The sequence below is a fragment of the Sinohyriopsis cumingii genome, chromosome 17, assembly GCF_028554795.1.
Source record: "Sinohyriopsis cumingii isolate HCF-2022 chromosome 17, ASM2855479v2, whole genome shotgun sequence".
NCBI lineage: Eukaryota > Metazoa > Mollusca > Bivalvia > Unionida > Unionidae > Sinohyriopsis > Sinohyriopsis cumingii.
In genome coordinates, this window is record NC_142977.1 from 1,270,605 (window position 1) to 1,414,783 (window position 144,179).

At 39.3% G+C, this 144,179-nt stretch overlaps 2 protein-coding genes across 3 annotated transcripts; one reads left to right on the forward strand and one right to left on the reverse strand.

The window, feature by feature from the left end:
• Positions 1–36,408: 36,408 nt before the first annotated feature.
• LOC149777640 (ZZ-type zinc finger-containing protein 3-like) lies at positions 36,409–73,737 on the forward strand. Of its 2 annotated transcripts, none has more exons than XM_089938691.1 (9): positions 36,409–36,523; positions 41,704–42,326; positions 44,229–44,382; positions 49,699–49,795; positions 56,025–56,120; positions 58,698–58,871; positions 63,887–64,009; positions 69,133–69,233; positions 73,542–73,737. In XM_089938691.1, the coding sequence occupies exons 2-9, from the start codon at positions 41,846–41,848 to the stop codon at positions 73,687–73,689; spliced, it is 1,374 nt and encodes a 457-aa protein (XP_089794817.1). In that variant the 5' UTR covers positions 36,409–36,523; positions 41,704–41,845; the 3' UTR covers positions 73,690–73,737. The 2 variants fall into 2 exon arrangements, with proteins under 2 accessions (XP_089794817.1, XP_089794818.1); XM_089938692.1 differs by lacking the exon at positions 36,409–36,523 and adding an exon at positions 38,797–38,925.
• A 6,518-nt stretch (positions 73,738–80,255) lies between these two features.
• Positions 80,256–93,432, reverse strand: LOC149777641 (oligosaccharyltransferase complex subunit ostc-like). Its single transcript, XM_089938702.1, has 4 exons — positions 93,266–93,432; positions 84,989–85,062; positions 83,881–84,098; positions 80,256–80,615 (listed from the first exon to the last, which is right to left on the reverse strand). The coding sequence occupies exons 1-4, from the start codon at positions 93,402–93,404 to the stop codon at positions 80,597–80,599; spliced, it is 450 nt and encodes a 149-aa protein (XP_089794828.1). The 5' UTR covers positions 93,405–93,432; the 3' UTR covers positions 80,256–80,596.
• Between the last annotated feature and the right edge of the window lie 50,747 nt (positions 93,433–144,179).

The following is a 144,179-nucleotide window of genomic DNA, read 5'->3' on the forward strand; positions in this document are numbered from 1 at the left end:
CACGTTTGTCCACTTCTCCGTTGATGACACCAGGAACTGAAGAGTACTTGGAGACGTTGATCACACCAAGAACTTCTCCGTTGATGACCCCCAAAAGAACTTCCCCAGTGGCAGGACCCTCCAATTTAGCGGCAGTGGCTGCTGCTCACAAAGTACCTTCTCCCAAAATCAAAGTCCATGAAAGATCGGGCATGTTACAAAGTTTACTGGATTTGTCCAAGCAAGAACTGGCTCGATTTAGTACCCCTGCACGACGTGTCATGCCTGTCCTCAAACTAATACGACGTAAAGACAATCAGTGGCGACGCGTTCCAGTATAAAAAAGGCCTGTGACCAAGTAGGGTATCAGTGTTTTTTGGTGCTCCTGAAGACTCAAAGATGTCACCCTCCAGAAAACCCCAAGGAAAGAAAAAGAAAGGACTACCACCACGTTTAGCCAAACATGGGGACATGTTATCTGTCCTGTCCAAAGCTTCTCCACCCCTACGAAAAAAACTCATTCAAACGGCCTCCAAAGAGGTCATCGATACCGTGTGCGAATGTTGTTTGAACGTCTTGAAAGGCACGATCCCTTTGTCCAAATACCAGAAACAATGCTTAGGCAAACATCGTCACGTTCTTCGCCAAATGGTTCGAAAGAAAATTCCCATTCGTCAAAAAAAGAAGATGTTAGTGCAACGTGGAGGTATTTTACCTCTCTTGTTAGGCCCCATACTGAAAGGAATCTTGGGAACCATGTTGGGAGGACTGGTGGGAGCAAGATAAAAAGGCCTTCGGAAGTCCCAAGATCTCAGAATCGACCCCTGACAACCCCATGGAAGGACGAAAACTCGGTGGCAAGAACAACGCACCCCGCATTTACCTCCCAATCCCAATTTGAGCGAGATGTCCCAGTTACAACACGAATTGCAGTCCTTGATGGATCGCCAAGATTTGTCCGAAACAGAAAAATCGCAAAAGTACGGTCAACTCTTGCAACGACTGCAACTCTTTCACCAGAAAGCTTTAGACGAAACAGCTCTACCCACTCTGAAAGATTTTAAGACCTTGATGAAAAGTCCAGCACCATCACCAGTACCAGTACCAGTACCACCACTACCAGTGACCAAGACAGAAAAAGGAGAAGAAGAAGAAGAAGGGTTTCAAACTCCACCAGAAAAAGTACGCAAGTTAACAACACCACCTACCTCCAGAATTGGATGGATTAAAAAGATGATGGCCACCCCTTCTTCATCACAAGAGAAAAAGAAAGTGAAGACAGAAGTGAAACAAGAACCGATATCCCCCGCTCAGACATCCTCCTCCTCTTCAACACCTATTGCCGGTCGCACACGCAAAGCATTGCAATCCAAGAAAATACCCCAATAGAAAAAGAGTAGCATCCTCCAAGAGTGGGTGCCTTATTAACACACAAACACACCAAAAATGGAAAAAGTCTTAACCAGCATTTACTACGATCCCTCTCATCCTGCAGGTTACGCAGGAGTTCAAAAATTGTATCGTGCTGCCAAAACGCGACTGAAAAGTCTCCGTTTACCTCAAGTGCAACGATGGTTACAAGAACAAGCTACCTACACTTTACACAAACCCATTCGACGCAAGTTTGCCAGAAGTCGCACCCGAGTGGAAGGCATCGATCGTCAATGGCAAGCCGATTTAGCCGATGTCTCTCATTTGGCCAGCTACAATCGTGGCTACAAATATTTGTTTTGTGTCATCGACGTCTTTTCCAAATTTGCCTGGGTCGTGCCCTTGACTTCCAAATCAAGCAGCGAGTTAGTAAGAGCCCTGCAACGAGTGCTGAAACAAAGCGGTCGTCACCCTCTTCGATGGCAAACAGACAAAGGCACCGAATTTTTTAACCAAGCTTTCCAAAAAGAATTAAAGAAACGTGACATTCATTTTTTTACCACCGAGAATCCCGAAACCAAAGCCAGCATCGTGGAACGTTTTCAACGCACATTGAAAGAACGCATGTGGAAAATTTTTACGCATCACCACACTCTGAAGTACATCGACATCTTACCGCACCTGGTGCAAGCGTACAACCAATCTTACCATCGAAGCATCGGACGTGCCCCGCAAGAAGTGACTCCCGACAACGAAGTGCTGGTGTTTGAGCGCCTGTTTGGTACGTCCCCGACGAAGGCTGTCCCCAAGAAAAGTGGAGAGTTGGCCGTAGGAGATTGGGTACGCATTGGCAAAACCAAACGCACTTTCGACAAAGGTTACTTACCTAACTGGACGACCGAATTGTTTCGCGTCACTGGACGAGTGCATGGCCGTCATCCTGCCGTCTATAAATTGGAAGACATGAACGGAGAAGTGCTCAAAGGAACGTTTTATTTGCCCGAGTTACAACGTGTGACCAAAAAAGAAGACGACGTGTACGACGTCGAAAGCATTCTCGAACGCAGAACCCGTAAAGTGGGCAAACGACGTGTCAAAGAAGTGAAAGTACGTTGGAAAGGTTATCCACCCAGTTTTGATTCTTGGATCGACGCTTCGCAAGTCATCGACTATAAAAAGAAGTGACCATCATGCCCTTTCACACAGCAGACGGAGCTACGTCGACCACTCCTCCTTCACCTAGTTTTTATGTGCAAGATTTACAAAAACAACCCTTGTGGGTGTGGTGCGGAGAACGTGTGCCTAAAACGCAAATCGTCTTTTTCTGCCAAATCTTCGTGGTGTATTGTGTCATCGGGGCAGCCATTGCCAATTTGAGTTTGCAACAAGGAGACAAACAATTGTGGACCATTTTATTGAGCAGTTGCATCGGTTACCTACTTCCCAATCCCTCCCTGAAATTCTCTTCGAACGGGAACCACGGGAACCTTGTGTCCAGTGTCAGTGCCAGTCACCAGTCCAACCACAACCAGAACCCCATTTTGAGCGGAGACACGCCTCTGACGTCCAGTAATAACCCCTCGGACAGCCACAGAACTCTGGAATTATGAGTCACGAAAACCAATTTTACTTAACCTTACCCAGTGACAGTTCCATGGAGGTGTTTCCCAACAACACGTTGTGCTGTTACACGGCCAAATTACCTCAGGCCATCCCCTTAGATCACGAAGCCCAATGGGAAGTGGCTTTGGTAGAAATGATTCACCCAACATAAATCAAAAACATCACTGAAACTCAAAACACTTTTGACGTCGAAATTCTGGACCCAGCACTGCAGCAAACCATGACGGCCACTTCTCAACATAGATCACATCTTGCGAAGGACACAATACCTCGCAGCAGCAGTGACCCTTCTCCTCCTCTTTACGTTTATCACTTTAAAATTAATTTAGGCCATTATTTTAGTGGTCAACATCTGGTGGAGGCCATCGCTGACAAATTCTATGCAACCTTTGAGAAAGTTCTAAAAAAACGTGTCACCATCGAGTACCACAAACAATCTCACCGTCTATTCATCAGATTTGAAAGTGAGGAAAAAAGTATACGTATTAAATTTTGCCCTGGATTGTATGACATTTTGGGTGGAGACCTCAATTTGGTCACGGATAAGCAGACCAAACAAATTCACATCGCAGAGATTGACAACAACTTGCATTTTGCAAGGTACTTTCGTTTCCCGGTAGAACTGAACCAAGGACTGAATTTGATCTTTGTGTACTCCGATGTGGTGGAGTACAACGTGGTGGGACACACCTCCGTACCGTTACTGCGTGTCATTCCTTTCAAAGTAAATTCTGCCACGGCCACTGACGAGGAAGGTGGAAACACTTACCACGTCCACCGCGAATTTGTCCATCCTCACTATTTGCCTGTCAGCAAGTCTTATTTGGACACGGTCAACATTGCTAAAAAAGGAGATTTGGGACAAAATATTCCATTCACCAAAGGAAAAGTCACGGTGAAACTCCATTTTCGAAAACGGTTCTCTCACGACTCGTAAGTAAGTAAGTCATGTATCCAGTGTACCGAGGGGTTGCTCGACAGCGAGGACACGGTTTAGGAGATATGTTAAAATCCGCCTTTCGTTCGGTGGCCCCGGTGTTGAAACCGATGGTGACACGCGGATTGCACGCTTTGAAAGATGCGGCACTGACACAAGGCAAAGAATTTCTCCAAAATGTCATCATCGACAAACAAAACCCTAAAGAAGCCTTCATGAGGGCGGGCAAAAATGTCTTGCTGCAAACGGGCAAAGACATTTTAGGCCGACGAGAAACACCTATAAATGCCCTGCACGCTACCGAATCAAGCATTCAGCAAGGACAAGGCAGAAAGAGACGACGAAGAAAACACCCTTTCACCAGACTTCAAGCGAGAAAGATCAAGAAAAGAAGAAGAACCGTTCGAGACTTAGACGTTTTCGATTATTGAGAAAGAACAGAACAAAAAAATGATGCACCGAGAGTCTTGCGCCTGTTCCAAGACGGAACTGGATTTGTTTGCCATGCCCCCCCCCCCCGCACCATGATGACGATGCAAGAATCCCAGTGGGTGGAATTTCACCCCGTCTCCTCATTGACCGATTCCGCTCCCATCGAGTTTGAAATCAAAGGACAGCCCGAAGATTACATCGATCTGAATAGCAGTTACTTGTACCTGAAAGTCAAAGTTCTAGATAAGGAAAATAAAACAGTAGAAGACACTGAGAATATAGCTCCCGTCAACAGTTTCATGCATTCCTTGTTCAGCTCAGTGGTTTTGTACTTGAACAACAAACTGGTCAGCAGCAGCATGGATACTTACCCTTACCGTGCCTACCTGGAAAATCTCTTGACGTACGGAATAGATGCCAAGGACACTCATCTCAATGCTTGTGTGCTATGGGAACCTGACGAAGCGACCAAGTTTAAGATAGGTGACGCAGATGCCAATGACGGCTTTGGGGAAAGACGAAGCAGAATCAAAGATGGAAAGAGTTTAGAACTGATGGATCGTTTGCATTTGGACATGTGGTTGCAAGAGAAATATTTGCTGAACGGTGTCAATGTTCGCCTGAGACTGAATCGTAGCAGTGCCGCTTTCCATTTGTTGGCTGATGCTGATGATACTAAGACTGGCAATCCCAAAAGCCAAATCGAGGAGGCCAAACTCTACGTACGACGCGTGGAAGTGTTACACAAAGTGGGAAACGACATCAGTCAGACGTTGAGCAGAACGACCGCCAAGTATCCCATACGACGTGTGGAAGTGAAAACGTTCACCATTCCCACTAACCATCATTCCATGATCGAAGATCATCTGTTTCAAGGACAGTTACCCAAACGTTTAATCCTTGGTATGGTCTCGAATTCAGCCTTCAACGGAGCCTTCGCTGAAAATCCTTTCCACTTTCAACACTTCGACGTGAAGAAAGTCGAAGTCAGTCGCGATGGCAAGACCTTGTGTACCCGACCTTTCGAGCCTGACTTTGCCAAGAACAATTACTTGAGATCGTACTTGTCCCTGTACGAAGCCACGGGCCAGTTAGGAACCAACACCAGTCACATCATTACGTACGAGGATTACGCAGGAGGTTATGCTTTGTGGGCTTTCGATTTCACTCCAGACCAAGGCAGCGACGAGGGACATTTCCACCCTATAAAATCAGGCCAGATTCGTGTGGAACTTCAGTTTGCAAATCCTCTGCCAGAGACAGTGAACTTCATCCTGTATGCAGAATTCGATAATACGATAGAAATCAACAGTTTGAGAGAAGTCATTCTAGATTATTAGAAGCCATGGAAGACTGTTCTCCCTCTTTACCTAGTGGAGAAACTTTGGAGATGGAATGTGAGGAGACCGTGGAAGGAGAATCCCAAGACAAAGACGAAGAAGATATCATGATGAAGTCGAGATGGCCAGAACAAGAAGCCCATTTAGTCTCCTGTTTTGCCAAACACTTGGTCGAAAAAATGACGGAATTGATCAAGAAAGATTGCTATGGATGTCAAAACGATCATCCCAGTCAAATTCAACACGATAAATGCCTGATGTTGAGTCAAGAAGAAAAATTGGACGAGTATCTGGACGAAGCTTGGAGTCTCATCTCAAACAAAGACGTGTTGCACCAGTGGTATAAAGACTTGCGTGAACATTCTTGTCCACCATTAACCACTCAAGAGATCCATCGTATCGAAGCTCTCCTGAATCAGAGTGAGGAGACGAAACGAAGAAACGGTTATTTGTCAGACATTTTCAAGCAAAAAGTCAGGATCGAATTGACGACTTATTATTACCTGTGAAGAAAAAAAGAACCACACAAATGGATACCTGGGAACTTTATTACCTTTTGAACCACAGTTCGTATACGGCTTCTTGGAATCCTGTCGTCTGTGCTAAAGATGAACTCCCTCATCGCAAACCTAAAGACCATCAAGCTTACGTGATCAACACGGACGACAGTCATCTCCCAGGAACCCACTGGGTAGCCGTCTACTTTCCTCAAGAAGGATGTGTGGAATATTTCGATTCGTACGGATTGCCCCCTTTGGAAGACGATATCATTGACTTTATGAGAAGAAATGCTCCGACCACCCGATTCAATAATGTGAAATTACAAGGCACAGATTCCTTGGTGTGTGGACAGTACTGTGTGTATTTTCTGCATCATCGCAGCCTGGGCTATTCCTTAGAACATTTAGTGACTCATTTTGATCCTCGTTCTTCTTCAAGAAACGATGTGAAAGTAGAACGATGGTTTTGTGACCATTATGCTTATCTTTTGTCTCAAGCTAGGAAACGTAGTGTCCATCAATGGCCTAATGATTTCCAACAGTGGAAATCACAATTTCATTCACAACGTTGTCAGCCCTGTTTAAAGTAGATTGTCAATTGAGAAAAAAATGTTTGTGATTTGAAAAAAATTGTTTGATGTTATATTGTTGGATTATTGTTAAAAAATGTTAGAGTTGTTGTTGGTTAGTGTTAAGTGATTTTTGAATAAAAAATGTTGTGTTTTGAAAAAAAATGCCTTTGTCTTTTGTTTAGCTATAAGAATGTTGGATTGATGCTCTTTCATTTCTTACTATCCCTCTCATGACAGTCACTGAACGTTGCGACTCGAAAACCGTGTGGGGGATGTTTTCCTTCACGTCCGCGCTTTGACTTTAAGAACCGACGTTGTTTCCAGTCTAATCGTATAATTTTAAAATTTCTACTGAGTGCGGCCACCACCAACACCAATTAATATAGAAAAAAGGAACAGGACAACTTGTGCAAAGAAATAATGCTAAGAAGAGGAAACGATTAGCAACCCGGCAAGCCGTGAACAAAGGAAGTGCACAGATCTAAGGAACTCTCACAAAGGAACGATAGGAACACGCAGTAAGATAGTAATATATCAGACAAAGGAAATCCAGCCAAGCAGCCCGCCACGCAGCCATTTTGGATCATACCACCTCGTATAAAAGCTAAGTACTTTAGTACAAGGTAGGAAAATTACTAAGCCTGCGGGCAATTAAAACTCTATGCTGTTTACATCTCACTATAATATATTTTACCTTACTTGTACTAAATTCCGTATCTACTCAATTTGCCGCCTATTCTCTTAAACTGTCTCTAAGAAACATACTAGAACCGACTGGATTGAACCCACACATGATACAAGCACCAAATATCATTGTGTGATTTTCAATCATAGAGAATAAATTCGACAAATTACACAACTAACCACTACCTTTTTCTTATAATAACAACTCTAGCTGTTAGCACTGTTCCCGAAAACAGGCACTAGGAAACACACTGATACCATGCCTGGTCAGAATCTCACAAATTACAAGCACAAGCTAACCGCTGTGAGATTTTCCGATTCACGGAACGTAACAGAATCTCATCTCTCATTGTTTCTTCATAGCCACAACCACTATTAACAACAATAAGTAACCTAAACCTTATTCAAAACCAAAGTAGGAATGTCTCAATCAATCACAAACAAACTTAACTTTAACACTAGAAAACAAATTCTGAGAAACAATAGGCTTGAAAAGGAAATGAAATCACATAAACCTCCCACCCCTATGACACCAAACCCGCAAATAATCACGGGGAAATTGGATCTCAGTGAAAACTCCAAGCACCTTGAACTTTGCGAGAAGAAACTCAACTTCTCATCCACTCCTGAAAGGAAAGATTTAACAACACCGCATCTAACCACCCCTGAGAGAAATGAACTAATTCAAATATCAGCAGCCGACTTAAGTATCAACTCAACTGTAAGTTTCAAAAACTTACTAGATCCATCGGCAAACAAGGACCTGGATGATACAATACCTATAGAAACACCAATATCGCCACTCCAAAAACAAGACCAGCCACCCACCCCCAAATACATGGTCATTGCACAATCCCCGGAAAAAAAACATATAGCCATGATAATAAGAAACCCACCGAAAATAGGGCCCAACTCATATAACAAAGGAAAAACTACACCCAAAATGGGGCCCATGGTAACGATAACTCCACCCATTCATATCAGTAACAACAAACCGAAATATCATAACAGTCAGACCCCTGGACCATCAAAACCCTTAACTGAAGAACAATTACTCAGCAGCCGAAACAAAACACAAGCTAACCCAACCACTAAATCAAAACCTAACAGTCAGACCCCTGGACCATCAAAACCCTTAACTGAAGAACAATTACTCAGCAGCCGAAACAAAACACAAGCTAACCCAACCACTAAATCAAAACCTAACGTGTGGGATGGCAAGGGTAAAGGGAAGGGACCCATGTTTACCAAGAACAAACCTGCCCCCCAAAATAATTCAAACTCACACCCCCCCCCCCCCCAAAGAACCAAAGAAACAGGCCAAATTTTCATACCACCCCATAGAACACACACTTTATATCAGTAGCAACTCCAATAAACTGATAAACTTAACTGTTAACAGTCTCACACAGGCCCTCCTTAGGGTTCATCAAGGACAATTCAAAATATTTAGGCCAAACACAAGATACATAATAGTACACTGCAGCACTCGCAGTCAAATGGCCAAATTCCTAGAAATTGAAATTATTAACAACATTAGGGTTAACGTCGAAAGACACAAACAAATAGGGACAAAGAACATAATAACCAAAACACACAATAGCAACCAGACCCTCATGGCAATAAACAATAACACACGAACAAATGACTTAGCCACATACTCCCGCACGAACACCCCCACATTTAAAGCAGTTCTAAAACTCACAGGACAAAATAAAGGGATAAACAATGAAACCCTCACTGCCAAACTCAAAGACAGTGGTACCCCCATAAATAGGGCGTATAAACTCAAAAATCATTTAGGACAGGAAACCAATACAGCGATACTAGAATCAAATTCTCCACTCTCAACCATGATAAGACTAGATCACTCTGGGGCACGCCACCGCCTTGAGACATACATAAACAAACCCAGGTTCTGCAGCAACTGCCAACACTGGGGACATTTCTCTAACAGATGTAGATATACCCAACTATGCTACAAATGTGGGGGAAACCACAAAGATGTATGTTGTAGAACCACACCCAAATGTACCAACTGCAGGGGCCCCCACCTACCTAAATCCCACGAATGCCCCAACACTATCAAGGAATATCAAACCATAGATATCATGAACAACAAGCAAATCCCGTATCATGCGGCGAAAAAACTAACCCCCAGTAATAAAAATTACCACATCATGACCCCAAACAAACCAGCAACTGAAGCAACCACAGCCCAAACACCCAACCTACCAAGGTCAAACAAGGTCAAACAAGATCAAACAAGATTAAATAAACAAGATACATTCTTAATCAAATCCCACAAAGACTCACAACTCCACCCCGAAGAATCAGATAACACTAACACCAAAAACAAATCACTGTCAAACCCGACAATAGAAAAGTTACTCACAGAGATCAAAGCCGAACTTATCAACAACCACCACTACATCGAGGATAAAATAACACAGATAATAAGCATAATAAGCAAAATCGAATCAAATTTGAAGTTAACATAATAACCCTCAACACAAAACAATCAATAAATGACCACCCCAATAATGGATTATACAACAAACCGGAACATTATAATATGGCAATGGAATGCTAGAGGCTTAATAAGTAATATCAGTGAACTCAAAGCCAAATTACAAAGCTTAGAACACAAACCAGATATTATATGCATTCAAGAAACAAAAATAACAAGTAGAACCAAACAAATACCCAAACTCCCAGGATATGCCCCAGGTCACTTCAAAAATCGAACCACGGGACAAGGAGGTGGGGGTTTAGCCATCTATATAGCAGATAACATCCCGAATGTAACAACAATAACCATAACACCAACCCCAGGTAGCAACGAAGCATTCGAAATTCAGTCCCTCATAATTCATACAGGCAAGGGTCAAATACAAATATTCAATATTTATGACCCAGGGGGAACATCAGGAACAGCTAACTTAATTACTTACAAACAAATAAATGATCACAAACGAGTAAATCAGATCGTCATCTGTGGAGATTTCAATGCCCATAACGAGCTATGGGGGGGGGGGGGCGGTGTGACGGACAAAAGAGGCAAATTGATTGAAGAATGGACCGCAGAATCTAACTTAGCCATTTTAAATGACGGTACAAAAACACGCCTTAACCCAGAAAACGGTCTCATGTCCGCCATCGACCTCACCATTTGCTCGCCATCAATAACCCAGGTGGCGGACTGGAGAGTGGATCAAACTGACCCCTTGGGCAGTGACCACTTTCCAGTAATAGTCACCCTGCAGATGACGGTCCAATACAACTCGCTAAAAAGAACCCCTAGATGGATATATTCAAAAGCAGATTGGACCTCATTTAATGAAACACTAAGCAAAATAGACACCAAAAACATAGAAAATGATAATATTAATAAATATTACGAAGACCTGATTGATACCATACTAAAGGCAGCCACCACTAACATACCCAAAACCAGTGGTAACCCACATAAACAAGGAGTCCCATGGTGGAATGATGAATGCAAACAAGCCATCACTGATAAGAAAAAAGCCCTCAATAAATTCAAACGCACTAAAAACTCTATTGATTTCACTATATATAAACAAAAGGAGAAAAACCTTAAAAACATAATTAAACAGGCAAAGGAATCAACTTGGCATAATTACTGCACGAATATCAATATCACAACTAGTACCAAACAAGTCTGGGATAAGATTAGATCAATTAGAGGAAAGACAACTAACACCACTCCAAAAATAGCTGGAGCCATTACTAATAAAGAAAAGGCTGACCGACTAGCTCAGCATTTCTCAGATATGAGTAGCAACACCAACCACACCCCAGCATTTCAATTACATAGGGACAAAGTAGAAAGAACCCATAGTAATCTCTTTAAAGACCTCGGTCCCAAAGTCTCGAACCTAAATAAAGACATTACAACTTACGAATGGGACCTAGCATTGAAAACCAAAAACGAAACTAGCCCAGGGGAAGATCAAATAGGATACACAATATACAAAAATATCCCAAATAACATTAAACAAACAATTATTAAATTACTAAACCAAATATGGACCTCAGGCAAACTACCCGATAAATGGAAACACGCAATAGTAATTCCAATACCCAAGCAAGGAAAAGACCCTAACGATATTAGCTCCTACAGACCCATTTCCCTAACAAACAACATTTGTAAGATCATGGAAACCATAGTCACCAACCGACTCAAACACCACCTAGAGAGCAATAATTTAATCTCCGATAATCAATGCGGATTTAGAAACAAAAGATCCACCACAGATCAACTAATACGATTAGAAACCGCAATTAAATTGGCGTTCAACTCCAAACGCAAAGCTGATAGGAATTTAATTGCAGTATTTATTGACCTCGAAAAGGCATTCGACCTTGTATGGACCAAAGGCTTATTAGCCAAACTCAACCACTACGCCATCACAGGTCGAATGTTTAAATTCATTGAAAACTTCCTCGCTGACCGTAAAATATCAACCAGAGTCGGCGACACCTACTCTGAACCACACACACTTGAAAACGGTACACCACAAGGGAGCGTACTCAGCCCAACCCTTTTCAACATCATGATTAATGACTTGGACACCAACTTAACATCAAAACTAATTGAACTCTCACAATTTGCTGATGATAGTGGATTATGGAGAGCAGGAAACCCCTCCAACCACAAAGTAATCAGCGATATTCAAACAAGTTTAAACAAAATAGGGAAATGGGCTGATAAATGGGGTTTCAAAATATCCCATGAAAAAACCATAGCAGTATTATTCACCACCAAACGTAAATTACAAAATCAGTTTCCCAAACTCACTATCCAAAATCAAGAAATTAAATTCGTAAATGTAGCACGATTTTTAGGAATGCATTATGACTCCAAGCTAAACTGGGGACACCACATAAACGAACTAGTCAAAAGGTGCAATAAAGACCTTAACCTCCTTACAACCCTTAAAGGAACCACCTGGGGATCCAATCAAGAAACCTTACTAGCTTTATATAAATCGTTAATTAGATCTAAACTAGATTACGGATGCCAAATTTACAACCCGGCACCGCAAAATAACCTAAAAAAACTAGATAGCATACAAAGAAAGGCCCTAATTATTTGCACTGGTGCACTACCATCCACATCACTAGTAGCAGCAGGGAGGGCGAACAGACCGAAACTAAAATAGTAAATAATAGTTAAAAACAGTTTCATAAATAGGGAGACCGCCGAAACTAAAAAAAAGGGCTGAACAGACAAAAACAATTTCACAAATACAGAGGGGGTGCTTCGAAAGTTTCATCGTACCCAAATGGCGAACGCGAGCGTGAATGGCTTCGCCATCGAGAGTGCGTTTACGCACCCGAGCGATGTCAACATCGCCAGAAACTCTTCGAGTTTCCAAAAATGCTTTGCCGCGAGAAATGCTTTGCATTTCCACAGAAACATTTTTTATGTTAGCGGAATTAAATCATTGACAAATAAATAATGGCAAATATTGGAGAAGCACATACGACTAGACTAGCTCGGGAACGACTCAAAGCAATTCAGAAATTTCTTCCTGTCCGTGATAGTGTCAGACAAAAATTACAATTAAGACAGCAAGCACGGGAAAGCTTTGCAGAATCCGCGGAGGAATTGTTTAAACCCGTAACTGCAGCAACTCAAGCCGTTACAACTGCTATCGTAGGAAAACCTGATCCTGAAGATCCCGATAAGAAACAGTTAAGTTTATTTCAGGCCATAGAAGGACTTAAGAAAGAACAAACTAAGGCCGTTAAGGGATTTAATTGGAAGACTGATTTTCTTGATAGTGTTGTTGCTGGAATAAAAGCAATACCGATTAATACTCCCCAAGAAATGGAATTATTTGGAAAAAGAGCTGCTGCTTTTTATCATGAAAAAGAAACAGCTTTAAAAGATCCCGAACAGGAGGTGACCAAACAAAAATTTCTTGATGGTATATATAAAATAAAAAGAAATATAGATCGATTGGACACAAGAAGTGAAATTTATAAGGCTTATATGAAAGGAGCCATATCTCATGACGCTGAAGTTAAAAAGGGTAAATTAGACCGTGGGTGGAAAAAATCTGCACCTGGAAAAACAGTAAAATTTAAACCTCAAGCGGCGATTGGTTATAAAGTGAAACAACCTGATTCGGATCTCGAAATTTCAACGGCCGACGAAGAGGATGTAACGACCCCCGAAGTAACGACCGAAGAAGAGGATTTTCAAGTTCCTCCTACTTCTCCGCAATCTTATATATTACCAACGAGGGAAGACCTAGAAAAGCGAAAAGCCGAATTAAATGTTGAGAAAAAAAAATGGGATACGGAAATAGAAAAAATAAAAGAACAGGATATGAGATTTAAGACTAGTAAAGAAAGTTTAGAAGACGCGAATGAAGAGTTGAAAATGGTAACTGATGAAATCAAAGAAATAGAAGAACAACTAAAGAAATTCGGAAGCGGATACGCCCACGGTGGTAATATCTGTCCTGATAATATCGTCAATGATGTATCCCGGTTGGAAGTTCTCATAGGAGGAAAACGTGCCGGAAATAATTCACCAGAAATAACCAATGAAGCCGCAGATATCTGTCAGCGACTATTTCAGCGTGGCATTATGGATATCGGCATCTACCGGGGACTCATTGATGAACTCGCAGATGGTTATTACAGCGACTAGCAAATTTAGTTAGAGAAACAATAATTAAATAAAATGATACTACACGATTCTTTTCGCAGACCAAGAAGTGTCAGAGTAGTGAACTCACGATTACCAGTATACGAGGTTGTTTACGGAGATGGAGTCGGTGATGTTGTTAGGGATTTAGTCACAAGAATCGCTCCGAAAGCTGGACCGTTAGCAAAACAATTCGCGATGAAAGCCGCTGATGTTGTCAAGGATAAAGCCATTGGCACTGTTGGTAGTCTTGCCGGGAAAGCATTTCAATCAATCAAGGATCGACTAGCACAGCTGATACGAAAAAAAAACCCAGTCAAGGAGTTCGTGCCAGTAAAACTACCATCCACTGAAGCTATGCCGGCAAATGTTAGTAGCGTAGTAAATAAGGCCGTAAATCAGAAATTAGCTGAGATCGCAACAGGAATTACCTCCAAAGCGTTGCAAGATAGTGTAACTGCTAATTTGATAGCTGGTAGTGGTTTCCGGTGACGATAATATTTTAATTAGACCATCACAAATAATAATAATGTTTGTGCGAAAATCCAATGACGCGTTTGATATGTCCAAACCAGTACTTAAAGATGATTCTGTACGCGATTTTCAATATTATTCTTATGAAGCACGTAATCCTAACCAACGCGGAAGAATTGAACTACAGGTCCAGGATACAAGTAGATACTTCTTGCCCGCTGAGGCCTTCATCGAAGTTGAAGGTAATTTTTTAAAGAATGATAACACCGCCTACGGAATCGGCGACCGAGTTGGATTTGTTAACAACGGCATCATGGCATTATTTAAATCCGCTATTTACATGATAGATGGAAAGGAACTTGAAACAATTCATGATAACGTCGACGTTGCCACAACAATTCTCGGGTTGGCGAGATACTCGGATGATTACGCCAGATCAGCCGGACCATCAATGATGTTTGCAAAGGATATAACCGACCATGCCGATAACAGGAGTGTAACAATGAATGCTGCCGGTGACGCAGTTGCATCGATGAACGAAAATTTTAATTTAGGTTTTGCAACACGTAGATCGATGTTAAGTTTAAATGAAGAGTTCTCAGGTGTGATTCCATTGTCTCACATCTTTGGATTCTGCAGAGATGTCCACAAGGTCATATTCGGTGCCAAACACACAGTTGTACTTGTGCGAAAACCTGATGATAATGACGCTATCTGGCGAGATGCTGGCGTTGACGCTGGTCAAATAGTACTAACTAAACTGTGTTTGTGGATGCCAGTGTTGTCTCCGTCAATCACCGAAGAACAACGACTGTTGTCTTTCATGGACACGGGTGGTAAATCACTGCTATCCTGGAAAACAACAACCACAGATACCCAACAGGGTGATCATAACGGGTTGTTTACATGGCATATATCATCACAACAAGGAGTATCAGCACCACGACATATTTTCATTGCATTTCAAGACCGTGGTAGAATAGGTGAACAGACAAGAAATCCAATGGTATTTGATACATTTGGAGTTTCTGAAGTTTCGTTGAGAATAAATGGGCATCAGGAGCCATCTGAGGATATATTAATAGATTTCGAACGTCATCGTGTCGCACGCGCGTATCATCGTCTGATGTCATTTATGGGGCGCGACCTTAATGTGGACACTGGCCTGCAAATATCACAGCGAGATTTTGTGGGGTTGTATCCCATTTACTACTTTTCGCTGGAACATCTTGATCTGGTTAAACAATCTGTTGTCGACCTACATTTCCGAGCTCGTATAGGTGCTGCTGTTCCTCCTTACAGAGCTGTCGCGGTTATACTCTCCGATAAAGCAATGCTGCTTGAAGGTGTTGGCGGACGAATGAGGGTCATCGACGCTCCAGTAGAAAACATGTGATGTTTTCCAAAAACATGTAACAATTAGATCAATCTCTGAAATATAATGTCATACAGTCACGTTAATGTCACCTTGACTTCCGGTCAGACAAAGAAATTGCAATCGAAGAACGCAAGCACATGCGGGACATCAATAACACTAAAACGAGATCAGATTACTGGTGGTCCAAACAAATTGTCGCTGACTAATACCCAGCTTAAACATTTCGATAAGGCACTAACAGCAAAAACCGGTGTCCGACTTAATTTCTCTGCTGCAGCTATCAAGGACATGACTAAAACCGGTGGAATATTTCCTCTTCTCGCAGCAATACCGGCGTTGATTGCCGCGGCAGCACCCGCCGTAGCAAAGGCAGCAGCACTTGGTGCAGTTGGAACCGCAGCTGGAATGGCACTAAAGAAAGTAACCGGAAAAGGATACAAAAAAAAGGGACGCGGTCTAAGACTACCGGGAACTCACGCATCCTGGTATCCAAAAAATTTCTAACGCCGTTGAGCAATTTTGATTTACTCGATGCTGTTAAAAAATTGCGTGTAAAACATTTCAGAGGCGTATTTATGCGAGATCAATTACCGCAACGACCGAATAATCCAGAAACTGGCATTATCAATCTCGACAACAAAGATGGTCCGGGAACTCACTGGGTTGCTTACGCGATCGATCCACGTGGAATTATCTATTTTGATTCGTACGGTTTAGCACCGCCAGTTGAGTTTCTCAAGTATGTCCGCGGAGTGCCTCGCACTCTCAACAGCAGATTTTCTAATGTTCCAGTGTGGCAGTCGACGTTACCAACACAAACATTAATTGATCCGCCCATTTGTGGGAGGGAGGTTTTAAATGTTCTTGATGCAATCTCAAGAAATCCAGCAACTCCTCCTCATAAAGTAGTGCATGAATATACCGCAAATGCTAGCATTTGAAAAACAGTAATAAGAATAATGGTGGATATTTATGGAAGACCTTCACGGCGAGGTAAACCAAACACAGATGCTGATCTCTCAAAATATGCGACCCGAGATGAAGTCGATAATCTTTTGAATCTAGCCGGAGTTGACCCAGATGAAGTTGCTGTTTTTCAGGACAAGCAAGGAAAACTAAAAACTAGCAACATCAAGTGGAATGATTTAATCCGTAATGTTCGTACAGCTGTCTCTGGTAACTTTCCCGTTTTTACTGACCGTGGTAGCATCAAGGACTCGAATATATCAATCGCAAGCATCAAAGACAGTATTGATAAAGGTGTTGATAAATGTGTGAAAAAAGCCGGCGACGTAATGACCGGCGAACTCAGCATGAGCGGCAACAAAATAACCGTTCTAAAAAATCCGGAAGGTCTCGAAGATGCCGCAAATAAACAATACGTCGACGCGCAGTACCAACTCGTTGCTGGCCTAGTCAGCGATAAAGTAACAAAATCCGGCGACGTAATGACCGGTGAACTCAGCATGAGCGGCAACAAAATAACCGCGTTAGCGAATCCCGAATCCGACCAAGATGCGTCAAACAAACAATATGTGGACATCGTCAACGGTAAACTAAATACGCTGCGGTCAGAGTATGATGTTCACGTGAGCGGGTTTAAAAGACTCCAAAGAAACTTTCAAAAAACCAGTGAAATCGCGGATAAGTTCTTTGGACTTCCTCCAGTCGTCGGTGTAAACCTCGCTGATATCAAGACCGACATTAACACGATCAAACAAACACAGCAGGATATCGTATCGGGTATTCCTGATATCGTTAACAAAACCAGTTTGATTAAAGTTCCCACTGAAGTTACTCCCGGGCATATCACCAACATCGTATTCACGGTATCATCGGGATTCGCAACATGGTCACAAGAAAATAACACTATCAAATATACAGCAACAGCCACCGGTGTTTACAGGTTGTCTGTGTTTTCAGCCGCTAAATTTGAAATCTTCACAACATATCCTTGGAGACATTCCACCGATAAGTATTCCGGGGTTGTAACTATAATACTAAACAGCAACGCCGAGGAAACATTTATGCTTGTAGCCGACGACAAGGAATTAACCTCAACATCTTACTGGTGGTGTTTGGAATTTGTCGCTGCAACGCCTCAATTGGTTACCGCGTAATTGAAAATCACCAGCGATTTTAAATAATGTCAACGTTGAAATTCGAAGGATTTTCAGATGCTCAACAATATCGATACAATCAAGTCCGTGAGTGGCAATCTGAGTTAAAAACTGTCATCGAAGTAACCAGTCAAAAAGTAAAAAAATACAAGCGCCGCATAACAGTGTTAGACGTTATGGTTTATTCAGTATCCGCCGTTGTTGCATCCGCGGGAGTAATACTATCAGCGGTCGCTCCGGTAATTGCAGTCGCGGCCACGATCTCTATTTGTACGACCACTACCGCGGGGGGAGTTTTCAACATCATAGCAAAAAAAATATCCTCGTGCGCTAACACAAAATTACACGATTACACGACAAAATTAAATACAGCCACGACCGCATATCAGAAATTATCATCGCTGATATCATCATCGTTAGACGTGCAAAGTAGCGACGCCGCGTCGATATCAGATTCTGAATTCAAACTAATGTCAGATGTGTACAATGACTATTTGAAAACTGAACGAATAAATAATGTCAGCGGAACTGCTTCAACAAATAGTCACAAACACAACACCGGTAAGGACCACAATGATCTCAGTATCCTCGACTAAACCAGAATTTGGTATTAATTTTCGAACTCCAATTCGGGTGAACGAAATCGCGTTGGCAAAGCTCAGTGTGTATCACAGCTGGCCCAATATCAGGTCGGAACCATTTGGCGGTTTGCAGCCGAATAATTCGTTCGTGTTCGGGAGACCCAGCGCGGACCAAGGTGAACTTGAATGGGATACAATTACGCTACCCACTGGGAGTTATCAGATCGAAGAAATCAACAATGAGATACAACGCCAAATAAAACGAATCACCGGCAAGGAAGCCAAAATATCTGTGTCCGCGCACGAACCAACGCTGTCTACGGTCATTGAAATCTCAACACCGGGATACGCCGTGGATATTTATAAAAGCTCAATTCGAACAGTATTAGGATGGCCACGAGAACGACCCGAGGTCGAACCGGATCTACCAAAACCATCGAAGTCGGATTTCGAGACCACACGGGAAGAACTACACGACCTCGTGTACGGCAATTATTTATCATTTCCAGATCAATTACGATCAGGCCAAGCCTTGTTTACAAAATCAGATAAACACCCCTCTGATATAATAGAGGTAGCTTTCAGCGACGGGAGACACATTCCTTACTTTATAGAAGATATAGCAGCTCATTTTACTCCGATCAAACAAGCACATAACCAACAGCTAGAACTGTTGTGGGGATATTTTCAAGATTATATTTCTGATTTAACAAGTCCACGCGAGGACATTATCACAACCATAGAAAAACTAAACAAACTCGCATCCGCGATGGAAATTATAAATCAAAAAATAATTCAACATCTACTGGAATACAACGACGATTATGGAAACAAAAAAAGATCGGATTTTGCAGCCCGATATGGTATTCCCGTGGAGGGTATTTCAGATTTTAAATTTCCTGAATATAACGCGCGTACGCTACGAAAATCGGTCCAGGATCTCATCGAGGAATCCTTCAAAGATATTTTTGCCACGTACATGCGAACAAGACCACACCCTGTTATTCTCAAGCACGACAACAGCCGTACAGGATTCGATGGCAGACACATCTCCGTCGGAATTGTAAATATCACAGATGTTATCTCGGTCAATCTTGTATGTGACGTCATCGATGGCAGTTACAGCGCATCAGATAATACTACGGCCCAACAGGGGTTTATCCTATACACGTTCACACCAAAAGATCCGCCCGGGTTTCTGATCGTGCAAGAACCAATCAATCCGGTCTATCTGCGGTGTCATACCCCGTGGTTGTCAACGATAAATTTCAAACTTGCCGACCAACGGGGAAATTTGTTGGACCTGCGTGGCGAGACTGTCTCGGTACACTTACTGGTGAAGTCCTGAATGGAAATGCAAAGCATCTCTGGAAACGCTAGCGTTTCTCTGGCGATGTCAACATCGTTGGAAGTCCAGGGGACTTCTCATGCAAAGCATCGCTGTCCTCGAAGAGTTTCTCACGCATTTAAAAAAAAACAGTTGTGTATAATGTATGAATACATTCACGCACGAGTTCATATTCATGATAAGCAAATTCTTCACGAGGCAATAAAAACTGCATTCGGACAGACACCGGAACAGTATTTCCCCGCGAGAATAATCGTTGACGTGTACGGCGACGAAGACTTCTTGTTGACTCGGTCACAATTGGCGCAGTTACAGCAAAATCATATGATCACAGCTTGGTGTCAACGAGAACAGATTATGAACTATTCTCATTGTTGTATTGATGCTGAAGCGCTCAAGCAAATCCTGAACACGTTTTGAGTTTGGAAACTCTTCGATGGAAATGCAAAGCATGAGAAGTCCATTGGACTTCCAGGGGAATGTAAAAAAAAAATAATACACTTTTTTTTTGCGTGAGCGATGTCAACATCGCCAGGGAAATGTAGGCACGCTGTCACTTTCACACTTGCACGCGGGCGTGGCACGGTGGTATTTATACTTCTTCGGCGTCGCAAATACTAGTATTTGTGTCAGAAATGCAAGGCATTTCCGCGTCCTTTATATAACCTTTTAACAGTCTCACCCTGGTGTTAATTAATTTTCGAGTCTCATACTCGCGTGACAATTCAAGACGAATCTTCTCAACTGCACCGGATAGTGGAATAAATTCAGATACCTGATTGGACGTTATCGTGGCAAGTGATTTGTAAATGCGATCTTGCAAACCCTTAATGAACCTATATCTGGCAGGGAGATTGTTCTTCTTCCCTGATAGCTCATTAAGGGATTCAAAATCTGACATAATTGTTTCAGTGTCTAGTAAAATATTAAAACCTCGCTGTTGTAATTTTTTAATTTCAGCAAGTATGGTATTTATGTTTTCGTGATTCATATTATTATATATTTTCATATTTTTAAATGCGTGGAAATTCTTCGAGGACAACGATGCTTTGTTTTTTTTTCTTGGTCTAATATTAGACCTTCATGTTATCGTTGGAAACTCGAAGAGTCTCTCGTGTCAACGATAAGAGTTGTATAACAGAATGAAATCTTCTGTTGGAGCTTCTTGGAAAATGCTGTTTTGTAGATCCCATCTGCGACATGCTGTACAGCAGGTGGACAAATATCGAAATACCTACTGGCGGCGTATATTGACTGGAATACAATTTCTTCACCTGTAATTGTGTTTGTGGATTTGATAGCTCTTCTTGCAACTGTTTTACAACGCCCTGTGTTACCCAGTAGGCAGTTCTTGCTCTGAGTGACCATGCGAAGATTGTTTATAGAGTTATCAAGTATGTTACCGTTAATGTGATCAATGACAAAACCCTTAGGGATCACTCCAAAGAAACATTCATAGACGAAACGATGACATAAATACCTCTTTGAGCACGCGGCAGTAAATCTTAGATAACCACAATTATCAACTCCACCGACTGGTCGTCTTCGCGTGCAGTGTCGCACCGTGCCATCTCGGTTTGCTTCATAATTTGGAATAGTTGGATGTGGGACGAATTCTTGATTCATTATAATATAAGCAAAATTATTTGTCTAATTCATAATTTGCCTGAAAACTTATTTATGTAATCATGCTCCGAGAGAGTGTTATCACAGTTTGGATATTTTTTATCATAATACCGTTTTAGTTCTCGATAGCGTTTTCCACCACACGCTGAACATAATTGCGTTTTTCCTCGTACTCCAACACCGCATCTGATACACGGCATCGGTCCTAAACTACCGCCGCGGACCTGTTGAGCATGTTGTCCACAGTATTCGTGTCTGCATGGTTTGCTACACGGCGCTGATGAATTTAGTTTGATCCACTTGCATTGGTTCATTATATATAATATTTTTGCCTATTTAAATACTTGTCTTAATTATAATATGGAGGAATTTGAAAGACTATCCAGAATAAAACCTGCAGGTTCTCGATTCGATCTTGACCGGTTAACCGCTGATCCACGACGAAGAAGGTTAAAGGAACTGCTTGGTGTTATCAAGAACGCCAAAGAAGAGTTTCGTCGTGATGGTGCCGCACACACGTGGTCTTCGTATAAAATTATCCCCGAAACTCAAAGAGTTTCTCGTCCAAGGACTTCTCTGGAACCCCAAGGGGTTCTCATGCAGAGCATCGCTCACGCGAGCTTTATCATTGATGCTACCATGAACGATACAATCGCGCGTAACATAATTGGGTATCTCGACGATAGAAGATATTTCATACAGATAAAATTTATTGTTAAAGACGACGAAACGTGGATTATCAGAGACAAACTAGACCCTGTTCTTGATGCCCGCGGGGGGAAAACCGTTCTGTTAAGTAAAGACTCAAACCCGGGAGTACTTGTTGGGATTGATATACCATATTATGCCAGAGCGTATCCTGTGACCGCAGTCGTTTATGGAATTTATCCGATGAAGAAACCACGCGTTGATAAACTCAAACCGATGAAGGTGTCGCCGTTGACAGAGTCAAGGATGAATTGTGTAGCTGAGCGAGTAATGGAACATTTTAAAAATGCAATGCGAGGAAACGGCCTAACACCGCTAAGACAAAATAAAATAACAGCGTGGGCGACACGAGTCGGCGACGAAGGAGCGTCAATAAATGATGTTGCTGAGCTAGAGCGATTACTAAAATTTCCTATAACGGTTTCATCGTTAACCGGTGAGGTATTGTACAAGTGTAAATACAATTCCCGTGGAACACCAATAACTATTATCGATCATAACAGTCACGCCTGGGCTGACTCGGTTAGGATATTTCCTCGAGACCGTGTTGTGAAGTATTATCCGGAATTGCAAAACGGAACCGCTAACGATTCTATGTTTGATTTTATTTATCAGATAAGTAAAACCGATCCAGTGTCTGTGTGGTTATTCAGAAGTAGCGAAGATGGAGAATATGATCAGTTTGTGAGACCCGACGGGGAAATATACAGAACAATGGAGTTACAGCACGAAATGAAAAAACTCGCAGAAAAATATCATGCGACGGACATTGATACGTTACTGACACACTGTTTTACTGTCCCGGGTGTTGCCGCACATGTAGCCCGAGAACGAAATTCATGGAGACCAACTCCGAAAAGTTTTCTTGGGGATATCCAACAGAGCTGTGTTGAATACGGACACGGCGGTTTGTGGAATACTCGATATGATTACCGCGATATGATATCCGTGGACATGACGGCGTGTTATCCAGGAAGTTTCCTTGGGCGTGGAGAATGCAGCGAATATTTTAAACGGTTTGGCCACGTTACAAACTCGATGACAAGAGTTGCTGTAAACGGACCATTGCCTGATTTTGACCTGACAGGATTTGCTTGTGTGTCGTCGTTTAAATTCGCTAAGGATTTACATCATGTGTGTTATGCTTGGTTTGGCAGACATTTCGTTGAGAAGCGATGGGCACCAATAGTGTTATTGCGATACATGCTTGACAGTCGAATACTGTTGTCGCTGACGGTCAGCGAAGCGATTATATGTTATTGTCGTCAAACCGAAGTTTGGTTGCCAACTCCAACGCGTACGTTAAAAGAAGTCATCGAAGATTGGTCACGAGAATGTCCAGAAACTTCTATCGACGTTATCATCAAGAGAGCTCCTGAAGTACTTAAAAGCAAACTTGGAAATGACGAAAGCACAGCAAAAGATCTAGGACGAAGAATAATAGGGAAATTCACTCAAGGTGGAGCGTACGATCATAAACAACATCACAGTCGATTAATCATGGACGAGACTGAATTGGATCTTGTTGTCGCTGATGCAGCCGCGAACAACATTTTCTGTAACCGCGAAGATGTGTTTCTGTCAAACGGGGAAAAACTAGGAACTGTTTTTAGTTATATCGACGGAGAATCATCTCAGTACACACATTTGAGATCTTCGATGCTGGCTTATGTATCCATAAATTTGTTGTCGATGATTAATAGATTTCCCGTTGACGCAGTGAGAGTTGCAACGGATTCATTTTATATCGATAAAAAACACTCAGCGCTGTTGGATAATTTTATATCGAATGATTCATCGTGGGGCTCGTGGAGAATAAAGAATGAAATGTTACAAGGATATTGCGAATCGGCTGACGTTGAAATCAAGGATGAGTATCGCAGCGCAGAAATGTCTTCGTCGGCTTCGTTGCTGCCGCCGGTGCACGATCCTGTTACAAGACACAAAACAGTTTATCTGAACGGGCCTGGTGGTTCTGGTAAGACAACTCGGGCGATTGAATTATTTCGCGGTTCTGACTTGGTCGTGCTGACTCCCACACACAGACTTGCCAGGGAGATGAGACAACGGGATGTTAACGCGTGCACGTATCACAGTTTTTTCAAATACAGCGGCGGCACGTGGACACCTGAACGAATGGGAACGAAATATATTCCCGAGAAAATCATCTGGGATGAGATAGACACTGTGCCGTTAGATATATTAAAACAGTTTCTGGATTGGTTGCTAAAGAAAAATACCGCAGTGGTGATGTGCGGCGATCATGGTCAACCACCGCCATTTACAGGTGAATCTCCACACGAGTGGCTGAAAACTTTTGTAGATTATTATGAGGAAATAACTAACGATCACAGATCACTCGATGAAACGCTGAAAGAGTTTAAGGCACTGATCAGGCTACAAACCAATAAAGTCCAGTGTGAGATAATGCGTGAAATAATTTCAGAGACTTCGCTGAGCGACTTTTGGGAAACGTGGAAACCAGGTGATCTCATAGTGGCAAGTAGAAAGATAGTCAGGGACACACTTCAGCAGCGGTTATTTCAGTTACATCAGAAGAAATTTCCCATGTTGCCAGTGCCGTTGTGTTATAGACCAGCTGATACGCGATTGCAGAATATTGACGTTGATATTCCAGGGCGCGGGACTGCGTCGGGGGTGGAGAAACAGAATTTAGTATTAAATGATATTGTCACAGTTGATGTTGATGCTGTCGAACAGGCACTGAAAATGAGCAAATCCCCGTGGACGCTAGGATACGCTATGACCATCCACAGTTCGCAGGGACTAACTATTTCAGATACAACAGTTTGGATTGTTGATGATCGCATCGAGTGGTCAAATTTAGTTTATTTAGCCGTGTCAAGAGTAAGAAGGATAGGTCAGTTACAAAGAATTGTATTAGATGATGTTATCAACGACAACATCAACAGATCAATCGCTGATGATACAATAAGAAAGAAATTAGCCGGTTACAAACAGAGCGACAAAAAAAATGGTAGAGAGTTTGATCTCGACGAAACACTCATTATACAATTACAACAACAACAGAATAATCGGTGTGCGAGTTGTAATTGTTTATTGCTGTGGCAGTATTCGAAAAACGACCCAAGACAATTTACCGTAGATAGAATAGATAGCAGTCGTGGTCATACACGTGAAAATGTGATGTTGACATGTCTTGAGTGTAACCGACGCAGAGGTGTTGCTGCAGTTATTTAAGTGATTGAATCACTTTAGTGCGGATCACTTTAGTGATCGGGGTGGTAATTGTGTATCCGTGGGAATCACCTGAAGTTGCTCGCGTGTGAATCCACGCTGAGGAGCAGTCGAATCTAATCTGTAGATTGCGTTTCTCCCAGTTGATCTTGTTATGCTGGATATCTTATGTGTAGTAACACTCCATGTGGGATCGGTTGCTCTTTTTTTTCCTCCTTCTAGTTCGCCTGGTTCGTATAAATACCTAACGGTGACATTACCCAGCAGTGGAGACGCTAGCGTGAATGGCTGTGTTGAAACATGTCCACGTTGATCGACGGCGGGTATATATTTTTTTGTGATTGCATTTACAGGTCTCATGTTTGTTGTTCTGGTAATTTCATTATTCAGCGCGGCTATCACGTTTGGCAGTCTTGCAACCCATTCACGAGATCTCGTATCGTAAATGAATTCCCTCGCGTACTGGTATCCGAATAATCTCTCAGCGAGTGTTCTATTAAATCGCTCAACAATTGCCTGATCCCGATGAATTTCAGTATGCCCTCGTCGTATGGTAACGTTATGCTGCTTTGTCAACGATGATACCGCGCCCTGAAATTCTTTACCAGGATCAACTTGTAATAATCGTGGCCAGCTTAGAGGTCCTCGCTGATAAATTCGTTTAAACGCAGAGGCGACTTCGGACGCTGTTTTAGTCGCTAACGGTTCTGCTTCTTTGTATCTACTAGCAACATCAACTACTGTTAGCGCGTATTTGTATGTTTTTCTACGGACAGTATCATGAGGCAGGAATAGTATGTCAGCCTGATGAACTTCATTGGGCACACTAACATCAAAATGTGCAAAGTTGATTTGTCGAGGTGGTGGTAAGTAGATTTGCCATATTGCTTGTTTTGACAGCCATTTTTTGGCAACCTCGCGTGTTACTGATGCCGCGTTGGCGAGTTTATTAATTGCTGAGTTACCTCTCCAGTATCCGATTGGGGAATAATAAATCGCTTGCATTTTTATTTAATTATCCAGCGCCTAATGCTAATTTAGATTTCATCGCTGATCTTATTAACCAGTTAGCGAGTGACTCCTTAAATGATTTATTTTTTATGGCGCTTAATGCATGAATTAATTTCACATCCGCGATATGCCTGTCTTGTAGATCTTTACTTCGATAAGCAACATCATGTATGTGACACGCTGCGTCGATAGCGTTTATCGGATACTCTCCCGGTTTTGGTTTAGACTGTTCATCAAGTCTGATATCTAGTCGTGTACCGGGACCGCAGTAATTGTATCCTGGAAGATGTTTTTCTCCGGGATACTTAGCCCAAGGGGTACCTGGAAGTCGTCCGAGGGAGGCTGCAATGTCACCACCTCGTTTTTTTTTTTTGAAATCTAAATTTTTTTGTGCCACATCGCGTACACGTGCCAGAAATTGCTTGTCTGTCATTTTTTGTTGTAACCGTTGTTAGGTCGTTTGTAGGGGTTCGTGCCCGACACTTCACACAATATAGATCCATAATTATTATTCTTTGTATATAAATGGAAATTACAGATTTTTCTGCGACACGAAAAAAGGAGCCAATCAAGCACAATTCAGTGCTACCAAACTCTATCAGAATGATCATCATAGGGCCATCAGGATCGGGTAAAACGCAACTGCTGCTGAACATGATAATGAAGTGGATGAAGTGGGATAAGCTGTATTTGGTAGCTCCATCTGTAGATGATCAACGATGCTATGATGTAATAAAGGATTTTAATGAAAGTGCAAGCGCGCTGAGTGACGAGGAAGTAGTTGAATTTATCACTGATATCGAAGAAGCTCCCGCCGTTGAGGACCTCGACGGGGAAAAAAATAACCTAGTAGTGTACGATGATGTGATGCTGGACAAGCAAAAAAATCCTGCAAGAATATTTTCCCGGGGTCGTCATAAAAACACCGATGTCATTTATGTTACTCAACGTTACACACAAATACCAAAAGTAATCAGGGATAACTGTAATCTTCTTGCTGTGTTTAATGGAGTTGATGTTCATACGCTGAGAAATATTCATCAAACCTGGTGTAGCGGCGATATGGATATTAATAAGTTTAAAAATTTCTTTAGTCGCGCTCAAAGAAGCCCTCACGGATTTGTGACAATAAATTTACACGACCCGCGGACACGATACCGCGTCGGACTCGACACATTGTATGGTTAACATAAAAAATGTTTCTGTGGAAATGCAAAGCATTTCTCGCGGCAAAGCATTTTTGGAAACTCGGAGAGTTTCTGGCGATGTTGACATCGCTCGGGTGCGTAAACGCACTCTCGATGGCGAAGCCATTCACGCTCGCGTTCGCCATTTGGGTACGATGAAACTTTCGAAGCACCCCCTCTGTATTTGTGAAATTGTTTTTGTCTGTTCAGCCCTTTTTTTTAGTTTCGGCGGTCTCCCTATTTATGAAACTGTTTTTAACTATTATTTACTATTTTAGTTTCGGTCTGTTCGCCCCCCCCCCTGCTGCTCTAGTGGAACTTCAAATCTTAACTGGAGAACTGCCGCTCCACCTTAGAAGACAAGAACTCACCCTCAGATATGCAGCCAGGCTAACAACACACCCCGACACACACCCCACCCGGCTAGCTATAAATAAATGCAACATACCTTTTAGAACTAAATTATCACAAAACATACCAGCAGGGAAATTAGTCCATCAATTAGTTGAACAACTTCCTATAGACAAACTCCAAGCAGAAATTGCAAATCACTATGACAAAGAACCATGGATAAATATCAACCCCACAGTTAACACCCTCATTACGAAATATGGCAATAAAAACGAACAGGAACTCAAACTAAACACAATCTGTACAGAAGAAATCAACTCAAAATATTGCAACTACATTAAGATTTACACTGATGGATCCAAAATTACAGAACCACCCAGAACAGCAGCAGCTTACGTAATCCCCGAACTTAACATTAAAGTAGGACGAAGACTACCTAACCTCTGCTCTATAAACACAGCTGAATTCTGGGCCATACTTGAAGCACTCAAATGGATCAAAGAGAACAAAATACCCCAAGCGGTAATAATAAGTGACTCGCTAAGCGTCATAAACTCAATACTTAATAACAACACCAAATCAAGAGAAAACTATCTTAGGCAAACCAATTTATTGTTAAAAATACTGAACAATAATAACTTACAAGTAGAATTTATGTGGATACCATCCCATATTAACATACCAGGTAACCATATGGCAGATATAACAGCTAAACAAAAACTAAACGAAACCACTCACATCAACCTAGATTATAGCATATGCGAACTCAATAGCATATCTAAAACCCTCATTGATAATAAATGGCAGGAATTATGGAACACAAGCACTCAAGGCAGGAAACTAAAAACCATCATTAAAGAAGTATGTAGAAATAGGAAACCACCCAAAACAAAAGGCAGTGAACAAAAATTCATAAATAGAATACTCACGGGCAAAACCAAGCTGGCTAACAGCTTCGGACAGTACATAGGACCACAACCACATAACCCTAACTGCTACCACTGCAGGGTCCCAGAAGACATAGAGCATATTTTTAACAACTGCCATACACTTGAAAAAGAAAGGGCTAAGTTTAAAGTTAAACAGCATAAAATTGGATCCCCTAAAACATACCCAGAATTCTTGATGAACACAAACCCCAATATTAATCTAACATTCAAAAATATCATAAGTTTTATACACGAATCCAATCTACTCAAAAAAATCTAAGAAAGTAAATCAAAGACCAGTTAAAAATATAACAAATCACTGTTTGGGAATTATGACGGCCGGCTCGGTCTCGTGGGTTCACAGACTGACACAGCCGTTCATAGCCCGAATAATAAAAACCAGTTAAGGACGAATATTACAAAATCACTGTTTGGGAATTATGACGGCCTGCTAGGTCTCGTAGGTTCACAAACTGACACAGCCGTTCATACCCCGAATAATAAAAACCAATTAAGGCCACAAAAAATTAAAATAGGAAAATAGGAATTAATTAAAACAGGACTCCATAATAACATACAAACAACCATAAAACAAGTTTTCATTCCAAACCAATAAGATAGGGAATCAAAATAAATAAGGAATTCATGAATAAAAAAAAAAGAAAACGAAAAAAAAAAAAAAAAAAAAATAAAAAAAAAAAATACTCCTAACCGTCTCCTTGTCTCTTAAACAACATCTGGCTGAACTTTTAAATCAAGCTTCCACAGCTATTTCTACTAACATACTCAGCCAAATCCAGGCAATGTTGGCAGACGACACTGAAGAATTTGAAACTTCCACGCTGGCAGCGGCCCTGGAAGTATCATCATCCAGCGGCGATGAAGCTGATGAACCTGCACCACCTAAACAGAGTGGAAAAAAGGAAGGCTCTGTCTACCGGAATATCGGACTGGGAAAGGCAATTGATGATATCAAAAAAGCGGGCCACTTCGTCAATGCCACAAGACCGGGTGTCCTAATGTGACGTCATCGCTGCCGACCAATCGTGGCGGGAGTCACATACTGCTTGGTTTGACACCTGGGGCATTTCAATCCAACTAAGAAACACGAGTGTGTGGTGTGACTATTCCCACTCATGTCTATTAGCCTTTCAGTCAGGTTGTTAAGGACTAGTTAGTCCTACACCTGAGTGGCTAAATTAAAAAGTACTCTTTGAGTACATAAAAGCCTGGGGGATGAGGCTCCTTTTCCTTCCCCCAGGAGTAATTAAAAATCACGCAGTGCGTGAATAAAAAAGTGGTACATGTTCAAAAGAACGAAAACCACTATAATCCAACTAACTAACTAACTAACCAGTCTAACCATCCATTGTCGACTCATCCTCCTAAGAAGATGTGCTCCAAACTAGCTAAGCTCAACGAAGCCTACGTGAATTTGCATAGGGTCAGACACAGTCTGATACCGAAGCCAGAAGAAATAGAGAATGTAAGAACGTTAAAAGTCACTGAAGACCTGATAGAAGAGCTCTTCAGAGAAGAAATGAACAGGGAAAAAGAAGAATGGACAGAGAAGTACAGACTTCAGAGACAGCAACAACAACAACAACAACAGCAGCAGCAGCCTGAAGCTGACCGAGGCTTTGTCGATTGTCGTATCGACACCAAAGAGTTCTTCTTCTCTTTCCGAAGAAGCAGACCTATCGCCAGAAAGTCTATCCTCAGAGGACATCGCATTCTTAGAAACTAAAAAAGAATCCATAGCAAACAAAAAAAACAGCCCTTTTCAGGGCTACCAAATACTCTAGAAAAGAAATAACGATCCATTTGCCAATGTGTAGGTAGAGTAGTGTGAAAATAAACACTAACTCTTTCTTTAAAAAAATGTGAGTGTATGTGTTTGTGAGTTTGTGTGTTTGTGTTTATAAGCGCTCACGTAAGTTGGTGTGGATAGTAGATTAAAATCATGGTTTTTTTTGGTGTTTGAGGTGTAGATTTGGGGTTAGATTGGATTGCTTTGCGTATGTGGATAGTCTATTGAAGTGATTTATGAAAAATTTTTAAAATAGTGATGGGTAGCATAAAAAGTGAGTGAGTGTTTCTTTTAGGTCAGCGCGTTGTTGTTTTTTTTTTTGGTCATGATCTAGGTAAGATCAATTTTATGTTTTTGGGGGATGTTTTCCATCACGTCCGCGCTTTCAGTATAAATTGAAACTCGCTCGGCAGTCTAGCTACCCTTGTTGATTGATCAACACCGCCAGAAGAATGAACACCAGAATTGTGAAACTGTTAGAACTCCAGATGCACCTGGAATATGCCAGGCGCATAGTAAATGAACTATCAGCGGAGGCTATCGTAGAAGAAGCAAGAATAAAGAAGGAAGAGGAGGAGAGAAGAGAGAGGGAAGAAGAGGAAAAGAAAATAGGAGAGAGGATGTAGTACAATATTCCCGAGACAGAGGATTGGGGTGTTGAAGCGAATCATCCCGCCTCTGCACTCTCAAGACAAAAAGTAAAAAGAGACTGGAGTCAAAGATGTGTGTGTGGCGCCAGGCCTGGAAGGTGCAACCATTAGATAGGTGCATCTGGAGTTCAAAAAAAACCAACAGCCCTTTTCAGGGCTACCCCAATACTCTAGAAAAGAAATAACGATCCATTTGCCAATGTGTAGGTAGAGTAGTGTGAATATAAACACTAACTCTTTTTCATAGTGTGAGTGAATGTGTTTGTGTGTTTGTGTTTGTAAGGGCTTGCGTAAGTTTGTGTGAATAGTAGATTATGGGTTTCTTAATTGTTTCTTAGCGTATGTGGAGAGTATAGTTTGGGTTTTATTATAAGAAATGAGAAAAGTAGGGGGATGTTTTCCTTCACGTCCGCGCGATGTTTGGTCATGATCTAGGTAAGATCAATTTTACGTTTTTAGGGAGATGTTTTCCATCACGTCCGCGCTTTCACTATAAGAACCCACCACGTTCGTCATTAGAACCATTCTACGGAATAATGAAAAACGAAGATGGTGGTTGCAAGTGACTTGTTCAACAATTTGGTACATATATACAACTGGATAATAGATGGTATCTATGTAGTGGAGAGACTAGAAGAAGAATGGAAGATAGCAGAGTACCTGGACTACGCTAAATGTCTAAACATAGCAAAAGAACTGATAGCAGGAATGATAGAAGAGGAGGAAAAGAGATTGAGAAGTATGATAAATCCCACCTATGTCAGAGTGGGAAGCCTAAAGGGAAGCACTTGACAATGCAAGCAAAGTCAAGTGCTTTCTTGAAAAAATGTCACATGGGACAGAGTGCTCTTATGTGGAGAGAGGTTATGAAAGACTTAGGAAAGGAGAGGAGTTGATGAGAAAAGTGATGGAGGTAGAGGTAAAGAAGATTAAAGAGAGATGGTATAAAGAAAGAAAAGATCAGGAAAACAAAAAGAAACAGGCTGATTTTGATAGGCTAAATCAGAATTGGATCAAAGTCCAGGAAAAGTTTAGAGCCTTGGGCCATCCAGACTGGATGCCAGAGGAGAAAAAGAAGAAGAAAGGAATAATGGAAAAAGTGAGGACTTGGTGGAAGAAGTTAAGGAGTTAGAAGAAGAAGAAGAAGAAGAAGAAACCCAAAGGCCCTTTTCAGGGCCAGCCATATTTCTCGAAAAGAGATAGCCTTTCAATTGCCTACCCTTTTTTAAATTTAAATTTAAATTTAAATTTAAAAAGTTAAAAAAAAAAAAAAAAATCCCATATTCAATTTCCCTTGTCCCTAGACAAGCCCAAACTCTATTCCCATGTTAATTTCCCTTGTCCCTAGACAGACCCAAACTCTATGTTAAATTCCCATTGTCCCTAGAGTTGCCCACGATTTTTATCCATGTTAAATTTCCATTGTCACTAGAGTTGCCCAGGGGTCTTTTTAATGCTAAGTCCCATTGTCCCTAGGGTGCCCCACCTTACTACTTATGTTTGATTTTATTTAAGAAATATGCAAAAACGATCCTGTATCAGTATGGCTATTTAAGAGTTCCGATGATGAAAGTATGATCAATTTGTACCACCTAACGGCGAAATATATCGTAAAGTATCTCTCCATGAAGAAATGAAAAATCTGAAAAATGAAAAAATTATATTATACCGTCCTCAGACCGAAGTTTGGTTGCAACCACCTGATGATAATAAAACGGCAAAAGATCTTGGTAGAAGAATAATCGGTAAATTTACTCAAGGCGGTGCATATGATCATAAACGACATTATGCACGATTAATTCTAGATGATGCTGAATATGATTTTATAATCGCCGATGCAACGAAGAGAGATATATTTCTAAGTCGACAAAACGCCTACATGTCTAACGGAACACGATTAGGTATAATTGTTGGTTATATTGATGGCGAGTCACCTCAGTTTACTCATTTAAGATCTTCAATGCTCGCTTATGTTTCTATAAATTTATTATCGATGATAAATAGATTTCCTACCACTGCAGTCAGAGATGCTACGGATTCATTCTATATAGAGAAAAAAATATACAGAATAACTGACTCGATTTACAAATACTGATGAATCATGGGGCGAATGGAAAATAAAACAAAAAGTGTTATATAATTATTCTGAATCCGCAGATGTTGAAATCAAAGATATTTATTACGAAAATAATCAGATATCAGAATTATCGTCTGTGGCATCTGATCCAGTATCCAGACACAAGACGATCAATATAAACGGACAGGGAGTTCTGGTAAAACAACGCTAGTTATTGAATTATTTCGGCATAATTCAGATGATTTGGTTGTTTTAACACCTACACACAGATTCGCAGGAGAAATGAGAGAACGAGGGGTGCAATTATGTACTTATCATAGCTTTTTTCGATTGAAGGGAGACGCATGGACTCCTGATCGAATGGGAGAGAAATATATTCCAAAGATCATCATTTGGGATGAGATATGTACAGTATCGCTAGATACATTAAAAATGTTTCTCGATTGGCTGTTATTGAAAAATACAGCTGAGATAATGTGCGGCGATCATTGTCAACCATCACCGTTTGTTGGGTTATCTCTGTACGGGTGGCTACAGAATTGTGTTGATTAGTACGAGGAGACAACTGATGATCATAGATCTCATGATGTAGAATTAAGGGAGTTTAAGAAATTAATCAGACTACAACCGAAAAAAGTTCAATGTGAAATAATGCGTAAAATAATTTCAGAAGCTTCTATGAACGATTTTCTGCAAGTGTGGAGACCAAATGATTTAATAGTGACAAGTAGAAAGATAGTGATACACTTCAACAGCAATTAGTTCAGATGCATAAATAAAACATTTTAGATCTACCTGTAACATTGTGTTATAGACCAGCGTGTAACATTGTGTTATAGACCAGCTGATACACGACGACAGAATATCACCATTGATATACCATGACAGGCTGAGAAACAGAATCTTGTATTAAATGATGTTGTTGTGGTTGATGTCAGTGTTGTTAAGGATGCGCTGAGTACGGATAAGACTCCATGGACACTGGGATACGCAATGACAATTCATACATCTAAACGGTTAACCATCTCTGATACGCGAGTTTGGATTGTCGATCATCGTGTCGAATGGTCAAACTTAGTTTATCTCGCAGTGTCTCGAGTCAGAAGAATATCTCAGCTGCGGAGAATTATCATAGGCACTACAGAAACCGTCTTTGATATCCTCGATCACAGTCGTATAGTAAAGAAAAAATTAGCTTGTTATAAACAATGTGACATAAAAAAAACAAACGCGACTTTGATCTCGATGTTGAATTTATCATAACGCTAAAAAAGCAGCAAAGTAATCAGTGTGCAAGTTGTAATTGTATAATGTTGTGGCGATATTCAAAAAATAATGATCCAAGACAATTTACCGTGGGTAGAAAAGATAGTAGTCTTCGTCATACACGCGAAAATGTGATGCTGACCTGTATTGAATGTGATCGACGTAGAGGTGCTAGTTAAGTGATCGCGGTGGTAAATGTGTGTCTTCAGGAAATACTTGTAATTGTTCACGTGTAAATCCACCTTGAGGATCAGTTGAATCTAGTCTGTAGATTGCAGGTCTACCCGCGGATCTTACAATGTTGGAAATTGTATATGTCGTAATACTCCAGAAAGGATCAGTTGCTCTTTGTTTTACCACCTTCAAGTTCACCGGGTTCATATGAATATCTTACAGCCACATTACCCAATATTGGTGGTTTTGAAAACTCACGTCGTTGTACGGGTATATGTTGTTTTTTTGTGATCGCGCTAATAGGTTTCATGACAGTTGTTCGAGTAATTTCGTTATTTAATGCAGCTATCACACTTGGAATTTTGCAACCCACTCTCAAGATCTTGTGTCTCGAATTACTTCCTTCGCGTATTGATATCCAAATAACAGCAGAGACCCTCGATAAAGCGTTCAGCGTAGTCAAACTTACGACATGTTTTTCAAAACGACGACGCGACAAAAAAGGAACATAAAGCTAACCACCAGGGAGACTCTTGGAAAGTTAGAAAACTCGGTTTCACGTTATCAGCGGTTTTTTTTATTGTTTTTTTTTTTTTCTTTCGTTTTTGTATAAGGCTTATACTATAAGCCTTGGTTTACCAAAATAATGCTTATAAAATGAGGTGGGTTCACCCTTTCTGCTGCTGCTGCTATACAAAGTCCTCATTATTATTATTATGTGTGTGTGTGTGTGTGTGTGTGTGTGTTATGCATGGGGTCGATTTACAGGTACTAGGTTACAATTACGATTACAGGTTGTTTGGCAGTGATGACTACGAATACGATTACACTTTATTTTGAAATCATGATTACGGTTAAGGGGTGAGGTTATTATGATTACGTTTACGTTTACGATTACGATTGCTTTGTATTTGCTAAATGAACATGAATTTTTGAATTAACGAATAGTCACTAAAAATTATAAATGCGTATTTATAGAAAAATTAGCTTGTATATTGGGCACATAAAATTGCCCATTCCTTAGTGTAATAGTCAACATTCTAACATTTCTTTTGTTTATGGAATATTGTATTATTCTTACAATTTTTAAAAACGATAATTAGTTGTTATTTTTTAAAATCATTTGCAATCATGATTCCACTGTGCGATTACACGCCCAAATGTAATTGGCCCCATGCCTGGTGTGTGTGTGTGCGTGTGCTATCCCTTTTCAACATCCTTCCTTATCAACGTCGTCACCGAAATAAGAAGGGCGATCCAGTGTAGTTATATCCCTCTGCTAGACCAACAAGCTTTTTATTCGAATATTTCTGATAGCGCTAACTGAAATGTCCGGGGGGGGGGGGGGGGGGGGGGGGGCGATAGAATATTAGTCTAACTCCTTGCAATTTCTCGAGAAAGAGTGCAATAATTCGAATAATTCGTGATTCCAAATTGTGGTGTTATTCCAAGTTGTCACCCAATATGGATGCGCCCATCGACAAAAAGGTTGAGCTCTTTTTATCGAATTTCTGTGAAATCTTTTCAAATTCTTTTGCAGGATACGTAATATGAGTAACGTATCTTAAATATTTCTCTCATTATCATTATCAGCTTCCACTTGCATGTGGGAGCTCAAATCTTTATTGTTTTATAGCAGTTCCGTTCGAGCAAGAGCAAGCGGAAGTCCTATAGTGTGACGATACATCCCCGTTTGTTTGTACCCTCCTAACGATTTCAATAACAAAACGTTTAATGTGATAAAAAGTGCACAGAACTAAGTCAGTTGAATCGTTGATTTATAATTTCAAACCGGAATGGCACTGATACTGGCATCCCCAGTACCTTTCATGCTTAACGGACTTTCCATACTAACACGGCGCCATATTGCGTACATTATCATGGTCTAGTTTATTTCCATTAGACATTACGTTGAGAGTTTGGAGATATATCCATTTACACACATGAACATAGAAATTAAACTGCTTGTTAAATCCATGTGAAAGGCTAATTTGTTGTTGTCATTCTTTTCCTTTGCTTGACTCGACATTGTTTATATCGGAAGCAGACGACATATTATGTACATCAATGTATGTACATCTGTAGTCGTGCTCACACCCATTTGCTGAAAATGAACTTGTCCTGGAACTGGAAATGGATCTTGAGCATTAGTCCTACAATGTAAAATATAGCACATGTTGTTTTTGTTTTAGTGCTGTGCCTTACTATCCAAATAACAGCCTTGTATAGCATGTTCCGATGTCAATGACATTGGAACGAATAATCAGAGTTTCAGGAACATCTCACACACTTGGCAGCCTATATTGACACTCTTCCACTAATTTATGTGTAATTAATATACATACTGTGCTGTCTTTATCCTGGAGGAATGAAAATATGATACTAGCAAGTGGACTCAGTTTCATGTTCCATTGACATACATTTGAATTTGTTGCAATGTGATGGTAGTTGCGGTATACCAAAGTAAGTTCAAGTAGGTACATGTTGGGGATATGTTTCTTGACCGAAATGAACTGTTGCTTACAGTTCCAATAGGCATAATAAGTTTTTATTCATTTTGTTAAAGAATAACTTTCCAACATAACCCTTTACCTCATGCAAGCATCTTTGGATGCCTCTACTCCATTCGCATGGAAGTGCCTTTTGATGCCTGCTGTAAACATCAGCCATTTTGAGCTGGTTTTCGTAGCGCCACCTTCGGGGAAAACCCCCTATTAGATACTACATTCATTTCTGCGAATGACAATTACGTCATATCACGTGGTCACTGTTTATGCCCTGGTCGATATCTGCTATTTAAAGTAACTGGGTCATAATCTCCACTCTCCAAAATGGCGGTTGCGGATTTCATTCAGTACTTACAAAATTTTCATGATTAGAATCACAACTATGAAAGATTCAATAACTTAAGTAAAGGCTCTGATATTGATGTAGGCAGCAATTAGTTTTTATAAGTTATCAAATTCAGATGACTTAGTGATGTAGACACAGATGAAAAACTTGTAAATTTCGATTATGAGAAATGGCAGCTATGTTTGGTCACGCAGCCTCACTGACATGATGGTGAACAAGTTCTCTCAAGATTTTAAAGCACATAAAAAATTCTTCCATGAAAAATAATTACACAGCTATAACAATTGGACTTTACTCGTAAATTTGTCCACATATAATAGATGTGTACCAAAAATGTAAAATGGTTAATACTGCTGTTAAACGTAACATACACTACATTGCTTAACAGTTCACAGGCAGGCCTATGCATATGGAGTCGACTAGGTAACAGGTGTTCTATTTATAGTGCGCTGCACTTTGTAACTATGCTCTATGAGGTAAAGGGTTAACCTGATTTTGGTGTTCCCAGCTTTCATCGCTTTCCAGCCAACTGAAATGTAGGCCATCGAAACTTGAAAACATGTCTATTTCTTTTGTGAGAATTTGAATTTATTAGAGGAAAGACATCCAAGCAAGTAAAGTCTGACTAAAACATTATGACTTCACTTTGTAGAAAAGCATCGTTATTTTAGTTGCCAGTTGTGTGAAATATTCCTGAAAATTTGACTTTTATAATGATGTTAGTCGACATCAAAACACGCTAGACAGTGCCGTTAGTTAGTCTGTAAGACCTTTATGCCCACAACATAAATATCAGCATCAAGGTAGGACTATAGAGCATGTCCATCTATTATATTGCAAACTTCCGTTAAGCATGAAATGCACAGACGATGACGGTGTTATGGACACCCTGGTGGCAGTCAGGTTAGAAACTGTAAATCAGTGAATGAACTGAGTAAGTTCAGTGGATTTTCTGATTTTGTTCATTCTTTTTGTTATTGAAATTGGCAGGGGGTTACAAACAAATGGACATTTATATTCCAACTGGACTCCTACATGTAAAAAACGTATCACGTTATTTATGTTTTTAGTGTTATGTCCCTGACTCCCAAAACATAAATATCAGCATCGAGGTCTTACATCTATCTGTCTACCTATCCATCCATTGACACAGTCACACTTGACTATTAAGCAGCGGGTGGTGCATGGTCAAAGATAAAGTAAAGACGGAAGTGATATGACAGTCAGAAGAGTAATGATAGGAAAGGCAGAAATAAGTAAAAGAGTGTCATTGTACATTTTCATCCCATCATACTTGGACCAATCCGGCTATCGTAGCAGCAATAAGATACGGAACCTCAACCGGCATAGCCTTGAGAATCACTAGGTCTTACTTGTAACTGACTATTTCATTAGAATGTGATATTGGAAAGCTCGTGCTTGTGAGATACCAAGTCAGGAGCTTCTGCAATTATTGATGGTAATTGATGTTGGACTAGCAAAAGTCTTTTTACTCAAATGTACTGAAATATACCCATGAAATATATGCAAGTAAGTATATTTATATACGTAGAAAAGTTTTTAATACTTCTCGTTATTGAAATCAGCAGGGGGATACAAACAAACAGACATGTATATTCTGACTATAGTCCTACATGTAAGACATCACGTTATTTATGTTTTAGTGCTACATCCCTGATGCCCAAAACAAATAGCAGTGTCTAGGTCTTACATGTAGGACTAGCGAAAGTCACTGCACGTCTTTTTACTCAAATGTACTGAAAATATACCCATGAAATATATGCAATCAAGTATTTTTTATATATGTAGAAAAGTTTTTAATCATTGATTGATGAATGTAAACACCGTAAGCCTCCATTTTCTGAATGTAGCCAGGATTTACACTTAGTGACATATCTAAGTAACAATTCAAATGGACTGAATGAGTTTTATATCTGTAAATAGTTCTTAAATGGAAGGATGCAATTGTTTCATGTACCTTTAGTTTTTCTATTTTGTCTGACCCTATCAAAGAATACAATGGAGAGTTTTCTTAGTTTATAATTATAACAGAAAGTCATAAAATCTTTAATGGAGGGGAAGAATATTGATGTCTTACATTTTGATTGAGTTTTGTTTGCTTTTTTTATCAAGTGATGTTATAATTTCATAAATGTTATTAAAATAAAAAATATGATATTAGTTCTAAGTAAAATCTAAGAAAACCACACCCACACTTAATGGAAATCAGCACAGAAGAAAAGGCATTAATATGGACATTCTTTCCAGAATAATCAAGAGTGCTTTAAACCAAACCTCAGAAACAAAATTTAAGACATTACTTGACAAATGCTGCAGCCATTGATCCAACTTCATATAATAATGATAATAATAATAATAATAATAATAAATCACCCATATTAAATTCTGTTTTATTTTTCTAAAACAAATAGTTATAATTGCATGAGAACATATCAGCTAACCCTGGTTAAGAAAATATTTGTTAAACATACATAGACACACTTAGCAATAAAACTGTGATGTCATTGTGTAATGAAATGGATATTGATAAACAAAGATAATATATTGATTACTGATATGCAGAAAAATACAAAACTAAATACGCATGTTTAAATCAGATTTCATCCAACAAGTACACTCATCATTACATGATCAGTAAACTGCTGAAACTAACGATTATTAATATATAATTAGCAATATTTCACAAAATATGACAGTATTTGCTTAAATACACTAGTAACATGATTTTATACTTTTAATATTCAAATGAACATAATTGAGTTTGAATAAAAAAACTTTTCTTTATGAGTTTGAGTGAAAAGACCTTTCTCTATGAGTTTGAATAAAAAGACCTTTCTCTATGAGTTTGAATAAAAAGACCTTTCTCTATGAGTTTGAATAAAAAGACCTTTCTCTATGAGTTTGAATAAAAAGACCTTTCTCTAAGTGGTATCCTTTGGTTAATATTTATTATATCAAAATACATAAAGAGTTACATGGCTCTGGACCTTCATAATACATAAGAAACTGATCCAACTTAACTGAAGTATAATGAAAGACAAGGGTAACACATTGCAAATTTTTTTACAAAAGTAATTGTGTTGTATTAAACAGTTTCAGAGTAATGGCTTTTGGTCACTGTGGGTGGCTTTTGGCCACTATTTTGTCCTGCCTGGAAAGCATAGATGAGACATCAGGATTGCCTTTCAGACTCGCATTTTTCATGTTGGCATATTTGTCAACATATGGGTGTATTCTCTTGGAGATTACTACTAACTATGGCAAAAAGTAGGTTACACTGACCTGATTTCATGTTCCAATGATTTTGTTAAGTTTTTGCATTTAGCAGAATTTTTCTGACTATTATACAGACAGTAATGAATTGATCACTGTTTTCATTTTGGAGTTAATCACAGTGACCTACATTTCTTCATCCAGTGATATTTCAGTTTCAATAATGCCTTGGCTGAGCAGGCAAGATGGCATTCTGTAAAATTCTTTTTTTGTAAATTTATACATGTACCTGCTTTTTAGGTGGGAACATTTATATCCTATGGACACTTTGCTAGCCTTTGGATTTTGTTTTTAACAAGGGGAATATTGAAAAGGCCATTCACTTATAAATTTGTCTAATGTCATCATGCCTTAAAAGGGTCTTTTTTGGGGGGAGGGGGTGGTCATATATCCAATTCTGTTTTTGCAACTGTATGGTTCCTGATTATTTTTGGGATCAGGGTCATGGGTTCTGAAGGGGAGCATTGCATAAGTGGAACATCAGCATCATTTTAATTTCATTGTTACTGTTTGCTTTCCAGGTAAAGTGAACCTGAAGAGGGATACAAGGAAAAATCCTGCTGTCAGTAAACATTCAATCCATTGTAGCACATTCCACATAACAGGAAGTGATTGCAGTTGGAAACATCCTTTTTGGACAGCAAAAAGTGGAATTCATTGGTCATGGAGGAGACTCCAAGTACCTCTAAGGATCAGACTTTGGGAGATGAAGAAGAACTGAAGACAGAAACCAGTTCATTGGTAACAGATGAAGAAGAAATGAAGACAGAAACCAGTCCAGTGGTAACAGATCTCCATGATGAGGAAATAGATACATATTATTTTGAATCGGATCATCTCGCACTGCAAGGCAACCTTGATTACAAGATTATGCTGCGTACCATTGCCATGTTAGAGGCCCAAAGAGTCCAAGCCATTAAGGACTTGGATCGACTCTATCAGTGCCAAGAAGAGGCTTTGAAAGACCCAGTTGCATTTATCGATAAGTTACAGCATGGTATAGATATGAAACTTCCACAGCCTCAGAAAATAGCATCATTACCCATTATCAACTGGGAAAAATACACTAGCACAATGGATCTGTCATCCCTGGGTTTTCATAAGCACATGACACGCTTGAAGAAACAGCTGGTGGAAGGCACAGGTAAAAAGCATTAACTTAAAATCAATGAAAGGAGTCTGAAAATGATGTCATATTACCCACATTTGTAACACCCCTCTAAACAGCTGTACAGTATACATGTAATAACTTTGATATAAGTAAATGTTGATTTGGACTGGAATGAAATGATTTGTATCAAGCAATGACAGACTGAATCCGAGCTGAATATAAAAATGTATCAAGCAATAACAGACTGAATCCAAGCTGCATATAAAAATGTTTGTATCAAGCAATGACCGACTGAATCTCAGCTGCATATAAAAATATATGTATCAAACAGTGACAGACTGAATCCAAGCTGCATATAAAAATATTTGTATCAAGCAATGACAGACTGAATCCAAGCTGCATATAAAAAGGTTTGTATCAAGCAATGACAGACTGAATCTGAGCTGAATATAAAAATGTTTGTATCAAGCAATGACAGACTGAATCCAAGCTGCATATAAAAAGGTTTGTATCAAGCAATGACAGACTGAATCTGAGCTGAATATAAAAATGTTTGTATCAAGCAATGACAGACTGAATCCAAGCTGCATATTAAAAGGTTTGTATCAAGCAATGACAGACTGAATCTGAGCTGCATATAAAAATATTTGTATCAAGCAATGACATACTGAATCCAAGCTGTATATAAAAAGGTTTGTATCAAGCAATGACATACTGAATCTGAGCTGCATATAAAAAGGTTTGTATCAAGCAATGACAGACTGAATCCAAGCTGCATATAAAAATGTTTGTATCAAGCAATGACAGACTGAATCCAAGCTGCATATAAAAAGGTTTGTATCAAGCAATGACAGACTGAATCTGAGCTGAATATAAACATGTTTGTATCAAGCAATGACAGACTGAATCCAAGCTGCATATTAAAAGGTTTGTATCGAGCAATGACAGACTGAATCCAAGCTGCATATTAAAAGGTTTGTATCAAGCAATGACAGACTGAATCCAAGCTGCATATAAAAATATTTGTATCAAGCAATGACATACTGAATCCAAGCTGCATATAAAAATGTTTGTATCAAGCAATGACAGACTGAATCCAAGCTGCATATAAAAATGTTTGTATCAAGCAATGACATACTGAATCCAAGCTGAATATAAAAAGGTTTGTATCAAGCAATAACAGACTGAATCCAAGCTGCATATAAAATGGTTTGTATCAAGCAATGACAGACTGAATCCAAGCTGAATATAAAAAGGTTTGTATTAAGCAATAACAGACTGAATCCAAGCTGCATATTAAAAGGTTTGTATCAAGCAATGACAGACTGAATCTGAGCTGCATATAAAAATATTTGTATCAAGCAATGACATACTGAATCCAAGCTGCATATAAAAATGTTTGTATCAAGCAATGACAGACTGAATCCAAGCTGCATATAAAAATGTTTGTATCAAGCAATGACATACTGAATCCAAGCTGCATATAAAAAGGTTTGTATCAAGCAATGACAGATTGAATCCAAGCTGCATATAAAAATGTTTGTATCAAGCAATGACAGACTGAATCCAAGCTGCATATAAAAATGTTTGTATCAAGCAATGACATACTGAATCCAAGCTGCATATAAAAAGGTTTGTATCAAGCAATGACAGATTGAATCCAAGCTGCATATAAAAATGTTTGTATCAAGCAATGACAGACTGAATCCAAGCTGCATATAAAAAGGTTTGTATCAAGCAATGACAGACTGAATCCAAGCTGCATATAAAAATGTTTGTATCAAGCAATGACATACTGAATCCAAGCTGCATATAAAAAGGTTTGTATCAAACAATGACAGACTTAATCGAAGCTGCATATAAAAATGTTGTTTATATCAGCAATAAAAAATACATTATAGTGGTCTGTATTTATAGTGGTCTGTATTTTCATAGATGAAAGAGAGACAGAAACTGAATCCACATCAATATCAGCAACAGCAACAACAAATGACTCCTCTGATAGTGTCCTGTTGGTCAGGGGTCGTGTTAAAACAGAGACCAAATCATCCACATTTAACCAGCTATGGACAGCAGAAGAACAAAAGAGGTGAGTTGTGCTGTTGCAATCACGTCCCATGACATAATTAGGTTTGTTTAGACTTATTATTTCTTATCTTCCCATTCCACAATTTTATCAGTGTGTTTGAAATTCTCTGGACCTGTAATGTAAGACTTCTATCAGTGTTTGAAATCTGTCAGTGTTTGAAATCCTCTAGACCTCTAATATATGACCTATATCAGTGTTTGAGTTTGAAATCATCAGAACCTGTAATGTAGGACATTTGTCAATGTTTGAAATCCTCTAGACAGGACCTGTATCAATGTTTGAGTTTGAAATCCTCTAGACCTGTAATGTTAGACTTCTATCAGTGTGTTTGAAATCCTCTGGACCTGTAATGTAAGACTTCTATCAGTGTGTTTGAAATCCTCTAGACCTGTAATGTAAGACTTCTATCAGTGTGTTTGAAATCCTCTGGACCTGTAATGTAAGACTTCTATTAGTGTGTTTGAAATCCTGTAGACCTGTAAAGTAAGACTTCTATCAGTGTGTTTGAAATCCTCTAGACCTGTAATGTAAGACCTCTATCAGTGTGTTTGAAATTCTCTAGACTTGTAATGTAAGACTTCTATCAGTGTGTTTGAAATCCTCTGGACCTGTAAAGTAAGACTTCTATCAGTGTGTTTGAAATCCTCTAGACCTGTAAAGTAAGAATTCTATTAGTGTGTTTGAAATCCTCTGGACTTGTAATGTAAGACTTCTATCAGTGTGTTTGAAATCCTCAAGACCTGTAATGTAAGACTTCTATCAGTGTGTTTGAAATCCTCTAGACCTGTAATGTAAGACTTCTATCAGTGTGTTTGAAATCCTCTGGACCTGTAATGTAAGACTTCTATCAGTGTGTTTGAAATCCTCAAGACCTGTAATGTAAGACTTCTATCAGTGTGTTTGAAATCCTCTATACCTGTAATGTAAGACTTCTATCAGTGTGTTTGAAATTCTCTGGACCTGTAAAGTAAGTCTTCTATCAGTGTGTTTCAAATCCTCTAGACTTGTAAAGTAAGACTTCTATCAGTGTGTTTGAAATCCTCTGCACCAATAATGTAAGACTTCTATCAGTGTGTTTGAAATCCTCTAGACCTGTAAAGTGAGACTTCTGTCAGCGTGTTTGAAATCCTCTGCACCTGTAATGTAAGACTTCTATCAGTGAGTTTGAAATTCTCTAGACCTGTAAAATAAGACTTCTATCTGTGTGTTTGAAATCCTCTGGACCTGAAATGTAAGACTTCTGTCAGTGTGTTTGAAATTCTTTAGACTTGTAATGTAAGACTTCTATCAGTGTGTTTGAAATCCTGAAGACCTGTAAAGTAAGACTTCTATCAGTGTGTTTGAAATCCTCTAGACCTGTAATGTAAGACTTCTATCAGTGTGTTTGAAATCCTCTGGGCCTGTAATGTAAGACTCCTATTAGTGTGTTTGAAATCCTCTAGACCTGTAATGTAAGACTTCTATCAGTGTGTTTGAAATCCTCTGGACCTGTAAAGTAAGACTTCTATCAGTGTGTTTGAAATCCTCTAGACCTGTAAAGTAAGAATTCTATTAGTGTGTTTGAAATCCTCTGGACTTGTAATGTAAGACTTCTATCAGTGTGTTTGAAATCCTCAAGACCTGTAATGTAAGACTTCTATCAGTGTGTTTGAAATCCTCTAGACCTGTAATGTAAGACTTCTATCAGTGTGTTTGAAATCCTCTGGACCTGTAATGTAAGACTTCTATCAGTGTGTTTGAAATCCTCAAGACCTGTAATGTAAGACTTCTATCAGTGTGTTTGAAATCCTCTATACCTGTAATGTAAGACTTCTATCAGTGTGTTTGAAATTCTCTGGACCTGTAAAGTAAGTCTTCTATCAGTGTGTTTCAAATCCTCTAGACTTGTAAAGTAAGACTTCTATCAGTGTGTTTGAAATCCTCTGCACCAATAATGTAAGACTTCTATCAGTGTGTTTGAAATCCTCTAGACCTGTAAAGTGAGACTTCTGTCAGCGTGTTTGAAATCCTCTGCACCTGTAATGTAAGACTTCTATCAGTGAGTTTGAAATTCTCTAGACCTGTAAAATAAGACTTCTATCTGTGTGTTTGAAATCCTCTGGACCTGAAATGTAAGACTTCTGTCAGTGTGTTTGAAATTCTTTAGACTTGTAATGTAAGACTTCTATCAGTGTGTTTCAAATCCTGAAGACCTGTAAAGTAAGACTTCTATCAGTGTGTTTGAAATCCTCTAGACCTGTAATGTAAGACTTCTATCAGTGTGTTTGAAATCCTCTGAGCCTGTAATGTAAGACTCCTATTAGTGTGTTTGAAATCCTCTAGACCTGTAATGTAAGACTTCTATCAGTGTGTTTGAAATCCTCTGGACCTGTAAAGTAAGACTTCTATTAGTGTGTTTGAAATCCTCTGGACCTGTAATGTAAGACTTCTGTCAGTGTGTTTGAAATCCTCTAGACCTGTAAAGTAAGACTTCTATCAGTGTGTTTGAAATCCTCTAGACCTGTAAAGTAAGACTTCTATCAGTGTGTTTGAAATCCTCAAGACCTGTAAAGTAAGACTTCTATCAGTGTGTTTGAAATCCTCTAGACCTGTAAAGTAAAACTTCTATCAGTGTGTTTGGAATCCTCTGGACCTGTAATGTAAGACTTCTATCATTGTGTTTGAAATCCTCTGGACCTGTAATGTAAGACTTCTATCAGTGTGTTTGAAATCCTCTAGACCTGTAATGTAAGACTTCTATCAGTGTGTTTGAAATCCTCTAGACCTGTAACGTAAGACTTCTATCAGTGTGTTTGAAATCCTCTGGACCTGTAAAGTAAGACTTCTATCTGTGTGTTTGAAATCCTCTGGACCTGTAATGTAAGACTTCTATCAGTGTGTTTGAAATCCTCTGGACCTGTAAAGTATGACTTATGTCTGATTCAGTGTTTGAGTTTGAAATCCTGTACACCTGACTGTAATGTAAGACTTCTATCAGTATGTTTGAAATCCTCTGGACCTGTAATGTAAGACTTCTATCAGTGTGTTTGAAATCCTCTAGACCTGTAATGTAAGACTTCTATCAGTGTGTTTGAAATCCTCTAGACCTGTAATGTAAGACTTCTATCAGTGTGTTTGAAATCCTCTAGACCTGTAACGTAAGACTTCTATCAGTGTGTTTGAAATCCTCTGGACCTGTAAAGTAAGACTTCTATCTGTGTGTTTGAAATCCTCTGGACCTGTAATGTAAGACTTCTATCAGTGTGTTTGAAATCCTCTGGACCTGTAAAGTATGACTTATGTCTGATTCAGTGTTTGAGTTTGAAATCCTGTACACCTGACTGTAATGTAAGACTTCTATCTGTGTGTTTGAAATCCTCAAGACCTGTAAGACTTATGTGTGTTTGAAATCGTCTGAACCTGTAATGTGTTATGTATATTTGATTTAGATTCTTATTTTATTTAATTGTTTGTTAGTTTTGATTTTTCAGAGTTCCGTTACATGTTATTGTAATGTAATTTTATTAACTGGATTTGACATTTTTCAGAAATTCATTTTCCAGACATTCAATTAGTTTGACCTCACTGTTTTTCGTAAACACTAATAATAGAAATGTTGTTTCTAATGTTGACCTAGTTTCTGACCTTGATTCAGAACTAGTATAGGGTTCTTGTAAACAAATTTTTGTTTAAAATAAAGATTTATTCTTTCCCAGGTTTTAGTCAAGGCCATACTGGGAATATGTGGTGTCAGGCATGTAAAAAGCTTCTATCTTGTTCTAGAAACATGATCATGTGACCCTCATCTGGGAATCTGTTTTGCATCTTAAATTAGTGTGTAACTATTTCCTATAGAGAATTTGGAGAGTTGGGCTTTAAACCATTGACACGTAGAGGTGTTTTGTTGCGACCAGTTTGAGTTGAATTTTTTAATTTTTCTTCAAATTAGTTGGATTCTAAGAGATTATTTTTCCCCAGAAATACTTGTGCTCTAAATTAATTCTTGGACAAGGACAGTTATCAAAATTTACACGGAATTCAAACACTGGAACATTATTTTCTGCGATTCAGTAAAGAACTGTTGGCACATCAGGATGACACTGACCACATCATACGTTATCGCCTTCCATTTTGGATTTCATCGGGATTCAAACTCAGTTTCATTGGAATATTTTATTACTAGGACTTGAATTTTTTAATTCTTGGATTATTTTTGGATTTGATTTGTAAAATCACAAGTTCTTTTTCTCATCTTTACTTTGTTTTTGTTGGGAAATAAATTATTTGTTAAATTTTACAAAGCTTGTTGTGTTCACTCATGTCTTTTATGCGTTTTGTAAGAGCCTAAACGTAAGAAATTTAAGACTTCTATCAGTGTGATTGAAATCCTCATGGCCAGTAATGTAGGACTTTTTGAAATAACACATTATCTTATCATTTATTCTTTCAAGCAATATTGCAACATTTTTTAATAGCATTCAGACATTTTCAGCAGAAGTACTGTTGACAGGCCCACCAATCATTTTTGTTTTTATATTATCAATAGTTTCAAATATATCAGTTTGAAAAATAAATTTAAAAAACACTAAAATTGTAAATTATGCTTGCCTTGAGAATAATCCTGACCTCTGCAATAAGTCCCATCAAATCTCAGTATGAGTTGTGTAAAGTAAACTAGATTCATATATATTGCATACTACAGCCTTCTTTTAGGGGATAATTTACCACACAGTAACTCAGTTCTATATATAATAATACAATTTAATATATTTGAATCATAACTTAAATATTTGCATTTTAACTTCTTAAGTGGAGGTTGTTTGCCATTTTGTTAATGAATTTGTTTATTGCCATTAGTCATATGACTTACTTCTACATGTAAGTCATATGACTTAGTTATGACTTTGTTGGAGATTTTACATCCTGTTTAATAATTTGTAGCAGAAATACTGTTTTATGTCTTCATTGTTGACCAGTCTTACTTCTATAAGTTTGTTTCTGCAGTAATATATTTATGCATAGTAAAACATTGATCACTCGAACACTAATCACTCAAATACATTTACTCAAGATTGTAATTTCTGATTGGTCAGTAATTTGTCACTAGTCATATTTGAATGGTTAGTAATTTGACACTAATCAGCCAATCAGATGTCAGAATTTTGAATTGGGTTGGGGTTTAGTGTGAGAATATTCTTGAGACCAGGTTAGTCCTGGTGCTTAACCTTTTCTTACAATGAACCATAAAAACTTGACTAAAGCAGACTCGTTCTAAAGGAGTTTATGTTTCCCAAATTCTGATGTATAAATTACGCTGATGCAAATTCAATTTTCTAGACTGGAGGAGCTGTTGATACAGTATCCCTCGGAGGATGTAGAATCCAGACGATGGCAGAAAATTGCCACAGCTCTTGGCAACCGTACACCTCAACAGGTAGATACATTTGTGATTGTACCATAAATTTACTTTGTTCCCATGGAAAGAATCTCTTTCCATGTGAACATAGTCCTTTTCTCTATCATATTTATATTTCATCCGTATCTTTTTGCAAATATTATTTCACCATGTCCTCTTAGTGCACCATAGTGTTGCATATTAAAAGCACATAACTCAGTCTACTTTACATAACTCAGTCTACTTTACATATTGAGGGTGTTTTACCATCAGTAAGGGTGTTTTACCATCAGTAAGGGTGTTTTACCATCAGCAAGGTGTTTTACTATCAGTAAGGGTGTTTTACCATCAGTAAGGGTGTTTTACCATCAGTAAGGGTGTTTTACCATCAGTAAGGATGTTTTACCATCAGTAAGGGTGTTTTACCATCAGTAAGGGTGTTTTACCATCAGTAAGAATGTTTTACCATCAGTAAGGATGTTTTACCATCAGCAAGGTGTTTTACTATCAGTAAGGGTGTTTTACCATCAGTAAGGGTGTTTTACCATCAAAATGATGTTTTACCATCAGTGAGGGTGTTTTTCAAAATGATGTTTTACCATCAGTAAGGGTGTTTTACCATCAGTAAGGCTGTTTTACCACCAGTAAGGGTGTTTTACTATCAGTAAGGGTGTTCTACCATCAGTAAGGGTATTTTACCATCAAAATGATGTTTAATGGATGCAGGTCCAAGTTGATCAGGACTTTTTAATAATAATGTCAAATAGCAAAGTCAGGGAACAGATTGCATATGGTATTCTTAAACTTGGCCCAGTATTTATGTTAAGTTGAGGATGTTTGTGAACAGGGGCCAGATTGTTGTATTGGATTCCTCTTTACTTTAAACAAAAGAATTGGAACAAAGCATCTGGAGCAATGAGATTCCATTGAAAATATGGAAAATGTTTGAAAAAATAAAGCCTTTTTCTCTTTAACAATGTTTGCTTCATTCTGTAAGTTTTATCTCTATTTCCTGAAATTGGCTATAACTTATTGGCCACTGTCATCTGCAAGATAGTCTGATTCTGTTTTGATTTATCATGTGAGAGTTAAATAGAATCTAACTTGAATCGTTTGATATTTTTATACCAACTGGAAAAGGATGCCATAGTATGTAATACAATATACATCTGTTACATTTTCAACAAACCTATTGCATCTTCTCTTCAATTTTAAATGTGTTTTAATGACATTTTACTCAGACACATTGTGTTGATGACACTTTGCTCAGACACAATGTGTGTTGGTGACACTTTACTCAGACACATTGTATTGATGACACTTTACTCAGACACATTGTGTGTTGATAACACTTTACTCAGACACATTGTGTTTTGATAACACTTTACTCAGACACATTGTATTGATGACACTTTGCTCAGACACATTGTGTGTTGGTGACACTTTACTCAGACACAGTGTTTTGATAACACTTTACTCAGACACATATTACTGATGGCACTTTACAGACACATTGTGTGTTGATAACACTTTACTCAGACTGTGTTTTGATGACATTTACTCAAGACACATTGTATTCATGACACTTTGCTCAGACACACTGTGTGTTGGTGACACTTTACTCAGACACATTGTGTTTTGATAACACTTTACTCAGACACATTGTATTGATGGCACTTTACTCAGACACATTGTGTGTTGATAATACTTTACTCAGACACATTGTATTGATGGCACTTTACTCAGACACATTGTTGACAACACTTTACTCAGACACATTGTGTTGATAACACTTTTCTCAGACACATTGTGTGTTGATGACACTTTATTCAGACACATTGTGTGTTGATGACACTTTACTTAGACAAATTGTGTGTTGATGACACTTTACTTGGACACATTGTATGTTGATGGCACTTTACTTGGACAGTGTTGATGACACTTTACTTGGACACATTGTGTGTTGATGACACTTTACTTGGACACATTGTGTGTTGATGACACTTTACTTGGACACATTGTGTGTTGATGACACTTTACTTGGACACATTGTGTGTTGATAACACTTTACCTTTAAAAACTAAATGAATGAGGTAACTCAGTCATCTCTTATGGCCACCTTTCAAGTCAGTGCTGATGGTGCAAATATGCCATGAGATATGGTTGCCATTAGTAAGAATGCAAATATGCCATGAGATATGGTTGCCATTAGTAGAATGCAAATATGCCATAACATATGGTAGCCATTAGTAAGAATGCTATGGTTGCCATTAGTAGAATACAAATATGCCATGACATATAGTAGCCATTAGTAAGAATGAAACAATGTTGACCATATCAAACACCACTGAACAGAAATTGACCAAAATATGACCAGTATCATCTTGGCCTACCCCCCCCCCCCATTTAAATTATACAAATGATGTCAATCCACCATTAAATATGGCTGCCTAGACTAAAAAGAGACAAGCTGTTCAAACTGAACTGAAGGCATCCTAGCATAAATACCTTTTATAATTTTACAAATTATATCAATCTAATTAAATGTCTACTTTTAGTAAAAACACACAAATTTCAAATGAATTCTTAAAAGCTATTGAACAGAACTTGACCAAATTTGATAGCATCTTTGGATGAAGGCCTTTCAGACTTTACACATGATTTAGATCTACCATTGAATATTGCCACCTTTTCTTAGAAAAGAAAACCTTCAACTGACTTCTTTCAAAAACAGCTAAACATGATTTGACCAAATTTGATAAAAACCATTCTAGTTTAAATGCTTTCTAAATCTGTACTTTTGTTGCCAGTCACTGTCAGATATTGCTGCTGTTTCAAAAAATAAAAATGCTTCTTTGAGCGGTTTTATCTCAAAAACTGCTTGACAGAATTAAACCAAATTTACAAAAATTATAAAGGCCTTTTAATACTGGACAGATGCTGCTGTTGTGCCATCAAATATTGATGAAGATACAAATGACTCCAATGTGCCATCAGAAGATACAAATGAATCCAATGTGCCATCAAATATCAATGAAGATACAAATGATGCCAATGTGCCATCAAATATCAATGAAGATACAAATGATGCAATGTGCCATCAGATACAAGCGAAAATACAAATGACACCAATGTTCCATCAAATATTGATGAAGATACAAATGATGCCAATGTGCCATCAAATATTGATGAAGATACAAATGATGCCATTGTGCCATCAAATATAAATGAAAATACAAATGATGTTGTGCTTTGAAATGTTGATGAAGATACAAAAAGGAGAAACATTGAGCACTTTTCCTAAGAAATGTAATCATTAGAAATGAAAGAAATTTCTATTGTAGTGCATCCTTCAGGTTGAATTTTCTATTGTAGAGTATCCTTCAGGATGAAAGTTCTATTGTAGTGCATACTTCAGGTTGAAATTTCTATTGTGGAGCATCCTTCAGATTGAAATTTCTGTTGTAGTGCATCCTTCAGATTGAAATTTCTATTGTAGTGCATCCTTCAGGTTGAAATTTCTATTGTAGTGCATCCTTCAGGCTGAATTTTCTATTGTAGTGCATCCTTCAGGTTGAAATTTCTATTGTAGAGCATCCTTCAGGTTGAAATTTCTATTGTAGAGCATCCTTCAGATTGAAATTTCTATTGTAGTGCATCCTTCAGGTTGAAATTTCTATTGTAGTGCATCCTTCAGGTTGAAATTTCTATTGTAGAGCATCCATCAGGTTGAAATTTCTATTGTAGAGCATACTTCAGGTTGAAATTTCTATTGTAGAGCATCCTTCAGGTTGAAATTTCTGTTGTAGAGCTTCCTTCAGGTTGAAATTTCTATTGTAGAGCATACTTCAGGTTGAAATTTCTATTGTAGAGCATCCTTCAGGTTGAAATTTCTATTGTAGTGCATCCTTCAGGTTGAAATTTCTATTGTAGAGCATCCTTCAGGTTGAAATTTCTATTGTAGAGCATCCTTCAGGTTGAAATTTCTATTGTAGAGCACACTTCAGGTTGAAATTTCTATTGGTTGAAATTTCTATTGTAGAGCACACTTCAGGTTGAAATTTCTATTGTAGAGCATCCTTCAGATTGAAATTTCTATTGTAGAGCATCCTTCAGGTTGAAATTTCTATTGTAGAGCATCCTTCATGTTGAAATTTCTATTGTAGTGCATCCTTCAGGTTGAAATTTCTATTGTAGAGCATCCTTCAGGTTGAAATTTCTATTGTAGTGCATCCTTCAGGTTGAAATTTCTATTGTAGTGCATCCTTCAGGTTGAAATTTCTATTGTAGTGCATCCTTCAGGTTGAAAGTTCTATTGTAGAGCATACTTCAGGTTGAAATTTCTATTGTAGTGCATCCTTCAGGTTGAAATTTCTATTGTAGTGCATCCTTCAGGTTGAAATTTCTCTTGTAGAGCATCCTTCAGGTTGAAATTTCTATTGTAGTGCATCCTTCAGGTTGAAATTTCTATTGTAGTGCATCCTTCAGGTTGAAATTTCTATTGTAGTGCATACTTCAGGTTGACTGCAGGTTGAAATTTCTATTGTAGAGCATCCTTCAGATTGAAATTTCTATTGTAGAGCATCCTTCAGGTTGAAATTTCTATTGTAGAGCATACTTCAGGTTGAAATTTCTATTGTAGTGCATCCTTCAGGTTGAAATTTCTATTGTAGAGCATCCTTCAGGTTGCAATTTCTATTGTAGTGCATACTTCAGGCTGACTTCAGGTTGAAATTTCTATTGTAGAGCATCCTTCAGGTTGAAATTTCTATTGTAGTGCATCCTTCAGGTTGAAATTTCTATTGTAGTGCATCCTTCAGGTTGAAATTTCTATTGTAGAGCATCCTTCAGGTTGAAATTTCTATTGTAGAGCATCCTTCGGGTTGAAATTTCTATTGTAGAGCATCCTTCAGATTGAAATTTCTATTGTAGTGCATCCTTCAGGTTGAAATTTCTATTGTAGAGCATACTTCAGGTTGAAATTTCTATTGTAGAGCATCCTTCAGGTTGAAATTTCTATTGTAGAGCATACTTCAGGTTGAAATTTCTATTGTAGAACATCCTTCAGGTTGAAATTTCTATTGTAGAGCATCCTTCAGGTTGAAATTTCTATTGTAGTGCATACTTCAGGTTGACTTCAGGTTGAAATTTCTATTGTAGAGCATCCTTCAGGTTGAAATTTCTATTGTAGTGCATCCTTCAGGTTGAAATTTCTATTGTAGAGCATCCTTCAGGTTGAAATTTCTATTGTAGTGCATCCTTCAGGTTGAAATTTCTATTGTAGAGCATCCTTCAGGTTGAAATTTCTATTGTAGTGCATCCTTCAGGTTGAAATTTCTATTGTAGAGCATCCTTCAGATTGAAATTTCTATTGTAGAGCATCCTTCAGGTTGAAATTTCTATTGTAGAGCATACTTCAGGTTGAAATTTATATTGTAGTGCATCCTTCAGGTTGAAATTTCTATTGTAGAACATCCTTCAGGTTGAAATTTCTATTGTAGAGCATAGTTCAGGTTGAAATTTCTATTGTAGAGCATCCTTCAGATTGAAATTTCTATTGTAGAGCATCCTTCAGGTTGAAATTTCTATTGTAGAGCATCCTTCAGGCATCCTTCAGGTTGACATTTCTATTGTAGAGCATCCTTCATGTTGAAATTTCTATTGTAGAACATCCTTCAGGTTGAAATTTCTATTGTAGAGCATCCTTCAAGTTGAAATTTCTATTGTAGAGCATCCTTCAGGTTGAAATTTCTATTGTGGAGCATACTTCAGGTTGAAATTTCTATTGTAGAGCATACTTCAGGTTGAAATTTCTATTGTAGTACATCCTTCAGGTTGAATCTCTGTTGTTGAGCATCCTTCAGGTTGAAATTTCTATTGTAGAGCATCCTTCAGGTTGAAATATCTTGGTCTCTTGCATTTGGATTTTAATTAAGTCAGCCAAATGAACAATCTCAGGCAATTTTGGGATACATGTTTTCTATTCCACATGCAAATATCCATTTCAGTTTTAAGGATACAGAAAGGTGGTATTTCAATTTTGAGTCCACTCTGGAGCTTTTCAGAATTTAGAGATATTTCTTTTAACCTATTTTATTTCCTTTTCAATTTTCATGCCTTCTTTGCAACATGTAAAAGATGTTTTTATCCAAAAAATCATTTTTGTATTATCCTTATTAGAACATTATGTGATTGAAAAACTACCTTATGCCTTTGTGTGATAGTACTGAATGTTGTTTTTTTTTTTTTTAATTTGTCTCAATTTCAGGTTGCCAGTAGAGTCCAGAAATATTTTATCAAGCTTGCCAAGGCAGGTTTACCCATCCCTGGGCGTATGCCAAACCTCAGTCAGTACACTAAACGGGTATGTGCTCAGACTCATTATGGAATGCTTAAAGAAACTGTCCATGTATACAGCTTTCAAGAGACAGGCTTAAAACTTCTCAAGAGAGAGAAAAATGTTTTCTTTGTATTTTCCAGAATTATGTCCCTTGAAAAATACCCTTGAACTTCTATCCCATCTAGCTCTCATTCCCTTCCAATTATGTGTTATCATTTTTAACTAAGAAAGAATGGATTAATTTTAAAATATTTATTTGCTGAATCTTGAAAATTTTTAAATGGTAAATACTTCAGGATTGGGAAACATTTGTGTTGCATATATATCAGTCCCTTTTATTTATCAATAATGTAAAAAATATTCATTAACAAGATACGAAAAGAGATTATTATTATTATTAATGGTCCAAGTTATGTCAGGTGTATTGGGTTGAAATAATTTGCATGGTCCAAGTTATGTCGGGTGTATTGGGTTGAAATAATTTGCATGGTCCAAGTTATGTCGGGTGTATTGGGTTGAAATAATTTGCATGGTCCAAGTTATGTCGGGTGTATTGGGTTGAAATAATTTGCATGGTCCAAGTTATGTCGGGTGTATTGGGTTGAAATAATTTGCATGGTCCAAGTTATGTCAGGTGTATTGGGTTGAAATAATTTGCATGGTCCAAGTTATGTCAGGTGTATTGGGTTGAAATAATTTGCATGGTCCAAGTTGTGTCAGGTGTATTGGGTTGAAATAATTTGCATGGTCCAAGTTGTGTCAGGTGTATTTGGTTGAAATGATTTGTATGGTCCAAGTTATGTCAGGTGTATTTGGTTGAAATGACTTGTATGGTCCAAGTTATGCCAGGTGTATTTGGTTGAAATGATTTGTATGACAAACATACCAACTATATGTACTGATTTTATTTAATGATTTTGTAGCTCGCCAAAGTAAGAAATACTTGATTTCAGCTGTTCACATTTTTTCACAAGTTATCTGTTTCATCATAATTCATTTTACAGGTTCCTAAAGCAGTGAATTTTTCCTGTTGTAAAGCATTTGTCTTGACAATTTAAGACATTTTTTGTGTCAACCATGCAGGTCACTGAAACAGTGGAGTTCATCATGTATCATCAGACACAGAATACATGTAGAATTTGCTCTTGTAATTCAGTCAAAGAATCAAGCGACTTTGTCTTCACCTCAAGCAATAAAGTGAGCAAAGTTGTGCGATTCAAGGCAAAGTTTTGCAATCAGAGATTAGGTTTTCAGATTCAGGGCAAAGTTGTGCGATTCAGGGCAAAGTTTTGCGAATCAGAGATTAGGTTTTCAGATTCAGGGTAAAGTTGTGCGATTCAGGGCTTAGGTTGTGTGATTCACGGCAAAGTTTTGCTTGACTTCACCTACTCACTTAAACCCGTTGGTTCAAAATGCTTTTGATCGGTCAAAAATTGGTCATTTGCATTTTCCATCATTGATGTTAATGCTTACATTATTGCGAGAGTTTTATCAACTACTCTAGTAACCAATTTAACATTAATATGTTTATATATCTGATTTACCAGAAAAGAGCTGCACTTTGGATTTTTCCATTTTGAATCTTGCTGTCAGTAACAATTCAACTTAATATGCCTGCCATAAGGACAAACATGTTGTGTAATAATGTGGTCCATACAGTCATCATCTGTTTTTTTATTTCAATAATTCAAGTTTTAAGCTATCTACAATTATCAGACTTTGTATGTAAATTACAATACACAAGTGCAGAAGAAATTCATATATTTCAGGCATAAAAGGCCAAGGGTCAAGGCTGCTGTGAAATATTACTTAAATATTTAAAGTAATGATATACAAAAAAAATGGGTCTCATGATTTGAGGTATTTTAAACTAAACTTTGTGATAAACCTGCAATTCCACACGCAAGGTGCAACACAGTTTCATGGTGATTTGAAAATAATATTTAATTATGTTTGCCTAAACAAAAGTCTCCAAATACATTTATAACTTACTGTGAAGTCTGATTTTATGTAGGTCATTATTTAAATTATTTAGAAGTCATCTTTTGTTTGCCTTGTTTTGTAGTTACATGTTGTATTTCTACTTTTTACAGTGTGTTTTGTACAGTCACATGTTGTCATTTTATTTGTTCAGTGTGTTTTGTACAGTTACATGTCTTTTGCATTGTGTTCTGTACAGTTACATGTTTTTTTATTTTTTATTTTGCAATGTGTTTTGTACAGGTACATGTCTTTTTATTTTTGCAGAATGTTTTGTACAGTCACTTGTTGTCATTTTATTTTTGCAGTGTTTTGTACAGTTACATGTCATTTTTCGCAGTATGTTTTATAGTTACATGTCTTTTTTTTGCAGTGTTTTTTGCAGTTACATGTTTTCATTTTATTTTTGCAGTGTGTTTTGTACAGTTACATGTTGTCTTTTTTTTGCAGTGTGTTTTGTACATGTCTTTTTTTTTTCAGAATGTTTTGTATAGATACATGTCATTTTATTTTTGCAGTGTTTTGTACAGTTAATGTTGTCATTTTATTTTTGCAGAATGTTTTGTATATGTTTTTTTATTTTTGCAGAATATTTTGTACATGTTGTCTTTTTATTTTCAGTCAGGACATAGGCATCATCGATTTCACAAATTCTACTTCCAACCGTCAACATTCTTACAGTCCTATGAACCACCTGTGTACATGTCAGATGATGAGGATGCCAATAGTTATGGGGAAAGCAGTATGGAACAGGATTCACTATTTGATAACATGGAAGACAATCTGGAAGTATCAGTAAGTAGTCAGTCAGTATCTAATTATAAAATAAGTCTTGGATTTGAGGGTTTCAGGATGCAGCTGGTTTTTTTTTACTGCTGCAAATTAAAGTGAAACTAATAGTGTGTCAGCAGAGTCAGATAAAAAGATTTCATGATATTAATGTTGGGTTATTGAAATCGGTATAGTAGATTTGAACAGTTACCAGTGGCATGTTATCGGAGTCAGTAAAATGGATTTGAACAGTTACCAGTGACATGTTATAGGAGTCATTAAAATGGATTTCAGCAGTTACCGGTGACATGTTATAGGAGTCAGTAACATGGATTTGAACAGTTACCAGTGATGTGTTATGGGAGTCAGTAACATGGATTTGAACAGTTACCAGTGAAATGTTATAGGAGTCAGTAACATGCATTTGAACAGTTACCAGTGACATGTTATCGGAGTCAGTAACATGGATTTGAACAGTTACCAGTGATGTGTTATGGGAGTCAGTAACATGGATTTGAACAGTTACCAGTGATGTGTTATGGGAGTCAGTAACATGGATTTGAACAGTTACCAGTGACATGTTATCGGAGTCAGTAACATGGATTTGAACAGTTACCAGTGATGTGTTATGGGAGTCAGTAACATGGATTTGAACAGTTACCAGTGACATGTTATAGGAGTCAGTAGCATGGATTTGAACAGTTACCAGTGATGTGTTATGGGAGTCAGTAACATGGATTTGAACAGTTACCAGTGACATGTTATAGGAGTCAGTAACATGGATTTGAACAGTTACCAGTGACATGTTATCGGAGTCAGTAACATGGATTTGAACAGTTACCAGTGATGTGTTATGGGAGTCAGTAACATGGATTTGAACAGTTACCAGTGATGTGTTATGGGAGTCAGTAACATGGATTTGAACAGTTACCAGTGACATGTTATCGGAGTCAGTAACATGGATTTGAACAGTTACCAGTGATGTGTTATGGGAGTCAGTAACATGGATTTGAACAGTTACCAGTGACATGTTATAGGAGTCAGTAGCATGGATTTGAACAGTTACCAGTGATGTGTTATGGGAGTCAGTAACATGGATTTGAACAGTTACCAGTGACATGTTATAGGAGTCAGTAACATGGATTTGAACAGTTACCAGTGACATGTTATCGGAGTCAGTAACATGGATTTGAACAGTTACCAGTGATGTGTTATGGGAGTCAGTAACATGGATTTGAACAGTTACCAGTGATGTGTTATCAGAGTCAGTAACATGGATTTGAACGGTTAACCAGTGACATGTTATCGGAGTCAGTAACATGGATTTTGAACAGTTACCAGTGACATGTTATCGGAGTCAGTAACATGGATTTGAACAGTTACCAGTGATGTGTTATGGGAGTCAGTAACATGGATTTGAACAGTTACCAGTGATATGTTATAGGAGTCAGTAACATGGATTTCAACAGTTACCAGTGACATGTTATCGGAGTCAGTAACTTGGATTTGAACAGTTACCAGTGACATGTTATAGAAGTCAGTAAAATGGATTTGAACAGTTACCAGTGACATGTTATCAGAGTCAGTAACATGGATTTGAACAGTTACCAGTGATGTGTTATGAGAGTCAGTAACATGGATTTGAACAGTTACCAGTGACATGTTATCGGAGTCAGAAACATGGATTTGAACAGTTACCAGTGACATGTTATCGGAGTCAGTAACATGGATTTGAACAGTTACCAGTGACATGTTATCGGAGTCAGTAACATGGATTTGAACAGTTACCAGTGACATGTTATCGGAGTCAGTAACATGGATTTGAACAGTTACCAGTGATGTGTTATGGGAGTCAGTAACATGGACTTGAACAGTTACCAGTGATGTGTTATGGGAGTCAGTAACATGGATTTGAACAGTTACCAGTGACATGTTATAGGAGTCTTTAACATGGATTTAAACAGTTATCAGTGATGTGTTATCGGAGTCAGTAACATAGATTTGAACAGTTACCAGTGACATGTTATAGGAGTCAGTAAAATGGACTTGACCAGTTACCAGTGATATGTTATGGGAGTCAGTAATACAGATTTGAACAGTTACGGTGAGAAGCACACAACACTTTAATCCCCTGATTAACATCTTAAAATCTTTAAACACACAAGACTATAATTCCATTAGACTCACTTAAGGAGATTTTGTCAAAAAGCAACAAAAGTGTAAATTTTTATAGACACTACATGACATGGATGTTAAAAAGATCACTATGGCATTAATCTTTCTTAATGTGATTTATTCCTGCAGATTTTTATGAATAATTAAACAAGAAAGTGAGTTGCTAAATGTTTTTGATGTACTGTATGTACTTGCAAATAAGTCAAGTTAAAGTGCAAACTACACAGACCCAGATCTGCCATCGCATAATGCACCAGTGGATCAGGGTCTATTTGTAGTATGTTCTATTCATTACTCCTAACAAACTACATAGACCCAATCTGGTGACTCATTATTCAGTGGCAAATCTGGTTATGTTTAATCTACAATTGGACTAACAAATGAGTACATATGGTATATTCTTACCTTCTTATCCCAACTTGTGTATATTGCAGTATTGGTTCAATACAAAATTATTGTAACAATTTGAACAGTTTGTTTAAATTGTAATCTGTTAATACAAAGTTGGCTTTAACTTGCATTTGTATGGCTGATGTTTGTGACAGATTACTAAATCTGTGTAAAATGCAACATTTTGATAGATACTTGCAAACAGCTGTTCACTTTAAAAATAATGTCTGAATTAGGCAGTTGCTCAACTCACTAAGATCAAACAACAATTTATGTAAGAAGTCTGTGATGAATAGGATATCAAAAGACAGTTTGTGTGAGAAGCCTGTGATGAGTAGGATATCAAAAGACAGCTTATGTGAGAAGCCTGTGACGAATAGGATATCAAAAGACAGTTTATGTCAGAAGCCTATGATGATTAGGGTATCAAAAGACAGTTTATGTGAGAAGCCTGTGCTGAATAGGATATCAAAAGGCAGTTTATGTGAGAAGCCTGTGATGAATAGGATATCAAAAGACAGTTTATGAGAGAAGCCTGTGATGAATAGGATATCAAAAGACAGTTTATGTGAGAAGCCTGTGATGAATAGGATATCAAAAGACAGTTTATGTGAGAAGCCTGTGATGAATAGGATATCAAAAGACAATTTATGTGAGAAGCCTGTGATGAATAGGATATCAAAAGAAGCTTTATATGGCTATCATTTGTGACCAATGAACAGAAACTTCACCTGCCTTTACAGACATGTTTTTAATATTTAATGACTCCATACCCCAAAGTAAAAAGGATGTTACTTTATCTCTTCTCAAAGGACTTTTTTTCAGAGATAGCTTTAATTCACAGGCAAATAGATGAAGATCTTGAACTCTAACACACTGGTACAAAACATGAGTGACTTTTGTGAACAGGTAGTAGCTGAGTACTGCTAACCACTGGTTCAGGTTTTACTGTATAAAATATTTAAATAGATAGATTCCGGTACTTGGTTAGATTTATTAGAGGGATGGATGGCTAGATAAAAAGATACATAGATACATAGACAGTGGCTGGATAGATATCCACTATTTATTTTCTGAAATGTAAAAAAAATTGTGTGCATTTAGTGGTTGCTTGAAAGAATGAATTTCAAAGTCAAATTAACTGATACAAAATGAGAAACTTTAGGAAAAAACCTACCTGCTGATGTTTCTAGGTGAGAAAAAGGATAATGCATTCTTGGAGTTCAGAAATTTGTTAAGGCAGACCCACATGGAGTATGAATGGGTTGATTTTGTATCTATCCAATATGTACCGTTCATCAGGTTGATGAGGTTTTTATTACAGTTTGGATACATTCCCTGGAATCCAGTGAATTGCAGAAAGACAATAAAATTTGTCTTTTGTACCAATATTATAGTACATTGATGAAGGGAAGTAACTAATCCCAACCTTTCCCTCCCCACACTTCCACTTGATGACTTGTTTACTGAGTTTTAACTTTCTCTCAATAATACATACATCATATCTGACATCTCTCACAAAATCTAAGTTAATCCTGTGGATTATCCATCTATATAGTGTAATGTATTAAGTTATTTTGTGAAAATTGTTGATATTAGAATTTCTTGCAGTTGTAGATTATTTATTTTATCTTGTGCTCCATCATGGTTACATTGGTATTTTCAACCACACTGTTCAAATTTTCACTTTATTAAATAAAGACTTTTTTGGTCCTTTTTGACTTTCAGAAAATTCGTAGACCATGTCATTGAAGTGCATAAATGCAAGAAATTTAAGGCAGCATAGAAATTAGTTAGACAAGTGAAATTTGGTTTCCTTTTTTTTATTAATATGTGGAAGACCTGTTTAGATTTTCAGTCCATTATATCAGTTTTTCAGTTTTGTTCATGTATATTAAAAATGTTTGGACAAAAATAACACAATTAATTTATAGCAAAAACCAATTGAGGCAGACTGTAAGGAGAATGAAACTCATAGACATTTTTATCCGGATTACATTTTCATAGCATTACATCAGCGTTTCATTTTTTAATGCACTTCTGACGCTTTTCCACAAATACCTTGTTAGACAGTTTAATAAAAATAGTTGAGGTAGAGAGAGAGGCTTGTTTTTCAACATATGTATACAAGCTGATTTGAATTTAAGCAATTATAATAATTATTTAAAATTTCTACATGAATTAGTCAGACTTCTTGTTGTTAGGGATGGGGAAGATGACCCAAGATTTCAGGTTTTTTCTTCTGACCAAGGTTTCAATACCATGGCTGCCTCATTTTTTACAAACATTGAATTTCCTAAATTTTGATGAAGCTATCTATGAACTCTGTAAATTGTCCAGATTATTTTGATTTTACAAGAATAAGTCTAAAATGAAGACCAAAATAATCAGGCACCGAGATGTACATGGAATTGATGAGACTGACTTTGCATCTATCCATTAAGTACCTTCATTTGATGAGGTTTCTGTTGCAGGATGAAGAGGATGTGCCCCTTGAATTGAGGGATTCTGAGGAATACATGGAGTTGATGCGGTTAAAACAGTTGAAGAGAGAGAAACAACTTTCTGACGGGCAGGAACAGCATATTGGATTCAAGGTCAGTGATCAATGTGTACTTACCGTACTTACCGCATATGTTGGGACACCGTATTTGTTGGGACACCATAAATTAATTTTAAAAGTAATTTTTTTGTGCACTGTATGTTCTGGGACACATTGCTTTTTTTGAGTCGTAAGTTGTGGGACACCTTTTAAATCATTCGAAAATTACATGTCGGAAATTGCAATCCAACTGAAATTTTATTTTTTAAATATAAAGCTGTACTTGAGATAAAACTCTTTAATCCACTGCAGCAGCATCTCATCAACACAGCCCTTTTCCTGCACACGTACGGTCTATTATTTTGGTACATGAATACTTTTTTAACTTTCTCATACCGTGAAAAATTGTTGGACGCAACACACCACCTGAAGTGGAAACTGCAAGAACAAAAGGAAGATTTTTGTCAAATCTGCACTAGTCTTGCTAATTCTCACACTTTTGATGCCCATCTTATCATCAGTCCATCCAGGAATGCGATCAAAGTACACTAGAGTTTCATCCATGTTAATGATCATATTGTCGGCGAAATGATCTGTTTCTCTTCTGGCCATCACGAATTCATCACGTGATTGTATTTCCTCCAAATCTTCTGGATGATGCTGGGTCATCGATGTTCGCGCACGAAGCATTATATTGTGCAACTTTAAAAACTGTTCCATTGTTTTACTTTATTGTCAAACTTTTTGTGAATACCGTTGAAAAGGAACCAAAGTTAGCTTCCATATCTCGGCCGTCTTTGTATATTCAAAGCTAAAAAAATAAATCGGCACACTTAAAAGAATCCAGTAGTCGGCATCTGAGGTCAGTTTGCTTTGCAATAAAATAACCTTTGTATTGATATCCTTTAAAAAGAAATCGGCTTCCGAGTCCAAAGTCGGCTTCCAACGTACGCTTGCTTTGTAATAAAAATAACCTTTGTCTTTGATGTCCTGTCGGCAAGTTCAAAGAAGTTTACTGCTGGCTGCCAGTTGTGTTTATTTACCACCAGGGCTTATATGTGCTTGGCATCTTTAGTAATAATTAATACAAAGGTGTACTGATGTCTGCGGGTAAATATTAATAATACTTATGTAACCCACGCTGGCAAAAAGATTGTCATTTGCACTCAAATGAATGTGTTTTAAAATAATGATTTTTATTTATGAGATACTGGCATACAGTATAGTTCTCTTCTGGCCTTAACGAATTCATCAAATGATTTTATTTTCTCCAAATATTCTGGGTGACGCTGGGTCATCGACATCTGTGCACAAAGCACTATATTGTGTCACTTTAAAATTTGTTCCATTGTTTAAATTTATTTTCAAAATTCCCATGAATATAGTTGAAAAGGAACCCAAAGTATGCTTCCATATCTCGGCCATCTTTGTATATTCAAAATAATAAAACAAAAAAATCGGCTCACTTCACAGAATCCATAGTCAACTTCCGATGTCGGCTTGCTTTGCAATAAAATAACCTTTGTATTGATATCCTTTACAAAATAAAGTAACCGGGGTCGGCTTCTGAGATCGCCTGCTTTGTAATAAAAATAACCTTTTGTCTTTGATGTCCTGTCGGTAGGTTCAAAGAAGGAGTTAACTGCTTGCTGCCAGTCATGTTTATTCATCACCAGGGCTTATATGTGCTTGGTATAGTAAGGATAATTATATAACCCTAGCTGGTGAAAAGACTTTCACTTGTACTCAAGTGAATGTGTTTTCAAATGATGATTTTTTTTTTTTGCGAGATATTGTCATACAGTACACCTGGATATAATTCAATCTTGATTATTTTGTATCCCAACAGCGTGTCATGCGTGAATGGCTTATTCAAGATATCAGTTGACTATTCCCCTCTTGTATGCGATTTTGTTGGCTCCAGTTTTCAGTCGGATAACATGTTCAAACCTTTGAGCACAACCACACACAATTGTTTCTCATTGTTCATGTCAATGAACAACATGGTGTGTGGTATCGGACATAATTGATACACGCTACAGTTTGGAAGCCTACGCTACTTATACGGATTTCGTGGAAAAGTTTTATTCTTTAATGCTCATGTTGAAAAAAGGAATAAATGATAACAACACAAGGTTAGTTTCTTTCTTTTTATTGTCAATTAAGCGTTTTATTTATCTATTTTATTGTGACGTGCAGTTGGGGGGGAGGGAGAGCACAAATGCAGTACCAATTTATTTCGTTCTCAAGTCATGGGACATATGACCAAAGTGAAAAAAAATGTTTCACCATAAGTTCTGGGACAGGAAAAAAAATATTTATTTTATCGTGTCCCAACATATGCGGTAAATACGGTAGGCAAGTTTTGCTTTCTGGTCTCGTATAGTTCTATTGTAGTATTTACAAATTCTTATGATGAGTGCCCCCTCATTCACAGTTGTTGTGAAACCTGCCTTTGAGGACATCTATTTAAGGGCAGTTTATCCTAATGGACAGTAATTCAGATTCCCTTCACTTCATTTCACTTCCATATTCATTTAAACATTAATTATTGTGATACATGGTAATTTTTGCTTTAATGTGAAGAAGAAAAAAGCAATCTCCATGAATTTAAGTAAGAGTCCACTTTAAAGCAAAAATTTTGCTTACATAATGGAGGCACTCAGCTATGCACTAAATTTTAAAATTACTTTTAATAAAGTGTACAATGCAGTTTCAAACAAAATAATTCATTGGTTAGGATGTATGGACAGTGTACCAACTGTCAAATGTTTTGTCTTCAGTATAATAGTTCACTGGTTAGGATGTATGGACAGTGTACCAGCTGTCAAATGTTTTGTCTTCAGTATAATAGTTCACTGGTTAGGATGTATGGACAGTGTACCAACTGTCAAATGTTTTGTCTTCAGTATAATAGTTCACTGGTTAGGATGTATGGACAGTGTACCAACTGTCAGATGTTTTGTCTTCGGTATAATAGTTCACTGGTTAGGATGTATGGACAGTGTACCAACTGTCAAATGTTTTGTCTTCGGTATAATAGTTACTGGTTAGGATGTATGGACTGTGTGCCAGCTGTCAAATGTTTTGTCTTCAGTATAATAGTTCACTGGTTAGGATGTATGGACAGTGTACCAACTGTCAAATGTTTTGTCTTCAGTATAATAGTTCACTGGTTAGGATGTATGGACAGTGTACCAACTGTCAAATGTTTTGTCTTCAGTATAATAATAGTTCACTGGTTAGGATGTATGGACAGTGTACCAACTGTCAAATGTTTTGTCTTCAGTATAATAATAGTTCACTGGTTAGGATGTATGGACAGTGTGCCAGAGTGTCAAAAGTTTTATCATGAATAAGATCACTGAGATGTACAGACAGTTAGGGTTAGGGTTAGTGGTACCCAGAAGTTTTTTTTTTTCTTTTTCAGATATGTTGCCCAATCACATTATGTGAGGAATATTAGCCTGCTTCCTCACAAATCCAGCCCTACTAAAAGACAAAAAAATTCATTTTCTAGCTCAAATAGACAAAGGGCAATAACTCTTGCCCGTTACCTCCCCTTGCCACCATCAGGTGTTACTAGTTTTTAGCTTCACTGCTGTACTGATAACATCATACATTTCCAATTTTCATTTTGGTTTTATTGTACAGAAATCCTTCTCAAGCAGGTTGTGTACATTTTATTTTTACAATTTCCCATCTTTATCAAATGTAAACTTAAGGCGATGATCTAATAGCATTTATTCACATCTTGATGACAACAACATGTCATCTGGAATAAATTAATGAGCATCCTTTTCTACTTTTTTTTCTACTTAATTATGCATGATTGCACATGAGAACTTTAAAATAACAAATAATGCAAAGCTTGACCTACTTAGATGACACACGATGATTTTATGAGTTGAGAGTTACTAAGAGATCTAATTTAAGAATAAACATTTACTTTACACCAGCCAATTAATTTGTGGATTTTTCATGAGAAACAAGTTTTATAATTCTTTTGATTGAATTATGCAAAAGATATTTTTCACTGTAAACATTAGATATCAGTAGCATTTTGCTCAAGAAATCGATCAAAAAATTTTGTCACTTGCTTAGTCCAGTGGCAGATATGGCCATCAGTTGCACATTTACCAGGTTCGAATTCCACAAGTTTTTTTTATATTCAGGTTTACTTGTTTATATGGGCAAGAGAATTGTGTTACTAATGAAATTTCCCTTGCAAATATTCAATGCAAATTTCCATTCCAATTTTCCATGCAAATATTCAATGCAATTTTCCATGCAAATGATAAACACCACACATTATCATGGTACTTTTGTTATACATATTGCAAGCCAGTATTTGCTGAAATAAATAATGTGCTTGTTCCAAGTGAGTAAAGGATACATTTCATCTCATGGGTGAAACTCTAATATCTGACCCACAAGACGAAACCTGTTATGCACTCTGTGCAAGTTAATATACTATTTATTCTAAATGTTACAAAGTACATACAACTTTTCTCTCATCATAATATATTTACATACTGTTAAATATGTATCTAATTAATACAACAAAAAATAATTCAGTGGTGTGTACAGATTAAAACAAGTTCAGATGAAAAGGAATGATAACTTTTGATAGGCTTAATCTATGAATGATGATCAAATTATATAGTAATGTAGACAGGGCAAATTACTGGGAAATTTATATTAATTTAGTCAGAACTACCAGGTGTAAATGTGCTGGAAATGTTTGTGGAGTTTCCTGTTATCGTACGAGTGGCAAGGGAGAAGCCTATCATGTTCAGAATAAAAATGTTATTGAAACAGTGATGCAAGTTTGTTTTATTAAAAAGGGAATTTTTAGATTGGAATAGTGACACAAGTTGTATTTTATTAAAATGGGAATTTTTGGATTGGAACAGTGACACAAGTGTTTTATTAAAATGACTTTAGGTTGAAATAAGCTGTAATTTACTTTCTATATCAAATAATTTGGCATTATTATATTTTATAATATGGAGTTAATTTTCGATATTTACAACACAAAAATGTGGTAAATAAAGGATGCCAGATAATTCAGCTATAAGATTTCACCCACAAAAATGTGATGATATGCTTTCCATATTAAAATTTGTTGCACACTAAGAACTTGTGATTTATATTATGTGGTGATGTGTTTTCCAGTGTGATATCTGTGAATGTGAACCAATTGTTGGCACCAGGTGGCACTGCGCAGACTGCCCAACAGATGTTGCTGTGGATTTTTGTGACAATTGTGTTGATAGGTATGTCTGATTACTCATAGTGGAATATGTCCTAGATCTTGAAAATATAAACCTATATTCCAAGTAAATAATTAAGCCTATCATGTACTAGTAAACTCAGCCAATAAAAGCTAGAACACCTCATTAATATGCATCGATCTCAGCCAATCAAATGCTAGAGCTTGTTAACACATTAACCCCTGGTGACGAGTTTAAGTGGCAGGAGGTAGTAGCCTACTGCTGAACTCTGTAGCGTCATGGTCATGTACGTGTGTGGCATTATAGAAAGGAAAACAGATGTAGCTCTACAATGATACTAAATAATCTAAAATCTCTACTTGCACTACAAAATACAGAGGGAAAAACCTCATTTTTTGGACCCGATTTTTTTTTCTACCCAAAATTTGCCTGTGGTTGATAATCTGATTTTGTGTCCAGATTTTAGACCTTTTGGTCACAGATCTAAGGCAAACTGGTAGGAACTGCAAATAAACATGAACCCTTGGAAAAAGTAGGATGAGATGGGCATTTGGAATAAAGAGTGATGTCGATACGAAAATAATGGGTCCATTCAGCAACAAAACAAAATAACTTTTAAACTTCTGCTCATGTGCAAGCCAAATAGCCAATGAAAAATGATGTTTCTAACACAACTAGGCACAATTTTATTGGAAGATCACCTGGAAGTTGGTGTTTTTAGATGCATTCAGAAATAGCTTTCAAAGTGTCTTTCCCACTTGAATTTCAGACGAAAACAACAAAAACCATTTTATCTTTATAATTCCAATTTTCTTCCTTTCTGTCATTATATTAGTTGATTTCATCAACAGCATTCCGTCAGGTACCTGACAGTTTTCTTTACATAGCATTTTCACTGTGCCAGAATACATTCCATGTCAGGTACCTGACAGTTTTCTTTACATAGCATTTTCGCTGTGCCAGAATACATTCCATGTCAGGTATCTGACAGTTTCCTTTACATAGCATTTTCGCTGTGCCAGAATACATTCCATGTCAGGTACCTGTTTTCTTTACATAGCATTTTCACTGTGCCAGAATACATTCCATGTCAGGTACCTGACAGTTTTCTTTACATAGCATTTTCGCTGTGCCAGAATACATTCCATGTCAGGTATCTGACAGTTTCCTTTACATAGCATTTTCGCTGTGCCAGAATACATTCCATGTCAGGTACCTGACAGTTTTCTTTACATAGCATTTTTGCTGTGCCAGAATACATAGTTAGTCCAGAGTCATCAACTCATATGAAATTACAGGGTGTCAGAGCAGGTCAGGGAAGTAATTTGAGGAACTTTTCTCATTCAGATTAATTTGTTTACAAAACTTGTTGGTTTTGTTCTTTTCTGTTATTTAGTTTAAGACCAAAGAGTTGTGAGATCCCATTTGTCATGTGACCATGACCTTTAATAACAGCTGCATGAATAAGTTGTCAAATTCAGGGCAAATTGCAATAAATTTTAAGTTTAGAATGACTTGTAAAGCCTGCCATATGCATTGTTTTGTTGTTATTGTTGTTGTGGGTTTTAACGCCATTTTTCAGCACATGATAGGCTATACATGGCGGCCAGTATTAATGGTGTAGGAAGAACCCGGGAAGAACTACCAACCCACGAGAAGCTACTGGCGTGCTTTCTCACATGCCTACATTGGCTGAATCCGAGACTCGAACTGCTGCAGACAGAGGTGAGATGGCAGTGATCCATAACGGTGAAAGCTTTAGACCACTCTGCATTGTTTTGGCTAAAGGGGTGAATGTTGGAATAATGGAAGGACTGTGTCATTTCATTATTCATATGTCTTATCAGAGATTCTAATCTGGGGTTGCAGATTTTGATCAGAAATCATGGAGAAGGCGGTGGTGGTGTTGTTATTATTGTGGTGCAAGGTGTTGGTATAGACAAAGCTTTAATACCCATATTGTACCGGTGTGTAATTCTATATCAGTGTCTCACGACCATTTCTATCCAATCTCATTGCATTTTTCATAACAATTTTAATTATAAGATCTTGATACAGGGTATCCAGGCAGCCAAGTGGTCTAAGGCACTTGCCTTTACAAATCACCAACATCTCACCCATGTTTGCATGGGTTCAAATCTCAGGCTCAGCCAGCACTGGTATGTGAGAAAGCTTGCAAGTAGCTTCCCAGGATTTTTCAGGTTCTTCATCCCCCAGATATACTGGCTGCCATGTATAGCTTATTGTTTGCTGAAAAATGGCATAAAACAACAACATGCTGTATGGCTTTCAAAATGGTAACAAGTTGGTTCAAGATCATTTTGCTATTATGGCTGTGTTTCATTATTGAACTCAGCTTTTTTCAAAAATTATTATTTTATTCAGATTTCCAATGCAGGACTTAATGTGGCGTTTATGTATTGTAATGTCACCTGATAAAGTCACTGACACAATTTCATACATTTACAAATACAAAAAGCTAAATATGCCAAAGCATTGCTTTATCAATGATTTGGTGATAAATGAGTTTATTTCTTTCATAGCATTGCCTTATCAGTGATTTGGTGATAAATGAGTTTACTTTCATAGCATTGCCTTATTAACAATTTGGTGATAAATGAGTTTACTTTCATAGCATTGCCTTATCAATGATTTGGTGATATATGTGTTCATAGCATTGCCTTATCAATGATTTGGTGATAAATTAGTTTACTTCTTTCATAGCATTGCCTTATCAATGATTTGGTGATAAATGTGTTTATAGCATTCTTTATTAATGATTTTGTGATCAGTGAGTTTACTTCTTTCATAGCATTGCCTTATCAGTGATTTTGTGATAAATGAGTTTACTTCTTTCATAACCGCTCCGGTGGCCTAGTGGTTAGAGCGTCCGTCTCGGATGCGGGAGGTCGTGGGTTCGATCCCCGGCAGAGTCATACCAGAGACTTAAAAAATGGCACTAACAGCTGCCTCGCTTGGCGTTCAGCATTAAGAGGTTAGTGTTAGGACTGGTCGGCCTGGTGTCAGGATAATGTGACTGGGTGGGACATCATGCTACATGTCTGCGGCATGATGCCCCAGTGCTAGACATCACTATAAACTGCCACATTGCAGACATCATAGCGATATGACTAAAAATTGTTAAAGCTACGTTAAAAATAAAAATCACATCACATCACTTCTTTCATAGCATTGCATTATCAGTGATTTGGTGATAAATGAGTTTACTTTCATAGCATTGCCTTATTAACGATTTGGTGATAAATGAGTTTACTTTCATATCATTGCCTTATCAATGATTTGGTGATAAATGAGTTTACTTCTTTCATAGCATTGCCTTATCAATGATTGGTGATAAATGAGTTTACTTTCATGGCATTGTCTTATCAATGATTTGGTGATAAATGAGTTTACTTCTTTCATTGCATTATCATATCAATGATTTGGTGATAAATGTGTTCATATCATTTCTTTATTAATGATTTTGTGATCAGTGAGTTTACTTCTTTCATAGTATTCTTATCAATGATTTGGTGATAAATGAGCTCTTTCATTGCATTGTCTTATCAATGATTTTGTGATAAATATGTTCATATCATTTCTTTATCAATGATTTTGTGATAAATGAGTTTACATCTTTCATTGCATTGTGATGTGATGTGATGTGATTTGGATTTTTAAAGTAGCTTTAACAATTTTTCAGTCATGTCGCAACGATGTCTGCAATGTGGCAGTTTATAGTGATGTCTAGCACTGGGGCATCATGCCGCAGACATGTAGCATGATGTCCCACCCAGTCACATTATCCTGACACCGGGCCGACCAGTCCTAACACTGACCTCTTAATGCTGAGCGCCAAGCGAGGCAGCTGTTAGTACCGTTTTTGTAAGTCTTTGGTATGACTCGGCTGGGGATCAAACCCACGACCTCCCACATCCGAGGCGGATGCTCTAACCACTAGGCCACCGGAGCGGTTCATTGCATTGTCTTATCAATGATTTTTTGATAAATCAGTTTACTTCTTTCATAGCATTGTCTTGTCAATGATTTTTTGATAAATCAGTTTACTTCTTTCATAGCATTGTCTTATCAATGATTTGATGATAAATGAGTTTACTTCTTTCATAGCATTGCCTTATCAATGATTTGATGATAAATGAGTTTACTTCTTTCATAGCATTACCTTGTCAATGATTTTGTGATCAATGAGTTTACTTCTTTCATAGCATTGCCTTATCAATGATGTGATAAATGAGTTTACTTCTTTCATTGCATTGCCTTATCAATGATGTGATAAATGAGTTTACTTCTTTCATTTCATATAATTTAATTAAGCCATTTGTTTTACAGCCCCTACGAGACAGAAACTCATAATTCTAGTCATCGCCTGCAACCAGTGAGAAGACCAAATAATTCAACATTCATAGACCGTGATTATACTGGATTTGTACCGGGGGATTACAATTACCTTGACCCTAACTATATGCCTGCTAGCTAGCACCTGTTCATCATTATGTAACAAATCAATAAATTCTTTAAAGAATTACATGTATTGCATTTTTTTAATTGATAGAAAATTTATGCCTTTCTTTTGTCTTTTTTTAATTGTCATTCATGCAACATCAGTTTACAGAACAGCTGACAAGTGTTAATCCATGTCATAATAAAATGAAATTACTGTGGATTTAAGTTACAAAGAAAATACAGATGTTTGCTTTTGTGAATTAGGGCTTCTCTTGTAAAACATACTCGAGACAAAGGGAAAACACTTTTAGTTTTAAGTAGTTCCCATAGGATGCAATTTGGATTTTGTATCATTTTCATATGAACTGCTTTGTATCATTTTCATATGAACAGGACCAATATGATTTAAATTTTAAAAATTCTGCCTTCCCTGGATACCTTGTTTTTTTTAACTGGAATAGCTTTTAATTTCATTTAATATTTAAAGGTATTAATTATAATAACTTACAAAAATATTCACACCCTTTTAAATACAATGCTGGAAGTGTTGATGTGCCTGTAGTGACCTGTGTCATAGTAATGTGCCAACAGTCTTTTGTTGAATCACAAAAATCCAATCTTTATTTGAAATTTCACTATAAATCATAGTCTCTATTTCCAAGTAGGTCATTTTTAGCACATTTTTTATTTCCAGAGAAGAATAACTTGAAATAAATAAAATGAATAAATTCCAGCTACTATATATACATCTTTTAATGTTAGTCAACAAAAACCTTTATCTTTACCTTGAATACTTGTAGTTATTATTAAAGCCACAAACTAGAATCTACTTCTTGTTAGCATTTGTTTTACCATTAAAAGTTTATATAAAGTATTCAGTGCTAGCCTCAGCAGAACCAAGTGACCTCTGATTTTTATGGCCAAAAGGAAGCTGAAAACTACAGAACAGTGCATCAGAACTTAGTGTGACACTGCATCTGGTACAGCTTTGACTATCTTGCAGATATGTTGACATGTATTCTGTTGAGTACAGGAGCAGTGGAATGCCCCGCTGACAATTTTCATTTAAAGTACTGAAATTTGCCAAATAAACAAATCTCACATTACTTATTAATAACAGTGACAGGTTATGTATTCACAAAATCCCATTTTAGTTACACTTACATCTTTATTTTCATTAGTAATATTTTATTTGTTTACTTAAAGATAATTTTTGTTTCAATTCATTCATGTTTAGTTCATTTTATTTCCACATGATTTTCATTCACTTTCACCCATTTTCTTTCGTTTTCAGTAATTAGGAATGTACCCTTAAGGAGACCTCAGTAATTAGAAATGTACCCTTAAGGAGACTTCATTAATTAGGAATGTACCCGTAAGGAGACCTCAGTAATTAGGAATGTACCCTTAAGGAGACTTCAGTACTATACATGTATTATAGCAGGAATAGACCAACATACACCTCACACTTTCTAAAATTAAAAATTATTTGGCCTGCCTTAAACATTTTAAGTGTCTATACTGCCATACAGTGTAGTATTAACTGCCATGCAATGTAGTAACTACCATGGGACCACTCTGGTGGCCTAAGTTGTAAGAGCATCTACCTCAGATGTGGGAGGTTGTGGATTCATACCCCCGCCTAGTCATACCAAAGACTTATGAAAATGGTACTTGCAGCTGTCTCACTTGGTGCTCAGCTTTAAGAGGTTAGTGTTAGGATTGGTCGGCCTGGTGTCAGAATAATGTGACTGGGTGGGACATGATGCTACATGTCTGTGGCATGATGCCTCAGTGCTAAACATTATAACTGCCATGATGCAGACATTGTAGCGATATGACTGAATTTTTTTTAAAAGCTTCATTAAAAATCCAAATTACATACATTAACTGCCTTGTGATGTAGTATTAGCAGCCATGCATTGTAGTATTAACTGTCATGCATTGTAGTATTAACTGTCATGCAGTGTAGTATTGTCATGGAGCGTAGTATTAATTGTTACGCAGAGTGGTATTAACTGCCATGCAGTCGATTAACTACCATGCAGTTTAGTATTAACTGTCATGCAGTGTAGTATTAATTGCCATGCAATGTACTATTAACTACCATGCAGTGTAGTATTAATTGTTGTGCAGTGTGGTATTAACTGCCATGCAATATGATATTAACTGCCATACAGTGTAGTATTAACTGCCATGCAGTGCAGTATTAAATGCACCGCCAAATATTGCCAATGTAATTTGCAGTAAATCACAGATGACATGAAAAACAAAGTCTAATTATAGAGCCAGGACCAGTTGTGGACATCACCATTCATGTGATGTAGTTGTGAATGCTAGTAATTTATCTTGGCGAAATTATTTAATAAGCTAGTTGTGAATCAACGTCAGAAGCATGCTGCTACTGTCAGTCTGACAAAACCAACAAGCCACTTTTTTCATGAACCCAGCCATGAATTTTACTGGTCCCTGTCATAGACTGGAGGATTTGCTCTCCCCAGGAATGGCCATTATGCCAGAATGCTTTGTCAAATTCTGCTGAGCAAATTAGCAATGGCACATTTTATAATAGAATGACATCATTTGGACAAAAGTTTGAAACCTTTATGACAGGATACTTTTTGTCAAATTCTGTTGAGTGGGTTTTGAAGTTGCTGAATGATTAATTTAGTAAGAGGTTGTAAATAAAATTAGTGAATAGATGCACAACATATGACAAAGGAACATCCCATAATAGCATTAGTGCATAGTGGATGACACAACATATGACAAAGGAATATCCCATAATAACATCAGTGCATAGTGGATGACATAATATGTGACAAAGGAACATTCCATAATAACATTAGTGCATTGTGGATGATACACAACATATGACAAAGGAACATTCCATAATAACATTAGTGCATAGTGGGTTACACACGATATATGACAAAGGAACATCCCATAATAACAAAGTGCATTGTGGATGACACATGACATATGACAAAGGAACATCCCATATGCTCTCTTGACTTTAAAGTCAGAAGAGATAACAACAAGAGTCCCTCAAAGAGACGTGCTCTTCTGGCTAAAAAGAATTCTCTGAAATTCAGAACATTTCATTCTTTAACTGTGAAGTGTTGAAACCATCTCCAATATGCTTCAGTGATAACAAGATTTTCAAATTAGTGGCTATGATAGACATATTGGACATCACCAATTTCATAAGACATCACATTTGGTTGAAACACCATGTAGATACAACTTCCTAATTTGGAAGAGTATTTATAGAATAATTTTCAAGATGGGTGCCATAGTAGCCATATTGGATATCAGATTGGACCATTTCTATTTAGTACCAACTGGACATCATATGAAGTCTTTTAGAGAACATCAATGTTGATAAGATTAGCAACATATGAGAAGTAATGATAAGATTTTCAAGCTTGCCATTGTGGTCACCATATTAGAAGTCCTATCAGAACCATTTTCATTTATGAACAACTAGATATTATAAGAAGACTTCAGCTGAAAACCCCATGGCAATAATACTTTTTGTTAGGATTAGCAATAACAAGATTTTCAAGATGACCACAGTGTTGGCAATATTCACCATTAAATCAGCACCATTTTTATTTAATGCCGATAGATGCCAACCCCCGAATAAAAAAATACTGACTTCCTGTGACAAAAATACCGATTTTCAGGAACAAATACTGATTTTTAAAATTTTAATGCATATGTAACTATTTACAACATATACAACCATCAGTAAATTAGGAGAGTGCTTTACCTAATTATTTAATGTCAAATATGCATATGTTGTACCATATTCCATTCGGATGCGCATTCAGAAGGTGCAAGAGTGCAACACACTCAGACACAGACTTTTTATAGTAGCCTTTTCCACACCTTATCTTTTTCCAATCATTATCAATTTGAATGTATCAACCTTTACTGATGATCTCAATTCTGTGTGATTTTCTTATAGAACTATTTTCGTTCTAGCATACGAGTAATCCTTTGCGATTTTACTGTCTGGAAAACGTGTGCGAAATAAAACACCAGCAACACTAGTAACTGAAAGAGGAAGGTTAGTTTCCAAAAGAAATTTAATAAACCGAATTTCAATCAAATTACATCAAGGTTCTCTCTGGTATGTATATATGTCGTAAGTTCAGGCTGAGTTGTGTATGATGAAGCAGCAAGTTGATGTTTATTAGCTTTTTCGTGCTCTTTTTTTCATAGGCACCCAATAGCGAAATCACGTTACACAACTTGCAAAACGTGGTGTTCTCCTGTACTAGATGGTTTCACAAATCTAAACAATACGGCACAATTGTCCTTCTAGTTCTGTTGTTTTTTTTGTTGTCTTTCCTGGAGAAAATTCTTTATATTCTGCTTTCCTATTCAACATGATTAGAAGTTGAATATTACGAAAATGAGATACAGTGACAGCGGTAACTGTTTGCGAAATCCAATATGGCGGATAAAGACGGGCATTGTAGCCTCGATTTCGAATGAACCAATCATATTGTAGAACTGTATTCCTATGTACATGCGATACATTTCTATCAGAATGGAACCGAGTACCCGTTCTAAACTGAAAATTGCAGGGAATTTTTTAAATTTTTTGCCCAAAAAACGTACACCCATATTCAGGTCCAAAATACGGGGCAAATACGGAAAAAACGAGACAGTTGGCAGCTATGAGGGACAACCAGACAAAAGTCTTTCAAGAAAAACCCCAAGTTTATATGACCTACAAAGGGAAGTAGAAATAACAAGATTTTTAAGATGGCCACTGTGGTGGCCATATTGGAGATCATGTCAGCACCATTTTTATTTATGACATAACAGACATCACAAGAAGTCTTTCAGTGAAAACCCATTGCTTCAATGACCATTCAATAATAAGGTGAAGTAGTAGTAACAAGATGGCCACACAGAGCAATCTGAATGACAAGAAATTGTGTATTAAATCTCCCATATTAATGTGATCATCCTCCATTCATGGTGGCCATACTGGACAATAGCTTGGCACCATTTTAATTTAGAACAAGCTAGACATCATAAGAAGTCTTCTGGTGAAAACCCCCATGCCAATATGACATTACACTCATGATGTTTACTTATACAATTTCAATTATGGCCATTGTAGTGGTCATATTAGATAGCATATTGGAACCATTTCCACTGAGGATCAACTAGACACGTGAATGACTTTTAGTGACAAAGCCATGTTGACATGACCATTCATTCTGGGAGGGTAGGAGTAACAAGATTTCCATGATGGCCACTATGGTGGCAATATTGGAAGACCAAATGGCACACTTTTCATTTAGGACCAACATGATCATAGGATGAATGGGTGTGTAGTTTCATGGCAATCCTCCAAGTAGCTTAGCAGTGATAACAAAGATAAGGTAAGAGACATATGGGCAACTGTCCATCCCACAAGTTATTCTGGTCTATGACTAGAAAAGCTGCAAATCTTCCAATGTATTTATATACACTGAGGCCCTACCACATTGCCTGAAATGACCTAAATACAAAATGTTACCCATTATGGACAATGAGGCCCTACCACAGTGCCTGAAATGACCTACATACAAAACAAGGTGTGATGGATGGACAAGGATATCATTCCCTTACTACTGTCATAAAACCTCAGTTATGAAGCACCATCATAATGGGCATAAAAACCTCAGTTATGAGGCACCATCATAATAGGCATAAAAACCTCAGTTATGAGGCACCGTCATAATGGGCATAAAAACCTCAGTTATGAGGCACAGTCATAATAGGCATAAAAACCTGTTATGAGGCACTGTCATAATGGGCATAAAAACCTCGGTCATAATCCGTCTATGTTCAGTTTATAAGAAAACTGCCTGTGAAACCAACCATGCTATCACTAACTTAGTGCTATACTTATACAGCTGTCTGGAGAAGTTTGCTTCAAGATTAAGCAAACAACCACTAGACATAAACAATTTAATTTGGCTAGCATGTTTGAATTCATATGTAGATAACCTGTAAACATACCCAAGTCAATAAAGCAGGCTTTAAAAATGTGTTCACACATGTTAAAACTGTTTGGATGCGAGATATTTTAGACAAAAACCATGTGAGCACAATCAAGCAGTTAAACAAATGAAAATGAAATGCTCATCTACACTCTTGTAATGACCCACAGCCTTCCAAAATCAGTTCAATGTTGTTATCATTATATAATGGAACCCACAGCCTTTCAAAATCCAATCAATGTTGTTATAATTGGACCTGCTACCTTTCCAAATTAGTTGAATGCTGTTATCATAATGTAATGGGATCCACTGTCTTCCAAAAATTAATTCAGTTGTGTATTCACTGTATAATTGGACCTACTGCCTTCCAAAACAAATTCAATGTTGTTTTCATCATATATTTAGACTATCATTGAAAAAGTTTGCAAAAAGGCACAATTTACCAAACTTTACCATTTTTATTTTTATAATACCTGTCACACAATGAAATCACACGCAAGAGATGTATAATATACTGTTTAATTTCGGGTGTTACTTTTTATTTTTCTTGTACTAAGATCAATGAACACTACTGCAACTAACAAGCTGCTGCATGGACAAATGAAATTTATTTTAAATCAGTTTTATTATTAAAAAATATTTAATCTAAGATGGCATCATGTATTTATGAACAATTTAGTTTCCCAAAAAAAGATAACTGGAATTCCCCATTCTGCATAAGTTCTGTAAATCAATTATCTTCAAAAATATTAGTACATATCTTCAATAATCTTTGGCAACAAGACGTGTTAAAAATTTTGCATCCAGTTGTCTTGGCAATATAACACATTTATTGCTGTGTACAGTCTGACACACTTGAAATAAACATGGCATATTTCAAGTTCTACTCCATGAAACATGATACTGGACTAAGTTCTCTCCCTTGTTGCCTCAAGCCATCAGGTAGCCACTAAATGAGACAAAACAGAAAATAGTGTTTAAATATGTGTCTTTAGACCAAATAAATAATCAAATACGATCTTTGTTCATATTTTTAATACTAAAATAGTTTGATGGAATAATATATGGTGATAGAGTAGAAACAAGATCATCTGCACAGATACAGAAAAAATGAAACCGAAAATAATGTAACACTTGCCATGTGCCACGACCTAATTAATCCTAGTAATGATATCAGAAAATTCAAAGCTGCAGACTATCCACAACCAGAGAAAATGAAATCAGTTGAAGATAATGGCAATAATAATGTAATGAATATCAATAATAAGATGCTATGTAATGTAATGGATATCAATAATAAGATGCTATGTAAGGTAATGAATAGCAATAATAAGATGCTATGTAATGTAATGGATATCAATAATAAGATGCTATGTAATGTAATGGATATCAATAATAAGATGCTATGTAATGTAATGGATAGCAATAATACTATGCTATGTAATGTAATGGATATCAATAATAAGATGTTATGTAATGTAATGAATAGCAATAACAAGATGCTATGTAATGTAATGGATATCAATAATAAGATGCTATGTAATGTAATGGATATCAATAATAAGATGCTATGTAATGCAACAGATAGCAATAAGATGCTATGTAATTTAATGGATATCAATTATAATGTAATGGATATCAATAATAGGATGTTATGTAATGTAATGAACAGCAATAATAAGATGCTATGTAATGTAATGGATAGCAATAAGATGCTATGTAATGTAATGGATATCAATAATAATGTAATTTATAGCAATAATAAGATGCTATGTAATGTAATGGATAGCAATAATAATGAAATGGATAGCAATAATAAGATGCTATGTAATGTAATGGATATCAATAATAAGATGCTACATAATGTAATGGATAGCAATAAGATGCTATGTAATGTAATGGATAGCAATAATAATATAATGGATACCAATAATAATGTAACGGATACAATAATAAGATGGTAGGCAAATGAGAGTAGTAGCAAGAGTAAATCAGATCAAAGGAGAAAGCTCCATGATAGATGGTTGAAAGATTTTCTGTGATTGGCATATTATTCTGACAAAACAAATCATGTTGTACTTTTAGTCTCTGTATAAAGCATAGAAAGGTGAATTCTATGACTGAACATAAGTAATACTAAATATATTAAATGGAAACTGACACAGCATACAGGTATATAATGTTACTTTTGTTACTAGCACTAGCAACAGAAAAAATATGACAGTTATATTGTTGACACTACATTTTGAAAATGGCCCCATTTGTTACACTCATGAAGCCCAGTGGCTTCAATGGGGCAATTTCTTAGCAGAACACTGCTCTAGTTGTATAAGCATTAATCTGTTCACTGTTTCTCAGCTTAATGTCTCTTATATGTGTGAATATGTACTGAGAACCCCCACTCACAGATAACAGGTATTGTCTTTTTGGATAATTCTGCTCCTAAATAAGATTTTTCAGTAACATTTAAGCTCTGCCAAAGTTTAAATTTTCTTGAAGTAGTACTATATTGACTAGTATGCCAGATTTACTATTCCATAACGCTGTACTAGGATTTTAAGTCTATTAATGCCAGTCTACTTTTTCAAAAACCGAGGTATTTTGATCAAATAAAAATATTTACTTTTTAATTTCCTTTTTAGATTCTTATTTATTAGATTTATTTTAATATTTATGCAAGGGCTATGTGGTTTTGTAGCACATACACCCCATGGGCTAAATTTTAACAAAAAAAGAAACAAAAAGTGCACTCAATTTTGAAATTGTCTGTATTTTAATTTGGCATGTTTGTCTGGCCTTTTTACATTTAACTTCAAAATACCACTCAAATGAGGGTTTGACATGCATGCCATACATTTTTATCCATTTATGGATACAGCATTATAAACCGTGTATTATTGGTATGGATACAGCATTATAAACAGTATTATTGGTATGGATACAGCATTATAAACAGTGTATTATTGGTATGGATACAGTATTATAAACAGTGTATTATTGGTATGGATACAGCATTATAAACAGTGTATCATCAGTATGGATACAGTATTATAAACAGTGTATTACTGGTATGGATACAGCATTACAGTGTATCATCAGTATGGATACAGCATTATAAACAGTGTATTATTGGTATGGATACAGTATTATAAACAATGTATTATAGATAATTGAAACGGCAGGATAAACTGTATTACAGGTATTTGCAACATCATTATAAACTGTGTATTATAGGCATGGATACAGCATTATAAACAGTGTTTTATAGGAACGGATAAAGCATTATAAACAGTGTATCATCAGTATGGATTCAGCATTATAAACAGTGTATCATCAGTATGGATTCAGCATTATAAACAGTGTATCATCAGTATGGATTCAGCATTATAAACAGTGTATTATCAACTTGGATGCAGCATTATAAACAGTGTATTATCAATTTGGATGCAGCATTATGAACACAGTATTTTCTGTCAATTATTTTGTTTGTTGATAAGCATGGAACAAGTTTAATTTCCAACAGAGAATAACTTGTAAAAATGGATTATGGTCTGTAAACAAGTATTACTGTTGTGGGCAAAATTTGTCACTTAAATATTAAACAAAAGAAACATTACATACATTCCGGCAAACAAAATGACATCATCTTAAATGTGAATGAAAACACTCATCTGTTTCTTTTGCTTGTGTTTATATTAACAAATGCTTAATTTGGTGGCCTATAGAAAAGGTAAATGCTTAATTTGGTAGCCTATATAAAAAGCAAATGCTTAATCTGGTGGCCTATATAAAAGGTAAATGATTAATTTGGTGGCCTATAGAAAAGGTAAATGCTTAATCTGGTGGCCTATATAAAAAGCAAATGCTTAATCTGGTGGCCTATATAAAAGGTAAATGATTAATTTGGTGGCCTATATAAAAAGCAAATGCTTAATCTGGTGACCTATATAAAAAGCAAATGCTTAATTTGGTGGCCTATATAAAAACCAAACAGTGCGAGATATTTGATACTGATAATACAGATCATCGCAAACTATGACTTTCATGTGCTTGCTAATTTTTAAGAGGGTGGGAGATTTATTATTTAGCAAAGGTTTGAAGTAAACTGCGCTGGCACATGGATGTTACTGATTGTTTACTGTGTAGAAAGGCAAAAGAAATGCAACCTTGGAGAATTAAAATCAGTAGAGAATTAAAATTAGTGGAGAACTTACGGTAATTTCATCCTCATGAAAACTCTGCACATGAAAAAGGAAAGAACTATCGCCACAAATCCCACACTCATCAGAAGAATCCTGTTTAACCTCGGCATCATTGGCTTATTTGTCTGGTCTAAAATAACAAACCCAAGTCCACCCAATGTAAACAGGAAACTGGATGCTAGACCCTCCATGATATACTGACCATTCACCCTGTATGGCATGAAGGCCACCTGAAAACAGAGTTAATTTTCTCATTCATAACATGTGGACAAATGTCAGAAGCATCGACCATGATAGGCCTTTAACAAACATGCCAGGTGATTAAAGTCTACATTGTTAGTAAGGCTAAGGGTATCAAAGGTTGATCTGAATCAATCAGTACATTATACACTGGCAGATCTGGATCTATGCCATTGACAGTTACATGAACATTATACATGTATATATATTGAAACAATAGCAGCATGCAAACCTTATTAGTCGACCAGGAAACAGCCGACTCTATTTCTTGTTGATTGACATCATAATGGGATAAGAATAGTTAAAAAATGGTTATACAGTTAATGAATATCATCACAATTTATGGGGTTTTAAAAAATATATATATTTTCAGTCTGAAAGATGTGGATAAATAAATAACAACAAATACATCATAAAAAAAAATAATTATTAGGTTAAACTTAAAAATATTAACACTGATGGATCCAAAATGTTTAATCAAAATCGATACTTCCTATTGAAAGTTTCACAATTGTAAAGACTGTAGTACTCAATGGTGAAGCATAAGTGAAAAGTATAGAAAAACTTTATCCTGTTAAATATAGATATTCTTCACAGTCTTTTCACAGTTCCATAATTTTTACTTTTTTTCTTTTCCAACAAAACTCATGTATATGTAAAGACCAATCAACAAATATTTAAGTCATTGTTCAAACTGTAGTTGATGCAACTGGACAATAATTGAAAGTCTTGTGATAACTACTAAAATAATTCTTCATTAAAAGTGGACAAAGTCCATCTAAAAGTGTAAAATCTTCCTCCTTTCAGTCATGCATTCACAAGGATGTTCATTTCCATTTAAAATATGAATGTTTCCTTTCTGTTATGTCAAAATACTCACAGGTCTAGAATTTCCTTTTTCATCTGTTGTTGATCCAATACTAGGGGGTTCAACAATAACATCATAAATAATGCCTGAAAATATAACTAAAATATTTAGTTTAAATGAAACAGAAGGGGTGCAAAGTTTAGCTGTCATAATCAGGGATCAAACCTGGTACTTCTTATTTATTGTTAGACATACATACCAGTACTAGGAGAAGGGTTAATCCAATCCCATTGCCCGACGTCCCACACTACTCATTTTCAAAGTTGGGAGAGTAAACTTTTCCAGGTCACTAGTCTTGGCAATGTGCTTTTATCCTATTTTAAAATGTCTGGCATGCTTGTATTTTTATCATTAGTTACCCGTATCTGGCCAATCAAATTCCTTAGAATGTATTGAACACTTGATTCCAATCCTTCCATGCACATTTCATTACAAATTAGCTGCATTTTGAGTTAAGTGACCAAATCAGAACACACCAAACAAAACAAAGTATGATTAATCGACAGTATTTTAAGTGCTGTGCTATATTTTGTTTACTCACACCAGATCCTCATGAACTTCTCACTCCGATTTTAATCCAATGAGCAAGTGCAAATAAATTTTTTAAAAAGGAACTTCACCGACTTTGGTGATGGTTTCCTGTATGAACTGATTACCGTAAATGACAATAATGATTCTTGAAATTTAAACTGATTATACTGATAATTAACTTCTATTTGTGATATCGTGTATGAAACAAAAGAAATACACCAATTAATGAGCTATCTCTGTTCAAATTTAACAATGATATGCATGTTATGATCACTTCTGAAGTAACCTCAGGCAAACTGATATTTACTCTATGCATAAAATGACTGATAAATTATTTTCATAAGGAAGGTAATAAGGAGGGTAAGTAATGTGAAAGTGAAAGGGTTAAATGCATCTCAATATAAAGTAACTATTTCTCCAAAGAGATATAAACCTGAATCTGTGGCAGCAAAAAATGTCAAATATGACATAACTGAAAAAGACAGAAATTAAAACTGGGCTGATCATCCCAAGCTACTGATTCAGAAAGAAAAACATTTTGCAGTTACTGTAAACAATGCCCCGAGCTTGCACAGGTTGGAAATTTAAACGGTGTACATGCACTTTTCATCATGAGTAGGCAGTTCTGATGAAATATGGGACTGAAGACCTACAGTTTTCCTTCAATCATCTTTTAAGTTATTTTCAAAATGGAAGATCATCATGCCATTCAGCAGCAGTACTTAAGAGTTCCAAGCAAAGATGAGGGCAAACAAGCAGTCACCCGATCCACCTGTTTTAATTCTTGGAGAACTCTTAGTGAACACTCCACCTTCTCTCAAACTGTTAAGCAAACTCTTAGAAATCATGTTTGTTATCAATCCCATCCAATTCTGATTGTGAACAAGAATTTAGTTCAACTAACTAAATCAAAATTTTATTAAGGAATTCATAAAACAAGAGACTTTACATATTCTAAAGAAAATTTCAGTAAATAGACCAGTGCTTGAGGACTTCAACCCAGACAGTTATCAACTAATGTCTTACTGCTGTTCCTGTGGTAAGTGTTTACACGTACATTCTTTTCAAATCCATCACATAAAACATAGATACCTGAAGAATCCAAATATGTAGAATCAACCAATATTTTGAAAAATTCTAATTCTTTTAATAAATAAATAAGCTGTACTTTTTTTGGTTTATTATTTCTAGCATTTACATCTCATCAAATCTTGCCAGGTGATTACAATTTTGAGACAAGTAAAAAGTAAGGTTGTACAAGTGAAATTTTGGAAACCATTTTTTGTACCAGACAAGTCAGTGAATACAGAATCTGATCAGCCTTAAGGAGACTAAAATTATCAAGACGTCAACGCTGGTTGTTGGTGGGTAGCCTCGTGTAACCTTGATTACTACACTCCATTATAGTCCCCCAATATAATGAGAATGTTGATACACCCAAAAGTTTTGAGGACATTTTCAGCCCCAGATGTAATGAAGACATTTTAAGACCCCAAATGTAATGAGAAGGGATGCAATGTATAACTTCTTATCATCTTTTGTGCTTCTGCTGCAGTCAGGCTCATAAATGAGACAGAATGCTCTTGACCAGCTGGACTGTCTAGTCCTATAAACACAAGGCTTTAGGTCATTCATGACTGATATGCAAGATGTTTATATTTCTGTTCTGGATCAGATACTCTGGCACTCTGCAGGCTGTGTGAAAATCTACAGTAAAATGCAGATGACAAAACCATTCACAGCATGTCTGATGTGACTCACCACCACATCCCCCATGGTTAACGATGAATTGTTCATATTTATTGCCTCTATAATATCACAAAAGCACTATACATTACATCTCCTAAGACAAGACCAGGCCAGACTAATAAATTATGAAATATATTATTAATAAATAGTTGAAACAGATTTTCAAATTAGGTGCAAGAGCCACAAAGTTTTGATATTAGTAGACATAGCAGAACTCAAGCTACTGTGCATATGGTATATCAGTTTTGTTCTTTCAAAAATGACTTTTGACCACAATGTCAATATGGTATTTCCCTAAATGCAAGCCTTTCACAAAGTTGGTCAACTGTTTGTGGTGGAGAACTAAAGCTATTGTTGTAAAACTGCTGAGTTTAATCTTTGACCATTTTATCCTGAAATCCATAGATTCTTCCTTACCTCAAGTGCAGTGTTCATTCCATAAATGGAACTGTGGGGCCCAATGGCCCCTGTCTGATCAAAAAAGTGGCGTCATTTAGAAACACTAGTCTCCTGAAGGGACTCACACTACTGGCTAAAAAGAATTCAAGATAAAATCAATTCTTCATTTTAAATGCCAAGTGTCAAAACCATACAGTATTTTACTGCATTAACAAGATTTTCAAATCAGCTACTCAGGTGGGTACATGTATATTGGAACAAATTTCATTTTACTCAGGTGGGTACATGTATATTGAAACCAATTTCATTTAGAACTAACTATATATCATAAGAATTCTTATTCTGAGAAGCCCATGTCAATAAAAACCTTCCATTCAACAGGGTGTAGTGTAAACAAGCTTTTCAAGATGGGTTGTCATGGTTTTACTGAAGAAAAAAACAAAACAATCCGCTATGGTGATGCATTGAAGAGGAGTATGAATAATATTTCCAGGATGTTGTATGGCCTACAGAAAGCAAATAATACACTTTCAAATGTTTAACTGGACCTATCTTCGAATATGGTTTGTACAATATGGACCACCGTTTGCAGGTTTTAGGTTTTGTACAGTATGACGGTGTCTGGAGTCAGAACGATTCTTGTATAGTATGACAGACTGGGTCCAATGTCAGAATGAGTCTTGTATAGTATGACAATGGGTCCAGTATCAGAACAAGTCTTATAATAGTACAGTCTTAAGTCAGTCTTATAATAGTACAGTCCTATAATAGTACAGTCTTAAGTCAGTCTAACAATAGTACAGTCCTAAGTCATTCTTATAATTGCACAGTCCCAAGCCAGTCTTATAACAGTACAGTCCTAAGTCAGTCTTATAATAGTACAGTCCTAAGCCAGTCTTATAACAGTACAGTCCTAAGGCAGTTTTACAATAGTACAGTCCCAAGCCAGTCTTATAATAGTACAGTTCTAAGTCAGTCGAATTGTAATGGTACAGTCCTAAGCCAGTCTTATAATAGTACAGTCCTAAGTCAGTCTTATAATAGTACAGTCCTGAGCCAGTCTTATAATAGTACAGTCCCAAGCCAGTTTTACAATAGTACAGTCCCAAGCCAGTCTTATAATAGTACAGTTCTAAGTCAGTCGAATTGTAATGGTACAGTCCTAATCCAGTCTTATAATAGTACAGTCCTAAGTCAGTCTTATAATATTATAATAGTACAGTCCCAAGCCAGTTTTACAATAGTACAGTCCCAAGCCAGTCTTATAATAGTACAGTTCTAAGTCAGTCAAATTGTAATGGATGAAAATAATTACCATATAATGTGCTCCAGCATATGGTGGATGTATATTAAAGCAATCATTTCAGTATTATAGACTTGTTCCTTGGTCAAGTGAAAACATTCTTAACAAATTACATTTTATAATTTTCACTCTTTCTAATAGCAACTTCCTGGCCAGTAATTGTTGATCCTTCAAAATTGGCAAACGTGTCAAAATTTCTCCAAAATGTTATGAATTGGATGAAGTGTTTTGAGATATCTGGAAGCTGATCTATTCTGGCTAAGTTGCACATTAGGAGACGAAAACAGGACAAAATAGCAGGGTTGAAAATATACTGCATTGTTGTTTGTTTTGATTGGGGGTGGGAGAGATTCACACACAGTGCCACAGCATAGGTAGTCAACACAAGCTTGATGTTGAGGGAAAAAAAACATACAGAGTGACAAAAATATCATAGATTACCTCCATGACCCGTTCTGACAAAAGACCCTCTCTATCATACTATATAAGACAGAAGGTAGGTAACTTCCAAATACTTGGCTCAACCACAGGAGTCTGACATTTTATCAATAATGTATGGCAAAATCTCAGACAAAATGAAATCACCTTAATGGTAATATAAATTAACACAAGGAGTGTAAGAATGGTGACAACCGTCTGCTCAATTAGACTTTTCTCATGAGTCTTTTATCACTTCAGAATCGCAAAAAGACTGAAAAACTACACATATACATTCAAAAGAAGGTGATCTACCAATGCATAACTCTCAGGCGATCCTCGCATGAATCCAATCTGGTGAATTAACCTTTATGTTCACCCTTACGCCCACAAACCGTATCTATCAGAATCCACTAGACGGAAGTAGCCCAGTCTACCACGGGCTGAATAACATGATCAAAGTCATTTCACAAGATAAATGGTTTACCTGGCTTTTTATTTCAGATTGTATCACTTTATATAAATTTCTAGAACAGAAATATGTAGTTCAAGTTCAGATAGTGAAAATAATGGTTGACAATGTCATCACACTTCAAATATTAAAGACTTGTTGGACCAGGTAAATTTAAAAATGTGTTTGATGAACTTTCTAGAGGTTGCCACATGGTAAGATCATGTTGTTTGTACTGATGCTTTTTCATAACAGAAAATAATAGTGAGGAACAAAATATGATACTTGTATGAGATGTATTATTTATTATGATAATGATTGAGAGAAAAAAAAACAGTAGGAAAGGAGAAAAGCTGATACTTTATACTACTAATTAACCATTGATGATGATGGTGAGGTGTGTGAGCGGTGAAGCACTGAAGCACAAACTGAAACAGATATAGAGGTCTCGCTAGGATTTTATAACCAGGAGTCCAGGACTCCCATTTTGGTAAAATTAAGAGTCCTACCATAAAAAGTTAGTCTCTTCTCTCCTACAGAACCAACACAGATGTGAGTGCATCTATTTTTAGATCAAGAGGTTTTTGTAGCCTAATCACTCACTATAATATAGCTTCATTACAACAGTCCACTGACAGGAGTGCAAATTTATGGTTTATTTTTATACGTACTTGTAGTAATTTTAGGTGATGTGATGTGATTTTGATTTTTAACGTAGCTTTAACAATGTTTCAGTCATGTCGCTATGATGTCTGCAATGGGGCAGTTTATAGTGATGTCTAGCACTGGGGCATCATGCTGCAGACATGTAGCATGATGGCCCAACCAGTCACATTATCCTGACACCAGGCTGACCAGTCCTAACACTAACCTCTTAATGCTGAACGCCAAGCAAGGCAGCTGTTAGTACCATTTTTGTAAGTCTCTGGTATGACTCGGCCGGGGATCCAACCCACGACCTCCCGCATCCGAGGCGGACACTCTAACCACTAGGCCACCGGAGCGGTAGTAATTTTAGGTAAATAAATAGTATCTGATTTGATGTTTTTCCCCATATTTTTGAAAATATGTGTCAAGTCAGAAAACAGCTTAGACCTTAAAGTGCATCTCACAAATTCCACAACATAGCATTGTCCCATACATTTCTGACCTACATAATTTGCATTTTAAAGTTAAATCTTTAATAAAATAATACCCAGGCTTTGGCTTCAATGGTTTGTATATTTTTTTCTGAATATATTTGCCCGATGATTTAAGAAAACAGACAATCTAATAAACTGGTACATCCCAGACTTAGCGAAGTCTGCCATTATTTCTTGTTAGGCCTACAGGTTCACTTAGAAACTAATTTTATGACAAAACAGTGTAAAAGAGGCAGGTAATATATATCCAGATCACCAATTCTGATCTTAAAATAAAAGTCTGTATGTTTTATCATCAAAGGATAGCATGCAGGAAATTCATAGTTGCTACCTTACTCGGAAAAGGGTTAATGGTCAATCAGCTATCAAAACATAATGCTTGTGAATGGGCAAGAGTTTGTTTGTCAACGCAATTGATATAAAAACTAGACCTAGCTACTGATACCTTGATGAATACATTTTGCTACAACACTAGAATTAACCGGGCTAAGGCAAGGGGCATTTTAATAAAATTTGGTATGGTCAATGTACCTCTAAAATAATAACAAGGCGAAGTCATTTTCGCTTTCCTAACAGAAGGCGAAGTTTACATTTTTAGGCGACATCTCACCCACTTATGAATGGCATTTTGTCCAAGTCTCAACATGTCTTGATTTTGAGGTCACGTGCACTGCTTATTCTGTTACATTCGGAAATGAACACAATAACAGAAGCTAAAGTTGTTTATTTGATGTACTTTTATAAATGACCACATGTACATCTCTGGGTCTTTCTGCCTCTGAATTCAATTACTATAATTATCTACAATTTCCCACCCGGCTGCCAGTCAAAGCCTTTGAACTTGACGCCCAGCTATTGCATCATGTTATGTACTCTTATAAAATGGCAACAATTCATGTATGTATATAGAGGTCTTTCAGTCACTGAATTCTGTCATTGTAAATATCAGCATAGCTAATTTTCATCAACACATTTTCCCTCGATGCAGGTGGCTGAAGCAGGACTGGCAAATCTTTGAATTTGGCCACACACCTATTACATGCGTACAAAAGACTCCCACCTCTGTGATTATCTGCATCCCAGATCAAAAACTGGCATCCAAATATGTGTAATTAAGCGTTTCCAAGATCTCTGCAGATAAATGAACTACGACATTATCTTATCTTTAAAATGATAGATAAGTGCTTTTCCAATAGAATGCATACAACCCAGATGAGGGTGGCCTTGAGACATCTGAAACCCATGCATTACTTATCAGATGCTCTACCAAATGGGTCACAGTGGCACACACACACACACACATGCAAGAGAGAGAAAGAGAGGTAACACAGAATACTAAAATTATCAGGATTAATGTGTATACAATGCAAGGATAGTCTGAACACTATCAGCAACTTCATGTATGTTGTGTGTGTGTGTGTATGTATTTTTTTATTTATGCCTGTGTGTTATGTCTGTATATAGGTATCTGTGTGTATGTATGTATGTATGTATATATGTATGTATGTATGTGCAGAGTGAGAACATTTTATTTACAACTTTTGAAATTAGTAATACTGTAAATAACATTTTCATGATGATTGTATTATTCTGAACCAATTCAACTAATCTACTGATACAGCATTATTAAAAGATTCTGCGCCATGTTCGGTAGATTATTAGACCCTAACGCATATTTACTGCAGGGTAGTAACTGGTAGAATAAGCTATTTTTGTCTGGTGCCTTCTAAAAGAAAGGATTTGTGACCATAATGGTGAAAATAAAGATTAATTCGCCGGATCAGATTCATGAGATGGTCGTCCAAGAGTTATGCGTTGGGTACGTCACTGTCTTCTGAATATACACGTGTAGTTTTTCAGTCTTCTTGTCTTGCAATTCTGAAGCGATAAAAAAACACGTGAGAAAACTCGAATCGAGCGGGGGCTTGTGGTCACGCTTGCACACCTTGTGTTCATTTATATTACCGATACGGTACTTTCATGCTGTCAGAGATTTCGCCGTCCTTTATTGAAAAAACGTCAGATTCCTGTGGTTCCACTCATGACCCTCAATTTCCTTCTGCTATTTCCGTCTTTAAAGGCACACGACCATACTCTATGGCTTGTTTTACTCCGCAGATATGTTTCTATTCATCAAGCCATCATTGACTTTTCTACGTTGTACAAACAAAAAATTTCCTTCAAATTATTTTTTTTTCTTCTCAACATCAAGCTTGCGTCGAGCACCATTGTGTGCCAGAGATGTCGATAGACCGGCCTAAGACCGTTGCCAATAGTTGGGTGTTTTAATGACTTACCGCCTGTGACAAGGAAATAGGACAATAAAACGAAGGCAAATATTGTCATTGCAGATGGCTGCCTAACCCATGACGGCTTCTTTAGTTTTAACTTCGGACATTCTAGAACTGTAAACGGTACACTATAGATTGCCTCCATGTTGATGTGGCACTAACACCGGATGTGAAATTCAACGCCCTCTATGATAGAAGTTCTTAACGTATTACCTCCCATAGTCAATGTCCGAGTGCATGTACCTAAAAACGTCCTGCTTACTGAACTGACAATAAATAGCATATTAAAGTACATACGATTTTGAACAACATATAAAAGTACATACAATTTTAAGTTTATATGTTTAGAATTTTAAAAACAGTAAGGTATCAATGATTAATTAATGTATAATAAATTAGTGAAATGTAGTTCATACCATTATTCTTGTTTTTGTATTATTATTATTATTATTATTATTATTCAAAACCCTGTGACTAAGCCTACCGTACCACCCTTAGTGATTTCAACCAAGTCATCATCATCAGAAGTAGGCCTCGGCCGTGGCAAAGGCTTAAGGCAGTTAAAGTTGATTGCTTAAACCCACCCCTACACCAAAAAAGGCCCTTTTCAGGGCCACCCACGTCTCTCGAAAAGAGATACACTTTCATTTGCCAGTAACTCAATAAAAAAAACAACAACCCATTTTTAATCCTATAGTACGTGTCTGTGTATGAGTGCATGAGTGTAGGTTCTTATTTTAAAATCAAAAACCCAAAGACACTTACCTTATATAATTAATTTATTCTTTTATCAATATTTACAATTCAATTCACAATTCACAACAAAACACTCTTAAAAAGTTCATTGACTTTTTCTGTCTCATTATTTACTCTCTCTGTTTTTTCAATTTCTTCACAGTCACAGTCTTTTCATCTTCTTCCTCCTCACTTTCTTCCCTTCTTCTTTTCTTCACCTGTCTGCTTTCTTCCTCTTCTTCTTCCTTTTCTTCTTTCTCTGAAGAATCCCTCTCTTCTTCTGACTCCTCTTGTTTCTTTTTTGGGCAATCTGGAGACCAATGTCCTTTTTCTTGCCAATAATAACAGGTATCTTGACTTTTGTCTTTTCTAGCCCCTGTTTTTTTTTTCTTTTTTGACGGTCTGGACACTCTGAAGACCAATGCCAGTAGTGAAGGGGGGTAGTTTACGGACAATGGGAATTAGCATTAAAAACACCCTTGGGTCAGATTACGGACAATGGAAATTTAACATGGCGAAAAATCGTGGGTCAGATTACGGACAAGGGGAATTAACATGGCAAAAAATCGTGGGTCACTTTACGGACAAGGGGAATTTAACATGGCGATAAATCGTGGGTCACTCTACGGACAAGGGGAATTTAACATGGGATTTTTTTTTTAAAATTTTTTTTAAAAAAGGGGTAGGCAATTCAAAGACTATCTCTTTTCGAGAAATATGGCTGGCCCTGAAAAGGGCCTTTGGCTTTCTTCTTTTATTTCCTCCATCTTCTCATCCAGCCCCTAATCTTTCCCCAAATTCCTTTTTTCTTCTTCTTTTCATTTTCCGGTATCCAGTCCGGGTGACCCATGGCTCGGAACTTCTGTTGGATTTTTATCCAGTTGTTGTTCAGTCTCTCATATTCTTCTTTTTTCTTTCTATTCTCTTGTTCTTTTCTATCTTTTGCCCACCTGTCCTTAATTTTCTGCACTTCTTCCTCTATTATCTTTTTCATCTTTTCTTCCGCTTTCTTTAGTTGTTCAATGCCCCTTTTCACGAACTTCCACTCTGACCATTTCTCTAGTTCTTCTAAATAGCATCTCACTGCTTTTACTTTGTCCATAGACTCTTTTATAGTCCCCACTCTTACATACTCTGGTTTAATCAATCCTCTCAATCTCTTAACTTCTTCCTCTATCATCTCCTCTATCATCTTCCTCGCTAATTGTAGTTCATTGACATAGTCAAGACTTTTTCTCAACCTCCATTCTCTTTCTATCCTTTCAATAGTGTACTCTCCATCCATCATCCAAAAATAAACATTTCTTAAGTCATTGAACAACGCCGACACTTCCATCTTGTATCTGTTATTCCGTAGAATGGTTTGAACGAAGAATACTGTGGGTTCTTATACGAAAAGCGCAGACGTGAAGGAAAACATCCCCCTAAAACATAAAATGGATCTTACCTAGATCATGACCCAACAACGCGCGTACGTAAAGGAAAACATCCCCACTTTTCTCATTTCATATAATCAAACCCTAACTATACTCTTCAGATACGCTAAGAAACCCATAATCTACTATTCACACAAACATACCTTAGCTCTTACAAACACAAACACACAAACACACAAACACATACCCTCACACTATCTTAAAAAAGAGTTAGTGTTTATATACACACTACTCTACCTGCACACACTGGCAAATTGATCGTTATTTCTTTTCTAGAGTATTGGGTAGCCCTGAAAAGGGCTGTTTTTTGAACTCCTGATGCACCTATCTAATGGTTGCACCGTCCTGGCCTGGCGCCACACACGCATCTTCTTCCCCAGTCTTCTTTCACCTTTCTTCTGGGGAGCGCAGAGGGAGGATGATTCGCTTCAACACCCCAATCCTCTGTCTCGGGAATATTGAACGACATCCTCTCTTCTCTTTTCTTTTCCTCTTCTTCCCTCTCTCTTCTCTCCTCCTCTTCCTTCTTTACTCTTGCTTCTTCTACTATAGCCTCCGCTGATAGTTCGTTTACTATGCGCCTGGCATATTCCAGGTGCATCTGGAGTTCTAACAGTTTCACTATTCTGCTATTCATTCTTCTGGCTGTGTTGATCAATCAACAAGGGTAGCTGGACTGCCGAACGAGTTTCAATTTATAGTGAAAGCGCGGACGTGATGGAAAACATCCCCCTAATAACATAAAATTGATCTTACCTAGATCATGACCAAAAAACAACAACAACGCGCGGACCTAAAAGAAACACTCACTCACTTTTTTATGCTACCCATTACTATTGTAAAATTTTTTATAAATCACTTTAATGGACTATCCACATAAGCAAAGCAATCCAATCTAACCCCAAATATACACCTCAAACACCAAAAAAGACATAATTTTAATCTATTATCCTCACCAACTTACGTTAGCTCTTACAAACACAAACACACAAACACATACCCTCACTTTTTTAATAATAGCAAGAGTTAGTGTTTATTTTCACACTACTCTACTTACACACATTGGCAAATTAATAGTTATTTCTTTTCTAGAGTATTGGGTAGCCCTGAAAAGGGCTGTTTTTTTGTTTTGCTATGGCATTCTTTTTTCAGTTTCTAAGAATGCGATGTCCTCTGAGGATAGACTTTCTGGCGATAGGTCTGCTTCTTCGGAAAGAGAAGAAGAATTCTTTGGTGTCGATACGACAATCGACAAAGCCTCTGTCAGCTTCAGGTTGCTGCTGCTCTTGTTGTTGTTGCTGTTGTTGCTGCTGTTGCTGCTGTCTCTGAAGTCTGTACTTCTCTGTCCATTCTTCTTTTTCCCTGTTCACTTCTTCTCTGAAGAGCTCTTCTATCAGGTCTTCAGTGATTTTTAACATTTTCACATTCTCTATTTCTTCTGGTTTCGGTATCAGACTGTGTCTGACCCTATGCAGATTCACGTAGGCTTCGTTGAGCTTAGCTAGTTTGGAGCACATCTTCTTAGGAGGATGAGTCGACAATGGATGGCTAGACTGGGAACAACCCGGTTCTTAAAGTTAAAGCGCGGACGTGAAGGAAAACATCCCCCACACAGTTTTCGAGCCGCAACGTTCATGAGAGGGATAGTAAGAAATGAAAGAGCATCAATCCAACATTCTTATAGCTAAACAAAAGACAAAGGCATTTTTTTCTAAACACAACATTTTTTATTCAAAAAATCACTTAACACTAAACAACAACATTTTTAACAATAATCCAACATTATAACATCAAACCATTTTTTTCAAATCACAAACATTTTTTCTTCAAATACAATCTACTTTAAACAGGGCTGACAACGTTGTGAATGAAATTGTGATTTCCACTGTTGGAAATCATTAGGCCATTGATGGACACTACGTTTCCTAGCTTGAGACAAAAGATAAGCATAATGGTCACAAAACCATCGATCTACTTTCACATCATTTCTAGCAGAAGAACGAGGATCGAAATGAGTCACTAAATGTTCTAAGGAATAGCCCAGGCTGCGATGATGCAGAAAATACACACAATATTGTCCACACACCAAGGAATCTGTGCCTTGTAATTTCACGTTATTGAATCGGGTGGTTTGAGCATTTCTTCTCATAAAGTCGATGATATCGTCTTCCAAAGGGGGCAATCCGTACGAATCGAAATATTCCACACATCCTTCTTGAGGAAAGTAGACGGCTACCCAGTGGGTTCCTGGGAGATGACTTTCGTCCGTGTTGATCACGTAAGCTTGATGGTCTTTAGGTTTGCGATGAGGGAGTTCATCTTTAGCACAGACGACAGGATTCCAAGAAGCCGTATACGAACTGTGGTTCAAAAGGTAATAAAGTTCCCAGGTATCCATTGATTTGTGTTTTTTTCTTCTTCACAGGTAATAATAAGTCGTCAATTCGATCCTGACTTTTTGCTTGAAAATGTCTGACGAATAAACGGTTATTCGTTCTGTTTCCTCACTCTGATTCAGGAGAGCTTCGATACGATGAATCTCTTGAGTGGTTAATGGTGGACAAGAATGTTCACGCAAGTCTTTATACCACTGGTGCAACACGTCTTTGTTTGAGATGAGACTCCAAGCTTCGTCCAGATACTCGTCCAATTTTTCTTCTTGACTCAACATCAGGCATTTATCGTGTTGAATTTGACTGGGATGATCGTTTTGACATCCATAACAATTTTTCTTGATCAATTCCGTCATTTTGTCGACCAAGTGTTTGGCAAAGCAGGAGACTAAATGGGCTTCTTGTTCTGGCCATCTCGACTTCATCATGACAATTTCTTCGTCTTTGTCTTGGGATTCTCCTTCCACGGTCTCCTCACATTTCATGTCCAAAGTTTCTTCACTAGGTAAAGAGGGATAACAGTCTTCCATGGCTTCTAGTAATCTAGAATGACTTCTCTCAAACTGTTGATTTCTATCGTATTGTCAAATTCTGCATACAGGATCACGTTCAACGTTGGATCAGCAGGGTCTCGATTTGCAAACTGAATTTCCACACGAATCTGGCCAGATTTTATAGGGTGGAAATGTCCCTCGTCGCTGCCTTGGTCTGGAGTGAAATCAAAGGCCCACAAAGCATAGCCTCCTGCATAATCTTCGTACGTAATACCGTGACTGGTATTGGTTCCTAACTGTCCGGTGGCTTCGTACAGGGACAAGTACGATCTCAAGTAATTGTTCTGGGCAAAGTTAGGCTCAAAGGGTCGTGTACACAAGGTCTTGCCGTCACGACTGACTTCGATTTTGGACACGCTAGAGTGTCGAAACTCAAAAGGATTTTCGTTATGAAGTCCATTGAAAGCTGAATTCCTGACGATACCAACGATCAAACGCTTGGGTAACTGTCCTTGGAACAGATGATCTTCGATCATGGATCACTGTCCAACAGGAATGGTGAACGTTTTCACTTCCACTCTTCGTATGGGATACTTGGCGGTCGTTCTGCTCAACGTCTGACTGATGTCGTTTCCCACTTTAGGTAACACTTCCACACGGCGTACGTAAAGTCTGGCTTCTTGGATAACAGTTTTGTATTCGTTGGCATGGGCCATCAAATGGAAAGCGGCAGTGCTACGATTCAGTCTCAGGCGAATATCAACTCCGTTCAGTAAATACTTTTCTTGTAACCACATGTCCAAATGCAAACGATCCATCAGTTCTAAACTACGTCCTTGCAAAATTTTAGTTCTACGTGTGTTAAACCCCACATTGTGAGGATTGTCATCTTCTGTCAGGGCTGTGTCGCTAAACGTGCCTGCACCTGCCGTGTCAGGTTTCCATACCACGCAAGCATCCAGATGAGTATTCTTGGCTTCTTTTCCGTACGTCAAGAGATTTTCCAAGTAGGCACGATATGGGTAAGTATCCATGCTGCTGCTGACCAGTTTGTTATTCAAGTACAAGTCCACTTCGCTGAACAAGGAATGCATGAAATTGTTGACGGGCGCTACCCTATCATTGGCTCCAGGATTGGTGTTGTCAGTTTTGATCACTTTGACTTTCAAATACAGGTAACTGCTATTCAGATCGATGTAATCTTCGGGTTGTCCTTTGATTTCGAACTCGATGGGAGCGGAATCCGTCAAAGAGGAGACGGGATGAAATTCCACCCACTGGGATTCTTGCATCGTCATCATGGTGGGGGGCATGGCAAACATATCCAGTTCCGTCTTGGAACAAGCACATGACTCTCGGTGCATCATTTTTTCTGTGTCTCAATAATCGAAAACGTCTAAGTCTCGAACGGTTCTTCTTTTCTTGGCTTTTCTAGCTTGAAGTCTGGTGAAAGGGTGTTTTCTTCGTCGTCTCTTTCTGCCTTGTCCTTGCTGAATGCCTGACTCGGTAGCGTGCGGGGCATTTATAGGTGTGTCTCGTCGGCCTAAAATGTCTTTACCCGTTTGCAGCAGGACATTTTTGCCTGCCCTCATGAAGGCTTCTTTAGGGTTTTGTTTGTCGATGATGACATTTTGGAGAAATTCTTTGCCTTGCGTCAGTGCCGCATCTTTCAAGGCGTGCAATCCGCGTGTCACCATCGGTTTCAACACCGGGGCCACCGAACGAAAGGCCGATTTTAACATATCTCCTAAACCGTGTCCTCGCTGTCGTGCAACCCCTTGGTACACTGGATACATGACTTACTTACTTACGAGTCGTGAGAGAACCGTTTTCGAAAATGGAGTTTCACCGTGACTTTTCCTTTGGTGAATGGAATATTTTGTCCCAAATCTCCTTTTATAGTAATGTTGACCGTGTCCAAATACGACTTGCTGACAGGCAAATAGTGAGGATGGACAAATTCGCGGTGGACGTGGTAAGTGTTTCCACCTTCCTCGTCAGCGTTTGCGGCAGAATCCACTTTGAAAGGAATGACACGCAGTAACGGTACGGAGGTGTGTCCCACCACGTTATACTCCACCACATCGGAGTACACGAACATCAAATTCAGTCCTTGGTTCAGTTCTACTGGGGTACGAAATAACTTGCTAAAAGACTCGTTGTCGTAAACGATGGGTAATTCGTTGTTCTTGAGTATGCTCATTCTCAGGTTCATGTCTCCGCCCAACATGTCAAACAATTCAGGACAAAATAAAATGGACATGATTTTACTCCGCTCAAATTTCATCAAGAAGCGACGAGCTACTTTGTGGTACTCCATGGTGACACTTATTTTGGCATGCTCCAAAGCTTTCCCAAACACGCCATTAAACTTGGCAGCTATCATGTTGACCAAATGTTGACCACTGAAATAATAACCTGGGGAAATGAAAAAGTGGTAGGTCCACTTTTGAGTTTTCTCATTATAGGTTTTATTGTCATATATGACTTTCTTATTCAACTCCTGTTGCAATGACTCGTCATGAACTTCCACATGAAAAAAATTTTGATTGGGAAGGACATTGAGGACTTGGGTCGGGTGAATGATTTCCACTAAAGCCACTTCCCAATGGGCTTCGTGATCTAAGGGGATGGCCTGAGGTAATTTGGCCGTGTAACAGCACAACGTGTTGTGGGGAAACACCTCCATGGAACTGTCACTGGGTAAGGTTAAGTAAAATTGGTTTTGGTGACTCATAATTCCAGAGTTCTGTGGCTGTCCGAGGGAATATTAGTGGATGTCAGAGGCGTGTCTCCGCCCAAAATGGGGTTCTGGTTGTGGTTGTTGGAGTGGTGACTGGCACTGGCACTGGACACAACGTTCCCGTTCGAGGAGAATTTCAGGGAGGGATTGGGAAGCAGGTAACCGATGCAGCTGCTCAATAAAATGGTCCACAATTGTTTGTCTCCTTGTTGCAAACTCAAATTGGCGATGGCTGCCCCGATGACACAATACACCACGAAGATTTGGCAGAAAAAGACGATTTGCGTTTTAGGCACACGTTCTCCACACCACACCCACAAGGGTTGTTTTTGTAAATCTTGCACAGAAGAACTAGGGGAAGAAGGACTGGTCGACGTAGCTGCGTCTGCTGCTGTGTGAAAGGGCATGATGGTCACTTCTTCTTTTTATAGTCGATGACTTGCGAAGCGTCGATCCAAGAATCGAAACTGGGTGGATATCCTTTCCAACGTACTTTGACTTCTTTGACACGTCGTTTGCCCACTTTACGGGTTCTGCGTTCGAGAATGCTTTCGATGTCGTACACGTCGTCTTCTTTTTTGGTGACACGTTGTAACTCGGGCAAATAAAACGTTCCTTTGAGTACTTCTCCGTTCATGTCTTCCAATTTATAGACGGCAGGATGACGGCCATGTACTCGTCCAGTGACGCGAAACAGTTCGGTCGTCCAGTTAGGTAAGTAACCTTTGTCGAAAGTGCGTTTGGTTTTGCCAATGCGCACCCAATCTCCTACGGTCAACTCTCCACTTTTCTTGGGGACAGCCCTCGTCGGGGACGTACCGAACAGGCGCTCGAACACCAGCACTTCGTTGTCGGGAGTCACGTCTTGCGGGGCACGTCCGATGCTTCGATGGTAAGATTGGTTGTACGCTTGCACCAGGTGCGGTAAGATGTCGATGTACTTCAGAGTGTGGTGATGCGTAAAATATTTCCACATGCGTTCTTTCAAAGTGCGTTGAAAACGTTCCACGATGCTGGCTTTGGTTTCGGGATTCTCGGTGGTAAAAAAATGAATGTCACGTTTCTTTAATTCTTTTTGGAAAGCTTGGTTCAGAAATTCGGTGCCTTTGTCCGTTTGCCATCGAAGAGGGTGACGACCGCTTTGTTTCAGCACTCGTTGCAGGGCTCGCACTAACTCACTGCTGGATTTGGAAGTCAAGGGTACGACCCAGGCAAATTTGGAAAAGACGTCGATGACACAAAACAAATATTTGTAACCACGATTGTAGCTGGCCAAGTGAGAGACATCGGCTAAATCGGCTTGCCATTGATGATCGATGCCTTCCACTCGGGTGCGACTTCTGGCAAACTTGCGTCGAATGGGTTTGTGTAAAGTGTAGGTAGCTTGTTCTTGTAACCATCGTTGCACTTGAGGTAAACGGAGACTTTTCAGCCGCGTTTTGGCAGCACGATACAATTTTTGAACTCCTGCGTAACCTGCAGGATGCGAGGGATCGTAGTAAATGCTGGCTAAGACTTTTTCCATTTTTTATTTTGTGTGTTAATAAGTCACCCACTCTTCGGTGATGCTACTTTGGGTGGGACGAAAGGGTGGTTTGGAAACGGATTTACGTGTCCGATGGGCTACGGGAGTAGAAGTCGAAGGTAGTGGTGGTGGAGGTGGAGGTGGCAATGGAATGGCTTTGGTTTTCTTTTCTTTTTTCGCTTCTGGTTTCCCTTCTTTCTTTTTCACTTCTGTCGAAGGAGGCGTGGACATCATCTTTTTAACCCAAGCTTTCATTTCTTCTCGTTGGGGTGTGGGGGACGGGGTCAACAAGGATCCTGCAATCTTACTCGAAATGGGAGCTGCTGACGGTGTTTGAAACACTTCGCGCATCTCTTCTTCCTCAGGTCTTTGTGGGGTAGCATCTCTGGTAACCCTTGGGGATGGTAGTGGTGGTGGTGGTGGTGGTGGTAATGATGGTGCTGGACTTTTCATCAAGGTCTTAAAATCTTTCAGAGTGGGTAAAGCTGTTTCGTCTAAAGCTTTCTGGTGAAAGAGTTGCAGTCTTTGCAAGAGTTGACCGTACTTTTGCGATTTTTCTGTTTCGGACAAATCTTGGCGATCCATCAAGGATTGCAATTCGTGCTGTAACTGGGACATCTCGCTCAAATTGGGATTGGGAGGTAAATGTGGGGTGTGTTGTTCTTGCCACCGATGGTATTCCATCCATCGTTTGTAAGGCACTAAAGCTAGTTTTCGTCCTTCCATGGGGTTGTCAGGGGTGAATTCTGAGATTTTGGGACTTCCGAAGGCCTTTTTATCTTGCTCCCATCAGTCCTCCCAACATGGTTCCCAAGACTCCTTTTAGTATGGGGCCTAACAAGAGAGGTAAAATGCCTCCACGTTGGACCAACATCTTCTTTTTTTGACGAATGGGAATTTTCTTTTGAACCATTTGGCGAAGAACGTGACGATGTTTGCCTAAGCATTGTTTCTGGTGTTTGGACAAAGGGATCGTGCCTTTCAAAACGTTCAAACAACATTCGCACACGGTATCGATGACCTCTTTGGAGGCCGTTTGAATGAGTTTTTTTCGTAGGGGTGGAGAAGCTTTGGACAGGACAGATAACAGGTCCCCATGTTTGGCTAAACGTGGTGGCAGTCCTTTCCTTTTTTTTCCTTGGGGTTTTCTGGAGGGTGACATTTTTGCTTGTGGGTTCCGGGACATTCACCGAACAGACACTAACGTCGATGACTTAACGCACACCCTTTTATCTTTTTTTCTGGGACTATCGCTTTGTCATAAAGGTGACAATGTTTTTCCGAAAATCGCCAAGGAATCCTCCCCTTTGTTGACGCCTCTTTTTCTTGGAACGACTGTGTCTTTTTTTAGGGTAACGTCGATGCTTGGCTAAGCGCTTTGTCGGATGACGCGTCTGCCTTTGTCTCTTTCTTTTGTGGCTTCTTGGAGGTGACATCTTTTACAAGTTCACTGATACCCCCGACTTGGTCACAGGTCTTTTTATACTGGAACTCGTCGCCACTGATTGTCTTTACGTTTTATCAGTTTGAGGACAGGCATGACACGTCGTGCAGGGGTACGTAACGGACTAAATCGAGCCAGTTCTTGCTTGGACAAATCCAGTAAACTTTGTAACATGCCCGATCTTTCATGGACTTTGATTTTGGGAGAAGGTACTTTGTGAGCAGCAGCCACTGCCGCTAAATTGGAAGGTCCTGCCACTGGGGAAGTTCTTTTGGGGGTCATCAACGGAGAAGTTCTTGGTGTGATCAACGTCTCCAAGTACTCTTCAGTTCCTGGTGACATCAACGGAGAAGTGGATGAACGTGAGGATGCCGGAGACGCAGTCACCGCCGTGGCAGGTCGTGGTTTGCGAGTGTAAGGTTGCGTCCTGGCCGAAGTGCCTCTCTTGCGACTAGTTTTCTTCTTCTGTGGACTTTTCTTTTTCTGTGGACTTTTCTTTTTCTGTGGACTTTTTCTCTGTTTCTTTTTCTGGGGGCTTCTTTTCTTTTTCCGGGGTGATGGTGGTGGTGTCTGGTAAGAGGAGGGTCCTGCCACTGGAGAAGTTATTCTTCTTGGGGACTTGGTCTTTTTCTTTTTCTTCTTGGGGCTTCGTTGAACTTTTGTCTTGGGGATAACTTTGGGGGCATTAGGATCCCATCTTAAGAGTGAGCGAATGATGACCCCTCCTAGAGTACCGCTCCCTCCAGGTTTCAAAATGATTTGTTTTTTGGTTTGAGTGTCGATGCGGGGATCGGCCAGTTGGACCAAAGCGACTTTGTTTCGATCGAAAAAGCGTTGGGTTTGATGAGGAATCTGAATGATTCCTTGGAGTAATTGACGTGCCGTCACCGTGAACCATCGTAAGACTTCTTTGAGACTAGCTTCTAAGACACGAGCTCGTGTTTGTGGATCTTTTTCTCGACTGATGCCATACAAGGCACGAATCAATTTGACGGGAAGATGTGACTGAAGGGACGTCATGTTCACACTGTGTGAGACAGACGAAAAAGGGTCTGAGGTTTTTATAGATTTTTTTCATGGGGAGTGAAATGAAGTCGAGGACGGAGACGTGTACAGGACAGGCCCTCCGTCTTGGCACCAGTGGTGAAACAAGTGGGTACGAAATCGCAAATCCTCGGGAGTCGTAGGTTTCAAATCGACGAGTAAATAGGCGTGTGGCGTTTGAGTGGCATCGTCGTACGCCTGAGTCAGCCAAGGCGTTCCTAACTGTTTGGCTAAGACTTGTACTTGCGATTTATCTCGAGGGCTTTTAAACAAGACCACGTAATGCGCATTGAGACTGATGGTGCGATGGGCTTTACTTTGTTGAAACAAATTTTGGGTGATGTAAATGACACTGGCATTACGGTGATGCCCTTTGCGCGTGAACCACAATTTAATTTCTTCTTCGTCTTCTCCTAACATGTCGTCGAAAATGACCAAATGGGTTTGACGGGAGTCAGAGACGATGCCGTCGTCTTCTTTAGGAATGCCTTCCACAAACACGATGGAATCGCCTTGACTTTCTCGCAAGAGGCTGTACGCCGATTGCCACTCTTTGTAACACCACACGATCCGTTGAGGGGGCCGATCGATCAAATGATGTTTATGTTCGATCAAACGTTTGACGAATTCGGTTTTGCCTGAACCGCTAGGTCCAGCAATGAGCATGTTAAAGGGATGGCGAAGATACAAAGCCTCCCAACTGGCACGATCTAAGTGTTCGTCGATGACTTTGACAGTAGAGGAAGAGGGAGCAGAGACAGCAGAGGTAGCCATGGTGTGAGAAATGTCACTTGTGACACGAAAACAAACAAGACAAGAGTTTATATACTTTTTCAGAACACGTTTATTGAATGTTTTTTTTCAAACATGAATACGAAAGACAAAAATACATAAAAGCCAAAGGCTTAAGTACAAGGATAAAAGGCACATGATAACGATGAACGTGGAATAAACACAAGTGTCTGTACAACAATCACATCTTTTGGGTAATGTTCTAACCAGTTCAACAGGGGGTAAGGTCACACAAGTGTCCTCCCGAAAGGGTCTTTCAGGTCTGTCCACGACAGCAGTCCTGTCCTGGGTGACGGGTTCTTCTGGCACCGTCACTAACACGGGTTGAAAAGTAACTTTTTTCCTTGAACAACTCTCGTGCATACTGGGCCACTTCTTGGGTCCAAGCCTCAAAATCCCATTCTTTCCAGGCACGGACATCTGTCCAATGGGGATGTAAGTCACAAGCTACACACACATCGTCATACACGTCTTGGGTAGCTAAAAGTTGACGAATCTTTTTTTCCTGTTGAGGTCGAGAAGTATCCAGATGAAAACGCAAGGCTTTGAGCAAAAGGAGTTTTTCGTGACCATTTAAGGCCATGGAGGTGGTAAGTACTGATCGTAAAGAGTCCACAAAGAATCGGCTGGTAAACGAAATCCCAAAAAACAAGTCACTAAGACACACACCACTTGTCGTCCCAAATTGAATGGATACAGTTCTTGTAATAATCGATGGTAATGATCCACGGTTTGAATATGGTCATTGAGTTCCTTCCACGGAATCTGTTGGATGACATGTGACATAAGTCGTGGCATGGCAACCTGTTTTTATAGTCTCTTTGTTTCGGAAACAATACACGTACTTTCTAGCCAGAGATCTTCGTTCTCCAGTAGGGAATCTAAATCTTGCATACTGTAACCGAAACTTCAGAGTTCGTTTAGAAGTTTCCTCTTCCTCTAAGTGGATTCCACGTAAAATATGTTGATAATCCTTTAACTTGTCTTCCTCAATGTATTGCTGTAGGTGAATCTCGAAGTAACCAAAATCATGAACATTTCGATCATTCACTAACTCAAAGTGTTGAACAAGGTCTGACCACTGAAACAGTTTCTGACGAATCAGTTCTCTTATACCATTCAGGTACCAGTGGTTAAAGATCTGGTGACGTAACGGATGCAATTGTTCTTTACGTTTGACTTGTATTTTCACCAGCTCTCGGTAAATGCGTTCTCTCAACTCCACAGGCAAAGCACGAATGTTCTCTTGTAAAGTATCCATGAATAGGTCATACTAAATCCTCTTTGGTCTGACACAAGAAATGTACTCTTTGCACAAACATGGTTTCACTTCAGTGTCAAATTTAAATCGTTGAGTCACTAATCTACACATGACAATTCGTTCAGAAGTTTCCTCTTTCACCAAGCTGACATTGTGTTCAAAAAGTTTGTAATTCGTTAACTCTTCCTCTGGAATTCGATGCAGTACGTTTACAATGTAGTAACTACAATCGTCCATACCAAACCAATCCTTTTTATAACCAGAAGGTCGTTGATCAATGTCTGTCCGATGGAACACTTTCAATTGAATCAATCCTTGTATAGCCTTCAGGTACCAGTGGTTCAAACACCGGTGACGTAACGGATGCAATTGTTCTTTACGTTTCACTTGTATTTTGACCAGCTCTCGGTAAATGCGTTCTCTCAACTCCACAGGCAAAGCACGAATGTTCTCTTGTAAAGTATCCATGAACAGATGATTATGGTAAGAAGTTACTTCAATGTCTCGGTCCCACTAAGGGTAAGTAATGACAATTCGGTGACCATCGAGCATGTTCTACGTAGGCCGAATCTTGCGGTTCCCAGTGGTGAAGTGTCACATCGCAACTGAAGCACCTGACTTTATCTCCTTCGCCCAAGTAGAAAAATCCGGCTCTGGCTAATTCTTCGGGGGTCGGTCCTCCCAGATACTTTGGCCATTTTCCTTTGAACGATTGAAGACGATTTTCAAAGACGCAGTATTCCGACAAACGCACAGGAAACGAATATTCGTTTTTCACAGGTTCGTTTCGATGAGGGTTGAGTGACATGGGTAGGAGTTTGCTCAAGGCTGGATGACATCCGTAGGGGGGTAGACGTGAAGGTGAACATTCCCCTTTAAAACGAAACCCAGTAAAATGTCCAAGAGGACGAGCGGCATCACTTTCGCATCCAACAGGTTTGACACGCACAGCATCACTTTCCATGACAGGGGTAGGGGTACTAAAGTTCCCATGATGCTTTACGGCATCGCTCAGGTCACAAGGTACAGCATCGTATCCATCGCAAGGCTCACAATCGCACTCGTCTGCAAACTCCGTTACGCAATTACAATGGTAACCACATGGACAATCGCAGTCTCCTTCCGGACATTTTCCGTCGCAATGCCTGGGTCTTATCCATCCAGTATTAGTCACACTAGAGGAAGATACAACTTTTTTACAATCCCCAAACTGGAACGATGTCTCTTTCAAAGTATTCATCTTGTTTGCTCGGTCTTGGTAGTCACAATGAACTATCGATCTTGACCATAGCCCCCTTTTTATACTAGTCTCAATGCAGTCTCCAGCTTGTACATCTTTCCTTTTTTACGTTTTTTATGTCTTGTTTCGGAAGGTACCGTCTCTAAGGTACCGTCAACATTGTACCGTAGTGTGATGGGTGGAAAGGCCATAGAAAGGTAAGGGCAGTGCGGAGACCATCGAGTATGTTCCAGAATAGCTGAATCTTTATAGATACATAGATCCATTCGTAACTTCAGTCCGCAAGCAAAACACTGTACCTCGTATCCCAATCCTGACTCAGGTCCCAAGTAGACAAATCCTGTTCTAGCTAAAACATGCGAAGAAGGTAATCCTTCCCTATCCGTAGGCCATTTCTGAAACGTGTCCAATCGACGGGCACAATCACAATAGTCAGGTAAAAAGACTGGAAAATGGTAGGGTTTGAACTTGGAGTTCTTATCGGGTTTCTCACTCGATTCTTGCTGTGGCGAAGTCATCTTTCTGGTGGGGTAACTATCCTCTTACAACCAATGTTTAATACCAACGTGTCCATACGGTAAGGTGAAATGATTGGGAAGTCGAACTCGCTTCTGGTACACGATTTGATAAACTTTTTCCAAAGGTCGACTGACGATGTGGTGAGTGGGTAAACGTACAATCTTGTTCGGTTGATAGGTGGTCACTTGAAAGTTTCCATCCTCTCCCGATTGCAAGGCTTCTTTCAATACCCCAAAGTTGACCACACGACTGGTACGATAATTCAGAGTCAGTCCTTTCACTTTGCACGTCGTGTGCACTTCTCCTTGTTTGTCCCGGTATTCGTAGCCGTAATTTTTGGGACCACCACTGACAAAACTTAGAATCTTGTCGTCGGGATGCTCGTCTGTCCAGGCTCCTAAACGGTCTCCTTCGATGTTAGGGTGATGTTGAATCGGGTGATGGACGTAAATACAACTGTCCGTGTCAAAGTACAGGACGCGTTCTTCTAACAGTTCTAAAGCTTCGTACAATTTTAAGCGAGCATGGGCTGTCACGTAAGCCGCAATGATGACATTTCCAAAAGGGTCGTCTTGTACAAAGTCCAGATCTTCTTCGTAATTGACCAAGATCAAATTCTCTCGAACGACGTCCACGTGTTTCATGTATTTGGTTTTGTCGTGAATCATCTGGAAGTAGCGGGAAGGTTCTGTCAAATATTCCGTCTTGGGTAAACACGGTCGTTGTGCCATTTTACCCCACAAGCAATTTAACATCACTTTGGCAAACGATCGCCTGCCTTCGTTTTTCTCGATGTGGTCTAAAGTGATGCCTTCTTGTTCGTAATATTTCTCTTTGAATTTTATTTGGTCTTCGGGAGTGTGACACCAGGAAGGATAGCCGCTGGCTTCTTGTTTCAGTTTTAAAAAGGCATCCACGTAGTCGGCGAAAATGCCTTTCTGAGTAGGGTCACCCTTGTGGTATTGTTGTGTCTTGGGAAAGTGGCAAATCTCGTACACTTCTAACAGTTCGTATCCCATGTCCAGAGCTTTGAACAATTCTACGCTGACCCAGGTTCCCGTCAAGGCCCGTTCTTCCTGGCTGTGATGACAAGGCTGGTCTTGGTTGCACGTTTCGACACAAGTACGGCACAAGGGAAACATCAGTTTGCCTTGACAATGGTGAGGTAAGACGGGATGGTATAGGTTCGTGGGAGGCAAAACTTTACACTTGATCAAGCCTTCGTATTGTCGAATGTTTTTCAGGTCGATGTGTTCCGTCAACAATTGCGGGTGCCCTACGGGAAAGCGACAATATTTGCACACGTAGGGATACAACGAACACACGTCCAAGTATTTGATTTCTTCTCCTTTCTTTTCGTCGGCTTGGTACAGCAAACAGGTGGCATTGGTCCTTCCTCCGTACAAACTATCCCTCGGGTTCAGCGGGTCCATGAACTGGTAACTTTCCACGAGGCGTTTAAACTCGGGATCGGTTTTCATACGGTGATCGTACTCGTGTTCCCACATTTCCACCACTTGGTATCCTTGCTGTTCTAACTTTAGGCGTCGCTGACAAGTGTCCTGGTACAAGTCTTCCATGGTTCGTTGCAAAAACTGATTTTTAGTGCCACGGTCAGGGTAACAGACGGGACATCCGTGAAATAAGCAACCATTAAACTCGTACACGATCTTGGGGTTTTCTAAGTCCCAGCCATCGACCGAATACGTTCCGATGGTCTTTTCGCCTCCTCCGTTGCGGGCATGCTGAATCCATTTGTCTTCCTTGTCGCACAAGTAATGTAACCAACGTAGGGCTTTGACCGAGTATTGACGCTTGACATAGTGGGTCGATTGGGGACTGATGACAGCCACGGTGTTTTGAGGCATGAATCGTTGGCGGTACACTAAGGAACACGCTTTGGCAATGGTGCAAGCTTCTTTCAAAGGATCGACCCCTCCGTGTTCCATGAACAGTTCTCGAAATTTTCCACAGCAACGCCGTAAAATGTCCACGTCGGAACGACAATACTTTAGCATTTCTTCCTGAAAGTCGAAAGGGTCCGAGGCGTGAGCCTGGTACCAAGCGTAGAAAGCTTCTCGTTGTTCGGTACGCATGTTGTCGGGGTCGTAATAGTGAGCCTCAGGTAAATGGGGTAGAACGGCGTGCTGATTGGCTTCCGTATTGAAAAAGTGTGGAAAGTACCCTTTAGCCATTTCTGTCATTCCAAACGTTTTAGGCATTCGACTCAAAGGCATGGCCAAATAGCTCATCGAATCTTTAAACTGTACTTGTCCCACTTGCATGAAAATGATTTTGGCTCCGTTCAAAGTCACTTTAGGACGCTCGGTGCCTTGTTCCGTATAGTACCTCAAAAGAAACTGTCCATCGTATCCGGAGAAATTGTGAGCCATCACCGTGGCATGGCGATGACAATCTCCGTAACGTTCGATGTCCTCTTGGCTCCACGTCTTGTCGACGGGGTCTAAGACCCATTGGGCAAAATCGGCTAACGTGTTTGGTCCCCGAAAGATTTTTTCACGCCCTCCGGGTATCTTGCTGCAGTGAGGGCAATGACTGAAGATAGGTTCTTGAATGCACTTCTCGCACGCTCGATGAGCCACGCAGAAATTAGGAATGTGAATGCCGGTCTCTTGCATGCATTCGAAATCGAAAAAGATGAAATTGCCTTTCTTCTTGTGACCGTCCTCTTTCTCTGGTGGGGGTTGGTATTTTTGCACGTAACATTGGTGTTCCAAGTCCACGATGTGGTGACAAATGTGACATTTTTTCTTTCCTGAACATACGTGTGCCTTGGTATTATTGGTACGTATGACTTGTTCACACGTAGAGCACAATCTCAGCAGTTGACAAGCGCATTTCTTCTGTGAACCTTGCGTCTTCAAATGTTGTTGGTAACAGGTAGGGCTGACAAACGTGCGCAGACAAGTTGAACAAGGCACTGGTTCTTCGCTCAGACAGGGTGAAGAGGCCAAACATCCTGTGCATTTCGATCCACAATGCTTGTGTTGCTCTCGATTGTTATAACCATGGTCACATTTCTCACAGTAATAACTGTATCCCAGGAATCCAGTGATAGTGGTAATCGTATCGAAATGGTCATCGTGATAATAGACATGAATGTATTTTCCATCCTTAAAGTCTTGCCCTCGAAACAATAGAGGTCCGCGCACTTCTTGAGGGTGCACTTTCAAGGTGTATCGTGGAGCTAGGACATCTTGCAATTTTTGCATCTCAGGAATGCCACAGGGTGTGTCTTTGGACAGTCCGGCTTGTTGTAACAGGAGTTCTGCTTCATTTCGTTGTTTGGCTCGGTCGGAACGTTGAATAGTGTCCCAGGTTCTTTTCCATTCTACCGTGTCGTTCTTGTTGGCATAGGTTCGTCCCACCACGATGGCACGGGCTAAGCACATCTGGTCATGAGGGTTGTCAATTCGGACGAGACTCTTTTTGGTGTTGCGAAGGTCGTCCACCAATAACATCTTTTTGTGTCCTGTCCCTTGAGGAGGAGAGACGTGGGTCATGTCCAGTGTGGCTTTACCATCGGTGATGTCAAACTGATCATTAGATTGTTGTACGTGTTGAATCTTGTCCATGACTTTGGAAGCAGTCAATTCTGCAGGGGTGCTAAACTCGATCCAAACAGGGGATTTCAAACCGTCGTGTTGTATGGAAAGTCTCAAGCGATCGTCTTCTTTGGGTTGACATTGTCGCTTGAGTGAGGTGAGCAAAGAATCCCACACCTCGGTGATGAACACTTCTGCTTTCTCTAACGGTACTTCAGCCTTGAAATCTTTAAACTTCACCGTGTATTTGTAAGCCGTGGTTCTAAATTTTCTAGAGGAGCGCTTTTCCGTCTCTCGAATGGAATAGTACTTTTCAGGGTTGACTAAGGGTGGTGAACTTGGTTTAGAGGTTTCAAATTCTGGTTCACTCATGTCCTCTTCAAAATCACTGGCATGAATTTGTGCCAAGATCTCAGCCCTGGTACGAGGCGATAGATCACGTTTCTGCCTCTTACTTTCTTCTTTCTTCTCGAATGAATGGGATCGTTTCATCTTGAAAGCAAAAAGTCAAATGACTCAAGTTCAAACACCATAAACTACTTTATAGTCATAGCAGACCAGCGTATATAAAAGGGTGTGTGTCTTGTCCTTTCACTATTCATTTCACTCTCGAGCCGAGCACAACGATGGAAGAGACTGACCAGATGGAACGTTTCGTCAGAGCTTTGCGAGGGGTCATTAGAAAATTCTCTTCAGACCAGCCTACGGACTACTCTCCTTCCTTTCGAGATAAAAGTCAAGATACTTGCTATATCTGTCAGAAGAAAGGGCATTGGTCTTCAGAGTGTCCAGACCGTCAAAAAAGAAAAAAAAGGGTTAGAAGAGACAAAAGTCAAGATACCTGTTATCATTGTAAAGAAAAAGGACATTGGTCTCCAGATTGCCCAAAAAAGAAACAAGAGGAGTCAGAAGAAAAGAGGAATTCTTCAGAAGAGAGGGATTCTTCAGAGGAAGAGAGGAATTCTTCTGAGGAAGAGAGGGATTCTTCTGAGGAAGAAAGAAGACAGGTGAAGAAAAAGAAACAGGAGAAAAAAAGAAGAAGGGAAGAAAGCGAGGAGGAAGAAGAAGAGGAAAAGAGTGTGACGGTGAAGAAATTCAAAAAACAGAGAGACTAAAAAGGAGAAAAGTGGATATTAATGAACTTTTAAGTTAAAGTGTTGTGTTATAAATTGTGAATTGGATTGTAAAAAATGGAGAAAAGAATAAATGAATGATATAAGGTAAGAGTCTTTGAGTTGTGATTTTAAAATAAGAAGCTACACTCACGCACTCATACACAGACACGTACTATAAGGGTAACATGGGTGAGTTTTTCTGAGTTATTGGCAAATTGAAATTGTATTTCTTTTCGAGAAATGTGGGTGGCCCTGAAAAGGGCCTTTTTTCTTCATGGTGTAGGGGTGAGTTTAAGCAATCAATTTTAACTGCCTTAAGCCTTTGCCACGGCCAAGGCCTACTTCTGGACTGCGTAATGTTGATGATGATAATGATTGGGTTGAAATCACTAAGGGTGGTACGGTAGGCTTAGTCACAGGGTTGACATGTTTGGCTCGGGAAGGTCGTATTCTCTTTGGTCGTGATAAAGAAGTCTGATACATTTGTTTCAGACTTCTTAACTCCGCTAAAATGTCTAACAGTATCGTGACCGTTTGATTTTCACCCTCTTGTTTCTTTGCTGCTACTTCTTCTTGCTGTTGTTGCTGTTGTTTTTTTCTTACCTCTTCTTCTTGTTGCTGTTGCTGTAGGAGAAAAGTCTGTTCCGCTTCCTTTTGTCGTTGTATAAATTTCTCCAATTCTTCTTTCTGTCTCTGTCTAAAATTCTCCACTTGCGGTAATGAAGAAGGTAACGAAGGTTCCGGAACAAATTCTTGCGAGGAGAGAAAATCCACAAAATCCCAATTCACCTCTTCTGAAAGTAAGTCCGGGTTCCCTTGGGCGGTCTCCCCTGCTGGTGCACCCCACTGGATCGTTTTCTGAGTTTCCGTCATGTTGAATCACTGTCGCATAGATTGACTGCACACAAGCGCTAGCGAATCTATATTGACTACGTGACGTCACAGACTGCTCTCTTCGGATTGGATGCGAGCTGACTGAATTCTGTAACGCGTGTTCGGATTGGTAAATGAACTCAATCCGTTTCAATCCTTCCTCCGCCTATAAATAAGCGCCGTTCAGTGCATTGATTCACCTGTTCTCGTCGCTTCAAGATGTGGACTACAGTTGAGTCATCCACCCTTGTGTCTTCCATGATGTTTCGGACAGACTTGCTCATGTATGTCCGATCGAAGTGGACCGTTGTCCACAGGACAAACACAAGCCTGTGGATACGTAGGATCTATGTCGAAAGACAAGGATGCCTGAAAAGAGTGCTGATGTACGGACCAACAGTAAGACGCAGCCTAAGGACAAGAAGAAGACCAATGCGGTGCCATTTATGTTAATGAATACATTAACATAAAACCCAAAGGCCCTTTTCAGGGCCAGCCATATTTCTCGAAAAGAGATAGTCTTTGAATTGCCTACCCCTTTTTTAAAAAAAATTTTTTTTAAAATTTTAAAAAAAAAAATCCCATGTTAAATTCCCCTTGTCCGTAAAGTGACCCACGATTTATCGCCATGTTCAATTCCCCTTGTCCGTAAAGTGACCCACGATTTTTTGCCATGTTAATTCCCCTTGTCCGTAATCTGACCCACGATTTTTCGCCATGTTAAATTTCCATTGTCCGTAATCTGACCCAAGGGTGTTTTTAATGCTAATTCCCATTGTCCGTAAACTACCCCCCTTCACTACTAATGCCCTTTCTTTTGACAGATATAGCAAGTATCTTGACTTTTATCTTGAAAGGAAGGAGAGTAGTCCGTCGGCTGGTCTGAAGAGAATTTTCTAATGACCCCTCGCAAAGCTCTGACGAAACGTTCGATTTGGCTAGTCTCTTCCATCGTTGTGCTCGGTTTGAGAGTGAAATGAATAGTGAAAGGACAAGACACACACCCTTTTATATACGCTAGTAGTGAATAGGGCCACCCTACGGACAATGGGAATTAGCATTAAAAACACCCCTGGGCCACTCTACGGACAATGGAAATTTAACATGGCGAAAAATCGTGGGCCACTCTACGGACAAGGGGAATTTAACATGGCAATAAATCGTGGGCCACTCTACGGACAAGGGGAATTTAACATGGGATTTTTTTTTTTTTTTTTAAAAATTTTTTTTTAAAAAGGGGTAGGCAATAGAAAGGCTATCTCTTTTCGAGAAATATGGCTGGCCCTGAAAAGGGCCTTTGGGTTTTCTTCTTCTTCTAATTTCTTCTTTTCCTCCACCAACTTCTTATTTTATCTCCAACACTCTTTCTCTTCTTTTTTTTCTCCTTCTCTTCTTTCTTCTCTTCCTCCTCTTCTTTCTTCCTCTTCTCATTTTCCTCTTCTTTTTCAATTTTTTCGTTCCATGTTCTTATTCTTATCTTTTCCTCTTCATCCTCCTTCTCCTCCTTGATCTCTTTCATGACACCACTAATCTTGTCCTTTGCTTTCCTTAAATTATTAATTTCCATCTTCACACGATGGGGACTATAGGAATAATGGTCTTCAACCAGTCTTAATAGCATCTGTTCCATTATTCCTAAGTTGTCTAAAACGTCTTGCAAGGTTTGTAATTTGTCCATTTGGTTTGACGCCATCTTCTTTTTATTCTTTGCAGAATGGTTTGAACGACGAATACTGTGGGTTCTTATACGAAAAGCGCGTACGTGAAGGAAAACATCCCCCTAAAAACATAAAATGGATCTTACCTAGATCATGACCCAAACATCGCGCGGACGTGAAGGAAAACATCCCCTACTTTCTCATTTCATATAATATAACCCTAACTATACTCTCCACATTTGCTAAGAAACCCATAATCTACTATTCACACAAACATACCTGAGCTCATACTAACACACAAACACATACACTTCCACTATTAATTAAGAGTTAGTGTTTATTTTCACACTACTCTACCTACACACACATTGGCAAATTAATAGTTATTTCTTTTCTAGAGTATTGGGTAGCCCTGAAAAGGGCTGTTTTTTGAACTCCTGATGCACCTATCTAATGGTTGCACCTTCCTGGCCTTGCGCCGCACACGCATCTTCTTCCCCAGTCTTCTTTCACCTTTCTTTTGAGGAGTGCAGAGGGAGGATGATTCGCTTCAACACCCCAATCCTCTGTCTCGGGAATATTGAACGACATCCTCTCTTTTCTTTTCTTTTCCTCTTCTTCCCTCTCTCTTCTCTTCTCCTCCTCTTCCTTCTTTACTCTTGCTTCTTCTACTATAGCCTCTGCTGATAGTTCGTTTACTATCCGCCTGGCATATTCCAGGTGCATCTGGAGTTCTAACAGTTTCACTATTCTGCTAGTCATTCTTCTGGCTGTGTTGATCAATCAACAAGGGTAGCTGGACTGCCTAACGAGTTTCAATTTATACTGAAAGCGCGTACGTGAAGGAAAACATCCCCCTAAAAACATAAAATTCATCTTACCTAGATCATGACCTATAAACAACAACAACGCGCGGACCTAAAAGAAACACTCACTCACTTTTTATGCTACCCATCACTATTGTAAAATTTTTATTAATCACTTTAATTGACTATCCACATACGCAAAGCAATCCAATCTAACCTAAAATATATACCTCTAACAGTCAAAAAAACAAACATCATTTTAATCTACTATCCACACCAACCTATTTTATCACTTACAAACACAAACACACAAACTCATACCCTCACATTTTTTAAGAAAGAGTTAGTGTTTATTTTCACACTACTCTACCTACACACATTGGCAAATCGATCGTTATTTCTTTTCTAGAGTATTGGGTAGCCCTGAAAAGGGCTGTTTTTTGTTTTTTTGCTATGGCATTCTTTTTTAGTTTCTAAGAATGCGATGTCCTCTGAGGATAGACTTTCTGGCGATAGGTCTGCTTCTTCGGAACGAGAAGAAGAATTCTTTGGTGTCGATACGACAATCGACAAAGCCTCTGTCAGCTTCAGGTTGCTGCTGCTGCTGTTGTTGCTGTTGCTGCTGTTGCTGCTGTCTCTGAAGTCTGTACTTCTCTGTCCATTCTTCTTTCTCCCTGTTCATTTCTTCTCTGAAGAGCTCTTCTATCAGGTCTTCAGTGATTTTTAACATTCTCACATTCTCTATTTCTTCTGGCTTCGGTATCAGACTGTGTCTGACCCTATGCAAATTCACGTAGGCTTCGTTGAGCTTAGCTAGTTTCGAGCACATCTTCGTAGGAGGATGAGTCGACAATGGATGACTAGACTGGGAACAACCCGGTTCTTAAAGTTAAAGCGCGGACGTGAAGGAAAACATCCCCCACACGGTTTTCGAGCCGCAACGTTCATGAGAGGGATAGTAAGAAATGAAAGAGCATCAATCCAACATTCTTATAGCTAAACAAAAGACAAAGGCATTTTTTTCTAAACACAACATTTTTATTCAAAAATCACTTAACACTAAACAACAACATTTTTAACAATAATATAACACTATAACATCAAACAATTTTTTTTCAAATCACAAACATTTTTTTCTTCCAATACAATCTACTTTAAACAAGGCTGACAACGTTGTGAATGAAATTGTGATTTCCACTGTTGGAAATCATTAGGCCATTGATGGACACTACGTTTCCTAGCTTGAGACAAAAGATAAGCATAATGGTCACAAAACCATCGATCTACTTTCACATCGTTTCTAGCAGAAGAACGAGGATCAAAATGAGTCACTAAATGTTCTAAGGAATAGCCCAGGCTGCGATGATGCAGAAAATACACACAGTACTGTCCACACACCAAGGAATCTGTGCCTTGTAATTTCACGTTATTGAATCGGGTGGTTTGAGCATTTCTTCTCATAAAGTCGATGATATCGTCTTCCAAAGGGGGCAATCCGTACGAATCGAAATATTCCACACAGCCTTCTTGAGGAAAGTAGACGGCTACCCAGTGGGTTCCTGGGAGATGACTTTCGTCCGTGTTGATCACGTAAGCTTGATGGTCTTTAGGTTTGCGATGAGGGAGTTCATCTTTAGCACAGACGACAGGATTCCAAGAAGCCGTATACGAACTGTGGTTCAAAAGGTAATAAAGTTCCCAGGTATCCATTGATTTGTGTTTTTTTCTTCTTCACAGGTAATAATAAGTCGTCAATTCGATCCTGACTTTTTGCTTGAAAATGTCTGACGAATAAACGGTTATTCGTTCTGTTTCCTCACTCTGATTCAGGAGAGCTTCGATACGATGGATCTCTTGAGTGGTTAATGGTGGACAAGAATGTTCACGCAAGTCTTTATACCACTGGTGCAACACGTCTTTGTTTGAGATGAGACTCCAAGCTTCGTCCAGATACTCGTCCAATTTTTCTTCTTGACTCAACATCAGGCATTTATCGTGTTGAATTTGACTGGGATGATCGTTTTGACATCCATAACAATTTTTCTTGATCAATTCCGTCATTTTGTCGACCAAGTGTTTGGCAAAACAGGAGACTAAATGGGCTTCTTGTTCTGGCCATCTCGACTTCATCATGACAATTTCTTCGTCTTTGTCTTGGGATTCTCCTTCCACGGCCTCCTCACATTTCATGTCCAAAGTTTCTTCACTAGGTAAAGAGGGATAACAGTCTTCCATGGCTTCTAGTAATCTAGAATGACTTCTCTCAAACTGTTGATTTCTATCGTATTGTCAAATTCTGCATACAGGATCACGTTCAACGTTGGATCAGCAGGGTCTCGATTTGCAAACTGAATTTCCACACGAATCTGGCCAGATTTTATAGGGTGGAAATGTCCCTCGTCGCTGCCTTGGTCTGGAGTGAAATCAAAGGCCCACAAAGCATAGCCTCCTGCATAATCTTCGTACGTAATACCGTGACTGGTATTGGTTCCTAACTGTCCGGTGGCTTCGTACAGGGACAAGTACGATCTCAAGTAATTGTTTTGGGCAAAGTTAGGCTCAAAGGGTCGTGTACACAAGGTCTTGCCGTCACGACTGACTTCGATTTTGGACACGCTAGAGTGTCGAAACTCAAAAGGATTTTCGTTATGAAGTCCATTGAAAGCTGAATTCCTGACGATACCAACGATCAAACGCTTGGGTAACTGTCCTTGGAACAGATGATCTTCGATCATGGATCGCTGTCCAACAGGAATGGTGAACGTTTTCACTTCCACTCTTCGTATGGGATACTTGGCGGTCGTTCTGCTCAACGTCTGACTGATATCGTTTCCCACTTTAGGTAACACTTCCACACGGCGTACGTAAAGTCTGGCTTCTTGGATAACAGTTTTGTATTCGTTGGCATGGGCCATCAAATGGAAAGCAGCAGTGCTACGATTCAGTCTCAGGCGAATATCCACTCCGTTCAGTAAATACTTTTCTTGTAACCACATGTCCAAATGCAAACGATCCATCAGTTCTAAACTACGTCCTTGCAAAATTTTAGTTCTACGTGTGTTAAACCCCACATTGTGAGGATTGTCATCTTCTGTCAGGGCTGTGTCGCTAAACGTGCCTGCACCTGCCGTGTCAGGTTTCCATACCACGCAAGCATCCAGATGAGTATTCTTGGCTTCTTTTCCGTACGTCAAGAGATTTTCCAAGTAGGCACGATATGGGTAAGTATCCATGCTGCTGCTGACCAGTTTGTTATTCAAGTACAAGTCCACTTCGCTGAACAAGGAATGCATGAAATTGTTGACGGGCGCTACCCTATCATTGGCTCCAGGATTGGTGTTGTCAGTTTTGATCACTTTGACTTTCAAATACAGGTAACTGCTATTCAGATCGATGTAATCTTCGGGTTGTCCTTTGATTTCGAACTCGATGGGAGCGGAATCCGTCAAAGAGGAGACGGGATGAAATTCCACCCACTGGGATTCTTGCATCGTCATCATGGTGGGGGGCATGGCAAACATATCCAGTTCCGTCTTGGAACAAGCACATGACTCTCGGTGCATCATTTTTTCTGTGTCTCAATAATCGAAAACGTCTAAGTCTCGAACGGTTCTTCTTTTCTTGGCTTTTCTAGCTTGAAGTCTGGTGAAAGGGTGTTTTCTTCGTCGTCTCTTTCTGCCTTGTCCTTGCTGAATGCCTGACTCGGTAGCGTGCAGGGCATTTATAGGTGTGTCTCGTCGGCCTAAAATGTCTTTACCCGTTTGCAGCAGGACATTTTTGCCTGCCCTCATGAAGGCTTCTTTAGGGTTTTGTTTGTCGATGATGACATTTTGGAGAAATTCTTTGCCTTGCGTCAGTGCCGCATCTTTCAAGGCGTGCAATCCGCGTGTCACCATCGGTTTCAACACCGGGGCCACCGAACGAAAGGCCGATTTTAACATATCTCCTAAACCGTGTCCTCGCTGTCGTGCAACCCCTTGGTACACTGGATACATGACTTGCTTACGAATCGTGAGAGAACCGTTTTCGAAAATGGAGTTTCACCGTGACTTTTCCTTTGGTGAATGGAATATTTTGTCCCAAATCTCCTTTTATAGTAATGTTGACCGTGTCCAAATACGACTTGCTGACCGGCAAATAATGAGGATGGACAAATTCGCGGTGAACGTGGTAAGTGTTTCCACCTTCCTCGTCAGCGTTTGCGGCAGAATCCACTTTGAAAGGAATGACACGCAGTAACGGTACGGAGGTGTGTCCCACCACGTTATACTCCACCACATCGGAGTACACGAACATCAAATTCAGTCCTTGGTTCAGTTCTACTGGGGTACGAAATAACTTGCTAAAAGACTCGTTGTCGTAAACGATGGGTAATTCGTTGTTCTTGAGTATGCTCATTCTCAGGTTCATGTCTCCGCCCAACATGTCAAACAATTCAGGACAAAATAAAATGGACATGATTTTACTCCGCTCAAATTTCATCAAGAAGCGACGAGCTACTTTGTGGTACTCCATGGTGACACTTATTTTGGCATGCTCCAAAGCTTTCCCAAACACGCCATTAAACTTGGCAGCTATCATGTTGACCAAATGTTGACCACTGAAATAATAACCTGGGGAAATGAAAAAGTGGTAGGTCCACTTTTGAGTTTTCTCATTATAGGTTTTATTGTCATATATGACTTTCTTATTCAACTCCTGTTGCAATGACTCGTCATGAACTTCCACATGAAAAAAATTTTGATTGGGAAGGACATTGAGGACTTGGGTCGGGTGAATGATTTCCACTAAAGCCACTTCCCAATGGGCTTCGTGATCTAAGGGGATGGCCTGAGGTAATTTGGCCGTGTAACAGCACAACGTGTTGTGGGGAAACACCTCCATGGAACTGTCACTGGGTAAGGTTAAGTAAAATTGGTTTTGGTGACTCATAATTCCAGAGTTCTGTGGCTGTCCGAGGGAATATTAGTGGATGTCAGAGGTGTGTCTCCGCCCAAAATGGGGTTCTGGTTGTGGTTGTTGGAGTGGTGACTGTCACTGGCACTGGACACAACGTTCCCGTTCGAGGAGAATTTCAGGGAGGGATTGGGAAGCAGGTAACCGATGCAACTGCTCAATAAAATGGTCCACAATTGTTTGTCTCCTTGTTGCAAACTCAAATTGGCGATGGCTGCCCCGATGACACAATACACCACGAAGATTTGGCAGAAAAAGACGATTTGCGTTTTAGGCACACGTTCTCCACACCACACCCACAAGGGTTGTTTTTGTAAATCTTGCACAGAAGAACTAGGGGAAGAAGGACTGGTCGACGTAGCTGCGTCTGCTGCTGTGTGAAAGGGCATGATGGTCACTTCTTCTTTTTATAGTCGATGACTTGCGAAGCGTCGATCCAAGAATCGAAACTGGGTGGATATCCTTTCCAACGTACTTTGACTTCTTTGACACGTCGTTTGCCCACTTTACGGGTTCTGCGTTCGAGAATGCTTTCGATGTCGTACACGTCGTCTTCTTTTTTGGTGACACGTTGTAACTCGGGCAAATAAAACGTTCCTTTGAGTACTTCTCCGTTCATGTCTTCCAATTTATAGACGGCAGGATGACGGCCATGTACTCGTCCAGTGACGCGAAACAGTTCGGTCGTCCAGTTAGGTAAGTAACCTTTGTCGAAAGTGCGTTTGGTTTTGCCAATGCGCACCCAATCTCCTACGGTCAACTCTCCACTTTTCTTGGGGACAGCCCTCGTCGGGGACGTACCGAACAGGCGCTCGAACACCAGCACTTCGTTGTCGGGAGTCACGTCTTGCGGGGCACGTCCGATGCTTCGATGGTAAGATTGGTTGTACGCTTGCACCAGGTGCGGTAAGATGTCGATGTACTTCAGAGTGTGGTGATGCGTAAAATATTTCCACATGCGTTCTTTCAAAGTGCGTTGAAAACGTTCCACGATGCTGGCTTTGGTTTCGGGATTCTCGGTGGTAAAAAAATGAATGTCACGTTTCTTTAATTCTTTTTGGAAAGCTTGGTTCAGAAATTCGGTGCCTTTGTCCGTTTGCCATCGAAGAGGGTGACGACCGCTTTGTTTCAGCACTCGTTGCAGGGCTCGCACTAACTCACTGCTGGATTTGGAAGTCAAGGGTACGACCCAGGCAAATTTGGAAAAGACGTCGATGACACAAAACAAATATTTGTAACCACGATTGTAGCTGGCCAAGTGAGAGACATCGGCTAAATCGGCTTGCCATTGATGATCGATGCCTTCCACTCGGGTGCGACTTCTGGCAAACTTGCGTCGAATGGGTTTGTGTAAAGTGTAGGTAGCTTGTTCTTGTAACCATCGTTGCACTTGAGGTAAACGGAGACTTTTCAGCCGCGTTTTGGCAGCACGATACAATTTTTGAACTCCTGCGTAACCTGCAGGATGCGAGGGATCGTAGTAAATGCTGGCTAAGACTTTTTCCATTTTTTATTTTGTGTGTTAATAAGTCACCCACTCTTCGGTGATGCTACTTTGGGTGGGACGAAAGGGTGGTTTGGAAACGGATTTACGTGTCCGATGGGCTACGGGAGTAGAAGTCGAAGGTAGTGGTGGTGGAGGTGGAGGTGGCAATGGAATGGCTTTGGTTTTCTTTTCTTTTTTCGCTTCTGGTTTCCCTTCTTTCTTTTTCACTTCTGTCGAAGGAGGCGTGGACATCATCTTTTTAACCCAAGCTTTCATTTCTTCTCGTTGGGGTGTGGGGGACGGGGTCAACAAGGATCCTGCAATCTTACTCGAAATGGGAGCTGCTGACGGTGTTTGAAACACTTCGCGCATCTCTTCTTCCTCAGGTCTTTGTGGGGTAGCATCTCTGGTAACCCTTGGGGATGGTAGTGGTGGTGGTGGTGGTGGTGGTAATGATGGTGCTGGACTTTTCATCAAGGTCTTAAAATCTTTCAGAGTGGGTAAAGCTGTTTCGTCTAAAGCTTTCTGGTGAAAGAGTTGCAGTCTTTGCAAGAGTTGACCGTACTTTTGCGATTTTTCTGTTTCGGACAAATCTTGGCGATCCATCAAGGATTGCAATTCGTGCTGTAACTGGGACATCTCGCTCAAATTGGGATTGGGAGGTAAATGTGGGGTGTGTTGTTCTTGCCACCGATGGTATTCCATCCATCGTTTGTAAGGCACTAAAGCTAGTTTTCGTCCTTCCATGGGGTTGTCAGGGGTGAATTCTGAGATTTTGGGACTTCCGAAGGCCTTTTTATCTTGCTCCCATCAGTCCTCCCAACATGGTTCCCAAGACTCCTTTTAGTATGGGGCCTAACAAGAGAGGTAAAATGCCTCCACGTTGGACCAACATCTTCTTTTTTTGACGAATGGGAATTTTCTTTTGAACCATTTGGCGAAGAACGTGACGATGTTTGCCTAAGCATTGTTTCTGGTGTTTGGACAAAGGGATCGTGCCTTTCAAAACGTTCAAACAACATTCGCACACGGTATCGATGACCTCTTTGGAGGCCGTTTGAATGAGTTTTTTTCGTAGGGGTGGAGAAGCTTTGGACAGGACAGATAACAGGTCCCCATGTTTGGCTAAACGTGGTGGCAGTCCTTTCCTTTTTTTTCCTTGGGGTTTTCTGGAGGGTGACATTTTTGCTTGTGGGTTCCGGGACATTCACCGAACAGACACTAACGTCGATGACTTAACGCACACCCTTTTATCTTTTTTTCTGGGACTATCGCTTTGTCATAAAGGTGACAATGTTTTTCCGAAAATCGCCAAGGAATCCTCCCCTTTGTTGACGCCTCTTTTTCTTGGAACGACTGTGTCTTTTTTTAGGGTAACGTCGATGCTTGGCTAAGCGCTTTGTCGGATGACGCGTCTGCCTTTGTCTCTTTCTTTTGTGGCTTCTTGGAGGTGACATCTTTTACAAGTTCACTGATACCCCCGACTTGGTCACAGGTCTTTTTATACTGGAACTCGTCGCCACTGATTGTCTTTACGTTTTATCAGTTTGAGGACAGGCATGACACGTCGTGCAGGGGTACGTAACGGACTAAATCGAGCCAGTTCTTGCTTGGACAAATCCAGTAAACTTTGTAACATGCCCGATCTTTCATGGACTTTGATTTTGGGAGAAGGTACTTTGTGAGCAGCAGCCACTGCCGCTAAATTGGAAGGTCCTGCCACTGGGGAAGTTCTTTTGGGGGTCATCAACGGAGAAGTTCTTGGTGTGATCAACGTCTCCAAGTACTCTTCAGTTCCTGGTGACATCAACGGAGAAGTGGACAAACGTGAGGCTGCCGGAGACGCTGTGGCAGGTCGTGGCTTGCGAGTGTAAGGTTGCGTCCTGGCCGAAGTGCCTCTCTTGCGACTAGTTTTCTTCTTCTGTGGACTTTTCTTTTTCTGTGGACTTTTTCTCTGTTTCTTTTTCTGGGGGCTTCTTTTCTTTTTCCGGGGTGATGGTGGTGGTGTCTGGTAAGAGGAGGGTCCTGCCACTGGAGAAGTTATTCTTCTTGGGGACCTGGTCTTTTTCTTTTTCTTCTTGGGGCTTCGTTGGACTTTTGTCTTGGGGATAACTTTGGGGGCATTAGGATCCCATCTTAAGAGTGAGCGAATGATGACCCCTCCTAGAGTACCGCTCCCTCCAGGTTTCAAAATGATTTGTTTTTTGGTTTGAGTGTCGATGCGGGGATCGGCCAGTTGGACCAAAGCGACTTTGTTTCGATCGAAAAAGCGTTGGGTTTGATGAGGAATCTGAATGATTCCTTGGAGTAATTGACGTGCCGTCACCGTGAACCATCGTAAGACTTCTTTGAGACTAGCTTCTAAGACACGGGCTCGTGTTTGTGGATCTTTTTCTCGGCTGATGCCATACAAGGCACGAATCAATTTGACGGGAAGATGCGACTGAAGGGACGTCATGTTCACACTGTGAGTGAGACAGACGAAAAAGGGTCTGAGGTTTTTATAGATTTTTTTCATGGGGAGTGAAATGAAGTCGAGGACGGAGACGTGTACAGGACAGGCCCTCCGTCTTGGCACCAGTGGTGAAACAAGTGGGTACGAAATCGCAAATCCTCGGGAGTCGTAGGTTTCAAATCGACGAGTAAATAGGCGTGTGGCGTTTGAGTGGCATCGTCGTACGCCTGAGTCAGCCAAGGCGTTCCTAACTGTTTGGCTAAGACTTGTACTTGCGATTTATCTCGAGGGCTTTTAAACAAGACCACGTAATGCGCATTGAGACTGATGGTGCGATGGGCTTTACTTTGTTGAAACAAATTTTGGGTGATGTAAACGACACTGGCATTACGGTGATGCCCTTTGCGCGTAAACCACAATTTAATTTCTTCTTCGTCTTCTCCTAACATGTCGTCGAAAATGACCAAATGGGTTAGACGGGAGTCAGAGACGATGCCATCGTCTTCTTTAGGAATGCCTTCCACAAACACGATGGAATCGCCTTGACTTTCTCGCAAGAGGTTGTACGCCGATTGCCACTCTTTGTAACACCACACGATCCGTTGAGGGGGCCGATCGATCAAATGATGTTTATGTTCGATCAAACGTTTGACGAATTCGGTTTTGCCTGAACCGCTAGGTCCAGCAATGAGCATGTTAAAGGGATGGCGAAGATACAAAGCCTCCCAACTGGCACGATCTAAGTGTTCGTCGATGACTTTGACAGTAGAGGAAGAGGGAGCAGAGACAGCAGAGGTAGCCATGGTACGAGAAATGTCACTTGTGACACGAAAAAACAAACAAGACAAGAGTTTATATACTTTTTCAGAACACGTTTATTGAATGTTTTTTTTCAAACATGAACACGAAAGACAAAAATACATAAAAGCCAAAGGCTTAAGTACAAGAATAAAAGGCACATGATAACTATAAACGTGGAATAAACACAAGTGTCTGTACAACAACCACATGTTTTGGGTAATGTTTTAACCAGTTCAACAGGGGGTAAGGTCACACAAGTGTCCTCCCGAAAGGGTCTTTCAGGTCTGTCCACGACAGTCCTGTCCTGGGTGACGGGTTCTTCTGGCACCGTCACTAACACGGGATGAAAAGTAACTTTTTTCCTTGAACAACTCTCGTGCATACTGGGCCACTTCTTGGGTCCAAGCCTCAAAACCCCATTCTTTCCAGGCACGGACATCTGTCCAATGAGGGTGTAAGTCACAAGCTACACACACATCGTCATACACGTCTTGGGTAGCTAAAAGTTGACGAATCTTTTTTTCCTGTTGAGGTCGAGAAGTATCCAGATGAAACCGCAAGGCTTTGAGCAAAAGGAGTTTTTCGTGACCATTTAAGGCCATGGAGGTGGTAAGTACTGATCGTAAAGAGTCCACAAAGAATCGGCTGGTAAACGAAATCCCAGAAAATAAGTCACTAAGACACACACCACTTGTCGTCCCAAATTGAACGGATACAATTCTTGTAATAATCGATGGTAATGATCCACGGTTTGAATATGGTCATTGAGTTCCTTCCACGGAATCTGTTGAATGATATGTGACATAATCCGTGGCATGGCAACTTGATTTTATAGTGTCTTTGTTTCGGAAGCAATAAAGGTAATTTCTAACCAAACACGTTCGTTCTCCAGTAGGGAATTTAAATGTTACATACTGTAACTGAAACGTCAGAGTTTGTCTAGATGTTTCGTCTTTTTCTAAGCAGATTCCATGTAACAAATGTTGGTAATCCTTTAACTCGTCTTCCTCAATACGTTGCAGTAAGTGAATCTCCAAGTAACCAAAATTACGAACGTCTAGCCCATCATCATTCATATACTGAAAGTATTCAACAAGGTCTGACCAGTGAAAAAATTTCTGACGAATCAGTCCTCTTATACCATTCAGGTACCAGTGGTTAAAGATCTGGTGACGTAACGGATGCAATTGTTCTTTACGTTTCACTTGTATTTTCACCAGCTCTCGGTAAATCCTTTCTCTCAACTCCTCAGGCAAGCCCAAAATGTACTCTTGTAAAGTATCCATAATTATATACACTGTTTTTTGGAATCGTTAGGTGGCGACCAATAGCCTCGTTTAACTTTGTGTCTAATGTAATATCCACTCATAATCAGTCTTCTTGTACTTTGGAACATAGCATAATTTAAAAACGGACGAATCACTTTGAGTTTGCGTTTCACTTGTATTTTGATCAGTTCTCGGTAAATGCGTTCTCTCAACTCCACAGGCAAAGCACGAATGTTCTCTAGCAAAGTATCCATGAATAGGTCATACTAAATCCTCTTTGGTCTGACACAAGAAATGTACTCTTTGCACAAACATGGTTTCACTTCAGTGTCAAATTTAAATCGTTGAGTCACTAATCTACACATTACAATTCGTTCAGAAGTTTCCTCTTTCACTAAGTTGACATTGTGTTCAAGATGTTGGTAATTCGTTAACTCCTCCTCTGGAATTCGATGCAGTACGTTTACAATGATGTAACTACAATCGTCCATACCAAACCAATCCTTTTTAAAACTAGAGGATCGTTCATCAATGTCTGTCCGATGGAACACTTTCAATTGAATCAATCCTTGTATAGCCTTCAGGTACCAGTGGTTCAAACACCGGTGACGTAACGGATGCAATTGTTCTTTACGTTTCACTTGTATTTTGACCAGCTCTCGGTAAATGCGTTCTCTCAACTCCACAGGCAAAGCACAAATGTTCTCTTGTAAAGTATCCATGAACAGATGATTATGGTAAGAAGTTACTTCAATGTCTCGGTCCCACTAAAGGTAAGTAATGACAATTCGGTGACCATCGAGCATGTTCTACGTAGGCCGAATCTTGCGGTTCCCAGTGGTGAAGTGACACACCGCAACTGAAGCACTTGACTTTATCTCCTTCGCCCAAGTAGAAAAATCCGGCTCTGGCTAATTCTTCGGGGGTCGGTCCTCCCAGATACTTTGGCCATTTTCCTTTGAACGATTGAAGACGATTTTCAAAGTCGCAGTATTCCGACAAACGCACAGGAAACGAATATTCGTTTTTCACAGGTTCGTTTCGATGAGGGTTGAGTGACATGGGCAGGAGTTTGCTCAGGGCTGGATGACATCCGTAGGGAGGTAAACGTGAAGGTGGACATTCCCCTTTAAAACGAAACCCAGTAAAATGTCCAAGAGGACGAGCAGCATCGCTTTCGCATCCCACAGGTTTGACACGCACAGCATCACTTTCCATGACAGGGGTAGGGGCACTAAAGTTCCCATGATGCTTTACGGCATCGCTCAGGTCACAAGGTACAGCATCGGTCCCATCGCAAGGCTCACAATCGCACTCGTCTGCAAACTCCGTTACGCAATTACAATGGTAACCACATGGACAATCGCAGTTTCCTTCCGGACATTTTCCGTCGCAATGCCTGGGTCTTATCCATCCAATATTAGTCACACTAGAGGAAGATACAACTTTTTTACAATCCCCAAACTGAAACGATGTCTTTTTCAAAGTATTCATCTTGTTCGCTCGGTCTTGGTAGTCACAATGAACTATCGATCTTGACCATAGCCCCCTTTTTATACTAGTCGCAATGCAGTCTCCAGCTTGTACATCTTTCCTTTTTTACGTTTTTTATGTCTCGTTTCGGAAGGTACCGTCTCTAAGGTACCGTCAACATTGTACCGTAGTGAGATGGGTGGAAAGGTCATAGAAAGGTAAGGGCAGTGCGGAGACCATCGAGTATGTTCCAGAATAGCTGAATCTTTATAGATACATAGATCCATTCGTAACTTCAGTCCGCAAGCAAAACACTGTACCTCGTATCCCAATCCTGACTCAGGTCCCAAGTAGACAAATCCTGTTCTAGCTAAAACATGCGAAGAAGGTAATCCTTCCCTATCCGTAGGCCATTTCTGAAACGTGTCCAATCGACGGGCACAATCACAATAGTCAGGTAAGAAGACTGGAAAATGGTAGGGTTTGAACTTGGAGTTCTCATCGGGTTTCTCACTCGATTCTTGCTGTGGCGAAGTCATCTTTCTGGTGGGTAACTATCTTACAACCAATGTTTTATACCAACGTGTCCATACGGTAAGGTGAAATGATTGGGAAGTCGAACTCGCTTCTGGTACACGATTTGATAAACTTTTTCCAAGGGTCGACTGACGATGTGGTGAGTGGGTAAACGTACAATCTTGTTCGGTTGAAAGGTGGTCACTTTAAAGTTTCCATCCTCTCCCGATTGCAAGGTTTCTTTCAATACCCCAAAGTTGACCACACGACTGGTACGATAATTCAGAGTCAGTCCTTTCACTTTGCACGTCGTGTGCACTTCTCCTTGTTTGTCCCGGTATTCGTAGCCGTAATTTTTGGGACCGCCACTGACGAAACTTAGAATCTTGTCGTCGGGATGCTCGTCTGTCCAGGCTCCTAAACGGTCTCCTTCGATGTTAGGGTGATGTTGAATAGGGTGATGGACGTAAATGCAACTGTCCGTGTCAAAGTACAGGACGCGTTCCCCTAACAGTTCTAAAGCTTCGTACAATTTTAAGCGAGCATGAGCTGTCACGTAAGCCGCAATGATGACATTTCCAAAAGGGTCGTTTTGTACAAAGTCCAGATCTTCTTCGTAATTGACCAAGATCAAATTCTCTCGAACGACGTCCACGTGTTTCATGTATTTGGTTTTGTCGTGAATCATCTGGAAGTAGCGGGAAGGTTCTGTCAAATATTCCGTCTTGGGTAAACACGGTCGTTGTGCCATTTTACCCCACAAGCAATTTAACATCACTTTGGCAAACGATCGCCTGCCTTCGTTTTTCTCGATGTGGTCTAAAGTGATGCCTTCTTGTTCGTAGTATTTCTCTTTGAATTGTATTTGGTCTTCGGGAGTGTGACACCAGGAAGGATAGCCGCTGGCTTCTTGCTTCAGTTTCAAAAAGGCATCCACGTAGTCAGCGAAAATGCCTTTCTGAGTAGGGTCACCCTTGTGGTACTGTTGTGTCTTGGGAAAGTGGCAAATTTCGTACACTTCTAACAGTTGGTATCCCATGTCCAGAGCTTTGAACAATTCTACGCTGACCCAGGTTCCCGTCAAGGCCCGTTCTTCCTGGCTGTGCTGACAAGGTTGGTCCTGGTTGCACGTTTCGGCACAAGTACGGCACAAGGGAAACATCAATTTGCCTTGACAATGGTGAGGTAAGACGGGATGGTATAGGTTCGTGGGAGGCAAAACTTTACACTTGATCAAGCCTTCGTATTGTCGAATGTTTTTCAGGTCGATGTGTTCCGTGAACAATTGTGGGTGCCCTACAGGAAAGCGACAATATTTGCACACGTAGGGATACAGCGAACACACGTCCAAGTATTTGATTTCTTCTCCTTTCTTTTCATCGGCTTGGTACAGCAAACAGGTGGCATTGGTCCTTCCTCCGTACAAACTATCCCTCGGGTTCAGCGGGTCCATGAACTGGTAACTTTCCACGAGGCGTTTAAACTCGGGATCGGTTTTCAAACGGTGATCGTACTCGTGTTCCCACATTTCCACCACTTGGTATCCTTGCTGTTCTAACTTTAGACGTCGCTGACAAGTGTCCTGGTACAAGTCTTCCATGGTTCGTTGCAAAAACTGATTTTTAGTGCCACGGTCAGGGTAACAGACGGGACATCCGTGAAATAAGCAACCGTTAAACTCGTACACGATCTTGGGGTTTTCTAAGTCCCAACCATCGACCGAATACGTTCCGATGGTCTTTTCGCCTCCTCCGTTGCGGGCATGCTGAATCCATTTGTCTTCCTTGTCGCACAAGTAATGTAACCAACGTAGGGCTTTGACCGAGTATTGACGCTTGACATAGTGGGTCGTTTGAGGACTGATGACAGCCACGGTGTTTTCAGGCATGAATCGTTGGCGGTACACTAAGGAACACGCTTTGGCAATGGTGCAAGCTTCTTTCAAAGGATCGACCCCTCCGTGTTCCATGAACAGTTCTCGAAATTTTCCACAGCAACGCCGTAAAATGTCCACGTCGGAACGACAATACTTTAGCATTTCTTCCTGAAAGTCGAAAGGGTCCGAGGCGTGAATCTGGTACCAAGCGTAGAAAGCTTCTCGTTGTTCGGTACGCATGTTGTCGGGGTCGTAATAGTGAACCTCTGGTAAATGGGGTAGAACGGCATGTTGATTGGCTTCCGTATTGAAAAAGTGTGGAAAGTACCCTTTAGCCATTTCTGTCATTCCAAACGTTTTAGGCATTCGACTCAAAGGCATGGCCAAGTAACTCATCGAATCTTTAAACTGCACTTGTCCCACTTGCATGAAAATGATTTTGGCTCCGTTCAAAGTGACTTTAGGACGTTCGGTGCCTTGTTCCGTATAGTATCTGAGAAGAAACTGTCCATCGTATCCGGAGAAATTGTGAGCCATCACCGTGGCATGACGATGACAATCTCCGTAACGTTCGATGTCCTCTTGGCTCCACGTCTTGTCGACGGGGTCTAAGACCCATTGGGCAAAATCGGCTAACGTGTTAGGTCCCCGAAAGATTTTTTCACGCCCTCCGGGAATCTTGCTGCAGTGAGGGCAATGACTGAAGATAGGTTCTTGAATGCACTTCTCGCACGCTCGATGAGCCACGCAGAAATTAGGAATGTGAATGCCGGTCTCTTGCATGCATTCGAAATCGAAAAAGATGAAATTGCCTTTCTTCTTGTGACCGTCCTCTTTCTCTGGTGGGGGTTGGTATTTTTGCACGTAGCATTGGTGTTCCAAGTCCACGATGTGGTGACAAATGTGACATTTTTTCTTTCCTCGACATACGTGTGCCTTGGCAGCATTGGTACATATGACTTGTTCACACGTAGGGCACAATCTCAGGAGTTGACAAGCACATTTCTTCTGTGAACCTTGCGTTTTCAGATGTTGTTGGTAACAGGTAGGGCTGACAAACGTGCGCAGACAAGTGGAACAAGGCACTGGTTCTTCGCTCAGACAGGGTGAAGAGGCCAAACATCCTGAGCATTTCGATCCACAATGCTTGTGTTGCTCTCGATTATTATAACCATGGTCACATTTCTCACAGTAATATCTGTATCTCAGGAATCCAGTGATACTGGTAATGGTATCGAAATGTTCATCGTGATGATAAAGGTGAATGTATTTTCCATCCTTAAAATCTTGGCCTCGAAACAACAGAGGTCCGCGCACTTCTTGAGGGTGCACTTTCAAGGTGTATCGTGGAGCTAGGGTATCTTGCAATTTTTGCATCTCAGGAATGCCACAGGGTGTGTCTTTGGACAGTCCGGCTTGTTGTAACAGGAGTTCTGCTTCGTTTCGTTGTTTGGCTCGGTCGGAACGTTGAATAGTGTCCCAGGTTCTTTTCCATTCTACCGTGTCGTTCTTGTTGGCATAGGTTCGTCCCACCACGATGGCACGGGCTAAACACATCTGGTCATGAGGGTTCTTAATTCGGACGAGACTTGTTTTGGTGTTGCGAAGGTCGTCCACCAATAACATCTTTTTGCGTCCAGTCCCTTGAGGAGGAGAGACGTGGGTCATGTCCAGTGTGGCTTTACCATCGGTGATGTCAAACTGATCATTAGATTGTTGTACGTGTTGAATCTTGTCCATGACTTTGGAAGTAGTCAATTCTGCAGGGGTGCTAAACTCGATCCAAACAGGGGATTTCAAACCGTCGTGTTGTATGGAAAGTCTCAAGCGATCGTCTTCTTTGGGTTGACATTGTCGCTTGAGTGCAGTAAGCAAAGAATCCCACACCTCAGTGATGAACACTTCTGCTTTCTCTAACGGCACTTCAGCCTTGAAATCTTTAAACTTCACCGTGTAGGTGTAAGCCGTGGTTCTAAATTTTCTAGAGGAGCGCTTTTCCATCTCTCGAATGGAATAGTACTTTTCAGGGTTAACTAAGGGTGATGAACTTGGTTTAGAGGGTTCGGATTCTGGTTCACTCATGTCCTCTTCAAAATCACTGGCATGAATTTGTGCCAAGATTTCAGCCCTGGTACGAGGCGATAGATCACGTTTCTGCCTCTTACTTTCTTCTTCTTTCTTCTCGAATGAATGAGATCGTTTCATCTTGAAAGCAAAAAGTCAAATGACTCAAGTTCAAACACCATAAACTACTTTATAGTCATAGCAGACCAGCGTATATAAAAGGGTGTGTGTCTTGTCCTTTCACTATTCATTTCACTCTCAAGCCGAGCACAACGATGGAAGAGACTGACCAGATGGAACGTTTCGTCAGAGCTTTGCGAGGGGTCATTAGAAAATTCTCTTCAGACCAGCCTACGGACTACTCTCCTTCCTTTAGAGATAAAAGTCAAGATACTTGCTATATCTGCCAGAAGAAAGGGCATTGGTCTTCAGAGTGTCCAGACCGTCAAAAAAGAAAAAAAGGGGCTAGAAAAGACAAAAGTCAAGATACCTGTTATTATTGTCAAGAAAAAGGACATTGGTCTCCAGATTGCCCAAAAAAGAAACAAGAGGAGTCAGAAGAAAAAAGGAATTCTTCAGAAGAAGAGAGGGATTCTTCAGAGGAAGAGAGGGATTCTTCTGAGGAAGAGAGGGATTCTTCTGAGGAAGAAAGAAGACAGGTGAAGAAAAAGAAACAGGAGAAAAAAAGAAGAAGGGAAGAAAGCGAGGAGGAGGAAGAAGAGGAAAAGAGTGTGACGGTGAAGAAATTCAAAAAACGGAGAGACTAAACAAGGAGAAAAGAAGAAATCAATGAACTTTTTATTAAAGTGTTGTGTTGTGAATTGTGAATTGGATTGTAAAAAATGGAGAAAAGAATAAATGAATGATATAAGGTAAGAGTCTTTGAGTTTTGATTTCAAAATAAGAAGCTACACTCACGCACTCATACACAGACACGTACTTTTTTTGAGTTATTGGCAAATTGAAATTGTATTTCTTTTCGAGAAATGTGGGTGGCCCTGAAAAGGGCCTTTTTCTTTATGGTGCAGGGGTGAGTTTAAGCAATCAATTTTAACTGCCTTAAGCCTTTGCCACGGCCAAGGCCTACTTCTGGACTGCGTAATGATGATAATGATTGAGTTGAAATCACTAAGGGTGGTACGGTAGGCTTAGTCACAGGGTTGACATGTTTGGCTCGGGAAGGTCGTATTCTCTTCGGTCGTGATAAAGAAGTCTGATACATTTGTTTCAGACTTCTTAACTCCGCTAAAATGTCCAACAGTACCGTGACCGTTTGATTTTCACCCTCTTGTTTCTTTGCTGCTACTTCTTCTTGCTGTTGTTGCTGTTGTTTTTTTCTTACCTCTTCTTCTTGTTGCTGTTGCTGTAGGAGAAAAGTCTGTTCCGCTTCCTTTTGTCGTTGTATAAATTTCTCCAATTCTTCTTTCTGTCTCTGTCTAAAATTCTCCACTTGCGGTAATGAAGAAGGTAACGAAGGTTCCGGAACAAATTCTTGCGAGGAGAGAAAATCCACAAAATCCCAATTCACCTCTTCTGAAAGTAAGTCCGGGTTCCCTTGGGCGGTCTCCCCTGCTGGTGCACCCCACTGGATCGTTTTCTGAGTTTCCGTCATGTTGAATCACTGTCGCATAGATTGACTGCACACAAGCGCTAGCGAATCTATATTGACTACGTGACGTCACAGACTGCTCTCCTCGGATTGGATGCGAGCTGACTGAATTCTGTAACGCGTGTTCGGATTGGTAAATGAACTCAATCCGTTTCAATCCTTTCCGCCCCTATAAATAAGCGCCGTTCACTGCATTGATTCACCTATTCTAAGAGCCTCAACATGTGGACAGACGTTGAATCTTCAACCCTTGTGTCAACGATGATGTTCAGGACGGACATGCTCATGTATGTCCGATCCAAGTGGACCGTTGTCAACAGGACCGACACGAGCCTATGGATACGTAGAATTTACGTGGAGAGGCAAGGATGCCTGAAAAGAGTTTTAGTTTATGGACCTACCATTCGACGAAGCCTAAGAAGAAGAAGAAGATGTTGCAGATGCCCTTTATGTTAAGGGCATATTAACATAAACCCAAAGGCCCTTTTCAGGGCCAGCCATATTTCTCGAAAAGAGATAGCCTTTCTATTGCCTACCCCTTTTTAAAAAAAATTTTTAAAAAAAAAAAAAAATCCCATGTTAAATTCCCCTTGTCCGTAGAGTGGCCCACGATTTATTGCCATGTTAAATTCCCCTTGTCCGTAGAGTGGCCCACGATTTTTCGCCATGTTAAATTTCCATTGTCCGTAGAGTGGCCCAGGGGTGTTTTTAATGCTAATTCCCATTGTCCGTAGGGTGGCCCTATTCACTACTTACGCTGGTCTGCCATGACTATAAATTAGCCTATGGTGTTTAAACTTTAGTCATTTGACGTTTTGCACTCAAGATGAAACGATCCAATTCATTTGAGAAGAAAGAAGAAGGAAGTAAGAGACAGAAACGTGATCTATCGCGTCGTACCAGGGCTGAAGTCTTGGCACAAATTCATGCCAGTGATTTTGAAGAGGACATGAGTGAACCAGAATCCAAACCCTCTAAACAAAGTTCACCACCCATAGTTAACCCTGAAAAATACTATTCCATTCGAGAGACGGAAAAGCGCTCCTCTAGAAAATTTAGAACCACGGCTTACAAATACACGGTGAAATTTAAAGATTTCAAGTCCGAAGTACCCTTAGAGAAAGCAGAAGGGTTCATCACCGGGGTGTGGGATTCTTTACTCACCACACTCAAGCGACAATGTCATTCCATACAACACGACGGTTTGAAATCCACTGTTTGGATCGAGTTTAGCGCCCCTGCAGAATTGACTGCTTCCAAAGTCATGGACAAGATTCAACACGTACAACAATCCAACGACCAGTTTGACATCACCGATGGAAAAGCCACACTGGACATGACCCACGTCTCTCCTCCTCAAGGGACTGGACGCAAAAAGATGTTATTGGTGGACGACCTTCGCAGCACCAAAAAGAGTCTCGTCCGAATTAACAACCCTCAAGACCAGAAGTGTTTAGCCCGAGCCATCGTGGTGGGACGAACATATGTCAACAAGAACGACACGGTAGAATGGAAAAGAGCTTGGAAAACTATTCGACAATCGGACCGAGCCAAACAACGAAACGAAGCAGAACTCCTGTTACAACAAGCCGGCTTGCCCAAAGACAAACCCTGTGGCATTCCTGAGATGCAAAAGTTGCAAGATGCCCTAGCTCCACGATACACCTTGAAAGTGCACCCTCAAGAAGTGCGCGGACCTCTGTTGTTTCGAGGCCAAGACTTTAAGGACGGAAAATACATTCACCTCTATCATCACGATGACCATTTCGATACCATTACCAGTATCACCGCATTCCTGGGATACGGTTATTACTGTGAGAAATGTGACTATGGCTATAACAATCGACAGCAACACAAACATTGCGGATCGAAATGTTCAGGATGTTTGGCCTCTCCACCCTGTCTGAACGAAGGGCAAGAACCAGTGCATTGTCCTGCTTGTCTGCGTACGTTTGTCAGCCGTGCCTGTTACCAACAACATTTGAAGACGCAAGGTTCACAGCAGAAATGTGCTTGTCAACTCCTGAGATTGTGCCCTACGTGAGTAGTTAAGTGGGCCACCATAGGGACAATGGGAATTAGCATTACAGACCCCCCTGGGCCACTATAGGGACAATAGAAATTTAACATGGAGAAAAACGCTGGGCACTCTAGGGACAATGGGAATTTAACATAGAGTTTGGGCTTGTCTAGGGACAAGGGAAATTAACATGAGGAATAGAGTTTGGGCTTGTCTAGGGACAAGGGGAATGGAACAGGGGACTATAGTGTGGGTCTGTCTAGGGACAATGGGAATTTAACATGGGGAATAGATCGTGGGACTGTCTAGGGACAATGGGAAATTTAACATGGGGAATAGATCGTGGGACTGTCTAGGGACAATGGGAAATTTAACATTACGGAAACCCCTGGGGGATATAGCCTCAAGGGAATTTAACATATGGAAATTGAACATGGTGGATCTGTATAGCGTCAAGGGGAATTGAACATGGTGGGACTATCTAGGGACAATGATGGTAGAGGGTCAAACACAACAGAGACAGAAACATACATACACTAGTACAAGCGTGGGATTTATATATAAAGCATTACGAAGACCTGAAATCTTGCTGGGGTGTTCAAAAATTTGCATAATTGTAATGATGCTATAAATAGCTATAATCAAGGAAATGCTCAACGACAAAATGGATGTGACTAAAAGTAACGTTAAAATGACGAAATTGTCCCAGAATTTAAAGGAAAATAAACATATCCCCGAAAATTAAGTTACAATGGTTTAGACTAAAATGGATAAAATTAGTAACTACTTACAATATCAACTTCTGTGACGATCGTGGATAAATACCTATGTATCTATAATCAGCTGAAATTCCTATGAAATCCCACTATCTATTTATAGCTCCAACTTGTGGGTTTTTCCTTTGGAAAATCCCACTATCTTTTTATAGCCTCAGCTTGAGTGACGTTCCTGTTTATGAATTCTAGTATATATGTATAGCTACAAAATGTGGAAATCCCCAAGTCGATATTTATAGTCTCAAAATTTCCAGCGTCAGTGACGTCACTGTACTAGGGGATAAATGGCAACAGTGTTGCAAGTGGCTGACCTGAATACGCGCTACTGTAGGTACGTAGGTAGAGTGTATCTGATAGCGATAAAGTGAGTTTTATAGGGACAAACAGAAACCAATACACACACACACACAACATACGCGCGCAGACTCACACACACAAACGCACACACACACACACACACAGGGAAGAGGAAAAAACAAACCCCAAAATATACTAACCACACTCGGGAGGAAGAAAAAAAAACAACGAAATATACGATCTACACAACGTACGCGAACACACACACACACACAACATACGCGCGCACACTCACACACACACACACACACACACACACACATACAGACAGAGGGAAGAGGAAAAAACAAACCCCAAATATACTAACCACACTCGGGAGGAAGAAAAAAAAACAACCAAATATACGATCTACACAACGTACGCGAACACACACACACACACACACACACAACATACGCGCGCACACTCACACACACACACACACACACACACACACACACACACACACACACACACACACACACACACACACATACAGACAGAGGGAAGAGGAAAAAACAAACCCCAAATATACTATCCACACTCGGGAGGAAGAAAAAAAAAACAACCAAATATACGATCTACACAACGTACGCGAACACACACACACACACACACACACACAACATACGCGCGCAGACTCACACACACACACACACACACACACACAGAGGGAAGAGGAAAAAACAAACCCCAAATATACTATCCACACTCGGGAGGAAGAAAAAAAAAACAACCAAATATACGATCTACACAACGTACGCGAACACACACACACACACACACACACACACACACACAAAGAGGGAAGAGGAAAAAACAAACCCCAAATATACTATCAACACAGAAGGGAGATAATACAAACCCCAAATAAACTATCCACACAAACGTACGCGAACGCATACAAACCCGAAATATACTATCAACACAGAAGGGAGATAATACAAACCCCAAATAAACTATCCACACAAACGTACGCGAACGCATACAAACCCCAAATATACTATCAACACAGAAGGAGATAATACAAACCCCAAATAAACTATCCACACAAACGTACGCGAACGCATACAAACCCAGAATATACTATCCACACAACGTCGCTAACGCATACAAACTCCAAATATGCTATCCACACTCGGGAGGAAGAAGAAAAAAACAACCAAATATACGATCTACACAACGTAAGCGAACAAACACACACACACACATACACACACACACAGAGGGAAGAGTCAAAAACAAACACCAAATATACTATCAACACAGAAGGGAGATAATACAAACCCCAAATAAACTATCCACACAAACGTACGCGAACGCATACAAACCCCAAATATACTATTCACACAACGTCGCTAACGCATACAAACCCCAAATATGCTATCCACACTCGGAAGGAAGAAGAAAAAAACAACCAAATGTACGATCTACACAACGTACGCGAACACACACACACACACACACACACACACACACACACACACACACACACGCACACACAGAGGGAAGAGGAAAAAACAAATCCCAAATATACTATCAAAACAGAAGGGAGATAATACAAACCCCAAATAAACTATCCACGCAAACGTACGCGAACGCATACAAACCCCAAATATACTATCAACACAGAAGGGAGATAATACAAACCCCAAATAAATTATCCACACAAACGTACGCGAACACATACAAACCCCAAATATACTATCAACACAGAAGGGAGATAAAACAAACCCCAAATAAACTATCCACACAAACGTACGCGAACGCATACAAACCCCAAATATACTATTCACACAACGTCGCTAACGCATACAAACCCCAAATATGCTATCCACACTCGGGAGGAAGAAGAAAAAAACAACCAAATATACGATCTACACAACGGACGCGAACAAACACACACACACACATACACACACACACAGAGGGAAGAGGCAAAAACAAACCCCAAATATACTATCAACACAGAAGGGAGATAATACAAACCCCAAATAAACTATCCACACAAACGTACGCGAACGCATACAAACCCGAAATATACTATCAACACAGAGTGAAGAAGAAAAAGTTTTTTGAAAGCACCTAAGCCCTCACCTGCAATGACCAACTCTGCCAAACACCTACACCCCACTCCCCACTCCCAACACTACAAAACCCATTTAACCCGTTATTTTATGGCATCAGTGTGTGATTTAGGAAACATCAAGACACAAAATGATGGATGAATAGACTGACTATTGTTTACCAATTTGCATGCCTAAAGAGCGTGCGTGAAGGAAAACATCCTTCCATTTCAATTCTAACTAAAACATGATCCAGAGGGATAGAGAGAGGTGAAAGAGCACAATTTCATTAAGTGTGAGTAAAAACAAAACACGCCATCCTTATTATACAATGTCAAGACCAAGAGACACCTACGTTTTCTTTCTGGTCTATTCTCTTTTAGAAGGTAGTATGAAATTTCACATCAGGGCCAACGCATCGGCTCACATTGTCAATTTTTCCATTTCCATGTCTTTACTGGCACAAGTTCTTCATCATCTTCAATTTCTTCTTCTTCTGAATCCCTCTTCTCTGTTTCATCTTGTTTTTGTTTCTTCTCTTTTCTCGTAGGGCACTCTGAATTCCAGTGTCCTTTCTCCTGACAACGATATTAGGTATCTTGACTTTTGTCTCTCTTTCTTAGACGAAGCAGGTATTCTGGAGACAAATACCCATTTACCTTTGCAGATATAGCAAACTTCATTAGCACTTACACACTTTCGTATGACTCTCATCAAATCAACGATCAAAAGAGTAAGTTTTGTTGCCACTTTCGCATGTGAATTATGCTTTCGTATGACTTTTAGCAAATATTTGACCAGCAGGTCGATCTGTGCTGACTCTTCCATCTTCTTGATCGTTTGAGAGCGGAATGAATACTCTGACGCTAAGACACTCTCCTTATATACAGGGACCTGCTGCGTATGAAACCTAGTCAAATGTAATTTTGCAATAAGATGAAACGATTTCATTGAGGAAGTAAAAAGCAATGATGTACCGTATCGCCTCACACAAAACCTAAAGTGTTAGTTCAAATCCGTGTCAGCGATTTCGAAGACGACATAACTGAGCTTTAATCAATGCTCGCCAATTATGCCACAAAACCACGAGTCCTGATTCACGCCAAAAGAAATTTCGTTCGGTCCATAAAAAGTAGTATCATATCTGAGAAACGCAAAAAGGAACTTCCAGAAAACTGAGAAAGACGGCTTACACCTACAACGTAAATGTATGAGTTCAAGTAGTGCGTAAAACTTAGTCAAATTAAATTTTTATAGTCAAGACGAAACGATCTCTTTTCAAACAAGAAAGCAGACACCAAGCGACAATGGCGATCCGTGTCACACAACACTTTTCAAAATGTATATTATCAGAGGTTTGTTCTAGCGATCTGTACGGTTAAATTAAATGTTGATGTATTTTGCAATAAGACGGACACAATTTCCATGGGATCGCCCATGGTACGAATGTTCGTGCATTAGTTTAATTTTTAAAAATATTTTTTTTATATAAATCGCCTATAGGATAGACCCAGTAAAGCATGGCCATTCTCGTCACTGTCTGAATAGCTACTCAAGTCAATTCGAAGCGAACGCGGTAAGAAAATAAGTATAGCCAATGAAATGGCTTACAACGGGTGATGCATTGTTTTGTTCTAGGACTGTGTGGCATAATAATCCCTATGTTCTTGCGTTGTTACCATTACAGTGCAGACTGAAATGTGAACTTACAAGCCCTCTTTGTGTGTGTTGTACCATTTCCTCTTACCACATCAAAATACTGAGCGTCACAGTATTGGTTCGCGTTTTCAAACTGACCATTTTTTATATCTCACTTAAACATTTCGACATAAACACTCACACTCACATCGGTAGAGTCAGAAAAGACGTGTTACAGTATTGAGGGGCATGTTATCTTTTCGTTTTCAAACTAATAAATTTGGGGCTTGTATGAAGTAAAGAACCGAAAGTACAGTGAAACTCAAGGATGATGACCCAATCTGTCTGTCTATTGATGCGTGTATTTACTTAAGAAGAAATATGACCTCTAAAACACAAAGAGATACGGCAAGCATGATTAGATCAAACACAACGATGTTTTCCTTCACGCCCGTGTAATTTAGAGTTTCAATCGTCTTTGAAGACAAACTTGGTCTCCTTTTGTAGGGCTTGAAATAATAAAAGAAACTGAAAAATCTTAAGCACTTTGCTATAGATAATTTCATCAACAGACTAAACAACATAAATACCGTTACAACAATAGAAAGCCTTAAATCTTCTATCAAAAAGAAATGCATGAAAAAAATTAAAGATTAACGATAACTAACCAATGAAACCGAATTTAACAAAGGCAATGACATGTGAAGAAATGCCTCTCACTTTGGAAAGGTAGGCGAATGTACTCTGTCATGCACCATCAACTTGAAAAAAATTATAAACAGAGAGAAACCTGAATTCAAAATTCAGTTGTTTCTTTTTCTTCAAAATTGTTTCGTTTCTTTTTTCTTTTTTTTTGGAACAAATCTAAGCACTAATATAGAGTGGAAAAGGGAAAATGCACATACAAGCTTTGATATTTCTGAAAAAATGAGGGGATATTCCTAACGTTCATAACCACCTATATATGCTTGGACTTGTCTGTGACTTATCCACAAAACAAGATGTACATATTTCTGGTCAAGCTGCAAGTGTGTGCGTGTTTGTGAAAATGGTAAAAATTGGATATACAATTTTCTCGTGACACTTATAAAGTGAAGAGTCTGTGCAAGTGTCAAAAGCCAAAGTCATATAAGTTTTGTATTTTGTACGGCTTGTAAAGATTTCCACTTTAGAAAATGTGAAGTATCACAAGTTATTATCACAAACAGAAGTGGAACATAGGGGCTTGCAAGAAAGAAAATAACCCAGACAGTTGGTGTCATCAAGAGTGCTAGAGACGGTACCCGAACTTGCTTGCTTGCTTACTTGAATTAAAGTGATTTTCGCTCTAATGGAGCATGTATCACTGGTTTAATAACGCACCGCGTGATTTTTAATTACTCCTGGGGAAGGAAAGAGAGCCTCATCCCCCCAGACTTTTATGTACTCACAGACTACTTTTAAATTTAGCCAATCAGGTGTAGGACTAACTAGTCCTTAACAACCTGACTGAAAGGCTTTAAACATGAGTGGGAATTGTCTCACCACACACTCATTTTTCTGTCCGAGCGTGGTAAAGGAGGAAAAAGGTGCTCAGCAAGACAGCCATGGATGTTAAGTACTCACCAAAACGCTAGCCCGTACTTATTTCAAATCAAGTCGTGTCACCAAAAAAGACGACGTGTACGACATCAAAGGCATTGTCAAACGCAGAATACCTCAGTGCTAACTGGCTAGGTCTGCATTTCTTGCTCCCGCTGCTGTTGCGTATATTTCTTCCCTCCACACCGAGTTCTGGGCCTAATTCTTTAAATTTCGTTGTACCCGAACTTACATTATCCATATTATCACCAACAAAAAAAAAACAAAAAAAAAAAAAAACGCACAGACCTAAAAGAAACACTCACTCACTTTTTACAGAACATTACTATTTTTAAAATTTTGATAAGCGACGGAA

Coding starts and splice junctions, on each gene's coding strand:
- LOC149777640 (XM_089938691.1), top strand. CDS start 41,846: ATGGAGGAGACTCCAAGTACCTCTAAGGATCAGACTTTGGGAGATGAA. Junction 56,121..58,697: donor TCAGTCAGTACACTAAACGG/GTATGTGCTCAG, acceptor TTTTATTTTCAG/TCAGGACATAGGCATCATCG. Junction 58,872..63,886: donor AAGACAATCTGGAAGTATCA/GTAAGTAGTCAG, acceptor TTTCTGTTGCAG/GATGAAGAGGATGTGCCCCT.
- LOC149777641 (XM_089938702.1), bottom strand. CDS start 93,404: ATGGAGGCAATCTATAGTGTACCGTTTACAGTTCTAGAATGTCCGAAG. Junction 85,063..93,265: donor CTATTTCCTTGTCACAGGCG/GTAAGTCATTAA, acceptor TTATATTTTCAG/GCATTATTTATGATGTTATT. Junction 84,099..84,988: donor AAAAAGGAAATTCTAGACCT/GTGAGTATTTTG, acceptor CTCTGTTTTCAG/GTGGCCTTCATGCCATACAG.